At 39.4% G+C, this 107,836-nt stretch overlaps 1 protein-coding gene across 2 annotated transcripts; it reads left to right on the forward strand.

Moving 5' to 3' along the window:
• Positions 1 to 31,081: 31,081 nt before the first annotated feature.
• On the forward strand, positions 31,082 to 95,857 carry LOC114664142 (protein NDRG1-like). Of its 2 annotated transcripts, XM_028818121.2 has the most exons (16): positions 31,082 to 31,225; positions 67,805 to 67,879; positions 71,436 to 71,471; positions 80,692 to 80,797; positions 82,044 to 82,164; positions 83,260 to 83,322; positions 84,348 to 84,408; positions 84,502 to 84,588; positions 85,186 to 85,242; positions 86,204 to 86,307; positions 87,513 to 87,575; positions 87,949 to 88,000; positions 88,624 to 88,671; positions 90,623 to 90,658; positions 91,237 to 91,288; positions 94,343 to 95,857. In XM_028818121.2, exons 2-16 carry the CDS (start codon positions 67,817 to 67,819, stop codon positions 94,573 to 94,575), a joined length of 1,182 nt encoding a protein of 393 aa, XP_028673954.1. In that variant the 5' UTR covers positions 31,082 to 31,225; positions 67,805 to 67,816; the 3' UTR covers positions 94,576 to 95,857. The 2 variants fall into 2 exon arrangements, with proteins under 2 accessions (XP_028673954.1, XP_051792060.1); XM_051936100.1 differs by lacking the exons at positions 31,082 to 31,225; positions 67,805 to 67,879; positions 71,436 to 71,471 and adding an exon at positions 76,289 to 76,400.
• The last annotated feature ends 11,979 nt before the right edge of the window (positions 95,858 to 107,836 follow it).

Below are 107,836 nucleotides of genomic sequence, written 5' to 3' on the forward strand. Positions count from 1 at the left end.
TCATCACTTCTTCAGCTTCTGTAATTTGCTTGACTCTTAGCAGATGTTGCTGGTCTTCTTTTTCTTTCTGCCATTTAATTTCATTTGCATATCATTTTGCTGTAAGAAACCCACAAACACAGCAGATTTGAAGCTCATGTTAAAGTTTATTGACTGTCCTTCTTTCACTGACTCCTGTGAGAGTTCAAGCCACAGAAATGCTGGTACTGTATGCTGCCACCCAGAGTACCGGGGGAGCAGCTTGCCCTGGCAGCTGTCCTCTGCTTTCCATCCAATATACTGGCTTCCTGAACATCTCTATGTATTTTCACTGAGAAAATCATTAGAACACCTGTGCACTGCTTATCCATGCAGTTATCGAGTCAGCCAATCATGTGGCAGCAGAGCAAGGCACAAAATCATGCAGATACAGGATAGGAGCCACAGTTAATGTTCACATCAAACAACAAAATGGGGAAAAGCGTGATCTCAGTGATTCTGACTTTGCCATGATTGTGGGTGTTAGACAGAAGGGTTTGAGTACTTCTGTAATGGGCAATCTCCTAAGATTTTCATGCACAGCAGTATCTGGAGTTTACTTAGAATGGTGTAAAAAACAAACGCCATCCAGTGAGCGGCAGCTCTGCAGAAAGAAATGCCTTGTTGATCAGAGAGGTCGGAGGAGAATTGACAGGCTGGTTTGAGATGATGGAAAGGCTGCAGAAATGCAGATACAAACACAACAAAGAATGCACAACATGTCGAACCTTGAAGAGGATGGGCTACAATGGGAGAAGACCATGTCAGGTTCCACTCCTCTCAATCCAAAACAGAAACAGGCTCATCAAAACTAGACAGTTAGAGACTGGGAAAAATGTCACCTGGTCTGACGAGTCTCCATTTCTGCTGAGGTACGCAGATGGTAGGGTCAGAATTTGACAACAACAGTGTGAATCCATGCATCCAATCTGCCTTGTGTCAACGGTCCAGGCACATGATGGTGAGGTAATGGTGTGGGGAATGTTTTCTTGGCACACTTTGGGCCCACTGACAGAAATCAACCATCACTTGAATGACACAGCCTATTTCGTTATTGTTACATGCTGACCAAGTGCATCTCTTCATGGCCACAATTCATCTTCGAATATCCACTTCCAGCAAAAGTCGTCTCTAACTAATTTCAAGATCATAACAATGATTTTATGAGCTCTAGTGGACTTCCCAGGCACCGGAATCTGAATCAAATACAGAACCTTTGGGATTTGGTAGGACAGGAGATTTGTAGCATGAATGTGTGGCAGACAAATCTGCAAAAATTGTGTGATGCAACCATCTCAACATGGACTAGCATCTCAAAGAGGAATATTTCTAACATCTTGTGGAATCCATGCCATGGAGAACTGGGGCTGTTTAGAGAGCAAAATGATATTAGCATCATGTTCCTAATAATTTGTACAATGAGTATATATGTAAATGTTAGGAATAGTTTACTGTTAATATATCACATACATAAAATATTTGCAAACACTGAGTTTATGAAAAATAAGGAATTGAACTAAATCTTCTTTTAATGATGATTTTAATGAACAGGCAATTCAGCTCAACATAACTAATCACTGCCAGCATTCCGGTCAGGTTTTGAAGGTCCACTTCTTGAATTTCCCTTGGGATCAATAAAGTATCTATCTATCTATCTATCTATCTATCTATCTATCTATCTATCTATCTATCTATCTATCTATCTATCTATCTATCTATCTATCTATCTATCTATCTATCTATCTATCTATCTATAGTGCCTTACTATCTTCCTATCTTGATAATTTATCCCACATGTCAGTAGTTCTCTGTGTACTTTGCCCTCCTTGGCATACATTCTGGGCTCAATGACATCTCAGGAGTGCTCCTTACCTTCCACTACTCCAAGATGAAATACTCAGCGAAAGCTCATTCAATTCTGTAGCTCCAACTCTCTCAAACACCGTTTGTCTAACACTGAACATAAACCTGTTCTCTACCTCTAATTGCTGCTCATTCATATATGAATTTCATTATTCTGAACTACTCTGTGGTCAATCTATCAATATCTTCTTTACTACCCAAATGAACCACCTTCCATCCATCCATCATTCCATCCACCATAGCTTTCTTCAATCCAGATAATATTATAGTAGCAATAAACATTATTTGAAAATCATCCTTGGATAAACTTTCAGTCCAGGAGTAAGAGCTGTCAACCAACCCAGCAGTTCATGGGTAGGGAGAGTTAAACTCACAAGGTTGCTGGTTGAATCTCCACCTCAGCTATGCTGTGCAGATCACTTCATCTGCCTGTTCTTATGACTTGTCTTTTGTAGCTCTTTATGTCCTTCTATAGTTTTTTGGGGTCTGTGAATCAGTTTCTTTCATTACTTTCCAACTGGAATGCTGTTTTAGAATGGTTAAAAATATTGTATGTCTCTTTCTAACGCCATGTTGATCTACATTTAGCTTCAGCATTGTTTCATGGTGTTGACATCATCAGAGTGGAAGGGTAAAAGGTTGGTGTCGTGCATCCACTGGTCATCCAAGTCTGTGGATGAGTCAAAGAAATTCTTTTTGCAATCATGATTAGTTTTTAGGTATTTGTTTTGGTAAGAGACTTTTAGTTTCTGGCTTTGGATTTGGGTTTTTGGGTAATGGCATAAAGTTAGACGACTGTTAACAACTTATTTTGGCAGCTATTTTTGATGTTTCTTCTCTTGGTCACCTTGTGCCTTATCTGGCATTGACATAATATCTGTGTCCCAACTGTAAAAACAATCAATAAACAGTTATAATGTACTTGTGAGTTGCCTTGGATAAAGGTGTCAACCAAACATACAATAATCATAATGATAATTCTAGTAAATGCGAGCTTAGCTGGATTCAATGCTATGTCTTATGGGGAACGTTTCAACGGGGACTGGAGAGAGGGTTATATCATCTATAACTTTTCCTTCCATTTCTGTTTCCTGGACAAAGGAAGTCCCATCTGGAGACAGCTGACATTACTTGTGATCCCACATGAGTTTGTCTCTTCTTCCTGAGGCTCATTTGCAAATGGCCTCAACAAGAGAAATACATTGCATTGACCACAGCAGCCTTGAAAGTCAGAGCTCCGACAGAGAAGCTGTCATTTTCATATTAGGACTTACATCTAAAATTCTAATCCTCAAAATTAAACAGGGATTTCCCAACAGGGACCCCAACTCTTTTTTTATCGCTTTAGTTTCCTTATTACAGCTGGTCAGGGATGTCCAAAACGTAGTACATATTTTACCCATGTCTACAGCTACTGGTCTATAAGATTATTCCCAACTCCTGTTCTTTTTAGTTTCAAGTGTATAATATTAATACCTTCCATATTCAGACCGCCATTCATGTCCACGTCCTGATCCCACGCATAGCAGGCATGTTCTTATGTTCTAGTGGTGACTCTAAAGTGATCCGCATGAAGGTTTGTCCCCAAGTTTGTGGCTTTCACTTTGTGTGGGCTTTGAAGATAGAAGAATAAATGAGTGGGTCATTAAAAAGGAGCTCTTTTTGGCTTTAAAGTACACATCCCAAGGGGCACTTTGACTATCCATGTTGCATTCACCTACCAGTTTGAGACAATGTGCATTCCTCAGGACTAAGTCACTGGTGAGTGAGTCACCAGACAGCGGCTCTTTAGTCACCAGGCTCAGTTACAACTTCTTTGCGGTTGAGTCTTGTTTTCAGAATTAAAAAAAAAAAATAGAAACCAGCTCCAGAGGAATGCCAACGTATCCTGAAGCAGAGCTGAATTTGTTAGCCTCAGACAGAACACTGCAAACTCAACGGAACAGTATTTTAGGCAAACTGCTATGTTGTTTCCAGAAGGTGGACTGATCCTTCCTAACCTATTTATTTCATTTCAGGAGATGGTGGTCTGTTCCAGGAGCACTGGATGCAAAGCAGGGATAAACCTCAGAAGGGATGTCAGATCATCACACTAGAATAACTTAACTTGCACAATTTTGGTGACAAGGACAAAAATGAGAACTGCCAAATTTTACATAGGTGGTGATCAGCCTGCAGCTCTAGTTCAGAGCTCCACTCCGGAGATATCCCACCCATTTCATTGTATTGCAGCGTTTTCACATGACCCCTAGATGGTGGTAAGGTGGGATTGTTCATCTGGCCTTTACTTCAACCTCTGCTGGCTAAGAATAAAATATTTGGTGAAGATGGATGTCATTTGTTTTTCAGAGTTGGGAATGTCACAGACTGTACTGCTGACTTGTTTTGTGTACTGGCCTGGTATGCACAGAAACCGGCCTAACCTGATCCAGTTCTCCTTCACTTAATGACCTTTTTATTTTTGAAAATGAATTCCCCTGTAGACTAGATGAGATTGCAGTGTTCATTCAGTTCTTGATTTAAATCCCTACGTTTCTATGTTGTTCTAGTTTTGTGATGGACTGATGTCATGTCCAGGTTTTGTTTCTATCTACCTTGGGCCTTTTCTGCTGGAGAAGTTGTGGCCTCCGTTAGCCTTAATTGAATGAACTGGCCTTGACAATATTATATTAAAAAAAACTATGCATGTTGTAAGTTTTCTAAACTCTCTTGGGGCTCCCCCCAATGGGACGACATGCCGTAGAGCGTCCCAAAGTGCCATCGCAGCATCTATGGAAGATAGCCTGTCGGTTGCCAGGGCAACAGCGGACTCCCACCGCTGTGGAAGTTCGCTGCAAAAACAAATCTGAGAAGATCGCGGTCATGATATGAGCACCTGCCGCCGATGGGTAATGCAAGGAACGTTATAAATGCAGGGAACTGTATAACTTGGTCACTAACCTGTGCACGTCCCTGCCTGACTGCTGTGTCTGTGTATAGCAGAGTGTCAGATCACGCTACAATAAATAACTGTGCTGTTCCTGTTTCAAGCTGAATAAAGCTGGTTTTGCTAAAGTACTGAGACTCAGCCTTTTGGGATGCAAGACAGGGACTCATACGTCACAACGTGTGAACCCATTTGTGAAGAAAATAGTGTGTTTACAACCATCTACAATAGCTGATGCTGCTGGGACAGCCTCTGGCGCTCCATAACCCCATAATGAATTTGTTGATGGACGGATCTGTTACAATTGTGCCAGAGTGATCATTTCCAAAGTATTTGAGGTCATTTGCATATTATTTGCCCATGATGGCGGTCGAACATTAACTCTAGTGAACAAATCTAAGGGTCCTAGCGGAGCATGCATCATGCACTACTTAATGGACCGTGTGAGCACAGTGACGAGTTATGGCCGATTGCAGATGTTGCATTCCAGTAGCTGATCAAATGAGCGATCTCCTTTTTTCAGATGACTTGTAGTGCTCAAAGGCAAAGAGGCTAGAAGAAGTAAGTACATTGTGAAGTTTTACATTTATATGTGCACAGACTCCATTCATACCTTTGAGATTTCTCAACATCCATTCATTTTCTGAACCCACTTTTTCCATTGACAGCAAGGCAGCAACCAGCTGGGATGGAAGTTGTTCTGATCTCACTATTATGTTGTAATAGATATTCAGGCAGCTAAATGCCTCCTTTTATCAATATGACAAATCTCCAATTTATTAATAAAGAGCAGGTGTTTAGCTGCCTGAATATCTATTACAGCGTAATAGTGAGATCAGAATAGCGAAACGGCTGTGCTACCATAGGATTAAACAGGCAGGATGCACTTCACTTTATGTGTTGGTGGCAGTTAAATTACCTACATTGTGAACGCCCCACCATAAGGTGGCTCAGGAAGGACAAACATTACAAAGCATGCATATCTGAACACAACAACAGCCCACAAAATGGAAATGGTCAATAATTAAGCACTTTACCCATCCCAACAAACATGACAGAAGTCCTTTGCAGAGCATGCAGCCAGTTTACTTGTACATCTGGTAATTAACATGCAGAAACGGAAAACACACTTTAACACAGGGAGAGAGTGTGAGTATCATATAGAAGCTGACCTGAATGGGAATTTGAACCTGCAAAAATCATGGCACCAGCATACATCCCTTTATCTGTCAGGGGGATGCTGAGTGTTCTCTTGTAACCAAACAAGAACCATGCGAGGCCTGAGTTCATACAGTGCGATGAGTTCTACTTGCTGGACAAGGAGATACGCAGAGGTGAACACGTGGACCTGTACGCCTTCTGGGTCAGACTAGTTACAGCATGTCTGAACTGTACAACTTAATCCCAATTTAAAGATGGCATTCTATAATAAACTGAAGGCGGGTGGGAAATCACATCCTCACATTGAATACACAGGCAAGTTCTTGCAGGAGGCTATGGGCAGTTCAGCAAATAGAGTGACCGCTGTTATTTTTCGTTTTACGTGACGAGAAGGACTGAGCAAAAAAGGCAGAAGAGGGGGAGGAAAAAGACACTCCACGTGTCCCAAGAACCGATTCTCCTTGTCTCTGTGCGCATTTTTCTCCCATCCTTAAAGCTGCTGGCACATTACATGACATCTAGTCGGTGGGGATGTCAAACTTAGTGACAGAAGTTGCTGATCTCGTCACCCAAGTATGTCAGATTACACAAGTAGAAATCACAGGGCATGACAAAATATGTGACTCCGTGAGGACTTTCCAACACAGTCTCACACAATTTTTCTGACAGCCCGTAACCTGCTGCTTGACAGGACTGATTCTGTACACATGGTTTCCAGGTTCAATGAGCTCAAATGCAATCTTTTGATTTTTTTTCTTTTTTTACATTCTGTCATGGAACATAAAACATGAGGCATCAGACAGACAAGCTTCTCTACTGTTTGTGAGGTTCAAAACACCCACATCCCTTATTCGTCAAAGCTTGCATTACATGTATTGTACGTCCAGATGAGCATTCATGGGCTCTCAGATCTCACACATAGAGGCTGCCATTAAGACTAAAGAAAAAGCAAACTTGTCTGAGTTTGTCATTGCAAAGCCACAGAGAAGCTGGCCTGAGTCAGACTCCATGACAGACAATTACAGCAGCATGCCACCTACCTCTGATTTATGGAAATGAAGTCTGCGACTGCAAAGTCGTGTAACATGAGAGGGGCTTTAGGCTACGGAATGACTCCAAACTGGCCGGGTTCAAGTGAGTGTGGGTGTGAGGCTGCACGGTTTTTTGTGCCCTGTGGTACCAAGATACAGTATACTGGTTCTTTAATGGCACTTTATGGTTCTTTGCTGGGTTGTGTGGTTCCTCATTCCTTGCCCCTCCATATCTGTCTGACCTCCTCCATGTTGTCATTCCCCCCCCGTACCCCCAGATTCTCTTCCTCCATCCACTTGACTGTCCCCTTCATCCGTCTTACCACTATGGGGAGCAGAGCATTCAGTTACTCTGCTCCCCAGCTTTGCAACGCACTACCACCTGAGCTTAGAAATATTGAATCATTCTCACTTTTCAAACCTAAACTTAAAACTCATTTGTTTAAGACTGCTTTTTCTCTTTGATTACAATTGCTCTGTTTGATTTTAACTTTTGTATTTTACTTTTGTTTATAATCTGTGTTTTGTCTATTGATCGGTGTCCTTGAGTGTTTAGAAAGGTGCCTACAAATAAATAAAACGTTATTATTATTATAGAACTATTGCTTGACCAGGCACCATTTAATTCTGGGAAGGATTCTTTGTATATGAAGTTGGTTCTTTATGCTTTGAAAAACTTCCTAATATGTAGAAGTACTAGAGTGTTGTACCGTGTTAGCCATTATGAATGTAGAGAAAAGCCAAGCAAAATTACACTTTTTATTGGCTAACTAAAAAGATTACAATATGCAAGCTTTCGAGGCAACTCAGGCCCCTTCTTCAGGCCAGATGTAATCAAGCACATCTTGCCTGAAGAAGGGGCCTGAGTTGCCTCGAAAGCTTGCATATTGTAATCTTTTTAGTTAGCCAATAAAAGGTGTCATTTTGCTTGGCTTTTCTCTAATATGTAGAAGAAACCTGAAATCTTTTAATGTATGGTAGGCTACATAGCAGGACACAAACAGATTAAGAAAACCTGCATTTAGCCTGTGTGGTTTTATGCAGCGAGAATCCTTTTAAAATTTGAACATATTGGTATTTCACAAATTTGTTATCATCTGCTCATGGCTATTTACTGTATGGAGCCTATTAGGGATCTAAATAAATAAAGGGTTCTTTCTGGAACCTTCATGCGAATGGGTCTTTTGGTAACTAAAATGGTTCCCCTATTGCAGTGCTCCCCAAACTCGGTCCTGGGGACCCACTGTGGCTGCAGGCTTTTGTTCCAATCAAGTTCTGTTTTTCGTTGGACTCTTGGCCTAATTAAGTGAGTCATTATTTCCTAGTTTCTGGGTTTTGGAGTCAATGTAGAAATTCCATACAAAGTTTGGTAAATTTTTATTAAAATGTAAAAAGCAGTTATATGGGGAATATATAGCTTTTTTTTAGTTGTTAACAGTATTTTCAACCTACTTTTCATTCTGCTTCTCCAGGTGTTCTGGTTATTTAATTGATTATTTACTAATTAGCAGATATGACACTGAAGTCATTGCAGCTTTCATCCTCCTGGATGTCTGCTATGCTGGTTGTTAATTGTCACTATTAGAGTTAAATGAAGGGAGCAAACTACACAGGAAAAGGAGAAAATAATAGGAAAACAACAAAAGAGAGTTAAACATTTATAGCTTTAGAAAAAATAGAAATGTTTCAAAATGTCTTATAAATATAAAAACATACTGTTGTGTTTTTCTGAATGCAGAATAAGAGAAGAGTAAAAAAAGACCAGCTAATTAAATGAGATCAGTTGTTATCAATTATTATCACTGATTGTGAATCTGGTGGAACAAACCATTGCCCTATAGCATCCCTCTGAAGAGCCACTCTGGCACCTTTATTTTTAAGAGTGTAGGATAGACTCCCACTGGCCTCCCATGATCCTAGAAATATGTTCAGGAACATTAAAAACTGTAATCTGACAGCTCGCTTAATGTCATGTGTGATGCTTATGAGACAGGCACGGTAAGTGTAGTCACTGACTGAATTCTTAAATGACATTTCATCTGCTTGGTGATTTTCTGGGCTTCATTTGCTGGTTGTACAAAAATTTAGGAACATCTTATTTATATTTTATTAATCCCCTTGGGATTAATAAAGTATCTATCTATCTATCTATCTATCTATCTATCTATCTATCTATCTATCTGCAAGGGGTTAACAATGGCCTCCTGCTTTTATTTCTAGTAAGTGTTGTCTCCACACACATCATACGTTCTAACCCAATGTACAGTAGGAGCAGATTTTGGCTCACCATCCAGGGTCAATTCCTGCCTTATGTGCAGCCCTGTTGGGATAGAATTGGGCCTTCAGCAAGGCCAAGCTGGTTAAGCAGATTTGAAAATGAATGAATAGATGGATGTGTTGCTAGATCAGAACGAGAGTAAACCATCTGGGACATGTGATCACATAAACTTTTTTTTTCCATTTTACAAGCCATAACATCATGACTTAAAGGATTAGAAGTAATACTCCACAGACACAGTATGATCTATTCTTGGATAGCAAATGTAGTACTAGGGTGTTGTACCATATTAGCCATTATGGATGTAATGAGAAGTCAAGCAGAATGACTCCTTTTATTGGCTAACTTTCCAAGCAGCTAAGGCCTCTTCTTCAGGCAAGTTGAGTTGCCTCGAAAGCTTGCATATTGTAATCTGTTCAGTTAGCTAATAAAAGGTGTCAGTTTGCTTGACTTCTCATTGGTTAGCGAGTGGAAACAAATGTGAAGGCAATAAAGAGTGTAACCTTAAAAACAAAAGTTAGTCTTTATGCATCCATTAACTTGATGCAGGAAGTAGTCTATCCACAATACTTCAGCTAACAGTAGAATATGTCCCTCCACAAACAAAAGACTCATCTGCTTCACGGCACCACTTTTGATCTGGGCTGCCTCCATTCAGTCCATATGTCTGCTCCTATTGTGTTGAGTGGTGTCTGTTCTCCGCCCAAAAGCATCCTGTGAAGGTGAGAGGAGATGATAAGGATCTTCAGGTGTGTTGGTACAAGATGTCAGAAAAAAAATCCTATAGGAAGAGATCTCCTTAATATCTTTTTGGTTTCTCCCCAACAACAATGAGATCAGAAAGAAATAAAATGGAGACGCTGTCTTTTGTCCCATGCTTCTCAGATTTTTCTCCTGAGTCAAAAATCCCCCAGTGTTCTCATGAATGTCTCCTCTTGGGTTTCAGCGGACACCTCAGCAAAGTCACACAATGGGCTCAGATCTTCCAAGTAGTGTCTTTGGCAATTAGAAAGTATTTGTATTGTGTGCTCAGTAATATACAGTGACATGTATGGACAGATTTATCTTTATATATAATACACTACCGTGGCTGTTCGTTTGTCTGGGATTTTAAATCATCTGTAGCTCACAAACCATTTGAACTATTGACCTGAAATTTGGTACACATATACTACGTGACATCTACTATCCACTTTCAGGGTGATGAGTGACCTCCAAGGTTATTCCTCTTTTTATTTTTATTTTATTTTATTGTAGAATCAACTCTCAGCAGCAGCCAGCAGGATGACCGTACAGCGCATGAATCAGGGGCCATTCTCATCCTTACCACCTTCGCCATCACTTCCCCTACCTCTTCATATCTTAAATCATTCTTGAGGCAGATTGAAGACTTACGTGCCAGCTTAAGTGAAAAATTAAAGAAAACGTACTAAGTAATTGCAACACAAACACTGACTTAATCAGTTGTGGGAAGCAGCCCGGACACAGACAGACGGACATCATTTAAAAGTCCAACACACGTTTATTTAATTATTTAAGTGCACAAACCCAGTGTCACAGTACCAATCACTCCCAAAGTCCAGGCCTCTTTCCACACTGCCTTTCCTCTCCCAGACCTCGTCCTCTTCCACCCAACTCCAGCCCTGAATGACAGGAGGCGGCCCCTTTTATTATCCCCCGGGTGTGCTCCAGGTGTGCTCCGGCAATCTTCCACCAACACGCCCAAGTGTGGCAGAAGTGCCAACTGTATCCCCGGAAGCACTCCAGGTGTCCCTGCTCCTCTTCCCCCCAGCACTTCCTGGTGTGGCGGAAGTGCTGAGGTCCAGGACTGCCAAGGCATCCGGGCGCCCCCTGGCAGTGACCACGGGCCCCTACAGGGTTGAGCTTCAAAGCTCCGCACCCGTGGCCCCCAAAGCAACCAGGGCAAACGCCCCCTCGTGGTCTGGAGAAGGCGTGAGCCCTCCTCCGGTCCTCTTGGGCATCCCGGCTGGGTACCACTCCCAGCCGCGTGCCACACAGTTTTAACGCGAAAAGATGCCGACAAAAGAAGAGAAGCAGCGGTGCCACTAAGGTGGAGAAAAGAAGAGCTGCTCAGGTAGCAGCAAGCGCATCAACATCTGAGCAAATGAATGTGAAACGTACAGAGACAGAGGATGAAAACTAGGAATGCTCAAGTCAAGTGTATTCACTGCACGTTATCATGCAGTGTCCTACTTTGAGAGCTTCAGGGAATTAAACCTCTTTAGTCTTCAAAAAAATCACTTTTGTTTACCACTATTACAGTATCATCACAATCACATGTTTGGTGTATTGGTTTTCTTTGATCACCTCCATTGTGTGATGCTTGGTCACATGTTGGGAGATACTGTACATAATGTTGCAGTGGCCATCTTAAATAATATCACCTTGTACTTTAAGGGCCTTCCAACTTTCTTAGAATAAAGGAAATACATTGTGGGAGACTTTTTCTCTTGAGCAATTCTCTTTCAATTCAGCATGTTTTTTGACTTTGTGTTGTTTAATGACATTGGATTTAGTGTTTTCCTGTGAGCAGAAAAAACAAATGCAGCACACTGGGGCTCATAACTTGCAAAAGTGTAAACTTCACAACCGTGTGCCGGAGAATATTGACTGACTGAGGGAACAAGACTGAGATTGAGAAAGGGCGATGCGACATGAAATGCTTGACGCCGAGACACCAAAATTCTAGTACAGCATACAATACTGAATGGTCAGAGAGCTGGTCGTAAGTCTGCATGGTTGTTAAACAGGAAGGTCATTAAGAGAGGAGTGTCTGTACTTACAAACCAGAGCACACACTGAGATCTCAAGATGCCTGCCTACTTAAGATTTCAAGGATTTATAATATAACAGTGAGAGGTCGAGCTTCTAGTTACAGGACCCCGAAGCTGGGGAAAGGTTTGCCGGCTACTATCAGAAATGCCCCTTCAGTCTCAGTTTTCAAAATGTGTCTGAAGATTTGCGACTTTAGTGTAGCATACCCTGACTAGAGCTGCTGATTAGCTGTGCATCCTGCATCTGTATCTTTATGTCAGCTGTGCAAAAAAATATAAGTGGTAAAATATTTATAAATCAATACTAACCATTCTCTATTTTGTTTCTCTTCTTGGTATTCTGATTTGGCGCTTGATGCTACTGTTCTACTGCCAAGGTGTTCTCCTGCCTATGGAATAGTCATCGCAGATAAAGGGGCTTTGGAATCATCAGACAGAAGGGTCCTTTCATCAGATTGGATGTCTCAGCACAAACTCTACTGCAGAATGCTCAGGAGGGGGTAGGCGGCCAGTTGGCAGAGGTCTCCAGGCCTCTGGCTATGTCTGACTTTGTCTTTGCCTCTCTTTCTTGCACTATGATCTCCTCCATTGTCAACTGGCTATTGTTCTACAAATTATTAACGTAGAAATGATGTTGGTTTCCATTTACATTAATCAGTTTCTACTTTGTTTTTGATTTATTTTAACAAAACTATCTTTATTTGTGCTAGCTCTGGATTTAGTGATTGGTATAATCTCTTCTTGCATTTTGTTTTTGGGTGTTCTCGCAGCGCTCTGTATCTGTACTGGGTGAGGAGTGCTGTGCAAGAACAAAATATAGTACTATACTGTATATGACTGTATTGTATCTCTGAGGCGGCAATGGCCATCTAGCTCGGAGAAGAAGACTACTTGTTATCTCTTTTATGTGTTGTATTTACCCTCTTTGTTGACACCCATTGCATGTCCAACCTACCTGGAAGGGGGTCTCTCCTTGAATTAACCTTTCCAAGATTTCTTCCATTTTTCCTGCAAGGATCTTCTTTGCAAGTTTTTTCTTATCTTCTTTGAGAGTCAAGTCTGGGGGACTGTCAGTTAAACAGGGCCTGTTAAAACCTATTGAGGCATTCTTTGTGTCGTTTTGTGCACACAAAAATAAATTGTTATTGTTGTATAACTTTCCACTCTTTCTATAAATATAATAGTTGGTCACGCTGCTCTTCACAGCCTATTAATTTAATTGTCCCCCTTATTAATTAAGAATATTTATAAGCATGTTTGGCCTGAGATCACAACATTCGGATAAAGCACATTTTTGCTTTTTTTTTTTTTTTTTAATTAATGGAAAACAGACTGACTTGAAATCATGCACTCTGAACTACACTTACTTTAATTAATGATCTGTTAAGCTCTTTGAGCACAGTCCACAAAGTTCAGGCACATGAGCGATCATCAGTCACGGCTCCACCTTGAACGACCCTGGTTAAAGTTTAGAGTCCTTATCAGAGGCCCATCCTCGCTCATTCCTTAGTCTTTTTCTTGGCAGAGACAAGAGATTTTTATAATTTCCTTTTCTTTTTCATAAATGAAACTCCATTTTCTTGGCTTACTTAGCACAACAGAGTTCTTTAGAGAGTCTGGAGATATACAGAAGGCATTTAAACCAACTTAGTCGAGCAGTAAAAACAAACGTGATTCAGCTTATTGTGAGATATGATATTACACTTGATGTTTACTTATACATACATTATGTGATAGCTTCCAAAAATAAATGCAATCAAGCATTAATACCTGAACATATCTCTTCAATTGCAGTGGATTTAGAAAGCATTCAGATTCCTTCACTTTCTGCACACTTTATTGTGCTGTAGATTTAATTTTAAATGGATGAATTTGCCGTTCTTGCCCAGCAATCTACTCTCAATAACTCATAAGGACAAAGTGAAATCATGTTTTCTGAAAGGTCTGCAACTTTATTAAAAATCAAAAATGGATATCTCTCATTCATGCTCGTATTCAGATCCTCTGCTGCGGCACTCCAAATTGTGCTCAGGTGCATCTTGTTTGCTTTAATTCTCCTTGAGATGTTACTAAAGGTGGATTGGAGTCCACCTGTGACAAACTGAAGTGGCTGGGCACGTGTGCCTGTGCATAGAAGGTCTCACGATTCACACTGCAAATCAGGACAAAAAGGAAAGCCATGCACTCTTTGTAGACCTCTAATAATAAAATAAATAATTCATTACATTTATATAGCGCTTTTTCTCACTACTCAAAGAACAACCACACAGAGAAGACCCAGGATGCAAACCCATGATCTCCTTACTGAGTGGCAGTAGTGCTACCACCGTGCCACAATTGCATGTAGCAGAGTGGCGTCAGTAATTATGAAATTGAAAGAGTCTGAAACAATCAGAACTCTTTCTAGAATTGTCTGTCCCACTAAACTGAGTAACAGGGCAAGAAGAGTAACAGAGCTTCAGAAGTCCTCTGCTAAGACTGGAGAATCATGTTTTTATTTTATTTTTATTTTATTGATTTTATTAAAATCAAATAACATTCCATACACATAACTCAAGTTTTACAAAATAAAAAAAGGTTCTAAACAAATCAACCCCCACCCCTAAGACTAGAAAACCTTTTGATAGAACAGCCATCTGAGGAGCACTTCATCAACTAAGTGTTTACAGCAGAGTGGGTAGGTGGACGCCACTCATGAGTAAAAAAAAAAAGGCATATGGCAGCCAACTTGGACTGAGAGTATGAGTGAAAAGATTCCCTGAAACTAAAATCTTTGTGCAGAACTCCCAGCACTATGTCTGTGGAAGCCCTGCCACTGCACATTACCTGCTAATACCATCCAGTGTTGAAGCATGGTGGTGCTTGTTAGAGGCAGGGATAGGGGGACTGGTCAGAACTGAGGGAAGGATGAATGTGGCCAAATACAAAGAGGCCCTTGAAGAAAACCTACTTCAGGGTGCACATAACTCAGACTTGGGTGACAGTTCACCTTTCAGAATACAAATGACTTAAAGCATATAGTCAAGATAACACTAGAAAGGCTCTGAGACAAGTCTCTGAATGTCCTTGAGTGACCCAGCCAAAGCCAAGACTTGAGCCCCTTAAAACTTCTGTGGAGAGACCTGAAGATGGCAGTTTGCAAATGCTTCCCAGTCAATCTAATGGAGTGTGAGTAAATTTGCTAGGAACAATGGGATAAACTGCCCAAATCCAGGTGTGTAAAGCTTGTAGAGACTTATCCATGAACGCTCAAAGCTGGAATTGCTGCCAAAGGGGCTTCTACAAAGTACTGAATGAAGAGGTTGAATAGTTAATATGAATGAGAGATTTCAGTTTTTGATTTTTAATAAATTTGCCAAAATTTCTGAAAACATATCTTCATTTTCACATTTAAAATTTCATTTACAGCACAATAAAGTGTTGTGGTCTGAAGGGGACGCTCCAGCTCCCCAAACCTGACATAGATAGATACAGGCACAAGTCCAGCAACACACAGGCTTTTATTTCGCTGTGGGAAACTCTTCCCCCCCAAGTGTTTCCCACCACCAAAGCAAAGTACAAAGCAATATCCTATAGCACACAGCAATAAGCACTCTTCTTCTTCTTTCTTTGTCTTCCTCTCACTCTGCCTCCTCCGCTCCTTCTGGGAAGCTTCGTCTCCTTCGTCCCGACTCCTGTGGCAGCGGGCTCCTTTTATATAACACCCAGCAGTAACTTGATCCATAAACACTTCCGGGTGAGGTGGGAGCCAGACGAAATAGGGCTCAGCAGTCCCTGCTGCACCCTGTGGCGGCACCCAAGGGACCCAACAGGGCTGAGTAACTAAACTCCATCTCCCATGAAGCCCTGGGGGAAATTGTGGCACTGCAGCAACTAAGGGATGCAACCATCTAGTGTCCCAGGGCAGATAATGCCCCAGTCCTTCCAATATGAAACAACCCCAGTCAGGTAAGGGTGCTGGCTGTATGCCACAGTGTGCAGAAAGTGAAGGAGTCGAAATACTTTCTGAATCCACTGTATGTGTCATTTGCTATTTCTTGAAGGTTTTTTTTGCATAAGATTTTAAGGAAATTAAAGCACAACTGAGCTGGTGAAATGGAAACAGGAGTAAGGAGTACATTAAGTGAGCCGATTTGTGTTTCTGTTAAATAAAATGAAATTGTATATTTTAATACATTCTTCTTTATCATAATGCCATGAAGTGGCGATGTGTTGCAAGTTGGTTGGACACACACACAACGACACTGGCACGATCACCTGGATGAGGCCCTCGTCTTTCATAGGACTCATTCACGCACTCACCCAAATTCAATCACATTAGTAACAGAAAAAGATGCTTTGTTTTAGAATATCAAGTTATTTCTTTTTTTATTTTTGATTTTGATCTACTCTATTAATCCCCAAGGGGAAACTGTCTTTTCATATAACCTTTGGAGGTCAGAGTACAGGGTCAGCCATTGCACAGCGCCACTAGAGCAATTTTCAGGTTAAAGGCCTTAAAAAAATCAGATTCATATTTATTTATAGACAGACATTTCTTTTTAAAAATCTTGAATGAAAAGAGCTTGTGCACACACATTGAATCCTAGTTATCCCATTCCATTAACTGCGAATGAATGAGTAGTTAAGTGCTATTGCCTCTCAGCTACATAAGAACCAGTCAGGTGCCAGTGTATCGCAGGGCACTCTCACTCACACTTGGGGCATTTGAAGATACCAAAACACCAAACAAGATTACGTTGAGAAAATCCCCACAGATGATGTGCAAACCACACACAGACCGGGCACTAGAGCTCTAAGCCAAAAGTGCCAACCAATATGTTGCATGGCACCCTTCATCTAAGGCTAGAAGTCACTCAGTTTACGCACATGAAGTGCACCATGGGCTGTATGGATAAGGCCAGGTCCTGTCCAGTTAGGGTGGACTGAGTGTTTGACATTAACTTAATTTTGGCTGCTTTGGTTAGAAAGTGTCACACACGTACGCATGGGAGGCAGCTAAAGGCCTTGAATGAGAGTAATTCCGAGCCAGACCGGGATGTAACAGAGTGCACTGACTCTTTTTCTCGATTTTCTACAGACCATTCATGGGAAATTCTGTCTGGTCCTGATGACGTCAAGTCTGCTTCCAACACCTTTGGTGTCACTTCCGGGTCCGAGCCTATGGATGAAGACCCTTTCGGTTAAGACCCCTCTGATGTCATTTCCTATATTGGCCTTTAAAAGCTGCCACCTTTCCCCTATCCCTTCAGTTCTATTTTGGATTCTGAATCGTGCACTTCAGTGCTATCATTTTTTCAATTTTGCAGCCAGGTAACAATATATGTGTGGCTGCCCCAAACCTTGCTATGGCTCTTGGTCGAGTTTGTGACAAAAGGAATAAAGCACCTCGTATGATTAAAGCCAGCATTAATGTTAATCCGCCACTTTATCTGACAAAGGTACTGCAGCGTCAAATTCTAAAACAGAACACACTGGCTGCAGGGTGCAATTACTGTACATCCTGAGTTCATTGAAAATCTTTTGTAGTTAATCTCCTTGATTACCATATCATTACAGAGAGTCCCCACTTAGTCTTAACACTCCTTAGTAATTCAGGTCAGATAGCAGATAACAGTTTAACTCTTTTAATTGTCCATTGTGTTGTAATCAGTTACCTTTTACCACCAAGACAATTACAATCGGTTTGCCTGACCACTCTGGGACGTGACCCTATCTATTCTAACCTTCGTCTGCCCTTGTTGAAGGCCAAACAAAAGCCCCAAAGGGAGAGATGATCCCATCACACTAAAACAACATTCTCCTAGCGTGAGGCGTCCCTACTGGTGCCGTGTTAGCGTGTCTCTGCCAGGCTGATCGCATTCTTTTCCTTTGTAGTTAGCCATACAGATGCAGAGCAAAAAGTATATGACATAGTATCTAGAAGAAAAATAGGAGAAAGAGGGCACACGGGAAGGTCTGCAGTCCTAAAGGCACAAATGATATAAACGTTTCCCCTAAACTATTTTCAAATATAAATTGATCGTCACATATACAGAATGCATTATAGTAGCTTGTTACTTTTGCATCAAAATACTGTTAACACTCCTTACATACAGTGGCGTAGCTGGGGGGGGGGGGGCAAGGGGGGACATCTGTGCCCGGGCGCAGCATCCAGGGGGCGCCAAATTGATGTTCCCCATTGCATTTTGGCAATCAGGAGGGGGCGCGAAATCTTCAGTTGTCCCCGGGTGCTGAAAACCCTAGCTATGCCTCTGCTTACATACTCATCTCTGCAATCTTTGGACTTTGATTATCGCATATCAGTTTGTCGTTCCTGTCATTCACTTGAAAAATGAAAACTTTAAAGCCTTCTGGAGTTTGTGGGCCTTATTACAACCTTCTAAGGAGTTTGTTCCAGCTGCCATTATTCACATAACAAGAACACTACTTAAACTATGCAGCTAGCATCAACTCCCACTTCTGAGTTATTGAATAATGCTGGGCAAGTCGCGTAACCCACCTGTGCTTCAGTTTAGAAAAACATGCAAGATTTATGTTGTATTTGTGTACTCAGAAGTTGCCTTGGGCTATTGAGGAGGTCGCCATTAAAAAGATGCCCTCCACAGTAATATACCACCTGGGTGTCCACAGCACATAGCAGAGTCTGACTTTTCCTTACATGGCAAAGAGTCCCTCACACATACTGCAGTACTGTTGCCCACCCTCAGAACTAATCATGATTTAATAAAGCACCATTAACAGCATGCACTACTATTATTAGGATCAAGCCTTTACCCAAGGAGACTTACAACATTCGAGATACAATTGGTTGCATTTCTTTTGTTTTTCCAGTTAGAGCCCAGGCAGGTGAAGTGACTTTCTCAGGGTCACACAGTGTCAATAACAGGATTTGAACCCACAGCCTCTGGGCTTGAAGTCAAAAGTCTTAACCACTACACCACACATAGACGTGCTGCGTTGGCCTGATTCTGACAGATCTGAAGCAGCATAACTTCCACCTCTGGCCCTTTTACCGCCTCTTACCCTGTGCACTGCCAGTTCAGAAACCACTTCAAGATATGCATACGTGGAAAACAACTTTTGAAATAACAGTGCATTTCATTTAACAAGTTACAAAATACACTGAGAAAAAAACATGCAGAGACATGGAGAATGTGCAAATGGCACATTGTGTAACGTTTTATTTCTAAATGCACTAAAGTGTAGATTGCATGTCATTGTGGTGCAATTTCTACCTAAAACTGTGATGACAGCTCCAACAAATAATTTATTTGGACTTTGTAAGGTCTGATGGATTTGGATTCACTTGCTGCACACTTTATTGTATTGTAGATTTTAGTCAGTCAGTCAGTCATTCTCCAACCCGCTATATCCTAACATAGGGTCATGGGGGTCTGCTGGAGCCATTCCTAGCCAGCACAGGGTGCAAGGCAGGATCAAATCCCCGGGCATTGCACCAGCCCACGGCAGGGCACACACACACCAACCACACACTAGGGACAATTTAGGATTGCCAATGCACCTCACCTGCATGTCTTTGAACTGTGGGATATTATTTAAAATTAATTCAATTGCCAATTTTTGGCCATCCTCATAATTATAACCTATAATGACAACGTGAAAAGATGTTCCCGGAAAAGTCTGCAAAATTATTCAAAATCAAACACTGAAAACATAAAAGTATTCTGACTGTTTGCTATGGCGCTCTAAATTGTGCTGAGGTCTATGCTCTTTGATTTTTAATTCTCCTTGAGATGTGTCTAGGACTTGGTTGGAGTCAACCTTTGGCAAACTGAAGTGAGTGGACATCATTTAGAGAGGCGCACATCTGTGTACTGTATGTAAGGCTCACCATTCACGCTGTATGTCAGGACAAAAAAACAATCCATGAAGTCCAAGAAATTCTCTGTAGACTTCTGCGATGGCGAGGCACAGATCAGCACAAGAGCACAAAGCCATCTGTAAAGATGTGAGTGTTTGTTGGAACACAATGGCCCCAATAATTGTGAAATGGAAGCACTTTGGAATCACAAGGACTCCTCCTAGAGTTCTCTGTTTGGCCAAACTGAATAGCAAGGCAAGAAAAGCCTTGGTCAGGGAGGTAACCAAGAACCCATTGGCCACACCAAGAAAGCTTCAGAGGTCCTCTGCTGAGATTAGTGACTGTGTTGGAAAGACGACCATCCGAGCAGCACTTCATCAATCAAGTGTTTATAGTAGAGTGGATAGAGGGCATTTAAAGGACTCTGAGGACATGAGGATAAAGATTCGTTGTTCTGATGAGACAAAAGTTGATGAGACACACTATGGTGGAACATAGGGGTGGCAGTATCATGAAATTGGAAGGGTTTCTTACTCACATGGATAGGGTGACTAGTCAGAGTTGAAGGAAGGCTGATCCGGCTACATATAGGGATGTCCTTGAAGAAAACCTGCTCCAGAGTACATGTGACCTCAGACTGGGGTGACAGTTCACCTTTCAGCATGACAATGACACACAGCAGTTGGCTCTCTGACTGTTTTTGAGTGGCCCAGCCAAAGCCCAGACTTCATCCTCATAAAACATCCACGGAGAGACCTGAAGATAGCAGTTTACAGGCTCTTCCCATCCAATCTATTTGAGCTTGAGAGGATCTACCAGAAAGTCTGAGATAAACTGCTCAAATCCATGTGTGCAAAGCTTGTAGAAAATAACCCAGGAAGACTCAAAGCTGGAATTGCTACCAAAGGGGCTTCCACAAAATACTGAATGAATGATTTTTAATAAATTTGCAAAACTTTCTGAGAACATGTTTTCACTTTGTCACAATGGGTTATTGAGTATAGGTTGATGGTTTAAAAATGGCTACTTAAAATGAAACTTACAAACACAATAAAATGTGCTGAAAGTGGAGGGGTCTGAATGATTTCTGAATCCACAGTATAATGCAATATTTCAATCCATCTATTTTTGTGAATCTACCTTTTCCTTCACCTGCCTATACAATATAAAGAAATGGATGGCATGGGTGCTCTGGCATCTTGTCCAGGATAGCTGATTGTACCTGAATAATGGAAGGACTGGAGAAGGTTGCCTCACATGGACATATGTTCTCCAAGTGTGTAGGCATATCCTCCCATTTGGACAACCCGACAACCACATTGCATATGTAGTTGGATCAGTCAGATGTGTTGGGGTTCTTCAGCACCTCTGGAGGCAGCTATTGGAAGGAGGCTTTCCTGTTAAGTTGGGCCTTTGTCTAACCTGGAAGTGTTTCATATGCCTCTGATGCACCAAAGTACTCCTGGGTCCAGCTTTAAAAGGGGTCTTCCCCTCCTGACTAAGGGTGAGTCTGAATCAGAGCACATTTGGACCTGGAGAGGAGGACAAGGAGAAGGAGAAAGAGTATTATTGTGATTATTATGCTGGCTATATCCTCTGGTGAGGTTTAGAGCCTTGTGAGGCTGAGACATGTGTATACTGCTGTTGTGCTATGGGTTTGGTGGGTATGAAGGGGCCTATGGTGTAACCTATGTAAATAAAGAGAAGAAACAGATAAAGGGTTGGTGCACCACAGGTTACCTAACTTAATGTCCAGAGAAGAAATCAATGAATAAATGAAAGAAAAATGAGTGTAAATGTCACTAGTGTCATACAGTATAGGCTCCTTACAGCCTGTTAAAGAAGACTTCTTCCTGGGAGAAGATCCTTTCAGTTGTCTGGTCTAGAATGACATTGGACTTCATGTGGCGATGGAAGAGGAAGACAGACAGGGCTGACAAGTTGAGACAGGAATTGACATCAGTAGTTCCCTCCACTCTAGGTAAAATGGAAACTGTGTAGAGAAACAGGCTCACCTAAGGTATGTGGTACCACCCTTAGATGAGATGGGGCACTGTTGCTAACGGACTCGTCTACTTATTCCATCACAGCCTTGAGAAAGCACCCCTTAAGGGCAATGAAGCCAAGGAAGCCCTGTCCCTTTAAGTCCATCCGGTATAAAAGGGAGACACTCCAGGATGGTGGTATTTCATTCTGGATCTGAGCGATGTACGAGAAAGAAATTTTGTTGGAATTAAACAGGGTTTTGCCTAGTAGGTAATGAATATACAACTGTCTTTTCATCTTATTCCTTCACAGTGCCGAGAAACCACCCAGTGAGGGCAACTAATTACGTCCCTTCTGGTTCACCCTTCATAGAAGCCCTGGCTTCCTGGAAGGAGGTGTCATTCTGGCAAGAGCTACGCACTGGACAGAGCTCCTGAGCAGACTGACCTTTTGCTTTGTCTTCAGCCCAGAGCCCCAATAGTGCAAAAACGCCAATGACAGTCTCTTTTATTTTGAATTATTGGACATTAAACGGGACAACCCGGTTAGTACGCCAAACTTTTCCTTTTGTAACCTGTCATTCCTGCACCCAGCCACAATATATATATATATACAGTAATCCCTCGCTATATCGCGCTTCGCCTTTCGCGGCTTCACTCCATCGCAGATTTTATATGTAAGCATATTTAAATATATATTGCGGATTTTTCGCTGCTTCGCGGGTTTCTGCGGACAATGGGTCTTTTAATTTCTGGTACATGCTTCCTCAGTTGGTTTGCCCAGTTGATTTCATACAAGGGACACTATTGGCAGATGGCTGAGAAGCTACCCAGCTTACTTTTCTCTGTCTCTCTTGCACTGACTTTCTCTGATCCTGACGTAGGGGGTGTGAGCAGGGGGGCTGTTCGCACACCTAGACGATACGGACGCTCGTCTAAAAATGCTGAAAGATTATCTTCACGTTGCTATCTTTTGTGCAGCTGCTTCCTGAAATGACATGCTGCCCGGTGCTTCGCATACTTAAAAGCTCGAAGGGCACGTATTGATTTTTGATTGAAAAACAAACTCTGTCTCTCTCTATCTCTCTCTCTCTCTCTCTTTGTCTGCTCCTGACGGAGGGGGTGTGAGCTGCCGCCTTCAACAGCTTTGTGCCGCGGTGCTTCGCATACTTAAAAGCAGCCCTATTGATTTGTTTGCTTTTCTCTCTATCTCTGTGACAGCCTGTGCTCCTGACACGCACTCCTTTGAAGAGGAAGATATGTTTGCATTCTTTTAATTGTGAGACTGAACTGTCATCTCTGTCTTGTCATGGAGCACAGTTTAAACTTTTGAAAAAGAGACAAATGTTTGTTTGCAGTGTTTGAATAACGTTCCTGTCTCTCTACAACCTCCTGTGTTTCTGCGCAAATCTGTGACCCAAGCATGACAATATAAAAATAACTATATAAACATATGGTTTGTACTTTGCGGATTTTCTTATTTCGCGGGTGGCTCTGGAACGCAACCCCCGCGATGGAGGAGGGATTACTGTATATATATATATATATATATATATATAATATTGCCAAAAGTATTGGGACACCTGCCTTTACACACACATGAACTTTCAGGCCATCCCATTCTTAATGCATAGGCTTTAATATGGACTTGGCCCACCCTTTACAGGTATAACAGCTTCAGCTCTTCTGGGAAGGCTTTCCACAAGGTTTAGGAGTGTGTTTTTCAGAATTTTGGACCATTCTTCCAGGAAAGCATTTGTAAGGTCAGACACTGATGTTGGATGAGAAGGAAGGCGGAAGTGAGTTCATCGGGGGTAAACCAGAAGTGAAGTCATCAAGTGGAGTCGGATCTTCAGCACCCGGAAGAGGAGTGTTTCATAAAGCGATCGTTGAATGGATTTTGTATAGAGTTTCGGAAGGTAAGTCTTCTAATCTTCCATTTTCCTGGAGGGTAAGAGAGAGAGGCATTAGTGCTGAACGGGAATTCACGCTGTGTTGGAAATATACTGTATATATGCAAAATATATATATATATTTGCATTGTGTGACACTATATATATATATATATATATATATATATATATATATATATATATATATATATAGTGAGAAGCAGCCCAGACACAGACAGACGGACATCATATTTTCTCCCCACACACGTTTATTTGCACTATTTACAAGGTCCAGTACACACAAACCCAGTGCCTCCAGCACCAATCCCCCAAAGTCCAGGCCTCTTCTTCCAGTGCCTGCTTCCTTCAGGCCGCCTCCACTCCTCTCCAACACGACTCTCGTCCACTTCCACCCGACTCCAGTCTCGGAATGAAGGGAGGCGGCCCCTTTTATCTGCACCCGGATGTGCTCCAGGTGGTCTGGAGGAGGCATGATCCCTTGTAACCCAATTTGGTTGTGACCCGAAGTAATTTCCCCCATAGGATTGTATGTAAATACAATTAATCTGTTCCGGACCGTACGAACTGTATGTAAATATATTTTTTTTTAAAGATTTTTAAGCACAAATATAGTTAATTACACCATTGAATGCACAGCGTAATAGTAAACTAAATGTAAAAACATTGAATAACACTGAGAAAACCTTGAACAACAGAGAAAACTAACATTGCAAGAATTTGCGCTATAGCTCTATGAACTGCTTGCTAAAAACACCTTTTTTAATGAGTTTTAAGCACAGGGGAAAAAAATGAACATTTGAAAAATCCGTAATTTAATAAACAACCAAGAAAAGTAACATTGCAACAATGCATTCTACGAACCGATCGCTGTAAACAGAAGTGAAGTTGAGGTTAAAATCCAATAGAAAAAAGTCTTCATTAAATACAATGAGGTTAAAACAATGCTCGACTCAGTCTCTTTAAAAAACAAGCCCTGCGTATTCTTTAACTGCCTTCTCGGCCTTATGCGGCCAGCCCTCTCTTTCACGCGCTCTCTCTCTCTCTCGCTCGCTGCACAGGGAATGCACAGGGAGAGACTGAACATGTACGGAAATCATCGGCGCACACAAACCGAAAGGGAAACTGGCTTGTTCGTATACCGAGTGTGTGGTCATGAACAGATGCAAAAGTTTGGCAAACTTTTTGGTCGTAACCCGATTTGTACGTGTTCAGAGATGTTCGTGAACCGAGGTTCCACTGAATATTCATTGTAAGTTAATGGACGCTAGGTGGCACTATTACCCACCTTTTTCCCCAACATATAGACGCTCTGAACACAGGCTTAAAAGCACTAAGAAGTATTTTTAATTTTCTTCTTTTAAATAGTACCTCTAAAGCACCACAGCCACAATAAACACACAATGAATAATCACAATAAATTTCCTCCTCTCCTCCCAGCAGCTCTGTCACACTCCCTCCCAACTCCGTCTCGCTTGCTGGGTCTGCACAAGTCCTTTATATAATCCTTGACCCAGAAGTGCTTCTCCTCTTCTGTTCACGTGACTTGTCAGCACTTCCGGGTCAGATGGAGAATTACATTTTTCTTCAGCCCGGAAGTACTTCTGTTCTTCAGTCCCCGTGACTTGGGAGTACATCCCTGCGTCTCCCTGCAGCGTCACATGGTGGCACCCACCGTACCCAGCAGGGTTGGGAAGCCAAACTCCATCTCCCATGATGCCTGGCAGGAATCCGGGGCACCTCTAAGCTGCAGGGAAGATGCCATCTAGCATACTGGATGTGTCGGCCGGGATGAGCTGCCGGCCATCCATCACAACATACATATTCAGTATTTATTGTTTTACCATCTGCCTGTGAAAGTATAGGGTACAATACATTGAACAATGTTGTATTTTATTATATTTGTGTGACTTATATTTATATACACAATACAGAATTGTTTGTAGACTATTCCTTATATTAATTCCATATACGTACAAAGCATGCAAGTGGGTATTAATGTTTCAAACATTTAATGACACATCAAGGAATTGTAACAATATGGTAATGATAGGTAATACTTACTGTAAATGGAAATGTGAAATTTACACGTGAACAGTCCCTGTATCATACTGTACTTGGGACAATAATCAAATAAACCTAGCATATAAGACTGTTGAAAACACAATAGTACATACTGGCTTATTTTATATGACACAAACTATACCTCCTAGTGCAGTGATCTCAAAAGTGTTCTGGACTGAGGACAACTTGGTCAAAGTGAAAGACATGGAAGATCACTTGTGGCCAACAGCCACATATTTCTGTAAATTCCACAGAGCAATTATCACATTCCTTTTTCTACGTGTAATTGTGTAAAACATATTGGAACAACTCCAGGTGCAAAGATGAAGACTTTGTAAACAAACTCAAATATGAAGGTAGTAAGTCTGAACAAGGCAGTTTATTGGAAAAGCACCTCCTTAACTTAAGGGCCGGTTTTATTTTTGCTGTTTTGCTCTTGGAAAGACAACAAAACCCAAAACCCCAAATAGAACTGTCTCAGATGTGCACTGCTCCTCGGTCTCTTCCTGTGTTGCCAGCTGTTCTTGTACTGCTGCTCTATGAGCCACCATGCTCACCAAGTACAGAGCTGGAGTGGAAAGAGATACTGTGGAAGTGAAAGATGTTATCATCTGCAAAAAGGTCAGATAAGGCTGCGGTTGGTGTCTTAGAGCCATTTCAGCAAGAAAATCCTTATAAGAATAATGACTATGTTAGCCCAGGGACCACCTGGCACATGCTTATGGACCAGCAGTAGTCAATGGACCTCACTTTGAGAATCTCTGTCCTAGTGTACAGGAGCCAAAAAAAAAAACCAATTAATTATCGCAAGTATATTGTTTGAATACACAATTCAATTGCAGAATTGAAATTATTTAAAAACATAACACAATGTGTCCAGTAGGAGGCACAACAGCGAGCATTAAACACCAGATACAACTACACAAAACAGTCACATGTTCAAATACAAGGAGATTTATTTACCAATATCTTCACAAGTGTCCAATAATATAACAAAGTCACAAGCTGTTTTTCCTCCTTCCATGCCTCCCACATAGTCTCATCAACTTCCTCCCGACTCTGACTCCTGAGACAGGAAAACTGGCACCTTTTATGCTGGACCCGGGAGGACTTCTGGTTCCACAGCAGTGCATGTTGGAAGCACTTCCAGGTCAAGTGGGGGCCCTTCAAAGAAGTGACAGTGCTCCCCAGCAGCTCCCCCTGGTGGCACCCAAGAACCCCAAAAGGGTTGTCTCATGGGACTACAATTCCCATCTGGCCCTGTGGGTCTCTATATGTGGGACTGCCATCGTGTGTACTGGGGGAGACCATGACTCTGGGAAGCAAGTCACTCTACCTGAACGTGAACTCCCACCCATCTTCATCCTTCCATTCTCGCCTCCCTGGTAAGGAGGAGCATGGCACTTACAAAAGATATCTACTGAAAAAATGGTTTTGACTACTTAATGTGACTTTTATATATGTTTTTGGGTGCTGAATTCAAAAATGAAAACCATTTTTCTCCATTACGTACCATTTTTTTACAAACAATTTTTGGCTGTCAATTCTAGTTTTCTTTTTCTTTTTTTTAAATATCAATATGCTATTTAACAATTATTTGTTTGACTATAATTTTTTCTAATATTAAAGTCTATTTTTAAAGCAAAACACTTCTTTATTTGATAATAAGGTCAGAATATAGCTGGAATTGAATGCAGGGATGAGTCACAGCAGCAGGTAGCCGCATGTGAAGCCATTAGAGAAGTGTGTGCATCTGTCCTGCCCCACCAATGATACACTTCATTCATTCATGGTCAGCAAGAAAAAAGCTACAGCTTGGTGCCAAAAACATCATCAGCCCTAGCTTGGAGGATCCAGACCAAGTGCTGCCTCATATTAAGGGTCGTTTCATGAAGCAGTTTGTCAAAGGTCTGTCTAAAGATGGAGCCCGTTTGATACTGAAAGCTTCCAGGTCTGTCTGAGGTGAACTTGAAAAAGGGCATCTGTGCCAGACCTGATATTAGAAAACTGATTTCTGAAGAAGAACTTGGTGTTTCAATAAACAACCTGGAACAACAGGCTTGGGTATCATTCAAAGAAGTAATTTTGAGGTAGCAACAAAGATCCAAATTATGAAGAAATTGTGAAAAGTTTATTAGTTAAACTAAAGGAGTTGGGTTGCAACCTGAATCTCATAGTTCCCTTTTCTCTTGGATTTGCATTTGAAATTGTTGCCTGAAAATCTTTAGTGAAAGATTCCATCAGGAAATCAAGGACCAGGGAAAGAAGGTACCAGGGATGATGGGATATCAGTATGATGGCGGACTACAGCGGGATGATTTGAAGGGACACACCAGAAAAAGTGGAGAAACGACAGGCCATCGAATTAAGCTTTAGATCAAAAAAATAGAGAAGTGAGAAACACTGAAGAAGTTAGTAGTAAGTCAATAAATAGGCAATTTTCTTTACAAAAAAATATTGAATTGACTTAATTATTTTCATGAACAATATTATATACATAGGGCAGCATGGTTGCACAGTGGGTAGCGCTGCTGCCTCACAGTTAGGAGACCTTGGTTCACTTCCCGGGTCCTCCCTGCGTGGAGTTTGCATGTTCTCCCCGTGTCTGCGTGGGTTTCCTCCCACAGTCCAAAGACATGCAGGTTAGGTGGATTGGCGATCCTAAATTGTCCCAGTGTGTGCTTGGTGTGCATGTGTGTGTGTCCTGCGGTGGGTTGGCGCCCTGCCCGGGATTGGTTCCTGCCTTGCGCCCTGTGTTGGCTGGGATTGGCTCCAGCAGACCTCCGTGACCCTGTGTTTGGATTCAGCGGGTTGTAAAATGGATGGATATTATATACATGAAAAAAACTGTGGAATTTGCTCAATTTTATATAAATTTCATTTCAATTTTGTACTTATTAAATGTGACTTGATGGAAACATTCTAATTATATTTTTTTTATCATGGCTCCAGCAGACCCCTGTGACCCTGTAGTTAGGATATAGCGGGTTGGATAATAGATGGATGGATGTTCATGATAAAAATAAAAATAACTATTTACAATTAAATCAATTTTAATGAGTTTAATTATGCAAACCATAATTGCCATTGAAAGAGAGAGAGAGAGAGATTGGGAACATACGCTGATAGCACATTGTCATACTCACCGCAGACCACCTGGATTGGGATCCGAGTATAGCGGGTGGTACCTCAGCACCACACTAGCACAATGTGAGTTTTTTTACAGTGGCTGGAGTGCCAATCCTGCCACCAACCCCCAAGTTGTCCCTGCAGGGTGGAGGACCCACTTGCAGGGCTGGATGCGAAAGGCTGTTAGAAATGTTTGTTTGTGTTGCATCCATAATGCAATGGCAGCATTTTAATTCACCCTGATAGACTGTTTATTATCAAACATCAGCACAACACTACATTGAACAAACTCCAAAACCACAACACATTACAGGTTTAATGACTCATTACTGTCACATGTACAGAGTACAGTAAAATTCTTACTGGCATGTGCTAATCAACAAGCAGCACTTTACCACTCTTTGGTGCCAGGGTTAGCTAAGTAAATCTCCCCTAAACTGATACTTTTGTCTTCCTTACTGAGACCAGGGTTCAGTGCCAGGGTCCTGCCTGCATGGAGTTTGCTTGTTCTCCTCTTGTCTGCGTGGGTTTCCTTTGGGTGCTTTGGTTTCCTCTCACAGTCCAAAGACCTGCAGGTTAGGTGAACTGATGAGACTACATTAGCCCTGGAGTATGTGTGTGTGTGTGTGTGTGTGTGTGTGTGTGTGTGTGTGTGCGTGCACATGTGTGTGTGTGTGTGTGTGTGTGTGTGTGTGTTCACCCTGCAATAGACTATTGCCCTGTCCAGGGTTTGTTCCTGCCTTGTGTCCTATCATAACTGGGATAGGCTCCAGTCTACCAGCCAATATAAGTGGGCTAAACGGGTTAGAAAATGACATGACATCTTTCATCTTTCTTTACTTGAAAAATCTTACAGAATTAACATTATTATTATTATTTTATTTCTTTAATACTCGGTTGAGAGAAAATACCATATTCATTTTACTCTTTATTGTTTTTCCTCCATTATTTAAATAACCAGTACCACAACTTGAATGATCTCATTTATTCAGACACATTGGACTACGTAGCCTAAAAGTGTTTCACCAGATGTCATCATTCTTCTCCAGCTTTAAAAACATACCTTTGGTAAAAATTAACTAGTAAAACTCTTGAGTACAGTTAGTGATTTTATGTTTTGAAGTTAGGATAAACCATTACAATAGCACCGGGACACCTTGCTCATGTATTGGTTGAAACAATACCAGACAGTGGATGCAACCTTTATTCTATTATAAAGTTTTGTTTGGGCAGAGATATAAAAAATAAAAAGTAGTGTGGTGTAGCGATTAAGGCTTTGGACTTCAAATCCTGCCACTGACACTGTGTGACCACCAGAAAGCCACTTGCCCTGCCTGTACTCCAACTGGAAAAACCAAAGAGCTGGAACCAACTGTATCTCAAAAGCTGCCTTAGATAAGGTGCCAGCCAAATAATAAATGAAATAATTAAAGTGGTTGCCACAGTTAAAGAAGTTGCATGAAATGGGCTTTCTTTACAATAATCAAAGAAATGTCCGTTTTACTCTTTCATATAACAGAGAGTTAGTTTTATAGAGGCTTTCCATTTCTGATCTTTCTTTATTTTTCAGTACAGTGCTTGGCTGATGCAAGATCTAGCCCAGTGTGAGATAACAGCTCGTTGCATTTACAGTATCTGTAGCTATACTGTAAACGTTTTGCTTTATAAAGTTCCTTGCTTAAATGTAAACTGCTTAAGGAGTTATATAAAAAGAATCTAGAAAACACTGAATGACTTAGTAATTCAAAACTTTTTAAAATTATGAAAATATTTTCATTTAAATCTCAGCCCACAACTCCTTGGATGCCAGTTTTTTTTAACATTGCAGTTCCTGTGTGATTCAGCTAAGGCTGTAGGCTATGAACTAGTCAGTAGTCTATTGGAACTACACTTCGATTGCATGTCCGGAACCAGCGCACTTACATGTGTAAGATAATAGTATGGAAAACAATGTGAATGCATCCCTTCCCTCTTTTGAGAACACACACGGAGGTGGACGCGTACATGCTTGGAGACATGTATACCAGGAGACGGCGCAACAAAATGGGAGGGGCACTTTGTCCAATAGTCGGGGTGAGGAAGTGAAAAAGTGGGCAGTCCGTAAACGTGCGGGGGTTTATAAAAACTCTCCGCGGCATCCGTCTGCAGCTGTTGAAAAGTAAACAAGCGTTGAATTTGGGCCTTTTGTATCATTTCTGAAGGAAGAACTCAACCTTTGTAGGGTCGTGTAAATAAAGAAGGTAGGCATTGTTGTTTTTCATTATGAAGATATCTGTATTCATTGGTCTAACTAATTGATTAAGCCTATCAGAATTTTTAAAAACCAGTGTATTTTGGCGATTACCAATTTTCTTTTATGTTGCTAAATCAACTGATCAGTTAACTTTACATTGAGTCTAATAGTTTTAAAACTGGCGCAGTTGCTAGAATACACCGTGACCAACTACGATCTGATAATGCAGTCTGTGCCTCACTAAGACTGTCGATCAGCTTTTTTTTCAGTGATTTTGTGAATTCCATTTAAGTATAAATTTAATATTTCCAGATCTTTTGCGGAGACATTTTGTCGGTGTTAATTTTACCAAGTCTGTTTCCTTTATCTTGTAATAACGATCAAGTTTGTTTGCGTTGTGGAAGATGCTTCATACAATAGACTAGTTATAATAAATCATCGCGTTGCGATACGTGTGTAGATTTTTTTTTTTGGCCTTTCAAAATTAAGACGTATTCAACTACAGTCAATGCCATTTTAGGACCATTCGTGTTAAACCATTATTTCATCATTCACGATCAATGTATTGAAGCTCGTGGGTAAATGTCAACTCTAGCAATGTAAAAAGCAGGAAATCCAGTTGAAAAAAGTAAGTTTTATGGGTAGCTTATTTAAGACGTGGCACTAACAGTAAGATTCATTATGGCTGTGTGTCTCGTGTATTCACATTTTAAAGGAGTTGGCAGGGTCAGTGAGTAGTTACCCCCCCCCCCCCCCCCCCCTACTATTTTTATTCTGTGTCCTGCCACCTCGTTGTCAATTTCACGAGTATGTGTATTATGACGGACATATATTTGAGCCACTCAACGGCCGATATGAGCAACAATTGGGCGGCAGGGGTTCTTTGACAGCCAATCAGGGAAGCGAAAGTGGGTGGCCACAGTCTTGCGTTGAGTAATGACGGATGGTTACGGAAGATCGAGCCACGAGGAGCTGCATTTAGAAGTAGGCAGAAAGTTGTCGCCTTATTAATAATGGTTTACTAAAATCTATTTCAGAACTGTGCTGTGACCAAAAAGCCATTGTAAAAGCTATACTGCCGTTTAACGAAGGTAAATATGAACGAACATGCTTTGTTGATGTTTGAGGAGGGGGCGTGGAGACGCGGTACATTTAAAAGGGGAGGATGGCCTTCTGCGCCACCTCCATTCCACTAACGTTACTTTTACAGCTTCATCCTGGCAATAAATTTTCATTTTATTTTAATACGTAATCCTCGAGGCTAACAAACTTTGAACCCGTATTTTGAATAGTGCCTTCCTAAGTGCCGATAAAGCCTTGTGTGGAGTCAAGGTTACTCCGTGAATACAGATAAGCAGGTAGCTGTTAATTTGTAAAATTTCCTTCAAATATTCTGTGCTTATACATATATAATAATATTTTAATTTAAAAAAAGCTACCCGCTAACGCATACCGTACCACGATAACTGGGCCATGTTGCTCCTTTCCTTGGTCGCTCGACTATAGTACATTTGTTTTTAGTCTCCTGTATATGGGAAGCTCGGCTTTCTTCTACGAAATCGAGCTTGTGGTGTAAAAGCCGACCTCCACAGAAGAAGGCATGATGAGTGAATAACAGTTATTCATGCTGTTTCTTTGCTGAGGACATGGCTACATGGGAGGGGGATTTTAAGTACCAAATTCGCCTGTACATGTTAATGTAGTTTCGTACTGGTAACTGCTGATTCTTTGAAAGCTAAATAACATTTTACATTCTATTACTCATTAGATTAGATTAATAAGAAATTAAAATAAGTTTAGCTTGAATGGTGTGTGGCCAAATTTGGGTTCATGTTATTGCAAAACATTTTCCTTACAGTAGGTGGGTTCCTTGTTGTCATAAAGACAGACCATGACTTTGAATGGCCGACGATACTGCATTATTGAGAACATTTTGGCTTTTGTTTCCTTTACCACCTCTTCTGACGGGCATTCACGTTTGTGCAGGTGAATGGTAACAGAATTGTAAACTGTTTTTTTATAGTTTAATATCCATCTTCCAGTAGAACGTTAAAGGAAAATGGAGAATACCCTGGTAATGCTGGGAACTCCTGCGTCCGTTATGTATTTTTACACCTTAACTTACAATCTTTCCTCCTCGGTAAGTAAGTTAGTTACATTTTAGTTACATAATAATAATAATAATTCTTTGCATTTATATAGCGCTTTTCTCACAACTCAAAGCGCTCAGCAATTGCAGGTTAAGGGCCTTGCTTAAGGGCCCAACAGAGCAGAGTCCCTATTGGCATTTACGGGATTCGAAACGGAAACCTTCTGATTGCCAGTGCAGATCCCTAGCCTCAGAGCCACCACTCTGTGGGTGGGCCTGAAATCTTTCAGTGTAAAATTAAATTAGATTTGAAGAAAAAGAAATGAGGAATCCCATCCTGTTTTACAGTTTTTGATTATGTTAGTTGGTCTCCACAAAGTGCCTACTTCTTATTTGCTATACTCAGATTAGGAATCAATTGTTGGGCAGGGTGTGGGTGTCTGAGTTTGAGTGTGTGTGCAATGCATGTTCATGTAATTCATGAGGTGTTAGTCTTTTGTTTTTTTCCCATTTTATTAACAATTTTCTATTGGTCATTTTTGTATTCCCGCTACTATTTTTCATACAAGGGTAACTTGTTGCCTGTAAAGTTAAAACTGTTTTTTTTTTTTTAGTAATTATTTGTAATTTGCATGTTCTTCTGCACAATGGGTTGCATGTTAAATCCCCTGAACAACTCCTCTATCAATAGTCCAGCTGGAGAAATAGAGAAACAATTGTACCATAGCTGCACTGAATTGTGGGTGCTGTGCAAAAGCCCAATATAAAATACAGTTCAGTTTTTGTCTCTTTGTTGTTCAGACTTTCTCACTTTGCATTTTTGTCCTATTGTTTTTGGTAGAATAATAATTTTATACTCTGAGCACATTTTTTTCCCACTGCTTCCACCAGGATTTTGCACATTTTTTATTTTTATAAACGCTTTTAAATTGGTCTTGCCAGTAAAGTTATACAAGTGCATAGTACAGTTGTACCTGAAAGTTTGTGAACCCTTTAGAATTTTCTATATTTCTGCATAAATATGACCTAAAACATCATCTGATTTTCACTCAAGTCCTAAAAGTAGATAAAGAGAAACCAGTTAAACAAATGAGACAAAAATATTATACTTGGTCATTTATTTATTAAGGAAAATTATCGAATACTACATATTTGTGTGGCAAAAATATGTGAACCTTTGCTTTCAGTATCTGGTGTGACCCCCCCTTTGCAGCAATAACTGCAACTAAACGTTTCCGGTAACTGTTGATCAGTGCTGCACACCGGCTTGGAGGAATTTTAGCCCATTCCTCCGTACACAGCAGCTTCAGCTCTGGGTTATTGGTGGGTTTCCTCACATTAACTGCTCACTTCAGGTCCTTCCACAACATTTCGATTGGATTAAAGTCAGGACTTTGACTTGGCCATTCCAAAACATTAACTTTATTCTTCTTTAACCACTCTTTGGTAGGACAACTTGTGTGCTTAGGGTTGTTGTCTTGCTGCATGACCCACCTTCTCTTGTGATTCAGTTCATGGACAGATGTCCTGACATTTTCCTTTAGAATTCTGATATAATTCAGAATTCATTGTTCCATCAATGAAGGCAAGCCAACCTGGCCCAGATGCAGCAAAACAGGCCCAAACCATGTTACTACCACCACCATGTTTCACAGATGGGATAAGGTTCTTATGCTGCAATGCAGTGTTTTCCATATTCTCCAAACATAACGCTTTTCATTTAAACCAGAAAGTTCTCTTTTGGTCTCATCTGTCCACAAAACACTCATGGACTCATGAACATGAACATCAGCCAATGTGAGAGAGGCCTTTAGTTGCTTAGAAGTTACCCTGGGGTCCTTTGTGACCTTGCCGACTATTACATGCCTTGCTCTTGGGGTGATCTTTGTTGGTCGACCACTCCTGGGGAGGGTAACAATGGTCTTGAATTTCTTCCATTTGTACACAATCTGTCTGACTGTGGATTGGTGGAGTCCAAACTCTTTAGAGATGGTTTTGTAACCTTTTCCAGCCTGATGAGCATCAACAACTCTTTTTCTGAGGTCCTCGGAAATTTCCTTTGTTCGTGCCATGATACACTTCCACAAACATGTGTTGTGTAGAGCAGACTTTGATAGATCCCTGTTCTTTAAATAACACAGGGTGCCCACTCACACCTGATTGTCATCCCATTGATTGAAAACACCTGACTCGAATTTCACCTTCAAACTAACTGCTAATCCTAGAGGTTCACATACTTTTGCCACTCACAAATATGAAATATTCGATCATTTTCCTTAATAAATAAATGACCAAGTATAATATTGTCTCATTTGTTTAACTGGTTTCCTCTCTATCTACTTTTAGGACTTGAGTGAAAATCTGATGATGTTTTAGGTCATATTTATGCAGAAATATAGAAAATTCTAAAGGGTTCACAAACTTTCAAGCACAACTGTAGCATATATTTCAATTAAATCTATTTTCTGCTCCCACTTAATTCGGAATCAAAGGATAGCCCTAGCAGCCCAGGGCACAAGTTGGGGTGCCATTCAATCATGGTGCGCATTTTGTTGAACTCTCACACTTTAACTAGCCAGTTTAGAACTGCTGTTAATCCACAGCTTTGGGATGTGAGAGGGTGAGCAGACTCCACAGGCAGCATTTGGGCCAGTGATTAAGGCCAACCCCATTCTCCTGGAACCGAGTGCCATACTGCCCACACTCTCCATTCTAAAATTTGGACAAGAGCCAATTTAAAGACAAAATATTTTGAATAGCAATATCCTAAAATCTTTAGTTTTGCACAGTGTAGAACAACCCTTATGTTATGTGACATTTAATCCATTTGCAGCCAAAGTCTCAGTTGATCTGTGAATCAATTAATTCTTAGATTTCTTTGAAATTTTTAGGAAAAAATAAATAACCTGGAAAATAGTGGAAGGAAGTGTGTGTTCTATAAAATCCCGAGTGTTTAAACCCCTCCCCATGCAAGCTACCTGCCGTGCTGTTCTATTATTGCAACAATTAATCCATCTGGAGGCTAGACTTAGCAGAACTTGGGTGGAAATGATACTGACTTCCAGGAATTGAGAATGTTTTTTAAATCTTGCCAAGATCTTGGACATAAACAAGTTATGATCACTAGCAGATGAAGCATTCAAGAAGTAAAAATGCTCCCTCTAAAACTGAATGGTCAATTTCTTTGGGTCTAGAGCCTTGAATTGACATTATGGAGCTATCTGTGCTGCTGGTCCTAAAGATTGCCTAGCTGTGTATCGCAGTAGGTTTGTGAAAGACAGAAACCACTTAAGGAGCCTGTAATCTGAAATTTGAAGGGAAAAACTGCATGGAAGGGTACAGTTTAGGATTTTCTGTGACACAAGAGTTTGTTGATTTCTTTCTTTTTTTTTGTCAAGAGTGAAAAATAAACTTTTTTGTGTGATCACTCCTTGTGTTTGAATATTATGGCATTGCTAATTGACAAGTTCACTGTTTGAGGCACAAGAAAATGGCACACATGGCTAAAGACAAGTTGTGTGCTCCTTGTAAATTGAAGTAAGTGGATGTTATGTTTTTGGATGAGGTGAAAAATCTATTCAGCTTCTCAAAGCATCTTTTTGGGAAAGTGCATATCTGGGGTATCCTTTTTTGGAGGCATTGTATAGGGGTGCAGCATGTGAACTTTTGTTTAATAATTTATAGTTGCACAGTAGACACAAATATGATTGTGTGCAAAATTCTAGCCTTCATTCTCCAAACCTAAAGGCCACCTTAGATAGGTACAAGGAGAAAAATAAAGCTGTGCCTATTTTTGAGTCTGAAATTATAAAAGAGATGCTTTCCCCCAGATGCAGCCGTTATTGTTAGCAGCTTGCAGACGTAGATGGAAAGAAATGTGTCATTTACATATCGTGTAAATAGCTGTAGTAAGCTTTAGATAACATAAACAATGGAGTAACCAAACTTTTGGTACACGATCATTTGAAGAAAGATACTGAGAAGTAAGGTGTACGCTCTTTGATGAAACATGGAATATGTAGATTTGGGTAATTGGCAAAATTTCTGTGGAAGTACCTAAATACTTGAGTGGCTGGGCAGGTAATGTTTTATCCATCAGGATTGCATTGGTGTAGGGGTTTGGTGGTGCATACAATGAGAAGTTTCAGACTCTACACAGACAGTACCTGGGTGTGGGATTTGAATCATGAGTGATATATGTGTGAGGCAGCAGTGCTAACCATTGAGTCACCCATACTGAAAGAGGTATACAAATACTGAAGCAGGTTAAAGGATTCAGAGTTGGGAATTCTGAACTGAGAATTTTCCCAAAGGTTATTCTAGGAAATGTTTCAGGCCTGCATGTAAACATTTTTACTCTGTGATTAACAGTTTGGTCATGTTCACCTCTGATGAAAAATAGTATTGACATTGGACCTATACTTATTTCAATTAGGCTTCACAAAATTACAGTGGTTAGGTATAGTTTTAAAGTCCTAACTAAATGACTCAAAAAGAGGAAATGGGGAAGTAGGCAAAGTGTTTTAAAATTGGGAAGTATTTTTAGTTGCATGCTTCAGCAATGTAGGATGTAAAACTGTATAATTTCTAACTGCACTCGGAGTGTAATGGAGAAATGGCATATTAAAAAATATATATATACTGTATATAATATATTTGCTTAGCTGGTGGGATTTGTTTAATAAGGAGTACAATGAAGAAGCAAAGAAGGTGTATCAAATGACCCATTAGAAACAATACTAACTTCTGTATACTTTTGGAACCTGTACTGTAGCACTTGAATGCAGAGCAGGGACCAAATGGGTTACTAGTTCATCATAAGGCATACACAGTCCCTCACTTTCTCCCACAGGTCCAACTTAAGGCCATGCCGCATTACGCAACTTTTCCAGCAATTTCCGCACAAGTGTTCATTTACATAATCTTGGCGAGTTTGAGGCAGTTGGTGATACGCTCTTGTGAAACTTGTTGCATAATGTGAAATGCTCAGCAACTCACTCCAGCATATGAGAGATTTTCTGGGAATACAATGTATACAATGCAGCGATGAGGAATAAGGAACATAAGATTGTCTTGTGTTTTATGTACCATGACAGAAAGAGCCAGGATTTTGCCTGATTCCACAGTACCTCTTAACCCTTTGTATAGTGCTTGTTCCATCAGACAACACATTAGCTATCACAAAGTTGTGAACACATTCAGTCATTAAATTAGATATACCCATCAATTTTCAGTTGTGTAAATAACAGCGAGATCAGAAATCGCAGTTGGCAGGTCTTGCATACCCAATCACTAGAGGTCAAATAATGTGACATCAGCTTTAGATTCTTCCTTTGAAAATCCAACCAAATATTTGGGATATTGATAGAAACCAGAGAATCTGAATAAAACTCCAGAAGAACATGGGGAGAACAGGCAGACTCCATAAGAATGGTTCACAGCTCATGGTTTCAACTGAAGAATTTGGAACACTAACCATTGCTCTTACCAAACATATTGTACAAAGTAACATAAATTCTTTGATTTGTCAGGCTAGCTGCTTAATTGTGGTGTATTTAGACTCATGGAAAGAAAGTCCTGATTAAACTCTAATCATCTGACTGATAGTCCTTTGCTTTATAAATATGCCAATCTGAGCAAGACTGTCAGTTGCTTTAATTTGCATTTTCTGGTTGTGCAATTAATTTGCAGCTTGAGTAGAGATACTCAAATTGAAGCAAGAAAGATGTTAATTTGATGAGGGAGAAAGCAGGTGCTTGATCTCAAATTTTTGATTTCTCAGGACTGGTGAATTGGTGTATGAACTTGTTTTGGAAAATGATCTTGGAGTGAGTAAATATTAATAATGGGTTTCAGTGAGGAAAGTTCAAGTGGAGCTGACAGTATCTGATGAAATGACTTCTTGAGAGATACAATAGCAGTGGCTGAGTTTTTCCTGAGGCTGCTACATGTTGGCATGAGAACTCGGGTAAAGCTGTAAATTGGAGTCCTTCGTTTATATACAGTGGATAAACATAAAAAATGTCAACACTGCTCAGAATGAGCCTTCCTAAACATGTTCAGGATCCTTGTCTTGGCACAGATTGCTTTTTCTGTTTTCAGTTTGCTATATCTGCTTGTCTATTTACTTTCTCTTGCTCCAGTGTCTGAACAACTTTTCCTCCAGAGGTTGGAAATCATTCTCCATTTTTCTAACTTTGATTTTAACTACAGATGAATGGCTTCCGAATGTCTGTTCAAGGGTGAAAAAAACCCAGGTCTAATCCTGAGGTACTTGTCCTTGACAGTAGTGTGTAGTATTGCAGAAATGTTCAAAAGTAGACAATTCATGTTAAGTTAACCTGCTTGGTGGAGCAGAACACAAATCCTGTTTAAGAAACAAACATTTTTGAGTTATGAAGCACTGTGGGAATGTACTTTTGATATTTCTGGATATACTTTGCTATACTAATTAGATGTAATAAAAGGCACTTAAACTTCTTTTTTTGGTTTGTAGTTGGTGTGATGTGATGGATTTCAAGAAAGTTAATAAAAACCTAGGGCAGAATAGGTGCAGAAAAATTCTATGGAGCCATATTGGCCTCCTATACTGTGAGGATGCGGTCTTTGCAGGATGCTTGTGGGTTTGTGCAAATGCCTTTCTTAGCATGCTGAAGCCACAATTGGTTTTAACTGAAAGGTGATGTGCACAAGTGTTTTGGGCAATATATGTGTGTTTTTTGCTTGTTGCTACCATCTATAGTTTTGTAGCTTCTCCCCCCCCCCCCAACTTACGTTTATTCTTAAATAGTGCATTTCCCCGTAAGCTTATTGTACTATACACTGATTTCAATTACAGTAGTAGTTCTACTACAAAATGATATGCCCAAAAAACAAAACAATGTTTATGCAGTTGTCAGATTGGTAAGCATCTCATAGCTAGCTCACATATGGTCATCTTAGAACTGGTTCCCTCTTGGTTCCTATTTTATATTTGCATGGGTACATCTGTTGAGGAGGGGCATCCATATCATCTGCAAAGACAAATCTAGCATCTTCCAAAGGACTTGTTCATTGGGGATAGCTGGACTATTGAATCATTTAAAACCATGTTCTGTTGTCAGTTTATTATGATGTATGCAAACACATTAGTTTTGTTGTCATTATGGACTATGGAAAGTGTACTCTTGTATCTTAGTTAATCTGAGATCTGGGGAACTAGAAGCCATGATGGACCCGTTCTGAAGGGACATTTTGGAGGTTTCAAAAGCTCTACATGTTTGGAGTAATCCTTTTTAGAAGGACTCTTGTACTGTGAGCATACTGTACCACCTATGTTTGCTGATGAGAGATTTGGAATTAAATGGAGTTAAACTGTGAATAATATGCATTATAAGTGATTTGACTACCTCCTTGAATGGCAACATGCTGCACAGCCAACACCCTTGCAGTGCAACAGTCACAATAGTCATTAATTGATGCAAGTTAGCTATAAATGGTGGAATTTTCAAACAGCAGTCAAGGTATTTTGAACCCCTGAAACCTCTTGATTGCTGTATCTCTTTTGAGTCGCATCACTTAGTCATCTAGGATAAAGAAAGGCTAGCTAAGCTCATCCAGAAATTAATCCAGGCGAAACATCACCAGATAATAGCTCAGGACAGTCATTTTTGGGTGGGGCTGATATATGGAGTCAGAACTGACACTTGTGAGAGAGGGACTGTGTAAGATTTTGAAGTCAGTGCTGCAAACCAGAATCTTATAATGTTACAAGATTTTGCCCCAAGGCAGACCATGTGGCCGAGACAGTCAACTGTTTTTTTTTTTTTTTGGACTCTGAGCATCCTTGTCCATATTACCCATTATGTATTTAATTCATTAATTGTATTTATTTTAATGCAGTTTGAAAGTTTGTAGTAAAATGGTACTAATTAACCATACTCATAAGCTAAGGTGTTATAGACGCAGAGTAAATTTGCCTACATTGCCAAATAAGGGCATGAACTAAATGTTACTGCATTTGAAGGGGGGGGGGGGGGGGGGGCAGTGGTTTGTTTGGCTTGTGGCTTGTTGGCCAGGTGAGGTTCTTGCATAGATGCATTTCCATAGGGTTACAGTAAATACCATTAAATGTTGCAGATCAGACTTACCAGTTTCCTTTATCGTTGCCACTTGTTAGAAGGCCTTTACCTTCAACTCTTGTTTCTGGCAAAATGTGCACATTAAAGGCAACTGTTTGCAGAAGTATTGAAAGGTCTTTGTGTAATATAATAATTCCATCACCTGCCTAAGGGTCCTGACTACCTTGAAATTTCCTGATTTAAACTTTTCAATTATTTGAAATAAAGTGGCAAAACTAATTGTCACAAATTTTTCTGTACAACTGTATATCACAAAAGCCGAATTTCCTACATCCCTACCACATGCAAATAAAAGCTTTGAAAACTGGCAACTTAAAGTCTTGGCTGCCCTCTTGAAACATTTCTCTACATAGTGCATGCAACAGGAGGAATAGGACTTTCTATGTAGCAGATGCTGTTTTTTTTATATAGTCATAAAGAACAGAGCGAAGAAACTTGTTTACCTGTGTGACCCAGCCTGGGCAAATGCCTTTGTTTAACAATGTTGTAGAGGGCCATGTAGGCTCCGTGCCTATAAAATTGTTTGCCAATTGGTGCACTGAAAGCAGATGTTTCATGACAGTAGCGCCGTACTGTGCATGTTCTATAGGACTGTTATTTCTTTGTGATAAGATGAGCTCCTAAATTTAAAGTTCTTTCCTTGAAAGTGAGCCATTGAGAAGCATCGTTTAAATAGCGACTGGTTAATAATATAACAATGTTTAATAATCAAGTTCATAAAGGTTTATAAAGTTTATGTATTTTGTGTTTAAGTTACTCGTTTGCAAGCTGATTTTGAAAACCAAAGGATTGGTTGTGAGAGACAGAGTAGCACTGCTTCCTTGTAGCACCTTGACTTGCTTAGCTGGAGTGCCTTCCTTGTGTAGCTGGTGTTTTACCTTTCCAATCAGTGATAGTTTCCAGTCCAGGTATGTTCTGTAAGGTCAACTGGAGATTCTAAATAGGGCTTGTATGGGTACATGCATACCCTTTTGATAAAGCTGCATTTTGTCCTGAGTTTCACCTGTTGATGGGTAATGAGGTTGCTGTGCTGAATGTGGCTGCTGCTGTGGATTACCTTGTTAGAGGACACTTTTTAGTTCCCCCACCTGTAATGTCAAAATGAATAGTAACCCTGAGTAGAATGAAATTAAGTTAAAACCCTTTAAACCCAGGAAGATGATTTGCTGTTGCTGCAGACTTACCGATATTTGTATGTTCCTCCCAGCTTGTTTATTATACACTTTAACAGCGATGTACATGAAATTACTTGGAAAACTGAATAGCTTTATATCAGTGCTAAATAAGGTTGTTGCATCTGATTCTTCTAGATCTTTATTACCATTTATTTTTACCTCTGGTTTGCATCACATATAAGTACAAATATACAAACAGTTCTGTCTAGCATATAAGCAAAGTTTTCAGTTAATTAATTTCAGTTCTATGGAAATTGTGGTGATGCTAAATTTTGGGAGGGAATTTTCAGGAAACAATTTGGGTTACTCGAGCCAAGGTTTTGTTTGTGTTCTTGAGGAGCAGAGAGCTGGTTTTGCTTTAACAGTCAATGGGTTATACTAGTTTTTCTGCAGTTTTCAGCCTGTTGAAGTAACTCTGGATTTTTTTTTTTAAATATCCATTATAAAAATTAACATGAGGTATTCAACATTCCTTCAGTTACAGGGCTGCTTTAATTTAAATGTAAGATGTAAATGCAGTGGTATATGCTAGCATTTTTATTAGGAATACTTTATTTTATGTAGTCTTTTTTTTTTTTAAACTTATTTTATGGTTTTAAAAATACATTGCAGTGGATCTATTACATATCATGATCAAGTGTTAGTATTGTTAGAACATTTTAGAATAGTAAAACTCTTCCTAATTGAACTTCCCAAAGAAGTAAATGGTGTTACGTTTCTTCCCTAATTATAAGTAAAATGTGTTGTCCTTTTCTTAGTGAGGGTTTTATGATAGGTGAGTTAGAACTCTTCCAATTGAGCAAGATAAGCTGATGTACTAGCAGTGTTATGCTACACTAGATTGGTCTTTATGCAGTGAAATCCCATCCAGTATTACTCTAGATATTGCTGTTTATGAGGGTTGAGATTATTGTATATTTAAAAACTCTCTGAAAAGGGATAATTTAATTCTGTTAAGTCGAGGGAGGTGAATACACATTTTTTGAACAGTGACAGTCTTTAAATTGTGCTGATTGTCCCAATCAAAAGAAATATCCATGTCTTAAAATTAGTGTAAAAATGAATAAAGCTGAGGATGGCTACAAAATCCTTATTCAATTCTTGGATGGTAATTTGTCTTACTGTGGAATGATTGTTTACAAATGTAAGAATTTCCTCACTGTTCCATCTCCCCTTAGGCGTGGGTGTTGCGCCTTTACCATTGCACAGCGTGCAAGTGCTGAATAAACTTATGAAGGACACTAGGGTAATGGAAAAGGAATTTGCCAAAGTCTGTGCTGAAATGTCCACAGTGAGGAAAAATCGCTGAACAAAAATTGTTTGTAGATGGATACCATCTTCAATGGAACTTCTGCTATACATCTTGTTTGCAAAAACTACTCTTCTAGGACTCTCTGTGGATATATAAAATGAATGTTTAATTGGTGGAAATGAATAATGGTGTGTGGAAGAAAAATACCCGCACACTAATGCAATGCCTCATCCCAACTGGGAAGCATGATGGAGGGAGCATCCTAGTCTGGGGTTACTCTGCTACTTTGGAGCCTGGACAGCTTGCTATTAGAAAGGGAACAATAAATTTGAAACTTGACAGTTGAATGCCTGGGTAGTGGCCTCTTACCTGAAGCTTAATAGATGTTAGTGATGTAGTAAGTCATTGGCCCAAACACAAGAGTTAATCAACATCAGTGAGGCTTAAACAGAAGGAAATTTATGTTCTGGAATGACCAATCAGCGCTGAGAACTCGGTCCATCTTATTGACTGTGGCATGACCTAAAGAGGGCTGTTCTCGCAGTAAGTTACAGAAATAATGAACTGAAACAGTTTTATAAGGAGGAATGGTATAATTACTTATGTTTCCTGTAGTACTAGGGTGTTGTACCGTGTTAGCCATTATGAATGTAGAGAAAAGCCAAGCAAAATGACACCTTTTATTGGCTAACTAGAAAGATTACAATATGCAAGCTTTCGAGGGGCAATCTTGCCTGAAGAAGGGGCCTGAGTTGCCTCGAAAGCTTGCATATTGTAATCTTTCTAGTTAGCCAATAAAAGGTGTCATTTTGCTTGGCTTATGTTTCCTGTAGGTGCTAATTGCACTTGCAGAAATGTGTTTGTTGCTAAAAGGAGTTCTGACAGTTACAAAATACAAGATTTCACAGACTTTTCCAGCCTGAATGGAGAATATTTAAACAATTTGAATATTGATAAGAAGTACAGTTGTGTGTTACTAGTCTGAATATACTGTATCAGTATGTTGCGAATTTAGGTAAATATACGGGGAATTTCAATGCATTTTCTTGGAACTATATATCTGTCAAGATGTGGGTGTGATTTTGTTTGACTGACATTATTCATATATGGAGTTTTATGGTAACAGCACCGGCTGTCTAAGTATCCTCTTCCTGTGGATATCTGGCTATTATTGGTGCACTGACTTGTCCATCAAGGTATGCAGAAATGTTCTGGTATTCTTTTTTTTATTGGATGTTCCTGCTGGGAGTTGGCCTATATATTTTTAAGTGAGTTAAATATGTTGGCTTAATAATGTCACGTTATAGTTCTAGGAGGTGTTGTTGGATTTTTCTTTCCTCTGGCTGGTTAGTGCTGTTCTGTTATTCTTTCCAGTCTTGATTGAAAATCTGTTTTGTAAGTGTGCAAGAAGGCCAAGTGTGGAAGCTGTGCCAGCATGGTCCCACAATAGTTCCATATTTTCAAAACCTACTTATTTCAATTCAATGTATTGTGATAAAGGGCTAAAACATATTCTGGCAGCAATTGGTGCAAAGCAGCAACCAGCTGTGGATGCAGTGCCCGACCATTACAGTTTCTACTCACACTTGCATGGCATGGTATCCATACAAAGTCACTGGTGAACTTTACCTCCATCTCTTTAGGATGTGGGTGGAAAACTAAAGTACAGATAAAGATTTTGGGAGAACATATAAAAATCATTAACATGGTGACCAAGCATGAGATCTGAACCCAAGAAGCTGAGGTGCTTGGAGCACTTGATTAAAGATTTTACTAAAAAGCTCCCTTCTTCAGATATATTGCACATATCATGAAGCGGTTTTGGTACAGATTCAAGGCATCATTGATATTTTGCCAAAAATAAATGATTAATGCATCAACTGTTATAAATTGGTTCACATCTTCCAAATCAGAGATTGTCTACACTGTACGCTAAACAGTGTAGACTTCATTACCTAACACTCTTAGGCTGTTATCACCAGTTCTACCTTTTCAGTGGAAGACCTCTGTGGATTATCAAAAAAGAATAAAGAGAAGCTTTTTTTGTTTTTCTCCCCCATAAATCTTTTTTTTTTCCTTATTAATTATTGGATGTGATACATTGCTTTTGCAAGTTGATCTGACATGGGTATAGTGGAGAAACTAGGAATCTGGTCACCTCCTAGAAATGAGAACTGCTTTAAGTTTTATGTGGTGGTTGTTTGTAATCAGTCTTTTTTTTCCTGTATCAAACCCATTTATTAATTACAGAAATGTAAATATCCATCAATTGCTTTGAACCACCTAATCTAATTTTGGGGTTGTGGGGAGCATACTACTTTTCCCAGGCTGATGTCCCATTTACTTTTTTTTTTGCCTTGTGCCTGTTGCTTCACCCCATGGTACTATACATTTTTAGGAATTTTAATAAATTTTTAAAATGGTATTGTGCAGTTTATTTGACCACAGTGGTGTTGTCAGTAATGACATTTAGAGTTCAGAATTTCACCTGAATTTATGGACAGTTCACGTTGTGACGGATGGCCGGGACCTTTTCCCGGCCAGGATGCCTCCACAATGGAAGGACTGGGGGAGCAAGCATGGCCAGAGCGTTGCCTCCCTCGGAGCACTAGATGGCAGCCCCCCTGAAATTCAGTGGGTCCAAGGACTCCCGCAGGGCTTCATGGGAGTTGGAGTTTGGTGCAGCCCTGTTGGGATCTGTGGAGGCCACCAGGGGGTGCCGCAGCTGCTGCTGAGCCCTGGAGATCAGCTCTTCAGCCACACCTGGAAGTGCTGCCGGAATTAGGTCAACGAGCACCTGGAGCCCTTCAGGGGGCCTTATAAAAGGAGCAGCCACCACTTGGGGAGCCAGAGTCAGGAGGAGCAGAGGGATTTGTGTAATGTGCTGGTGCTATTTGGACTCTTGTGCCTGTGGGAAACGGGGAAAATGTTTCTCACAAGGGAGAAGAAAATAAAATATCACATGTGCATTGACCTTGTGCCTCTTTCATCTGTCTGTGCCAGGGTTGATTTTTCACAATGTGTACAGTCCTTAATTGCATAAATCTAACTTGGGATATTTTTGGGATATGGGAGAAAAGCGGAAGCATCGGGTTATACATAAGATTAAGCAGTTTAGTTGCTCTTTATAGTTCTGTTTGAAATATATGTAAAAAACTAAATGTGTGATTTAATCAGTTGCTATTTGGAAGTGAGCCACATTTTGAACACTTCAGTTAATACTGTCTAATAAAGCATATTTACGCATTTAAATGTTTTTGGGATTAGGGAACTATAGTATCCCAAGACAAACCCAGACAGACCCAAAGAGAGCATGCCGACTCCATGAATGTGTGACTGGGCTTCAATTCTTCAAGCTGTGAGGCACAAGCACTAAGCACTTTTGTGCCATCAACAGTTACCCTTCTGCTCTACAATTAGGAATGTAATACAAATAGGAAGTGTCCATGTGTAAAATTTAATGTTTATGAATTTGAATGGGCTTGTTTATTTCCTAATTAACACTGTCATTGTACTATATATTGTGAGAACCTGATGTTGGGGGGGGGAAAAAGTGATGATTTAGTGATTTGAATGTTTCTATCCATGCTGTGACAATACCTCCTCTCCCAGGGCCCCACCCTCTTCCTTTTTGTGACAACTATGCCATTGGAAACGGACCCATGCAGCTGAGCTGCCTTTGAAAGTGTTTCCTGCAGGAGGTCTGTATAAACACCTGACTTTGTGGCTGTCAGTAAGGGTTGTGGTCAGAACTGCCATGTTGCATTTGTATTTTTTTTTCTTTTTTTATCAAGTTTGAAAGTTATTGTTAATTTTGGCATTGTTACTTTAGTGCTAGAGTTAGAACATAATGATTGTTTGAGCTTTAAGGAACTTCTATCCAAGTTAGCAAACTATTCTGAAAGCCATTTTATTTTTGAAGCAAATAATTTTAGTAATACCCATTTCATTTGTGATAAAACAGAGGCATGCTAACTCCATGGCCTTAATATGAATAAACTTCATGTGAACACGGTTGGAGTTTTTGTTAAAGTATTCTGGTAAAAATCAGTTCTAATGAGGTATTGAGCATATTTTGGGTGCCTATAATAATCACCCTGCATTATTTCTACTGTGTTTTAAGTAATTAAAGATGATTAAAAACGTTTGCTATATTTTAAGAAAACTACTAATTTTGCATTGACACTTTATTTTGGAACACTGTAATAATCCCAGAGTATTTTCAATTGACTTTACCCATTTTTGTATAACCTTTTGTATTTATAAGTTTTCAATAATTTAAATGATTGTATCTATGTAGTATAATATAGGTTATCTAAAATGTTTGTCTAGTTCAGAGTCATGGGAAGCTCAAGCATTAGATTTAAGGCTGGAGTCAACACTGGACAGGGCAAACATCTTCACAGGCCACACTTGTGTACAAGCACACACCCTTGGTACAAACTTGCGAAGATGCACCATGAAACTTCTCTCTGACAGTAACTGGCCTGCCATTTGAACCACAGAGCTATGAGGTAGAAGTACAGTGATTGTTGTAGCAATAGAATGGTGTCATTTTACTGCTACTTAATAAAGGGCATCTGAAAATAAAATGCAGTTTCCTTCATCCTTAATGCAATGAATAAGCTGGAACAAAAGGAAGTTAGAGTGAAATTTTAGATTACTAGATCTTCATCTAGTTGGTCAGTGAATATTGGCTGGGGGACATTCAAGAGTCACAATGAACTCTCGCTCTTGTGTCTCTGTACAGATATTTTGTTTGGAAAAATCCTTGTGTTATCAGGTTACATTGTATTGGATTCAACAATTGCACCATAAGGAGGGTCAACCCCATGCAGTTTGCAGTGGTGGACAAAAAGTTTTAATCATTTTTAATTGAGAACAGTGATAACAATTAGGGGTGGGGAATCTGTTACTGCTGCATAACCCATATGTCAAGTCATCTGATAATATGCTTGTTTTTTGATATTTTTCAATGAATACTTCTGGAAAATTGGAGCAGTACACAAAAAGCACTCATTCAGGTGGCCTTGTGGTTTTGAATTAAGACCTGCTTCTCCCCCTCATTCATTGGTCAGGAGTCCTGTCTTCAATTGAAAAGTACCTCAAACTGTGAAACCCAAGCTTTTGAATAATATATTTGAATAATAATGGATTTCCAAACAAGAGGACTGTCATTTTTACTTGCAGAATATATTGCCATGCCTTTAAAGTACCCACTTTGGTTTCTCTTTATGACAGTACCTCATGTGAGGCAACTAATTTGATCTTGTTGCCAAATAAATACGTTTGTTATAGGCAATTTTGTACTAGCATGTCACCAAAGATTTTGGTGTCTTACACAGTTAACAGGAATCTCACAGTGTGTTTAGCACAGGCGCCTTAAACATTTTTGGTTGGTTGTATAACTTGCTGCTGAAAAGTGTACAGGTGATGAAACCTGAAAATTGCTGGTGGGTGTGTGTGTTTTTTTTTTTTTCCCCCACCATAATGCTTTGAGTTATTTAATTATATTTATTGCATAACTCTTATTCACTTGCTGATATGTTTACAGACCCATCCATGCACACTTTTGTGAATTTTAATGCATTGCTTGGTTAAAGGACAGAGAAACTGGAAAATGCTCTTTGAAAACAGTATACAGACCAATGTTTGACAGAAGCTTTTAAATAAATCCATGCAACGATCACATCTCTAACAATGTGACATTTATTACTCATGTCTGACTTGTTTAGTGTTATCCCATGTTCCAGGCTGGCTTTCCCTGCAGTGTGTGTGTGTGTGTGTGTGTGTGTGTGGTTTTAATGCAGTAAAATGTATTTTCTCCTCTTTCACAATGTGATATGGTTATGTCGATATCCAAATCCTACACAAAGTTAATGGATGCTGCTGTTGAAAAATATTGTATCATTCTGTGTTTGTTTTTTTTTTTTTTTTTTCCTCTTCTCTCTCCAGTCTTGTTACAAGAATTCTGACCTCCAGTTCCATAACATGTATTTAGTGTTTCTATGTTGGGTCCCTCAGCATTCCCACATACATTCCTCTGCCACACAACTCCTAAATGGTAGGCTATAAGACAAGCAGGAGTAACATCTCTAAAATTTTGTTTCCAAAATTTTGTTTCCTTAAGCTTTTACAGCAATAGTTGTTCCCCCAAACGAACTGAAATATATTTGCAAAATCATTACATTAACTCTTAAGTGCAATCTGTATTTTAGACTTTGACTTCGCTAACTTTTTAGTTCCACTCTTACCTGAATTCTTTTCTGTACCAAAAGTATAAAGTCCAAATCACATAGTCCCTTCATGAAGCCTTTCAAGGCCTCTGTCATAGTAGGTATGCAGCTATCTTGCCAGAAAATACTGAACAAATTGAACTTCACATATCTTGGAAGAAAGAGGTAATTTCTCTTTTCCCTATGGGTGAGTAACAAGGCTGCCTTGCACTACTCTGTGTATCATAAATAATAAATAGTAGAAATAATTACATGAATATAAATGTTACTAATGAGAAATTAGTCATCCTAAATGTATAACAATGGGAAATTAAAAGGCAAACCTGATGTTACAATAGTGAAACAGAGTTTTTTGTTTTTGATGGCTCATAGTTTTTCATTGTATATTTGGTCTGATGTCTGTATCCAAAGTGACTTACGTTATCAGAATGTTATAGCGGTATACAGGATGCCCCTGAAGTGGTAGTGCATATAACGGACAAGTCCACATCATACAGTAAGGCAGAATTGGGAAGTAAACCTTCTCTGTAGTAAAAGATTCATCTGCTTCCCATGTAAAAGGAAGGGATTATTTCTGCTGTTGATATACCTCGTATGGCTTTGTAATACAACCTCTGACTTGTTTATTTACTTAAATCTCCACCAAACTCTTATGTACAACTCCCTCTCAGTATTTTCAACAACTAGGGTTGGTAATTGATGGAGGCTACATTTCAATTAAGAATCCCCTTCTCTCAAATTCATTGCCACTGAATTCTCTTAATCTTTTATCTTGTGCCAGCTGTTGCAGTTTTTGTTTCTTGTGTTTGCTTACTAAATGTATCTATTGAAAGTTGTCAGTGCTACCGTACAGTGCCCCATGCAGTGGGAGTTTGTCTCTGTGGTGAAATTCCATGTTGTCCTGTTCATTTGAAGGAATCTGTTTAGTTTTAATTTTATAGCAGTCCAAACTGCTTTTGGATCTGCAATAAAGCTGTTGCTTTTACACAATTTCTTAAATGTTTTCAAAATGATAAACTTATAAACAGAACAATTCTTTGGTGCAGAATTATCTATTTGCTGATCCTTTGTTTTTCATCCATGTTGTGTGTGTGTGTGTGTGTGTGTGTGTGTGTGTGTGTGTGTGTGTGAGTGGCTGTTAGTGAAGGTATGATATGCGTTTTCTCATTATCCTGGCAAGTATTTCTGCCTTGCACCCAGTGAGTATATTTTACGTCAGAAAACTGGTGGACTTAAATTTGTGTGTTTGTTTGTTTAAACCGGTGTCCTGTCTATTTTGGATTCCTGACTTGGACCTGATGCTGCTCAGTAACTCCTGTTCCCGGGCAATCCTGAAGTAGATTAATCAGGGGGAGGAAGTGAATGGATAATTTTTCTATTTCAATTTTCATCTCTTTGGTAAGGTTGGGTACAGAGGCATTGATTTGAAAGTTTATGCATCCTCAGTATGAATGTACAGTTAAATTTGAAAAAATTTTGGAGGACATTTGAACACAAACTGACCCAGATTAAGCAGGGCCAAATTTAACAGAATATTTTGATACTCTGAAGGACTAGTGAGATGAAAAATATATACTAATCCTAGTAAATCTGTACTAGCTATTTCTTTAAAATGCATTTGAGAGGAAGAAAAATTTGGTTTTGTTAGCATCATAAATATTGTTAGAGCTAAAAATTAAAACAGTATTTTGTTGAAATCTGTACTTAGGTCCATAAATATTTGGACAGAGACAACTTTTTTCTAATTTTGGTTCTGTACATTACCACAATGAATTTTAAGTGAAACATCTCAGATGCAGTTGAAGTGCAGACTTTCAGCTTTAATTCAGTGGGGTGAACAAAATGATTGCATAAAAATGTGAGGCAACTAGATAGATAGATAGATACTTTATTAATCCCAATGGGAAATTCACATTCTTCAGCAGCAGCATACTGATACAATAAATAATATTAAATTAAAGAATGATAATAATACAGGTGAAAAAAACAGACAATAACTATGTATAATGTTAAATATTAACGTTTACCCCCCCTGGTGGAATTAAAGAGTCGCATAGTTTGGGGGAGGAACGATCTCCTCAATCTGTCTGTGGAGCAGGACAGTGACAGCAGTCTGTCGCTGAAGCTGCTCTTCTGCCTGGAGATGATACTATTAAGTGGATGCAGTGGATTCTCCATAATTGATAGGAGCCTTCTGAGCGCCCTTCGCTCTGCCACAGATGTTAAACTGTCCAGCTCCATGCCAACAATAGAGCCTGCCTTCCTCACCAGTTTGTCCAGGCGTGAGGCGTCTTTCCTCTTAATGCTGCCTCCCCAGCACACCACTGCGTAGAAGAGGGCGCTCGCCACAACTGTTTGATAGAACATCTGCAGCATCTTATTGCAGATGTTGAAGGAAGCCAGCCTTCTAAGGAAGTATAACCGGCTTTGTCCTTTCTTGCACAGCGCATCAGTATTGGCAGTCCAGTCTATTTATCATCCAGCTGCACTCCCAGATATTTATAGGTCTGCACCATCTGCACACAGTCACCTTTGATGATCACTGGGTCTATGAGGGGTCTGGGCCTCCTAAAATCCACCACCAGCTCCTTGGTTTTGCTGGTGTTCAGGTGTAGGTGGTTTGAGTCGGACCATTTAACAAAGTCATTGATTAGGTCCCTATACTCCTCCTCCAGCCCATTCCTGATACAGCCCACGATAGCAGTGTCATCAGCGAACTTTTGCACATGGCAGGACTCCGAGTTGTATTGGAAGTCCGATGTATATAGGCTGAACAGGACCGGAGAAAGTACAGTCCCTTGTGGCGCTCCTGTGTTGCTGACCACAATGTCAGACGTGCAGTTCCCAAGACACACATACTGAGGTCTGTCTTTAAGATAGTCCACGATCCATGCCACTAGGTATGAATCTAATCCCATCTCTGTCAGCTTGTCCCTAAGGAGCAGAGGTTGGATTGTGTTGAAGGCGCTAGAGAAGTCTAGAAACATAATTCTTACAGCACCACTGCCTCTGTCCAAGTGAGAGAGGGATCGGTGTAGCATATAGATGATGGCATCTTCCGCTCCCACCTTCTCCTGATATGCAAACTGCAGAGGGTCAAGGGCGTGTTGAACCTGTGGCCTAAGGTGGTGAAGCAGCAGCCTCTCCATGGTCTTCATCACATGTGATGTCAGAGCAACAGGCCGAAAGTCATTCAGCTCACTAGGACGTGATACCTTTGGGACTGGGGTGATACAAGATGTTTTCCAAAGCCTCGGGACTCTCCCCTGTTCCAGGCTCAGGTTGAAGATGCGCTGTAGAGGACCCCCCAGCTCCGATGCACAGACCTTCAGCAGTCGTGGCTCTCACGTCTCTCTCAATGGTGGTACCCCGCTTCGAGCTGCAGCCAGTGATGATCTTCATCCCATCCCACACTTCCTTCATGCTGTTATTCTGCAACTTCTGCTCCAGCTTTCTCCTGTACTGCTCCTTCGCCGCCCTGAGTTGGACTCGGAGTTCCTTCTGCACGCGCTTGAGCTCATGCTGATCACCGTCTTTAAAAGCCCTTTTCTTCTGATTCAAAAGGCCCTTGATGTCACTTGTAATCCATGGCTTGTTGTTAGCATAGCAGCGTACTGTTCTTACAGGAACTACAATGTCCATACAGAAGTTGATGTAGTCAGTAGTGCAGTCAACAACTTCCTCAATGTTCTCATTATGAGATCCCTGCAGGATATCCCAGTCTGTAGTTCCAAAAAGTTCTCTGAGTATTCTCAGCCTCCGGGGTCCACTTCCTGAATGATCGTGTGGTTACAGGTAGGACTCTAACTTTTGGTTTATAGTGAGGCTGAAGCTGAACCAGGTTATGATCTCCTTTCCCAAGCGCAGGCAGCGGGGTGGCGCTGTATGCGTCTTTACGTTTGCATACAGTAAATCAATAGTCTTATTTCCCCGGGTGTTACAGTCCACATACTGGGAGAATGCAGGCAATGTTTTGTCCAGCGTCACATGGTTAAAGTCTCCAGCGATTAGCACAAGCGCCTCAGGGTGCTGCGTTGTAACTTAGCAACAGCGGAATGGATGATGTCACTCGCTGACTCCACGTCTGCCCGAGGAGGAATGTATACAATAACAACAATGACATGTCCAAACTCTCTGGGCAAATAGTAGGGACGTAAACTTACGGCCAACAGTTCGATATCCCTGCAGCAAGTGGAGATTTTGACGTTAACATGTCCAGAGTGACACCACCGTGTATTAACATAGAGAGCGAGTCCTCCTCCTTTGTGCTTACCACAGGTACTTGCATCTCTGTCCGCTCTAACTGTGCTAAACCCGGGTAGCTCCACGTTGGCATCTGGGATGGTGTTATTTAGCCACGTTTTGCAGAAACACAACAAACTGCATTCTCTGTAGGTCCTTACATTTTTCACCAGCGCAGCCAGTTCGTCGATCTTATTTGAGATTGAGTTTACATTCCCCAGAATCACAGAAGGCACCGAGGCTTGAAACGCCACTTTCTCGCAAGCTGCTTCTTTTTTAGCTTAGTGCCGGCTCTGCTGCCACGATACCGCCTTCTTACCTCGTCGGGTAAATATGGAACCACACCGGCACTGGCATTTGTTCTCAGCGCCCGAAGTTGAGTACTTGAATAGGCGAGTCTCTAAAACATTTTTTAAAACAATCCTTTCATTTCAGGGGCTCAAAAGTAATTGGACAATTGACTCAAAGGCTATTTCATGGGCAGGTGTTGGCAAGTCCGTCGTTCTGTCATTATCAATTAAGCAGATAAAAGGCCTGGAGTTGATTTGAGGTGTGGTGCTTGCATGTGGAAGATTTTGCTGTGAACAGACATCATGAGGTCAAAGGAGCTCTCCATGCAGGTGAAAGAAGCCATCCTTAAGCTGCGAAAACAGAAAAAACCCATCCAAGAAATTGCTACAATATTACGAGTGGCAAAATCTACAGTTTGGTACATCCTGAGAAAGAAAGCAAGCACTGGTGAACTTAGCGATGTAAAAAGACGTGGACATCCACGGAAGACAACAGTGGTGGATGATCACAGAATCATTTCCATGGTGAAGAGAAACCCCTTCACAACAAGTGAACACTCTCCAGGGGGTAGGCATATCGATATCCAAGTCTACCATAAAGAGAAGACTGCATGAAAGTAAATACAGAGGTGCACTGCAAGGTGCAAGCCTCTCATAAGCCTCAAGAATAGAAAGGCTAGATTGGACTTTGCTAAAGAACATCTAAAAAAGCCAGCACAGTTCTGGAAAAACATTCTTTGGACAGATGAAACCAAGATCAACCTCTACCAGAATGATGGCAAGAAAAAAGTATGGAGAAGGCGTGGAACAGCTCATTATCCAAAGTATACCACATCATCTGTAAACACGGTGAAGGCAGTGTGATGGCTTGGGCGTGCATGGCTGCCAGTGGCACTGTGACATTAGTGTTTAATGATGATGTGACACAGGACAGAAGCAGCCGAATGAATTCTGAGGTGTTCAGAGACATACTGTCTGCTCAAATTCAGCTAAATGCAGTCAAATTGATTGGGCGGCATTTCATGATACAGATGGACAATGACCCAAAACATACAGCCAAAGCAACCCAGGAGTTTATTAAAGCAAAGAAGTGGAAAATTCTTGAATGGCCAAGTCAGTCACCTGATCTTAACCCGATTGAGCATGCATTTCACTTGTTGAAGAGTAAACTTCAGACAGACAGGCCCACAAACAAACCGCAACTGAAAGCCACTGCAGTAAAGGCCTGGCAGAGCATTAAAAAAGGAGGAAAACCAGCATCTGGTGATGTCCATGTGTTCAAGACTTCAGACTATCCTTGCCAGCAAAGGGTTTTCAACCAAGTATTAGAAATGAACATTTTATTTCCAGTTATTTAATTTGTCCAATTACTTTTGAGCCTCTGAAATGAAGGGATTGTGTTAAAAAAAGCTGCTTTAGTTGCCTCACATTTTTATGCAATCGTTTTGTTCACCCCACTGAATTACAGCTGAAAATCTGCACTTCAACTGCATCTGAGTTGTTTCATTTAAAATTCATTGTGGTAATGTACAGAACCAAAATTAGAAAAAAGTTGTCTCTGTCCAAATATTTATGGACCTAACTGTATTTCTTGAGTTGGATTCCCCTCATTGAAGCTGCATGGGAACACATGGGGCAAGTTGTTTTTAAAGTTGTGATAATTTCTGTTTTCAATTACTATTTTTTTCTGTAGCTTTATAGAGTCAATGTAACATGTACTAGATTTATCCGTAGTTATATTTTAGCCACTGAAAGTAGGAACTTTTCAGTAGACATTAATGGGTAATTTATTTAGATATGCATGTATTTTCAAATTTTAAAATATGCAAATTATATTATGTACATCTTTGTAAAGTAATTCAAAATTGTAATTAGAGCCTTTGCTGAATTGCAGAAATGTACAGTATTGGCAGTAGTTTTAGTATTGTCTGTCTGTTAGTACTTGTAGCCCTAGACTGGTTTATATCAGCCATTTTTGTACCATGTAAGGCGCTCTAAATCTCAGTGTGTTAAGCACTTTGTTTGAAGTAGTGTATACACCAATCAGCCACAAAATTAAAATCGCCCACTTAACATTGCTGGAAACAGTTTTGTCCCGTCAAGGCATGGACTTTACAAGACCTAAGGGTAATTTTCTAACCCGCTTAATCCTGAGCATTGTTGCAGGTGGGGATGCTGAAGCCTAACCAAGCAAACACGGGGCACATGGCAGGAACAATCCCTGGGACAGGACGCCAGCAAGGCGCACACACATACACTAGCGATGCCAAGCCAAACCACCTAACCTGCTTGTCTTTGGACTGTGAAAGGAAACTGGAGAACCCTGAGGAATTCCACGCAGACATGGGGAGAACATGCAGATTCCAGGGAGGACCCAAGAAGTGAACCCTGGTCTCCTTGGCATGATGCAGCAGTGCTACCTCTGTGCCACCATGCTGCCAATCTCTGAAGGTATCCTATGGCATCTGGCACCAAGACATTAGCAGCAGAACCTTTATATATTATTGTATGCAAGATATGAGGTGGGGCATCTTACAGGTGCTCAGTCAGATTAAGATCTGGAGGCCAAGTCAACATCTTGAACTCTTTGTCACATTCCAGAAATAATTCCTCATCAGTTTTTTCAGTGTATCTGGGTGCATTACCCTACTGAATGGGGCCACTGCTGTCCATGTATACCGTTGCCATGAATGGATGTATGTAGCCTGAAGCAATCTTTAGGTAGGTGGTACATGTCAAAGTAACATCCAGATGAATAACAAAACCCAAGATTTCCCAGCAGAACATTGCCCAGAGCATTTTGCTGCCTTCACTGGCTTACATTGTTCTCATAGTGCATCCCACTGTCTTCTCCAATTAAACAACACATATGCACCTGGCCGTCCACATGATCCAATAGAGAATGTCATTTATCAGATCATCCCATCTTCTTCCATTGCTCCATGGTCCATATCCGATGTTCATGTGTCCATTGTTGACCCTTTTGGCAGTGGACTGGGATCAGCATGGTCACTGTGGCTATGCATACACAGCAAGCTGCTATGCACTCTGTGTTCTGACACTTCACTCATGTCCAGCATTAGGTTTTTCAGCAGTTTGTGCTACAGTAGCTCTTCTCTGGGTTTGACCAGACAGGACTGGCCTTTGCTCCCTATGTGTATCAAGGAGCCTTAGGCACCCATGACCCTGTTGCCAGTTCACTGGTTGTCATTCCTTGGACCACTTTTGGTCAGTACTAACCACTGCATACTGGGAACATCCTATAAGGCCTGCTGTTTTGGTGCTGCCCTTTCTCCTTCACTTCATTTTTTTGGTAGTTTTGCTACCTAAATGTACATGCTAAATAAACACAAAATAGCTGCATTTTTAACATCTTTCCTTTTGCCATTTGTGATAGTAGAGAAAAGCCAAGCAAAATGACACCTTTTATTGGCTAACTAAAAAGATTACAATATGCAAGCTTTCGAGGCAACTCAGGCCCCTTCTTCAGGCAAGATGTAATCAATTTAATTTAATGACACTAATTAAATTGATAGATACTTGCACAAAATGTAGTCTGAACACACACCAGCATGACTGAAGAGAAAGAAAATGTCTGACTTGGCAGTAGCAGTCACAGTGAGGCATTATACAGGCATATTCCTGTTGGTATAAAGGAGCCCTGGCGGCACTACTTAACACACTAGTGCTGAATAATCTGATGGCTGAAAGTCCCCTTTGTTAGTGTGTCAGAGGGGGATATACAGCATTGTTCATATTGGCCCTCAGTTTTGTATTCATTCTTTCCTTCATTACTACCTTCAGCAGGCCTAGAGTCTCCCAGAACATAACCTACCTTTTTTAATCATTGTGCTGATTCAGTAGTCCCCTCTTGAAGTCCTGTTACTGTCCCAGCACACCATACTGTAGAAAATTGCCCTAGCAATAACTGAGAATGTCACTAACCACATTAAGGGAACAGTCTACTAAGAAACAAGTCTACTCTGGCCTTTATTATATAGTTCTTCTGTGTTACAAAATCAGTCTACCCTGTCATTGATGTTGACTCCCAAGTACTTGTGGCAATGTACCACATCTACATCCACTACCTGAATAGTAAAAGGTGTAGATGCACACTTGTGTGATGAAAGTTTGGGCACCGCAAGAAACGACACACAAGCAGCACATAAGCTGAGATGAGGAATAAATTACAACTGAAGCAAAATTCTACAACACCATGTTGTTTTTTTCAGAGCATATTGACCCTTCTGCTTTGTCATTAATGTTTAACTTAGAGCTTGGAAATGTGTTTTCAGTTTAAAATAAAGATAACTACAGTAATTTTATTTATCTTAATTTATTTCACTGGGCTGTTCCTTGTTCGTTCACAGTCCTTTGGATACCTCAACTAGAAATGCTGCTGCTGGAGTGTTTGATACTTCTTGGAATTCTGAAATATGCATCATAACTAATGTAGTACTAGGGTGTTGTACCGTGTTAGCCATTATGAATGTAGAGAAAAGCCAAGCAAAATGACACCTTTTATTGGCTAACTAGAAAGATTACAATATGCAAGCTTTCGAGGCAACTCAGGCCCCACATCTTGCCTGAAGAAGGGGCCTGAGTTGCCTCGAAAGCTTGCATATTGTAATCTTTCTAGTTAGCCAATAAAAGGTGTCATTTTGCTTGGCTTTTCTCTACATTCATAACTAATGAAAATTTAATGCAAGCAAAGTTTCAAGTTTTAACATACTTTTCGTTTTCCCTGACTGCTTAGTGCTGCTGTAGAAGTCCTAATGTTGTGCTCCACCAAGTATATGTTGGAATGAAATTATAGCATGCTATGTGGTGAATGCCTGTACTTCTAGGACACTAATTAATTTCATTAGCATGGTACCATTTTTTAAGAAGAATAAAATGTTAACATTCTAAGTGCTACAAAGGTTTTTCATTGGAGTCTAATTAGGTGTTGCACTACCTGGCAACAGATGTGAAATTAATTTCACCCACAAATTCTTATGTAACTAGTATTGTTTCAGGAACTATGATGAACCAAGAATGCTAGCTTGGTGAGTCAGTATCTTTTAAAGTGGTTTCAATTCTACCCATGCATGTGCATGTATGTTTACAATGTTGATGTCCAGTGCACAGTGTACTGGGCTGACAATATTTCAAGAAAGGCCCACCAAATCAACAAGCTAATTAAGAGGGCATGCTCCATTATGGAACACATTCTCAAACCATTGGAGGTAGTAGCAGAAAATAATGAATAAAAAACTGATAGCCATTATAAACAATACTGCACATCTTCCCTGATATCCTATCATAAAGTAGTTTTAGCCACTTTTTAGTGTGCCAGTGGGGCTTCTTAATACCCAAGGCAATAAAGCTTTTATAATTGCTTATTGTGACTGCTCTCCTCTTTAGCCAAGTCACAATTTGTGTGTATGTTTGTGTTTTAAGGGTTGAAGTTGTACTATATCTTTCTTGAGCTTCTGTAAAAGCTAAATTTTCCCTTAGAATAAAGTTGTGTTTCTCTGCATGCATGTATTCATCAGTCTCTGTTTAATGATATTTATCTAATGTAATATCCTTGAGGAATAACTTGCTCAGGATAGCTTGAGATATTGCCTTTGAACAGGTCAATTAAAATTTGTGGTATTGTAACATAGATGAATGTATTTGCTCAACTCTGTTTTCTTGTTCCCAATTGAAGTTCCCTGTTTCTCTTATAAGATATTCACTCGTTCTTGTTCAAAAGCAAACATCCTGAATGTTCATGACACTTCATCAAATATTGGGCACATCTCCAACACTTACGCATGTAATCGTGTCACACACCTCGTCTGTGTAGATGGGCCTTTTGGGAATTGACATTTTGAATTTCAGTTAGCTTTTCAGTGAGTTTTTTTTTTTTCTGTAACACTGCTCATTTCTTAAATACCCTTTATCAAATTCATGGTTATGGGGTGTACTGTGCACAAGGCAAAAAAAACATCCTGAAGAAGATATCAGTCCGTCACAGGGCTCAATAACAAATATACCTATGCTCACATTCACATGTGAGCCAGTGTAAAGTTGCCAGATAAGTGACCTTGTATTTTGGGATGTGAGAAAACTGGAGAACCCTGAAGGAAATCCCATGTAGGTACAGTGAGAATGTGTAAATGCAACATGGACAGCAACCAGGCATGCAGTTCAAACCCAGTATGTTGCCTTTTTTGATGATCATCATTGTTCCTTTTCACTTTGGTTTTCACAGTATATACATTCTTTGAGATTTTTTTTTTGTTTATCTTAGCATTGTTAATTGAGCTATAGTACAGAGCTCTGTTGATGGCTGACTGGCCTACTGTCTGTAGGCTGCTAAAGTGATTACATATTGTTTCAGTTATTGTACTGTACAATTTGTCAGTCATCAGTTTCATAGTCCAGTGCCACTCTCACTCTAATGGTTTTCCTACAATGACAATTCTTCATCATATCCTCACTTCTGAATAACATTTCCAGTAAATGAATCCATTTACTGAGCATACTCCATACATACAAGGTAAGGGCTGCTTATGACTCATAAGCAACATGGTGGTATATAAACTCCTGTCCTGAATGTTTGTCCTCCAAACAAAATGCACAGTGGACCATTGGCATGAGAATATTACTGTAGTGGAGGATATACAGTAGCTGGACTATGTCTATCCCGTTATTCTTGCTCATTTCATTTTAGGATTACAGGAGGCTGATGTCTATACAGTCAGGTCCATAAGTATTTGGACAGGAGCAATTATTTTATGGGCAATACATAAAGGATCAGAAAGAGTCTTTAAAGCCTTCCACTCATTGCCAGATTCACTAATGATGGCAAATCAAGGTTCTACTCCTTCCTGTGATAAAAAGAAATTCAGATAATTAACTTTTAATGTATTCCTTTGGATGCACCTGACATTAAAGAAAGGGCCAATCTTTAATCTGCATTAGCAAATCCAGCAATGAAAGTGTTTGAGTTGAATTATTAACCCTGCCAAAATGATTTTTTTTTTCAAGACCCTGAAGGTTTCCTTCCAAGATTAAAGATTATGGTGTTCCAAGTATGGCATGAGTTTTATTAAACCATTTCTGTAAAGGCACAGAATGGGGGAAGATGAGTTTGTATTTTATTTGTAGGTTACCTATTAACACAGCTTTCTCTCTCAATGTTTTACTCTTTCCTGCTATGTGGCAGGTGACTTGAAGGGAAACAGTATATCTGCTGAATCAGCAAAATTGTAGAAGGAAAATTAATCTAATTTATGACTGAAGCTTATTTTTCTTCGCAACAAAACGCACACTGTCTTTGAACAAAACATGCTTTTAGGTTTGTATTGTTCAGTCTTTGCTCCTCTTTTCATAAGGCATGCACGTGATGTGTGGTGCTGGAATCTGTGTGGGTGGTATTTTTAAAATGCAAGTGAGTGAGACTGCTACTAGAAAGATGTTGCTTATTCAATATATTGCACTTGTTGCTGCTTTTAAAAACTGTAACTGATTTTTTTTTTTTAGTGATAGGTACAGTTCTGGCGTACTTTTTACACAGACTGTGAATTTGGACAATAAACAAGACTGATAATGACCAGTGTGAGGTTTCATTTGAAAGTTGTATTGGATTTCTGTCTTTAATCTGGCTCAATATAACATGTGCTTCCCCCTCCGGCCTACTCCGGAAACCTATTAAATCACAATTGATCTGTGTATTTCCTCTATCCATTTTTGGAATCCAGTATTGTTAAAGGGAGCCAGAGTCTGCTTTGTTCATAAAGGGGAAACAACAAATGATGGAATGTACCTGCACATGCATGCCAGGCCAGTAACTGTTGACTTCAAACTAAGCAGTAAATCTATGCACACGTTTATGACTGTGGTAGGTAACTGAAGTCCATGTACAGTAGTAACTCTACATATTACAGGGGAAACTTGCAAACTGTACACAAAGTACCTCAGAAAATGTAACTAGGGTTTAAGAGTTGTGAAGTAGCAGCACCGTACAAAACAGAATGGACTTCATGCAGTTGGCCATCATAATATGGGAAGACTGAAATCCTTGTAAATGTGTTCCTTGATGGCTTAAATGTTTGGGTGAGATTTTTGCAACTGTAAGTTTGTCAGTGTCAAGATCTTGCCTTGCTCTGAACTTGGTTGTATGTTCGCAAAGCTAGTTCTGAGGAAAAACTGTTGTCACAGCAAATGACTGGGAATAAATTATTTAGTCAGGGGCTACAGTTTACTGACCTAGGAACTTCTTTAATCTCCAGTATTCCGGCTGATGGGCCTTTGTTGAGAAAACTATGTTTAGCCAAGGCTTCCCCATTGCCACACCCCTATAAATTATTTGGAAATGTACTTGGAGGATACTACAGATATGTTGTGTAAGTTCTTGAAGTGTGAGACTAATGTTTATTGTTTGACTGATTGTGACTTTCAAATGTGGCATAGATTATGCATTGTATACCAGTTAGACAGCAACGTTTCATCCTTAAATATTCTCAGCAGAAGGGACTATCAATCTTATCAATAGTATATTGTCACATGTACAGAGTGCAATAAAGTTCTTTCCTGCATGTTCAAAAAACATTTAACAAACATTGCCACTCTAGCACCATGATGGTTTATTTTATTGATCAGAAAACACAAGTTGACTTACCTTATGTATGTTTGTATGGTGACTGAACTAGAAGGCTGAACCATCCCTGTTAGACACTTAAAACATGTTGTGTAGAGCTATTGATCAAGTGCACTTAAATATACTTCAACCGGTGTCACTATTTAACCAAAACTTTTTAACTAATCACAATTTTATTTCTATATAGAATTAGACTTTTTGTCTTGCTCACTTTTTTCAAAATACAATAGTAGGTAACAGAAAATTTGATTTACCTGTAAAATTTAGGGTCATTGTTAAATGAAAAACCTGAAAGATCGGAACACTCGGTACTCTTTTATATAAAAACCAGGGAAGTGTGTTTTGTTTAAATAGGGTAATGATTCTAAACATACTCCCAGGTTAACATTAATGTAGCTGAAAGTGACACTTGTAGATGTCACAGGGTGGCTCTGTATTGAGATCTTACGTTAATAAAATAACACTAGCGCTAAAAAGTGAGTAACTCTTGGGGCTCATTTATACTTCACACCCAGAACGCGTACGCACTCGCATCATGGCCGCCACCCGTTCTGAGCGTTCATTTGATGCGTCCTCTGAGCAGGTCCTCAGAAATTAACGCGACGTGTGCACGAGTTGCAGTACCAGCAAAACGTCTGGGGGCGCAGTGTGCTAAAAGTTGGAATGTGACGTCAGTCTCTGTTTACTATCTACATGTGACAGAAAGCCGCTTTGCGGATCCTACGAGATCAGTGTGCGCGCTTCGATATTTGATAAATGGTTTGATGTGGTGAAGCAAAATGCCGACATACAGATGTATTCATGGTGCTTTTATATTCAAGCGTTGCATATTCCCGATCGTAATGACACAATATGTTTTAAAATTCTCACATACCGTCTTCTGTGCCATCTTTGTTTCTAGGGCTTCCTCTGCTCCTGACAGCAGTGAATCGCCAGCAATAGATCGCCACACTGAACACATTAAATGTATGATATTCCAACTCTCTGCACATTTAGAATCCTTAGGTTTATACTTGATATCACTTTCATGATGAAAAGCATTAAAGTATGTATATTACATTTTACAGATAAATCGGTAATTTCGTTTAAATATGAATACTGTTAATAATTACACACATGGGGTGACACAGTGGCAGAGCGTTAGCGCTGCTGTCTTGCAGGGAGTCACATCGCTGATATTCCTTGCCTGGAGTTTACATGTTTTCCTGCTGGGTTTCCTCCGTGTGCTCCAGTTTCCTTCCAAAGATATGCAGATTTGGGGATTTGGTGCCGCTAAAATGACGCTAGTGTATTTGTGTGCTTGTATTCACCTTGCGATGAGCCGAGGCATCATCCAGGGATTGTTTCTCACTCGTGCCCAATGCTTGCTGGAATGGACACATCCCTGGATTTAATCAATAAACATCCTTTTCAGAGATATTGAGGTAAGGTGTCATCGGAATTTAATGGGTGTTCTAGGCAATTCACAACACAGAGAAGCCGAATATGTTCTCACTGTGATAATATCTCACACTGCCACCTGGCGGATTCCTCCAGATTTACGTAAAGTACGCGCGCAAGTATAAACACTTCAAACAACGCTTGCGTAGCAGGAGCGTCCGCTGCAGCATGCGTCGCGTGAAGTATAACTCCGGCCTAATGTCACACAGCAGCCCATACTGCCTGTACTTCAGAACAGATGATCCGCCTTGAGCTATACATGTCTGGGCCTGGCCAGAAATTAGGTTTCAGAACATCTAGGGAAAGCTTGGTTGCTGCTGGAAGAGGTTTTGGTGAGGCTATTCGGGGGCACTTACCGTGTGGTCTGTGTGTAGATCCCAATGCTCAAGTGAAATTTCGGGGACAGCATTCTGTAAAAATGGTGCAGTCCTTTGAGTCCTCTGACTCTCAGGTCATAAATGATCCCAGTATAGCTTTCAAAAAGAATAGGGCGTACCACAGTGTCATGGCTAAATTGCCCACCACAGCTTGGTTGTTCTGTCCCCATAATGATCCATTGTCCTTTATTAACCTCTCTCACCCCTTCACCACCTACAGTAATAGTTAATACGTGGACTACATTCATATGTTTTTAACCATTGCAAGAATGAGACCTGCCTTTGCTAACATGAGAATTGCCAAGTGATATGTGGCAGTGAACAACAAAGGTGTTTCCTTGTTATCTTGTGGATTTTGGCCTGCTGATCACAAATAACCCCTTTATTTTTTGTTATGCGCAGTTTTACTGCAGTTGCCTATTGTGATTTCCTCTCATATTTTAAGTCTACTAATATGTTGAGCACAAGTTAAGCTGTCTTGTTTGTTCCAGGCAAGGTTTTGGGATGTGAGCATGAGCCCCCCAACAATGGTGTCTTTTTGTTGATTCATCCCTGTTTTGGCTGAAAGCATCTGGCTACTTAATAGTAATGTCCACCCTTTAACAGCCCTTGGCTATTCAGTAGACAAATGATAAAACCTTTAAAACATAGAACTGCTGAAAGATACAAGGTACAACTACAACTAGAATGTCTGTGGTGATCTAAAAGTCATGGAACTACTACTAGGTGTATATGAGTTGAATTCCAAGTACTGAGAATTGGATAGCTAAAGAGTCTTTTTGTTTTTAATAAAGCTGGCTGCTCCATAAGCCTTTGGTTCCATAGTAGAAATGTGTGGCACATAAACCACTTCTCAGCCCAACAAATATATTTTTGCCTCTTCTGCATATAAAACGTGGATCTATTGAAAAAATATGTGGAAGCAAATAACACAGAAGGTGGAAGATTTCAATATCTGAAATGGTTGTTTTCACAAATAATGGTGCCAAGATTAAGGAAGACATTGGTTTGTCTCCAAATCAGACATATCTGCAATGACAAGTAATTCGATGATCTGCTAGTGGGCCCAGAGGAATTTACATCAAAGGCATTCAAGGATGTTGTTCTGAATTTTCTTGGCAACTGCAGAGCACCAAACACTGTCCAGCTGGTTGACAACATACAAAACCATGAAGTGTAACCTGTTGCTAAAGATTTATTTTCTACATTCACAACTGGAATGCCTCTCTGCTAATCCTGGTGCAGTCTGTGATGAACATGGTAAAAGGTTTCACCAGATCATTGCACCAATGTGTAAACCAGAATCAGGGCTTTGTGGAATAGATCAAACTATTGCGGACACCGAAACGAGAAGCATCAGATGCAGAGCACACATAGAAATAAACAATGTTTTTAGCTCAACTGAACTATTGAAATGTGTCGGCATCATTAAGCGATTAAACGTGCTAACTTCAATAAATTAATTTCATGTTTATCCAGGTTCCTATGTGATAACAGTCAATCTGAAATTGTATTTGTATTCAGGGTGAAGCTGTCTATCACCAATTTTTTTTTCTTCCTGGAAGCAAAACTGTTAATTTGTCCAGGATTATCAGTAAGACCCACTAGAAATTACTTTTGTGGCTGTTCTAGAATGAGGAGAGAAATGTTAAGGAAGTAGCACTAAGGTGAAGGTGTATAAAGAGAGTACCATTTCTAAGGTGTTCTAAAAGTGAACTTTGCTTTTTAAATTTTGTCCTGTTAAGGTTTTTAATTTTTTTTCATTTTTAGCATGCTTTTTGTGATCTGGGAGGCATAGTGATGCACTGATTAGTGTTATTGCTTTGTAGGTCCAGTGTTCTGGGTTTAAAGGCTATAGGTGTGGTTGTTTTTTTTTTTTTGGATGCAGAGGTTTTCCTCCCATGCCCTTATTGGAGTTTGTGGTGGTGTCTCTGCACGGTGATAGATTAACTCTTTGTGAGTGTGAGCATAAATTGGCACTATGATGGACCAATGCTCTCTCTAGACCCAATTCCTGAGTTACTCCTAATGTTACGAGATAACCTACATTCCACCACCCTCAATGTGATCATGAACTGGATTAAATGGGTTTGAAAAAGTTTAATGTACAGTATATCTGTATGCAAGCATATAGCATTGATTGCATAGACAGAATTTAATCAGTACTTAAATTTCAAGAAGTTATGAATGTAAATAAAAGAATTGGTAGTTTAGAGCATTTAACTGGGGCATGCACTTTAATTGTCTTCAAAGTTTCTCAATGATGGCCTATTCATTTATCCCTAAGTTTTGGATGGTGCAATAAAAGTTAATGGTGGGTTTGGTGCAGTTTTTCTGAGACTTTTCACTTCAAAGGTGGAAACGCAGTCTTGTCATCTGTCATTCCTCTTTCTTTCTTTCTGTTGTGCAGTGTTCTGTTTGCTGACTCTGTTTACAATGGAATTAACCGTACATTAAAACTGCACTTGCAGTGATGTCCTTGAGGGATGAATTAAATCCTTAAAGGGGTCATTGCCAATGTATGAAGATTACTTCAGAGATTCCTTAAAGTAAAATACATTGATATTATTCTTTCTCGTGTACTCCTGTAAGACATTTAGTGAGTTAGTTTGTGCTTAAAATGGGTTTGAGGTAATGGTTAATTCAATTGCCATTTAAAGTGATAAGTTGCCAACATTTGTATGTGCTTTTTGTGACTCTTTACCAATAAACTTTTTTTTTTTTCCCCTGCAGATTCCATTCATCATGACTGATGAAATGCAAGATATTCAGTTGGAGTCAAAGCCACTTATTGAACGTGATTTGCCGGTATATATACTGTTTTTTTTTTTTTTTTTTTTTCCTCTTTACTATCTCTCCCCCCCATACAACCACCAATATTAAGGTGGTTAGTAAAAATAAATAGCTTCTTAACTGGAAGAAATCTTGTTGTAATTAATTATACTGCATACACCTGCATTGAAAGGTTTGATCAGAAGATCTTTGTCTGAAAACATGAATTGCTTGTGTGCATTTATGGTACCTACAAGAACTTCACAAGCGTGTTGGATATAACCTGTTTAGCAAGGCTATGGGAATGTTTAAAAGCCAAAGTTAAGCAAACTCCTACTGAAACTGTTATAGGACTCCAAAGAACTGCTAGTAGTCCTCTTTCTGAACATTTTGGGCCATTGGCGTTCATCACTCCAGTTTTACAGAATGTGTCTGATAGCTGGACACAAGTATCTATCCGTAAGTGCAAATGGTTCTGTGCCCCCCCCCCCCCCCCCCCCCCCAATCATCTCATGTGAGGGGGCTTATCGACTTACTCTAATCACTTCAATGTCCTACTTTACCTCGTTTCCTCCTTGGAATTGAACTGTTTCCACCTGATTCTAAATTCACTACAACTCTGGTTACTGCTAAGTGTAAGGATTCCCTCTGGAATCCCTGGGGCTGCCAGTTCTAGAACATTCAAAGTTGTCCTCCGATAGTATGGTCACCATAATATGAAGCGTAGACTGTGCATACATGATGAATGGAGGTAGGGGTTAATTTCCTTTAGCAAAACTTCCCCCAGGGTCTTCTGTCTCTGTGCACCAGTGGTTGTTACTTCTGGATACTCTGAACAAAACCTAAGGATACCTCTCCCCCTTGACAATGAACCTCACTTGGAGCATAGGATGTGTGTTGCATCTCCTTTGCATGCAAGGGAGGACTGGTCCTTTTACGTGACTAGGTTTAAATGAATTTCTAATGCTAAATAACCGTGTGCCTTCAGAGATTCATTGATACCACAATGTTTGGATTTAAAAAATATTTGGATTTTGAAAACTGCAAAATTATATTGACTTGTTTTTAGAATCGATAAGCATACACTATAAATGCGAAATGCTTACAACTTGCATTTTTTAAAATTTCAGCATACAGCAGCTAATCTTTTTTTCCACCTGCAAAATTAGCACCCAAGAATATCCCATTCAGGTTCAGGTATCAGCTTAGCTATCGTTCCGTTCTGAAATGCAGTGAACTCTGCAGCAACTATAATGTTTAAATGTATTCTAGTATTTAAGGTTTCTCTTGCTTGCAGTTATACTGGGGAGATGTTTTAAATAGCAACCTAACTTTTACCATAGTCCTCTTTCAGAGGAGTAATAGTCAAGGTATGTGGCTTGATAAATGGTGTTAAGGCAATACAACTGTAAATGAAAGTTTAAATTTCTTGTAATCTCGAAAGCCCGCTCGTTGAACACAAAGCTGGTAGGTTCAAGATTTTTATTTAGCCATGTTTACAGGTCAAAACATGAATTTTGCCTTCTTGGTTGATTTCAATAACAGACAGAAGAAAAAGAAAAATCAAAGACATGACAGGTTTAAACTTGGATAGAAAGTCTAAAATATTTACATAATCTGAAAACTAATTCTTTGCTAAATAATTCTGTTTGATAGTGTTTTTTACCTAAAACTGTATACTTCTGGATTTTTTTTTTATTATGTATTATGTTGAGTTTTTCATATCTCCTATTCTCCTTTTTAAAAAGGTGCATGGCACTCTGAATAAAGTGATGTTTGGAGTAATTTGTGTAGGTCTTTAAAGCAACCTTCCTCCCTGATTTACTGAAGTTGAACTCTACATGTAATGGGTGTCCATCAGTTGATTTCTATTCCCAGAAAACACTGTCCTTTTGATACACTTACTTAATCTACATCAGCCACAATAACTTCAACTGCATGTTTGGTAATCTGCAGTAGGAGTTTAGTTTTGGTTTTTCAGACTACTTAACCAGGTAATGGAGCTGAAAGTAATGACAGACTGGATCGCACTGCGATAAAAGAACAACATGAGATCCCTGTTCACTCAAAATAAAATCTATGCTTATTCTCCTCTCTAAACTCATGCTATATAGAATATATATTTTTTGTATTAATTTTCCAATTAGGATTATTATCTGGCATCGTTCATAAGTAGTTGTATCAAGTCACTATTTTCTACCTCCTTTTTGACGTTTGTATCAATTTACTAAACTGTATGCTTTAATACATTAGCAGGTATCCCTGAATGTGCCCAAGCATGATTTTGAGAGATATTTTGCTTTATTTCAGAACTGGTTGGGAGAAACTCTAAAATATTGTAACTTATGATTTTACAAAACTTGTATACTCCAAGAATGGTAATAATGTGTATCCCAGAAATTATAGGCCAACATGCAGAAAGTTGACTTTATCCTGTATTTTTAAAGGTAGCAGGAGTACATTAGCACTATTCCTCTAGCCCACTGAATTGCAATCTTTAATTCGTTCATAAGTAAATTTTAATATGCCCAGCAAACTTTATATATAAAAAGTATTTAGTTTTTTTAATATCATATTTCAGTAGCTCAACATAATTTGACTGTCCTACTATAGTAGAAACCAGTGTGCAAGATCATTATAAAGAATTGACCATGTGATCCAATATTATTGTTGGTAAAGTAAAATAAAATTAAGCCAATTGTCATTGATTTTGATGAGGGTTGTGGCCTTCTGTTAGGTATTTTGTCTCGAGTAAAGAGTTGGCATATAATGGACAATTGTGCATAAATGTAAATTACTGTGTATATTCTATATGTGTATATTTATTTATTGTGTGTATGCATTTTAAAGCACAACACTGAGTGACACCCTAAAAATAGCTGTGCATCTCATCCATCCATCCATCGATCTTCTAAACCTACTATATCCCGAGCAGGGTCACCAGAAAGCAGAAACGTGTTCCATGGGTTTCAAAAACACCATAGTCTTTAGACTTGTGTGACTACTTTTTAAGTTTCCAGGTTGGTCCCAGTATAATGGAGGTCTGCTAGACCAAACATTTTCCCTAGCCATTGTGCAGTGGGGTGGAAATTGGACAACTGTTTGTGCATGTCTTATTTGCATGATTATAGAAAAGGCCTACATTTTACTTCAATCTTTTTAGTACAGTTGGTAACATTGTTAATATCCTCAATCAAAATCCTGTCTTAATCTAATACAGGTTGCCATTTATTCTTTTTTGAATCTATGAGCAATACTCTTGTTTTTTTTTTTAATTTAAAAAAAAAAGTTTTGGAATACTTTTCTGGGCACTCCCTTAACTCTGATCTGTACATGCATTTTTAAACTCTCTTAATCCAGTTAAGGGTAACATAAGACTGAAGTCTGTTCTAGCTGCATTGACTTTATGGAAGGAACCAGTTCTGATGGGCAGCCAGCCCATTATAACCAAACTTGTTCACTGTGGGCTTTAACTTAATAGGCATGTGCTTGGAAACAAATTAGGAAAAAATCTTTATTTGTTTGATTTACTTACCCTGTTATATATTGAACTTTTATTCCTTTTAATATTCTTCCTGTTTTTTGGTTACAGGGGCTGAAAGAAGCTATCCAGCAGTTGGTCACTCAGGTAATGGTGCTGGTTGTGTGTTTCTTTTTGTTTTGTTTCCACTTCTGCCCTTATCACTTTACTATATTTCAAGTACACTTTTTATATACATTTTATTTTCAACTGTCAATTTCTAAACTGTTGTGTTTTTTAAATGAAGTGTAGTATTTATGAAGCTTCAAATGTGCTGAATATTTTGAAATTCTGTTTTTGTCATAGACAACTGTAGTTTCTCTCATTCTTCCTTTGTCACTAAAGTCAAATTTACTGTATCAGTTGACCTAGTTATAGTAAATTGGTTAAAGATATGATCACACCTTGAGGACAATGGTGTTTTTAAGTCTGTTGATTTCACAATGCATAACACTTCTAATATCAAGTTTATTGAAGGTCTAGTGAACATGCTCAATAATTGACAGTGTCCAGCAAGTGATATTTACATTTTATCATTGTGTGAAAAATGCTTGCTATTGCTATATAGATTTTTATTACTGTGTGTGTTTATATATGTATATAGTGTATATTCAACACACAGGATTACAGTTAAATACAGCCCTCTTCTTATGTGACTTCACCAGTAATTTTCTAGTCGTAGATTTTTGTTTAATGTTAGTGAGTCCGGGAGATCTTCTGCAAGTCTGTCAGACCAGTGTCTCTGACTCACCCCCTGGTTGTAGAAATGGGTTTGTGTGACTACAAAAGCTGAGAACCAGTGAGCATTCCTCCAGAAATGCAGTGCATAGTCTGGTCCACAAACTAATGACTCATCTGTCTCCTGTTTGTTGGACTGCAACAGAATTCAGCGTGGAAAAATTAAAGGACCCAGGTTATGGCTGAACTTGTTATACGTGGAAGGCCTCATACAGCCATGTTTCCAATACTTTGGAAATATAAAAATACTGAAAAGTAGTCATAGGGTTGTCTAATTTTTTTTTCCTCTGCAAATTCTTGTTGTGTGATTGGACATCATGAAGGCAAAGGGATCTGTTAACTTTAACATCCCCTCTGACTCAAGTCATGTAATGTACCGCAAGCTTAAAATTGACAATTTTTGTAAGGACACAACTGATCTTAATCTTGCAGTCATTGTAGTGTATAAGAAATGCTTTTATTCTCCTTGAACTTCTTTTAATTATGAAAAAAATGTAAAAATTTCCTATAATTTCTTTTACTTTATCAATGGCCATTAGCAGAAAACTGACTTCCGAGTCCTCAACAATGCTTTCCATTCAGTATAACACCAGGTAGACCACACATCAGCTGACCAACTGTAAGATTTTCACCCTGACAATTTTGTGGTGTGGTATACCCACTTGCCTGTCACTTTTGAGCACTTGCATTGTCACCTCCTCTGTCTGTTTCCTTCTCTTGCACCCTCACCTCTTATTTATACGCCTTTAGATTCTTCTGGGACTCACTTCCAGCCAGGGAAATTCTTCCACATGTATGTTTGACTCTGCCATTAGCCTTGAAGTGTCATGTAGCCAAAACGGCTTACTGGTTACTTGTTTTAGCAGAGGTACAGATCCTTCTGGAATCTTATGCTGTACTCACCATGTAGTTCTTGTATTCCTTCGGTGGTTTTTCGGTCTTTTCAGTTTCTCACCCAGGTGCAACTCGTGTGTGTGTGTGTGTGTGTGTGTGATGTGGTGTTTTTCTCCAGCTTGGATGACAGTGCATGCTTCTTTTCAAGTTAATTCTATCTCCCCATATATACTGAAGCCTCTTTTGGTGTACTCAGAACAAATATAGAGCATACCATGCCTTAACAGCTACTGTCTCTGAAAATTCACACTTATATCCACATTGGTGATGGAAGTGCTGCTTAATCTTTTGTCTCGTCTGTATGTGGGGGTGAAGTTTGTGCTACTGGTGCTGCCCTTACTCCCAACTGCTTGACACTCGGGCAGGCACTCATCTTCCTGCAACTACTTTAATAACTGACATCTGTATGTGCAATAAAAAAAAGTTTAGTTCAATTAATTGCATCCTGTGAATAAAACAAATTGCATTTAAATTGAAACAGTCTTAAATGTGAAATTCCTTTTATGTCAATGAAAAGTCAAGCAAAATGACACCTTTTATAGGCTAACTAAAAAGATTACAATATGCAAGCTTTCGAGGCAACTCGGGGCCCCTTCTTCAGGCAAGATGTAATTACACTACATTCATAATGGCTAACACGGTACAACACCCAAGTACTATTTTTGTCACATTAAAGATAGAAATTAATTATTCAGTTAAACAAAAAGTGTAAGTATGGGAAGAAATTGGTCACATTTTAATTGTTTAGAAGAGCAACCTTAAGGTACATGCAAAGAAAATTGCTTTATACTTTTTAACCTGGGGGGGGGTGGGAATGAGTGATGCAAGTAGATGTTGCCATTGCTGTACAGTATACCTTTTTGCTTAACTTCAAGATGGTCACCTGCTCCATAGTGCTCTCTAGTGGAGAATGACCTGCTTAGTAATGCTTTCCTGCTTAGTAATGCTTTATGTTCCTTGCAGTGCTCTTAAAACCCATATCCATTTTATTTGTATTTTTATATTTTTGTGAACAGTACAGGATGATACCAGACTTATCTGCATAAAAGCCATGATAATTGCATTTACAATTCTGGCCGTTTTCTGTGTTTCATGATTATTAATGTTGTTGTTGTTTAATTATTGATTATATCTTGCCTGAAGAAAGAGGTCTGAGTTGCCTGGAAAGCTTGCATATTGTAATCTTTTTAGTTAGTCAATAAAAGGTGTCTTTTTGCTTGACTTCTCATTACATTCATAATAGCTTAGCACGGTACAACACCCTAGTACTACAGATATGCTTTTTAATAAAACCTTCAGATCTGTGGCACAAAGTCCCAAGTTTATAGGCATGTAAACCTGCAGCACAAAGAAGGTGTTTTTCATGAAACTAACAATGTTGTCAGCACTTAGAGATGCCAGATTGATGGTGCATCATGTAAACCTCATGAGGATGGTGCACGTTTAAACAATTATTGTATTTCCTTCACATGGTGATTTTACCATCTATCTGTTTGCATGAGCTCCCTAAGATTTTCTTTTTTTTTTTTTTTTGTATTGTGACCTAGAATTAGGTTAAGGGATTTTGAAAATTTTATGCGATTCTTGCATTTGCATTCAACTTGCATTTGCTATTGCTCCACTGTGGTTATTGTTTACGGGGTGTTGTGATTTTTTTTTTGTTTTTGTGCATTCCGTGTGTTGCACATATGTTTAACTATAAGTGCTTCAGACTTGTACACTAAGGTGTTCTATACAAAATATAAACTAACAATAAATTATTAAACTGTATGACATTTACACCTAAAATGTGCTAAACATATGTTGCAAAAGAATTAATTATAATGTTTAAAATTTCTGATGTTAGATGTTCTTGTGTTTATGAGATGTGGCCAGGCTACAAAAACATTCATATCCTGACGACATGCAGGATAATAATAATAAGTTAATATACAACTCTTAAATTGTGTGTGTGTGTGTGTGTGTGTGTGTGTGTAAGTATAAGTGAGCTCTGTGACAGCCTGGCCACCCATTGGGTTAGTTCCTGCCTTAGTACTTTTGCTGTTAATTTGGGACAGACGACTTGGCATAGGAGGACTACATAACGAATGTATACAAAGTTGTTGTGGCTGATTTTTCAGAGAGGTTTATAAAGTTGGGTACTCTGTCTTATAGGGGGGGCCCAAATTAATTCTGTAAAGTAGCTCTTGTTCGTTTTTAAATGAAGATTATAACTTCTACCATCTCATTCAAATTTACCTAGCTTTGTAGGTAACCAATAACGCCACAATTATGTAACTATCTCATCAATAACTGCTATAAATATTATATAAACATATGTTTTAGCATGTATAGCTTTTAAACTTTCTTGTACTATAAGAACTAAGCCACCTCCGACTATCAGCAATGTAAGAATTTGTAAACAGATGGCTGTCCAATGCTGATCCATCCCAAAAGATTAGTCTTTCTATTTTCCAGGGCAGTGTTTAATGTCTGCAGCTTTAAGAGCTTTGACGTTGGTGCAGAAGATAAATACCATCTGTTGTCAGTGCTTCCACTACACACTACTAACCTCCGGCACATGACATTTTCACTTAAATGAGCTTAGTGGAGCTACAAAGCTGATGAGTGCTGGTATCAAATGGGAAGTTAGCTAGACAAACAAAATGTGTTACACTTATTTCCGTCTTGATGCTATACTTTGTTTCTGTCCTTACTCCCTTTCCTTTTTGGGGTGCATTTTAATGATAAACATATTCTAGTTTCCAGAAGTACTATACATCAGGTTCAATAGAATTGATTCATATCTCCTACTCCACACATCCAGTACAATGAAGTATTTTTAACTTTATTCATTCATTTTGTTAAATTTTATTTCCTTCCTTTACTGCAGTTAAGCATTTTCAGTGTTTTTCATAATAGCATAAATGTATTTTTCAATACTTTGACTGGTGATTTTATATATTTTTTTCTCTTTCTTGATTTACTGTTTATTTATAAAATGATACAGAAATTGACTGTGAAGTGTCTTGTTTGACTGGTTTACAACACAGATTTGAACATTTATCTGTTGCACTCATGTATACAACGCCCCCTTTCCCACCCCCCCAACCCACCCACCTCATCAAGATTTTGCCCCTGAACTGGAGAGAACCTGCGTTCTTTGAGCGATCAGACCTGAAGCTTTGACTGATCCAATTTAATGATCTGTTCTTCCAGAATTAGCTTGTTTTGATGAAAATGCAAAGCACCACGGGAGTGGAAAGCTTATGCTGACAGCAGGCGGCAGCAGTATAAAATGAAGTCTTGGGACCTATCGAGACTATAAACCTCTGTTCTTTTAACACGACTGGATCTGTACCTTTGCAAGATACAGAGACAATGGTTTTGGATGTGGATGACTGTGCTTTTGAGATTGATGTTGCAGTAAGTACAGGAACAACCTGTAGTTTGTTCTACAATTGGAGACTGGTGAGCAGATGTTGGGATAATTAATTCCTGTATCTGAATGATTTTAGAAGCTTTCAAAGTATTGCAAAAGTGTATGTAGATAAAATAGTCTTTTCACATTAACAAAAGAAAAATGTTTTAAAATTGCTTTGCAGTTGCTTTTTTTTTTTTTTTTAATGGAATTTTTTAATCCTGATCTTGCTAACACATTTTCGGTGCTTCAGTAATATAATGTGTACATTGTTTGGCTACTTGGACATAAAAAAAAAAAAAAATATATATATATATATATATATATATATATATATATATACTTAGTCCTTGTAGATGCTGTGCATTTTGACTTGTGTTAGAAAATTAAAATGCTAATCCGATAATGATTGTTTGCTTATGGGTGAAACTGAACAATTTAAACAGGTGGAGAAAGTGGAATACATTAACTGTAGACAAAACATGGCTATCGGGTCATCTACCACAACATTTACTTCTGTTATTTGAAACTTCTAAGCTTACTGTTTCTAGTAGTAGTAGCTCTTCAGTTTGTCAGTGTTAGAAAGAAAATGTTGATAGAACTCTCCTTTGTTCCACACAGCATGCTTAAAGAGAAGCTTCACTGCATTTTGAAGATCAACTTGTGTATATGCCTCACATATTTTAGATGTCACCCTAAGTATCCACAATTGTAGAACTCAAAAAATTAAGTTTAATGAAATGTAATCCAGACAGCTGCACAAACCTTGTCAGTATTGGGAGTATAGACTCCGTAAAACTTGAACATAAATGATAATTTCCAAATTATCCTTTATTTTACATATTTATATTTTATATAGAATATAAGTTTTTTGTATGCTGTCTGGTTAGTAGGTATGCAGGTTTGTCTATAAAGTGTTGAGTCTAGGTTTACCTATGTGTGCTTTGTAATGGGCTGGTGTGCTATGCAGGGTTGCTTCTCACCTTTTAGCCTCTAATGGCTATGGTCCTAACAATCCTGAATTACTGCTTAATTTATCATTTATTTAAGGTCTGTGTTAGTATTGTTTACCTTCTCTGAGCATTTTTTAAACCTATTACACTGAAGACCATAAAATCATACTTAAGTGATAAATACAGTGTGAGACCATGCATTATCATATTCTTCTGTACTTTATTAGCACAATTTACAAGTGTTTGCTTTGTTTCCAGACCCCTGGGAGGTAGCACAGAACCAAGGTAGAATCTGCTTCATAAAGGAAAACCAGTCATTTGAAAAAGTGTACAGGTTTATGGGCTCCATGGCATAATACTTGTTACAAATTAAATAATACAATGGTATTTTCCAGGATTTAATATGACAATTAATTGTTCTGTACTTCACCTTGCAATACTGCATACCTGAAATAATGTATAAAGATCAATTAAACAGAATGGCGTGTGTTTGAACTTAAGATGTACTTTTAAGTCTGAGTGAGAGCAAATACTGTTGAATGCTAGGATATTCCGATTTGACTAAATCAGTGACTGCCCAAGCTGTCCTTAAGCCAAGTATTGGAAGTATCATGGTTAACCAACTTGTTACTGTGTTTATCTTATTTAACCCTAATCAGATCAGACGAACATAATAAACTCAAACCCTCTTAATTCTGTTCAGGGTAGTGATGCTGGCGCCTATCCCAGCATCATCAGGTACATTACAGGAAGCAACCCTGGATGGAGTGCCCATTTGTTTCAGGGCTCATTCATGTGTATATATAATATATATATATATATATATACACACACATACTAGGCCTGTTTAGAATTCGCAATCAATCTAAAGCAGCTGTCTGCATGGGTATGGGAGGAAATCCCACTCTGACATGAGGACAATGTGCAGACTCTGTATAGATGGTGAATGTAAATGAAATTAAAATCTCAGGACAGTAACCAATGTCCTACCATGACTGTCCTGAGTAAATACCCCAAGTCCTAAATAATACCCTTGGCTATTCTACAACCTTGCTGTATGCATTGAACCAAGGAGGGGTCCAAATAAATGTATGTATTATTGTGTTACTCTGTGCTGGCTCTGGTACTTGTATTTATGTGGACATTTCTTGGTAGTGGTCATATAATTAAGAATAAAATGGTTGGAGAACAGAACATTAGCACTCTGTCACACTTTTACTACTAGACCATCCATCTTGTATTCAAAATGGGTTATCCAGATCAGGATTTCAGGGAACTAGTGCCTACCATGGAAGCAAAGTACACATAAATGTGAATCTGCCTCAGGTGGAGTGCCTTGCCATTGTATTGCACACTTGTGCCTACATCCACACTTTCTTCACTGGACCAATTTTAAAGTCATTAATTAACCTGACCTGGTGTAAAGATGCATTTATAAACACAAGATTTGACACGGTTCATGTTACCATAGTAATCTATGCAGGGTCAAGTAGAACTTGTAAAAGCATCGACCGACACACCCATGTCTGCTTATTTAATAATTAATGTTATTAATGTTCAGAAATAACTAGAATTTCCATATAATGAAAATCACTTTATTTCATAATCTGCAGGAGTGGCTCATGCTTCCAGCTAGCAGAAGTAGTGAATAGGACATTTCCTTTCTTTTTTGCCCATTACATCTCCCTGAACTCATTTAATCTAACCAATTTGTTGGATGCATTTGTACACTGAAAATATTTAATTGGTCAAGGATTGGATTTAAAGAAATTTTCAATTTAGGTGTGCATTTATTTTATCATGTAATTTAATATAAAGTTGTATTTTACTAATCAATAGCTCCATCTGTTTTGAGTTGCAGTTTTTAGTAACATTACTGTGGATCAGGATGTTTTCTTACAATAGAATATATATGACTCAGAAAAGGATTTTAACTTGCAAAACTATTTCTTTATTCTGAATGGTTTTTTTTTTTGCTATGTAATGTAGTACTCTAGATTTCATTTTATCATAGCTATTCTTTGAAGATCCTTGCTCTATAAAGAAAATGACCACTACACTTATCATTTAATAAACTGGTTCTGTCTTGTATATTATAAATGTGACTGGTGGTAGAAATATGTTTATTTGCATTAGTGATATGAGGAAATTTTAACCAAACATCAACAGAGATAAAAAGATCAAATACACTTCCAGAGCTTTCTTGTTGTCTTTGTATGCCAGTATAGCAATAGCAAACTGAATGATTAAATGGAATTTTCCAAGTTAATCTGCCCACTAGGAATCATTTTTCTTTTCTCTCCCCCTATTTGTAAGGAATTCAGGTGTTTTAATACTGAGAAGTTAATAAAATTAAAACATTTTCATTAGAAACTTGCATTAGAACTGCACTCGTACCTTTGAAAACATGGAATACTTTTCAGATGGCAGGTGTGTTTTTATTTTAAATATCCCAGGTTCATAATTGTTCAAACATACTGGTGAATACAAGAGTTTTTAACACTTAATTTTTTGCCCTTGACAATTAGTGTCAAATTGAGTAGTACCCACAGGCTGAAACTCTCCACAGGGTTCAAATCTAATGTGACTAGCTGGGTCTCCTGTAAAGGAGGGAATAATGCAGCACCAGGACTATATATAATAAGCCTTGCATTTTTGAAGGAACCAAATTTTGCCTGCCAGTATGTAGGACAAGTAAGCACATGGCTACGGTATCTGGCAACCTGGACTGCAAGCATTCAATAATAAGGACATTAGTTAATCTGTTCTCTTGTATTGGTTTTAAGTGTAATGGTGCACACAGTGGCTGGGAAGCAAATCGCTAGTCTTAAACCTTAGCAGTTTTTTTTTTTTTTTAATTTGAAAACCGAGAACTGCATATGAAAACTGAACTGCATATGTCTCTTTCCTTTGTGTAACCCAAAAGATAATATAAGGACAGGCATGTTGATGAGCTCAGTTTTCAATGAAATTCACTAAATATGCCATTGCAGTGTTATTACTACTGGAATCTCTATCAAATTTTGCATGGCTCTTCAGAAATGTCTAATACCTGCATTCTTTAATTTTGCAGCACTGCAGTTGAGCTTTAACTCTGACCATTGTACTGTATCTTAAAACATGCATATACAGTAGCTTGTACCAGCAAATACATTAGCATTCTAGTATTTTAAAACAAGCACTAACTTGATCCCCAGCTTTAGCTGATAGTGTTCCTTTTATAAGTTGTGATTTTGTATTAAATCCATAAATCTTTTTTTTTTTTTTTTATTTAATTATTGGTGGAATGTTGTACTGATAGTTGAAGGCAGTGACCCTACTGAGCAGCTTCTCTTGTCTACAGGAGCATGATCTTGAAACACCGAACGGTGTCCTCCATATCACTTTGTGTGGCGTGCCCAAAGGAAACAGACCTGTCATTCTGACCTATCATGACATTGGGCTTAACTGTGAGTAGTGAACTGTTTGATTCAATTGTTATCCATACCAGTTGTATTACACAATTTAGAAATTTGTTCTGGCTGATTTTTCAAAACCAATAGTCAGACCATTATTTTTTTCTGCTTTGTCTCTCTTTAATAGGTTTTATAGCTTTACTAGTCAATTTAAACAACACATTTTCTCTCTCATCCCTTTTTTATTTCACACATTTTTATATTATAAATGACTAATGGATATTCTTTGGACCAAGTCTAAATATGGTAGAGCATTAGTTCTGGTGCATGTGGAGTCAAGTCAAGCTGCTTCTTGAGGGGGCTTATTGGAGTAATAAAGCACCTCTGAGTGGTTCAGCTCTATTAGGCCATTGGCACTGGCTGTTTTTAAAAAAAATAAATAAATAAAAAATTTTGAAAGTCTAACAGACAGAAGGCCAACCTTGGTCCCGTTTCCTTCAGAGGAGTATCTGATGAATCCAATAAGGAAAGATGCTGTGGCCCCATGGACTTTAATGCAAGAGAGGCCCCCAACCTTTTTTTTTTTTTTTTTTTTTTTTTTTTTTTTTTTGCATGCTGGTAGACACAAGCGAATCAGGCAAAATAAGTAAACTTATCTTTTGATAGGGCTGTCAGGCTCATTGAACAGTAGTATGGAACTGTTTGAAAGTGTAAAATTGTATTTTCATGTTTTATTTCAGAAAGTAAAAAATGTATAGAAAATGGAGTAGATTAGAATACTTGAATTGTTCCTTGCAACCTTCAGCATCACTCATTTTTAATGGTTGTATTCAAAGTTTTTTTTCCTAAACACCCCCATAAGCAAACATGTCTTGGCAAGAGCTTTGTCCAGAGTTTTCATAATGGACCTCTTAAACATAGTTTTGACTGAACGCATATAATCTAAAAAGTATTAATGTTTACATGTTCATCTTATCAAAAATGCTTAGTTAGCCTATTGCCACTTGAATAGAACGTCATCTAGTGGGAAGAGCTATATAATCTACTTATATATCTATATGATATTTGTTATGATTGAATTTGATTTATATATTTTTTTTTACATTTTTATGTTGCTGTAAGGTTAATTTAAATTTAATGATAATATTTACTGTGGAGCCAGCAATTTAAAAACAAGAACTTTTTTTAAATTGATTGATATTACAAACTTGGGACTTTTTGTATGATTTGATAAATCCTGTTGGCTTCTTTTACCATATAGAGGCTTTTCTTGCATCTTTTATACTGTGTGTGTTTCTAGATAAGTCCTGCTTTGATCCCCTCTTCAACTATGAAGACATGCATGAAATCACCCAGCACTTTGCGGTCTGCCACGTTGATGCTCCTGGCCAACAAATTGGTGCAACTGCCTTGCCAACTGGGTAAGTCTTATGTATGACAATCTCGTTGTTTTAGACATAGCAATAAAACTGCTTCTTTAAAAATGTTGATGTACTACTACTTATAAGAATGGCAACCTGATATATTTTCATCTTGTTAGCGATTTAAACATTACAAAAGCCATAATGATTGTGGAAGCAGTTGGAGCTTATGTTTACACTAGAAATTTTGTAACTCATAAGCATAAGTCCCCTTGCCTTCTTCTAAAGTAAGAAGAACTTAACCCACTACAAAGCTCCTTCATGAGACTTAAATTTGTGTTCAGGGTACATCAGTCACTGGCACATTCTAAACTGAGAAATAAGAAACACAGTAGCATTATGTGTCCCCCACCACACATTTTTCTCGCATGATAATATATTCCCCTATTGGTGTGATCAACAAAAATATTATAGCTGCCAAAATTGGTGGGAGGAGCAAAACATGTCGTCTTTATTTTATAGAACCCATTTTAAGCAGCTATTGAATATCTCTTTGCATGTCTGTGGTATGAGTATGTAGTTGTTATCCTTAGCTGTTTGTTTTTTTTCTCCTAAAAAGTACTTAAATTGTTAGCAGGTTACATACCATCCTGCTCATTACCTAAACTAGATATTGCAAAGTAACAAACATTTCTCTTGTGGCAAATTTGTAATTTTCCTACCTGACTTTTATTCCTTATTTCCTGCACTTGTCTGAGAAATTGAAAGGGAAGTATTATTCTGATTTACGTTATGTTTTTTTAAGTATTTTTTGTCCACTACTCATAATATTTTTGTAATTCGAGCATTTCTGCTGAAGTTAGAACACAGCTCATGAAATCTGCTGGCATTAACCTACTTTAATAAAATGATTGAAATGCTTCCAGTATTTGGGGCATGACTAGGATTAAAGCTTAAATGATGGCTGAAGTCAGGAGACAAAAATGAAAGATCTCTTGGCACAGTATACACTGAACGATGCAGTGTCAAGTAGGAAAATGTGTTCAGGCATGCTGTAGCTGTCTGGACGTGTGTGAAATGGCCGTTAACTTAACAACTGTACACTATTGGGTAAATCTTCTCGTTTGTCTGCTAATTCCCCGGTTTCTCTTTTAGGTACAATTATCCCTCCATGGATCAGCTGTCTGAAGTGCTTCCAATGGTCCTAAAACATTTTGGGTAGGTTTCAGGGCTTCTGTGCTTTTGTGGTGCCTGAAGTCAGTGGTGTGTGTATTATGTGTGTCCCCCCTCCCCCCAATTTATATTCATGTTCTGTGTGTGGGGATGATTATCCATATTTATAGGAATGTATCCTCTAGCAAGTTAGCAGAGGATTGTGAAGTGCTGTGTGTTTATATGGGTTCTGTACTTGGATGTATTTAATCTCTGGGCCATTATGTCATTGTGCCCTTGATCCACAGACCACTTTGGATACCTTCATTCAATAATTGGGATGTCCTCAACTAATGGATGCTTCCGTGTTTAAAACACAGTAGTAAAATAACACTAAGGTCTGTGGGTATACTGCAGGATTGTACATGCAATTTGTCCAGGGGAAATCTGTTGGAAAGAATAGAATTTGACTTTTTCATTCATTCATTAAATTCACTGTTCTTCTGATTTTTTTTTCTTGTACTGTAAATGGCAGCATTTCTCTAACATGACTGAAACATTAAATGGAAACCAATCATGCCATTTGAGTTTAAGGGGTGATGGAGAAGTGAAATTATTCAAAAGGAATGGGGGTGGGGGTCATCAGTATGCTACATGATGGACTAACTCTTTATCAGGGCAAGATTTTTTTTTTTGCTTTCCATCCAGTTTTGTGAGTATAGAATCTAGTCCCCCACAACTCTAATCAAATAAATGAGATGGCATTCTGCAATGGATAGTTCTTATAGCTGGTTTGATGCAAATTGCCTACTTTTTATCCGTGCCAAAATGAGTATGTCAAGTGGCCACTCTTCGTCATGTGATGTGGTATTGTAGTTGCTTACTATGTGTGTTGCAATATAAAATGTAATCCTCTTTGCACATCCTTAATAAGCAGATGATTTGATACATAACCACCTAAAATTCCAGGTGAAACCCTTCTTCTTTTTTTCTTTTCTAGGCCACTATACCTAGTGACACCAAAAAACTGGTTTGTGTGTTTTAGCACTTCATGTAGAATTCAAATGTTTAATCTGTATATTTTTTAACAGGCTAAAAAGCGTTATTGGTCTTGGCATAGGAGCTGGAGCTTATATCTTGGCCAGATTTGCTGTATGTTTTTTCTTTATTTTTCCCTAATTTTCTCCTTTTTAGAAAAATCCATGTATAGTCAGATTTATTTATTTTATTATTTTGATATTTCAGTTATTATCCCCTGACATGGTTGAAGGCCTTGTTCTTATCAATATTAATCCCTGTGCAGAAGGATGGATGGACTGGGCGGCTCACAAGGTACTGATGGCTAAAGTTATTTATCAAGTTTAACTGTAGATTCATAGTTTGATTCTTAATCCTGTACCTGACAGGTTGCACTTGGAGTATTTCTTGCCACTTCCATGCCTTTAGCCACCAGTTGTTTGTTCTAACCTTGTCTGAACAATACTGTGAATCTGTGTCAGAGTAGGACACAAGGAGAACTATTTAAGTCCAATTATGAATTGTTTAATTGAATCTGTACCTAAGCATCACTCCTCTTGATTCTACACTACTGCCCTCTGAACATTTGTGTAGATGTTATTTTTAAAATGATCAGAAATTCAGACTAGAATGTGACATCTTGAAGGTTTGCTTAGAGCCAAGTATGTTAATATAAAATTTCCATTATGCTAAAATGGAATTTCTACTTTTGAACACTAATTGCAGTGATGTTTTGTCTTTTTATAATTGTTAAACAGCACACATAATGCATTTCTGGCTAAAAGTGAAAAGTTATTGGGAAAGGATCATTAGTCCTTGTGACTCTAATCATCTTTGAAATGTAATTTCTTCTGCAAGATTGCCCTTTTTACAAAGTTAGCTATATTTTATAATGTCTGTTTCTTTTTTTAGATTTCTGGATGGGCCCATGCTTTACCTGAGATGGTGATTACTCATTTGTTTGGAAAGGTAAGTTTCTCTTTTTAAATTTTAAGATAGTGTAAAGGAATTCCAGGTTTTCCTTAATCTCTCTGTAGATCAAGCTGATCGTTAAGTCAGTTTGAGGCCTTGATTTCCTGAATATTTTTGTCATGGTGGGTGATGGGAAATCATGAAACTGAAAACAATAGATACAGTATAATCAAGAGTGATTTATATTTGATCTGGCCTCAAAATAACAAAACACATTGGAGAGTGGAAACTTACAGTATGACAAAGTGGCAGTTCATGTTTTCTGGTCAGCACACCAGACACATGTTTTAAATTTGTTGTTACACTTTATAGAATATAACATCTACTGTTCACTTGTTTATTCTTGTCTCTTTTTATAATTAATCACTGAGTACTCAGTGTTTAAATTTCTGTCCTTTTTTAAACTCCAAAAAAATCCCAGGACCTCTTACAGTACTTTAGTTGCTGCTCATGGTGGAGTGCATTATTTATAGGCGTAGTCAGTGTTTGGGCTATGCATATTTCTATCCTTTACATGAACTGTTTGGTAACACCAGTAAAAATCTGGGCGACCTGTTCCTTGAAAGAGTGGAATTACAGCAGGCGTAACTTCATTTCAGAGTGTTACTATTATGGGTTTTGTTTAATGTCATTATAGTTCCTTTCCCACATTTCATGCAAGTGATGAAGAATTATATTGTTATTATAATACTGAATGCCTTAAAGCAGTAATGGCTTTTGTAGATTTGTGTACCACTTGTTGTCCTGGTTTTTAATCCAAATTTTCTAAGCCAAGAATAAGAACTTGAAGATATCCCAGCATGACTTCCAAATCTGCAAAAATATGCTGAAGTAATGGCCAAGTTTCTTATAAAATCACTTGGCATGTAAAAATGGCTTTTTTTCTATTTGCTGCAGTTTTTTTTTAATATGGGAAGTCTTAGTATGTCATTTCCCCTTATTATTCATTTAAATCCAGGATGAAATCCATAACAACCATGAATTGATCCAGACTTACCGTCAGCACATTTCTAATGAGGTCAACCAGCACAATCTGCAATTGTTTGTTGATGCTTACAACAGGTACATTTTGTGTCTTCTTTAGCTAAAAGATAAATTGTGTTTTGTTCTACAGTATAAATATCATTACTCATCTTACAGTAGGCCTCCATGCATAATATGTTCTTATAAAAATAGGCTCTTGTTTAGCTTGGAAAACAGTGGAACTGTAGATGGACAGGGTTGGTAGCTGGTGAACATAACCAAGCAAAAGCTTGAGAGAGAGATGGACCAAGATGATGCATTTTTCCCTTGTTTAGCAGGACAACACAACAGTAATAATACATTTTATTCATATAGCACCTTTCCTATGCTCAAGGCACTTTGGGCAGTAGCCTGTACTGAAGCCAGTAGTCGGGAGCACCAGTGTAAGACACTTCTACCTTAATGGAGAAAAACTAGTTTTCTCCACAAGGAAGTTAGTGGTCACGCAACCTAACTATCATAAGGCTTATGCCAAAGTCTATTCACTTAATAGGCTTGGGTACAATAAATGTTTAGTGGGACCCAAAGAGGCTGAAGGCTGCTTTACCATTTATGTATCACTTTTTCTCCCACTGTTTACCCCTCCCATTAGCTTAAATGTTTAAATAGTTTGTGTTCTTGTATACCATGGCATCATTCTGGCTTAACTGCCATAGCAATAGCATCGGATCAACATTGCGGGACACAGAAGAAATAAGGAGGTCTAAGTTGCAAAATCTGCATTTATTATGTTTTTGTAGGCTTCTTCAGAATATTGGCTGTCTTATGTCTTCATACAACAGTGTCCCTTCAACCTCCCAGGTCTTCAGATTTTCATTGACTCAGAGAGCCCTTTTGTAGATGAACTAGTGAGCTGAGTAAATTTCAGCTTACAATTCCTATCCCAGTTCATCACAATTCAGGCTTTCTAGATAAAGGAGAGATAATGTTATACTACCTTGTTTTCAATCCCTTCCTGAGTTTCCTTTATTTTGGCCTATGTAAGGGCAATAGAAAGATTACGTTCATGAAACCCTGCATTGCGCTTATTGCTTCCCTGTCCAAAACCATATTGGGAATATGCATATGACTCACTCCACCCCCTCCCCCCCAATACAAACACAACATAAATTTAAAAGAAAATAATTGCTTTTTTAATAAGTGTTTTCTCTTCATGTGACTTTTTGCCTCATGTCCTTTTTTTATATAATATTATCCATTCCATTTTGAAATTTCAAAGCATTTTTTAACTTGTATTCCCATAGCCGAAGAGATCTTGAGATTGAGAGGCCAGTTCATGGGGGAAATGCAAACATTAAAACCTTAAAGTAAGTAAACTTCTCTAATATGATGAATAGGGGGGAAAACGTGACTTGGAAGTGCATAATCTGTTAATTTGTGGGTTGGGAATCAGTAGTTTGTGTGGCACTGCTAAATGTGGTAAACCATATATTTTGAAGCACCATGTTGAACAGAATACAAAAAAGCAATGGTCTGATTTAGCATATTAGCATTTCCAAATAGACTAGTAGTATAAAGGCAAGAACTAAATAAAGATTGGGTATGTATAAAGTTTATGAATTGGAATTGCAAGTGATGCTCAATTTCCATGAAAATACCAACAGTGAATAAAGTTGGGCAATAGAGAAAGGTTAAATAAACTAAAACAGTGGTTAATTTTATTTATTTATTTATTTTTAGGTGTCCAACATTGCTGGTAGTTGGAGACAGCTCACCTGCTGTTGATGCTGTAGTATGTATCTATTTTGTAATCCTTCATATCTTTACTAGTGTTTTTTTCTTGGTACACATAATAGAGGAGCCTTTATCCTGCGAGCATTACCCCAAACCATAGGCTTAGCCCTTTTTATCTTCCATAGTCTTACATGACCAAGCACACAATCAGGTTTTCGTCCTGACTGTTTATTCAACACAGTTATTGAATCACCTTAAGCAAAATGCAGCCAGGGTATAAAGCTCCAGCTAGGGTTTCTTGACTTATCTTGCTGACTGAGCACTTTCTGGTCCTTTTTTCTGACTAGGTCAAGTAGGACAGTATTTGTTTGAAGTGAAAATTGCATCTTAAGGTGTTTTGAATTACGGTTGCTGCTGCTGCGTGTATTTGAGTATTTACAAAATCATACTTGGCAGCAAGGGAAATTGTCAGTGTTTGGGCCACTGTTATATAGTGGGCAATTGCGCTCAACATTTAAGCATTCAGAGATTACTGTCCTGTAAACTTCAGTTTGGTTATTGGAAAATAAAAGCCAAGATGGACTGCCCTTTTTTTTGAAGGAACTGTAGGGTTTGAATGGGTTCATAGTCTTCAAAGTTATAATAATCGACATGTTATGATACCACTTGCACTTTTTTCAGGTGGAATGCAATTCTAAATTGGACCCAACAAAGACCACACTTCTTAAGGTAAGCTGTTATTAATTTGCCTTACCAATGCTTTTATCTGGTAATTCACCAGGTCAAATATTAAAGTTCACTGACAGATCAAATCTATTAGCTTAGTTTGCAGTTAGTGGTGCGTATGATAAATTTGTAAACACTTACTCAGCATTTACAACTGTAATCCATTAACTATGGAAGCAATAGACAGGAGCAATTGTTTACTAGTTTAAAGCCTGTGTGTGTGTGTTTGGGGGGGGGATATTTTTGTTTTTTAGTTCACTCTTCACTCAAGAAAGTTAATGTCTTGAACTTTAAACTTGTATTTCATGAATTGATACACAAACAGTGAAGTACAGCATGTCATGACCTTCACATCAAAAGGGCATTGATCAAAAAAGGAAAATAATATAAAGACTGTAAACGTTGGATCAATGTTTTGAATATGTCAAATCGCATGTGTTTTATTTGTTTAAATGTTTTCTCTGCACAGTAACAATTAAGCCAGGAGAGCAGGATCCTAAATGGTTCGCAAATGTATCTCCCCTGAATATCACTTTGCTGCCTTGCTCAATTATTTGGGATACACAAAAGTCTGGACTGAGCAAGCAGAAAGGCTTATACAGGAGGTTCAACATGCTTCCAAGCCATTTTTTCTAATGTAGTAGCTGTTGACTTTTCTGTCTGTGTATGAGTTGCTACTGTGATGTGAACACTGCAGTGTTGCCTTCAACTTACAGCAAAGAACAGAATAATTGAGCTTTGTGGGGAAAAGGTTTTAAGGAGTTGAAGTTAACACCTGGTGATTGATATTTTATCTCGCTCAAGTATATGGAAGTGGATAAGAGATTGGGAAAATTTGCTATACATTTCCACACCCACCTGGATTGGTACCCAAGTGCAGTGGGTGACACCTCAGCCCCAAACTGGAACAGTGTGAGGTTTACTATGGTGAGGGGTTTGTGGCAGGATTGGCACTCCAGCCAAGTTTTTCCTGTAAGTCAGAGGACCTGTTTGAAGCTCTAGATGCAGATTAACATCATACCCAGGATGAAGCAATTGCAGGTTAATGGCCTTGCTCAAGGGTCCAACAGAGTAGTCACTTCTGGAATTTGCGGGATTCAAACTGGCAACCTTGTGATTGCTGGTGCAGATCCCTAGCCTCAGTGCCACCACAAGTAGGTAGAGTTTTTCAAAATTCACAGTCAGATGTGACAGATACAGAATGCAGGGTTTGCAATCATTATAAATTACAAATCCACAGTAAACCAGTTGCTTATTACCAGTGGGCTTGGGGAAATTCTGTTTAAAGAAGAGAGGAAACATGAACATCCTGATTAAACAAGTTCTTCTGGCAAAACAGATCTGTACATTTTCATCCAGGTTTTCGGTCTTCACAGTTGGACACACAACAAGATCTCTTGTAGAAGCAGATTTTTTTTTCAAGTGGCTGTTATAGTTCTAGAATGCAATTTACATTTATTTTTGACATAAGTGTAGCAAGGGTGAAAAACTGCTAACTGGATCTGTGAGCATCAAATTTCTGCTGTCTTTGTGTTATGTGGTTATTCAGGTCTTACACACAGGATTTTTCTTTGGCGTGAAATATGGTATCACATTTTATAGATACAAGATACTGTCCTAGCTGACAGTGATGCAATCTCTTCTCCAAAAAGTCTTTTTGAAATTATGTTCATCAACAAAACTCACCTTTTGAAAAAATAATAGGAGATGGAATGACTGCATTAAAAGTGGTGCCAGGGCCAAACTGCCTTGCTTTGAGCAATGATTACCTGTTGCTCACATGGTCAAGAAAGCAAAAACAAACATGTATAGTGTGTGTACTCATGGTTTTTACATATTAATGTGTGCGTCACTGCAAATGTTATTTGGATTAAGCAGGTTGGTGAATGTTATTTATGTAATGTGTTTTTAAATTCAGTTTTATCAAATAAGCCAAACCTTATGTTTATTTCAGATGGCTGACTGTGGAGGATTGCCCCAGGTGGACCAGGTATGTGGGGGGTGGAGGGGAGAAGTATTGCTTAATCATTTAAGATGTCTTAATCTACAAAGCTGTTTTGAAACATACCATTAAGTAAAATTAAAAGGTGCCTTGTTTGTATATAAAGGTTTATGTAACACATTTAAAACTGGGATATCTGAAAATGCCTACTGTGGGTTAATTCAAGTTGGATGTTGACCTCGGATTAAGAAATTGGTTGAAACTTAACAGTTGCTGAGGGAGGGGTTTACAAAGCCCTTCAATAAAATACTTATGTATTGATGCATTTTTAAGTGTAACTTTGCCACAGTAGGATAAAATCCTTCTTAATTAAATCTGCTTTCCTGTTGTACTGATTTTTTGTGTGTTGCTTAAAGCAGCAAATACACCTGTGTTAATAAAAAGCAAATTTTAATTTCATAGTTTGAAATAGGGTGCTGCTATGAAGATTATTAATTCATAATACTATAGAGGCATGGGTTGGTGATATAGCTAAAGGACACTAGGTAGCAATGAAATGACCTTGTATGCTAAGCCCTCATCAGGATGGAGTGCTTTTTATTTTTATTTTATTTTATCTTCCACAGCCTGGAAAGCTCACAGAAGCCTTCAAGTACTTTATTCAAGGAATGGGCTATAGTAAGTATCCATTCTGCATTAATTACATTTTGTAGCTCACACTATAGAAGGCACAAGCCATGATTTTAAGATTTAATTTGGTTGTTGGTCCTGTTTTAGAATTAAATAGGTAAAGCTGTGCTATATAAAACCTTTCTTTGTTATCTACATATAAAAATATATTTCTCATTCACTCCTTTTGCCATCCTCTTCAGTGTGTACAAGTAGAACAAAATATTTAGATTTCAAAAAAGTGCTCATACAAACTGCAGTGTTTATATAAATGGACAACAGACCTTGGGCTTCCTTGGGGATCATTAGACTAGTCCCACCATGCTTTGCTGAATTAAATGTTTGTAAGATTACCAGAAAACATGTTTTATATTAAGCAGTTTCTTTCTGTGTAGAATCCTCTATTACATGGATCACCAAAACTGCTGTTTCTGTAAGCCTTTGCATGCATCATGTTGTTGTTGGTTTTTTTTTTTTTTGTTTTTTTTTTTGTGCGTAAAGTGCCTCGGATTCTGTTTGAACACTCTTTTACATGCACATGCTTTTTGTATGTCTGATTTTGACATTGTGGCACAGCATGTCTTTTTGTAGTGAAAGTGTTTCAGAAACCAGTGGGTGAATTTGTTTTTAAAACTATAGTACTAGGGTGTTATACTTTGTTAGCCATTATGAATGTAGAGAAAAGCCAAGCAAAATGACACCTTTTATTGGCTAACTAAAAAGATTACAATATGCAAGCTTTCGAGGCAACTCAGGCCCCTTCTTCAGGCAAGATGTCATCAATTTTTAAAACTAGAAAGCTGGCAAGCCTTTTGTATAGACATGAAACAATACACTTATCCAATGATACAATTCATATTGTGATTCAAGTTTCATGATGCAAGAGATAGAGATTTTCAAAAACAGAGTACTTTGTGTTGTTGTTTGTTAGACTTTCGTAAATTGATAGATTTACAAATTTGAATTGGTGTGCAAATGGAAGTTGTGTAAGGTTTTTATTCTGTATTAAAATTTCAACTATTAATGTAAAATATTTGAGCTGCAGTAACATAATACATGTTAATTAGCACGTGCAAGTAAAAATTCCACTGTACTCTGTAATCGTGACAATGACCTGATAAACCTATAATACAAAGTTTCTGCATTGCAAAACCATCCAAATTTAAACTATCTTTGTTTTCTGACTTAACATCAAACATTATATTCCCAACAATGGCTGTTCCTTTATTTCTTTCTTGAGTGCCTTACTGCTGTGGGTACTGACTGGATCTACAAAGATCGTTGGTTATTCCCTTTTATAAAAAAAATGTCAACACTCTACTTGAAGCTGAGACCTCTCTGCTGTGACAATTTCCCACGCAGTTGAAAACACACACTGGGTAAAGGCGCAGCAGAGACACCCATGTGATTTGTTTTTGGACAGCAAGCATTAGAAATAGTGGGGTTTTTTTTTTGGTTCTCTGAATTCTGAATTGGTATCAGTGAAAAGTGTGTCAGTCTCAAGCACTTGTTCTCACTACTCACAAGTAGTGTTGATCAGGCAATTTTGCCAAAACGTTATTCACAGCAAATTTTCTGCATTCATCCTTGTTCATTGAATTATTTACTGATAATCTGGCCAGTTAAGAAGAACTTTTTTTTCATGGTCCTATAATGCTTTGCAAGGCTGCGCTACATCCCCCAGAGCTGTAACAGCCAATATTGTTTGGGGCCACCCCCGGGTATATAATAATATATAACATATTCCAACATAAAACGACCTAAGTATTTTGATAAAATAAACATTTGCGTGTCTCTCACTGCATTCTTCTCACAGAGGCACGGTGGTGCAGTGGTTGGCACTGCTGCTGCATAGCTCAGGTCACTTTTTTGGCCACAATAATTGGTCCCATTTAGTTGTAGACATTTCTCTAGCCCTCAGGGACACTTTAAAGATGATTGCACCATTACAATCCAGTCAAATCTAGTTCAGTTAGTCCATCCCTATTAACTTCAGTGCATTTCGCCAAGTTTGGCGATATTTGTGAATACTTCCGTGATTTCACCGAACTCAAGGTGAAGTGAACACTGTGGAGTTCACTCAGCGGTACTCAAGAGCTGCAGTAATGCCAGTTTGCAACTCCCAAGTAGCATTTGAGTATATTATGGTTTTATGATAGTTAAATTTGAAAGAAAGCCTGTGGATGCAGTGGTGCAATGTTTGAGTTGCGTCTAAAGCTTACATATTGTAATCTTTTTAGTTAGCCAATAAAATGTGTCATTTTGCTTGACTTCCCAATATATTCATAATGGCTAACACAGTACAACACCCTAATACTGTACAACACCCTAATACTGAAGCAACATTGTAATTCACTGCATTTTTCAGAGTATTTCGTGCGACTCACTAAATTGTGTGTGTGAGAAACCCGTGGTACCAACCCATATTCATGTATGGCGATGTGCATGTTATGCACCAACAACTTTCACATCCACAATCAGTAAGCTCATGTGATACCTTATAGTTTTTCAGTAAGATTTTTTTTTTTTTAAATTCACTGCTTTTGACAAATGTTTTTGCTTGCTTTTGTGTCACATTTCAATCTGGTGGTTATGTCCAATAATTCACAATTCAAAGCCACATTCCTTTTTGAAGTATAGCAATTTGATACAACAAAATTTTTCTTATGCCTATTTTTGGCAGTAGTGGTACTGAACTACAGAAAACATCAAGGGTGGAAAGGAAGGTGTACTTAACTGGTCAGCCACACAATGACAAGACCAGGATGAAATTGTTAAATCTGCCATACCTTTTGCTGCTACCTGGTGCTTGAATTGTTTTAGAACTCCCATTTAAGAATATGATGTACATGAACAAATGTCTCGGGCTACATAATTTTTAATTTAATTTGCATGTACAAATTGATATGCACTTTGGTCAAATAAATGCTTGTAAACATGACATGGTAACAGATATGTGTTGTGCGCTGCATTGTGTCTATTGCACATATTTTTTTTGTTTTTTGTTTAACATATTTACTAATAAAGCAAACAAATCAATTAATGCAGTTATTTTTCTTCTAGTGCCCTCTGCCAGCATGACACGTCTTGTTCGATCTCGCACTGCATCAAACTCTAGTGTGACATCATTTGAAGGCAACCGAAGTCGTTCCCACACGGGAGAAGGCAACAGAAGCCGCACTCACACTACTGATGGGTCCCGCAGCCGCTCACACACCGATACACAGCTCGACTCCAGCAACGGCCCTGGAGCCATTGACCAATCCGTTCACAAATCTGCGGAAGTGTCCTGTTAAAACAGTGTTTTCTTACTCCTGCACAGATCTACCTGTGCTGCATTGCTGCTGAGTATGAAGTGAAGTTCAGAGAACCAAAGGGTTTCTTCATTGTGTCAGGGTTTTTTTTTTTTTTGTTTTTTTTTGTTTTTTTTTTAAATAGTAGTAAGCCATGCGAAGTATAAATGCACTTTTTCAAATTCACATAATGTAAGTTTCCTGTACCCAATGTAATATTCTGCCAGAGAATTCCAATATAGCAACCACTCCCAGAGTAAACAAAATATCAATACTTAATGGTTAAGTCTTTAAAGTTTTAGTCCAGATCAACAGATTCTAAAATTAAATTAATGACTACTGAGACGTGCTTACTTTCTCCAGATACATATGGCTTCCTCTTGTTCTAATCCTGGTGGTGTGGGCAGCTGTGCAACAGAAAGGACCAGCAGCAAATGAAAGTAACTTGGCTGCAATTTCTATACGGATTGTACATATTTAATTTGTAATAACTTTAAATATTTAACAGAAATATTAATATTGAATAGGGGCCAGTTTCTGCTTTTTCTTTTTTTTGAAAAACCTGCAAATTCTAGTGTCAGCTTACAAACAAAATTGTGACAATCTTGAATTGTGGTTTACTGGACTTGTGATTGGCACTGGTTTTAAGTGTGTTTTTGTAACTCTGACAAATGGAAGTACTGACACTATAAGCTTGCAGACTGTAGGCTTGAGGCTCAAACTGTATTATCTTCTGACTTTTTTTGAATCTTGCAGCATTCAAAGCAGTTGAGTTTTTTTGATTATAAGGTTCACCTTGTTTCACTGATGACTGGTTTTAATACCAGCATTGGTAACCATCTGGTTGTGTGGCAACTTAATTAACAAAACAAAGGATCAAAATATGTAACAAGTTGCTAAATTCTTTAGAATTTTTTTGTAAATGCAGAAAATGATTTATTAATGATTGAACTGCTTTGTAAGTTATGCAGTTCTATGCAGTTGTGATTAAAAATAACAAAGTGCCATTGATCCAGGATTTACAGTTTAAGCTTTTTAGATACACAGAATATTTACAGTAATTATCTTGTCAAAGCATTTGATGGGGTAATTCCTGAACTAATAAGCTTATATATATTATAACCCTTACATACTGCTTAGCTGAAATCATTTTTGATTCTTGCTTTAGTGGGAGAAAATCAAAATATGTAAGGATGCACAATTGTAGAGAGGGGCAAAGCTTTGTTTTCTTAATGATGTGAATATTTGTATTTATTTCTAAATAAAATTTGTAACTTTGCAAAAACTGCCTCTGATGATTAATGGTAAAAAACAGATTGTTACCTCCCCGGTTAGTAATGCTGTGTGACTTTGGAACTTTGCTTAATGATAAGGTACAGATCTGCAGTCCAGTTTACGTAGGTGGAGGATAGCACACCACCTGATAGTGGTTGAATTGTTTGTGTTTGGGTTTGCCACTGATAATCCAATGCGTTGATGTCCATAAAGTTGCCTGCACCAACCTGCTCCATGATGCCACAAGGAAGCTGAAAGGTTTTGATCTTGAGTGCAACTAATACTAAAAAGATTCTAGTTGCTCTTCATTGAACTTTAGATCATGCTGTTACCTTTTTTATATGGAGAATAAATCTGCTGAAGACATTCCATGTGAATTCTTACAAGTACATCCTAGAGTTTAACCTTCCTTGAGTATGCTACGTAACCCATCATCATATTAGCCTTTCTTGTCCTCTTCTGCTCATCTTTCTTGATGTAAGCAGGGAAGACTCTACAACTCCCAAGTTGTCAAGGCCATGTCACATTTTACAAAATAGTGATTATATATATATATATATATATATATATATATATATAATTTTTTTTTTTTTTTTTTTTTTTTTTTCATCTGTAGCCTTAATTTATAATCTTGGTGAGTTGGTGGCAGTTGTGGGGTACTTCTGTGAAAGTCGGTCATCTATTCTGACATGCCCAGCAACTCATTCCAACTAGTCCATGACTCACTCCAGCAAAATCAAACCTCTCATTTAGTCGTAGGGGAGTCACTGTGTGTTTGTGTGTTAGAGCTGACAATCAATGAATGCTCATCCTGAAGTACAATGCATATAATACAGCAACGAGGAATAAGGAATATGAGAACTTGAGGTTGCAACTGCACTTGTCATATCTGTTAACCATTCATACAGTACTGACTCCTATTAGGCAGCATGCAGGCTGACACAAAAACGGGGTAGCACGGCAGAGCTGGAAGGTGGACTCACGGTAACTAAATGTGTCCTGCCAACTTATTTTTGTCAGTTTAAACTTGCATGGCCCTGTGACAAGATCAGTAACTGCAGTCGGAAAGCCCGATATACTCAATGGCTACAAGTGATGTAATGTTGGTTTTAGGTGTACATGCTAAAGAGACTTGTTTCACTAAAAACTGGCCACTGTAAGCATTTGGTTTAGGGCAGGAGAGTGTGGCTCATAACCACTTGTCCACCCAAAAGACATTTTGCCTCTTCTTCCTTGTTCAGACTTTTTCATCAAGTTTTACTTGAAGAATTTTGATATTTGAGGGAGATGTTTCCATGAATAACTGATTCCAGGATTAAGAAAGGCATTTTTGTTGGACAACAAATCCGACGCATTCATCCGTGACAAAGTAGTTCAAAGTGAAGCTGGAGGAAATAGCATGGAAGGTTTTCAAGGCTGTTGAGAATTTTCTTGACAACTCAAAGGCACCTGACTACAATCAGTAAGTGTGAATTGTATCATGTCACTCAAGATTCATCTTCTACATTCACACTTGGACTTCACTGCTAATCTTGGTGCACTGGGTGACGAACATAATGAAAGATTTCACCAGTACATTGCAATAACAGATAAGCAGGTATGAGGGCAAATGGAATCCTCTCAGTGCTGGCTGACTATTGTTGGACACTTTGAACAAGAAGCGTCAGATGTGGAGTGCAAATGAAAATCAGTAAAACATTTTTAGCTCGGCTATCATTAAGTGATTAAACACATTAAATTCAATAAAAGTTAATTTTCTGTTTCTCACAACTCCTACATGATACAGTCTGAAATTCTATTTGTGTTGAGATGATCACCAGAGATTTTTCAGGAAACAAAACTTTTGAAATACTTTATTGTCCAGTAATTTCAGTCCAACTGATGTTGATGTATTTGCAATTCCAGTGTCATCTGCAGACTTAACCAGCTTTGATTTATTTATATAAATTAAACTGGACAGTATCCCCAACAGTGAACTTCAAGGGATTCCACTTTGAACATCAGTTCAAAGTTAATCCACTAACCAGTGTCATCTCCAGACAGAGTAGCAGCTTCAGCGACAGACTGCTTCAATTCCACCCAGGGGGGTAAACGTTAACATTATTCAAAGTTATTGTCTGTTTTTACCTACATTTTTTTTACTCTTTAATATTGTTTTTTTTATCAGTATGCTACTGCTGGAGTATGTGAATTTTCCCTTGGGATTGATAAAGTAATCTAGTTAGAAATTTCTCCACACCATAATCCGTTTCTTTGTGTGATGAAGGCAGTTTTACAGCTGTCTTGAACTCCCACTTTGTCCACTAGCCAAATCAAGCACCTTAGAGAGGTTTCTCGAAGATTGAGATAAATTTCATTTGCCTCTCCCCTCAATCATTGGTTAAGAGTACTGTCTACCATACTTTAATTTTTTCTGAAATATTCAACTATTTTATATATATATATATATATATATATATATATATATATATATATATATATAAAAAGCATGTGTTTTGTGAGTTATGAGCATACAAGTGGCTTGAATTATGTAACACAAGTAATATGAGATGTTTTTTCTTGGATGTTTTTGGTATTGTTTGCTGTTGCTCGCCATTGGTCCCCATAGACTCCCATTCTATCAGAAACACTTTTTTCTGTTCTCCGTGAAAACAAGAAATTAACAATTATTCTTAGGCATTGCTACAAACCACTTCAGGTAAGTAACATATTAGTGAATGGAGTATTTCATTAATCTTCCAGATATTCCTAGAACAACACCAGATGTTTCAGTACGTTGTATTTGAGTTGCAAATCCTCCACCAATAAAGGTATTGCTTTGGTTAAACCAAATGTTTCTTGCGTGCTGACCACAATACTGGTTATCTGTGAAGGGGGTCAAAGGGTGGTATGCAGCATCATTCATGGAGAGGTCCAACTTGGGCTACTTTCTGTGGCCACACACAGCAGTGAAGGAAGAGTGGGTTGGACTTGGACAGGTGTATTGTGATTCTACCAGAATAAAGTCCACACCTTGGTCACAAATGTGGTATGGTCAAGAAAGGGGCAGGTAAGTGATATAAAGGAGACGTGGCTTTAAGTTTAAATATGAGGGAGAATCGAAAAAGTACCCTTTAATAAGATGAACATAACAGTCATATTACTTCTCCACATGGTCTCCCTGCAGGTTGATGCACTCTTGTATTGTTCCACTATTGTCTTCATTCCTTGGGAGAAGAAGTTTTTTGGCTATTCCCAAATCCAGGTCTGCACTGCTTCCATAAGCTCATCATCAGAGGTGAACCGAATATGTGATAGTCCCACGGTGCAACATCAAGGCTGTAAGGGGAGATGTGGAAGACATTCAAACCTCAGCTCTTCCATTGCTTCCACCATTGAGGCCACTGAGTAGGGAGGTGCTTTGTCATGGATTAGCAAGACTGTTTTTGACAACAGTACTCTTCTTTTGCTGTGAATTGCAAGTTTCACTCTAAGCATCGGACAGTATGTTTCACTTTTTATTGACCCTTCGTGTCCCAAAAGAAGGTCGTCTTCTTTACTGGAGAATATTGGTGTTTCCACTGCAAGCTTTGTCTCTTGCTTTCCAACTGACAGTGACAGACCCATACAGTGTCTCATCTTCTGTGACGATCCACTCCAAAACAATTTAAATGGGTCACAACCTCCACACACTGTTGCTTGCACAGTTCAGTAAGTTGTTTAGATACCCATCTTGAGCAAACTTTATGAGCCGCGGACCCAGTATAACACACCATCACGAACTTGTTGTATTGCATCAGCTTCCATTCAAATTGCCTTGACTTTTTGATTTCCCTTCATATTCAAATTAAAGTGACTAACTTCTGTGAACGGTGTTAGTCACCTCTGCTGTTATAATGAACTCCTCACTTCCAAACTTTTCCAGGCATGCATCCTTGGGCATTTCCGTTTGTCGGATACGGCTTCAGCGTTTGTCAAATTCCTCCTAGATGTAATTTGCTCCAGTTTACAGATTGTATCCATTTTCATTTTCCTATTCAGTTTGTGTTCAGGCTGTGACCAAAACGCATTTAGTACACTTGTGGAAGCCCATTCAATCAGTGCGTCAATGTTCTCCTAGTCAGTAGATGGCAGTGTTTGGTCAATGTGGCATACTTAATAGTTAATTAAAGAAACCTGGAACAACAATTTCCCATTACAGACAACTTCCGTCATCTTCAAATACATTTGACTTCATTTTTATGTGTTTAATGAAGGTGGATAACCAGCCCAACTCCTTTAGAATAGCAGCACTATTCTTCCCACCCCCTGGAGCTCCACTTCGGCCCTTTGTTTTATTTTAGGCTTTGATACATTTGTCCTTTTGTAATTTTTCCATGTTTTCTTACAATTGTCTTTGTTTGTCCAGTGATATTTGCAATTTCTATCCATGAATTTGTCATCGCCTGATCATTTCTGTGGTCTCAGAGAGAGGAATCATACAGATGCTTACTGTATATATCGCCCCCTCTTCTGCCACCAGCCACACAAGGCGCCACTTTGACATTGCTGTGTAGTCATGAACAATTCCATGCACAGCTTCCTGGGGAGAAGAAGCTGCCTAATCCAGGTCTGCAGCTTTACGTTAATCTCATCATGAGAGGTGAACTGAAGATGTGATAGTGGCATGGTGCTAAATTAGAGCTATAAGAGGGATGTGGAAGATGTCCAAACCACAGCTGTTATGTTTCCTCCACTGTTGCAGCCACTACATGGAGACGTGTGTTTTGTCACGTGATTATAACCCAAGGCCACCTTAGCCATGCCTTAGGATCTCTCAGAGACTGACTTCATTTCTGCTGCACAGCCGTTGTGACCTGCAAGGACACGTCAAAAATTAGCCAAACTGCAATGTTAAATGTTGTATATCACAATATTTTATTTAAAGTGCATACGCTATGTGATAAGGGATGCCATATAGCGCCCGACCCGGCACAGACTTACACAGAGGCACGTGTAAAAGTACAAAAGACTTTTTCTTCAGCTGGTGGGCACGTCTTCCCCGTGAACCCTCCAGCCACAACACAGTCCCAAGCACAGTAACAAATACAAATCACAACCCTTCTTCTGGCACCACCACTCCTCCCAGGCAACCTCGTCCTCTTCCTCCCGATTCTGGTCCTGAGTGGTGGTTGCCGGTCCTTTTTATAGCCCACCCGGAAGTGCTCCAAGTGCTTGATCACCTGTTCCTGATTGCACTTGTGGGTGAGGCTGTAGAGTTGTCCAGGCTGGCCACCCCAGATCCCCACAGGGTTGTGGAGAACTCCATTTCCCATGGAACCCTGCGGGAAACTGAGGCACCATCGTCAGCCAGGAAGGCTGCCACCAAGCGTCCCAGGGGAGGTACTGAGGAGCCCATGGCTGCTCCCCTGGAACATAAGTAGAAGGGGCGTCCCAGCCGGCATGGGACCCGGTCGCCCGCCACATTGCCCCTCTCTCAGATGAGCCCCATTCATACAGTAGATCCACAGCTCCGCTCTGTGGAAATATAATCAACAGGTCTGAGGGTGCTGCCCCGACATCTCTGCCACTCGGACGTCCTCTCTGGACAACACCTCCAGACGTGGCCACGGTGGCCGCAGTTGTAGCACAGCTGACCCCCTCCAGCTCGACCCTTGCGGGAGCGGAAGCAGGCAGGAAACTCCTGCCCCTTCACCCGCTTGAGGGCTCATGGTGTCTCCGCCCCTCGGCAGCGTAGCCCTCCTGTGCCCTCACGCTGACGGCTTACACTGCGCTCTGTCAGCAGCTCCCGGTTTCTTCTTCCAGGTCCTCCTCTTTCTCTGGGGTGCACTGATGGTCTGAGACCCTCTATGGGAAGAAGAGGGACCCCTTGCCGTCTGCACCCCTTTAGACGGCCAGGAGACCGGCACCAGCATGTCGGGGAGAGGTTGTTTGGCAGCCGACCTCCACCAACTGCCTCCCCACACGCTCCCCTGCCACACTGTCGGTTATCGCGGCAGTGTCTCGTGTAGTGGGCGGAGCGGCCTGGCAAGCAGTACTGATCATGACTGTGGCCGCTGCGCTCCGCCCTCCCCTTTCCTCTACGGCACAGGCCTCACTCACCTGTACTGCTGTGTCCTGCAGGCTGGAGGATGACGCTCCGCATCTCCAAAGCCACTCGGTAATGGCTCCCAACGGGGTGCCGAGCTTCTTCTCTAGACCCTCCTTCATCTCCTGCAGGACCTGGAAAACTTTAGCAAGGGACTGCAGGGGTAGGAGGACGGCTTCCACCTCCCGTACAGTCCATGAAAAGTTAGTATTGTCGGTGGGTGGTGGACTTGGGCTCCCCTCGTCCTCTCCCGCTGACAGCGAGCCATCGAGGCCTTGTGGCTTGTCCACAGGCCCCTTTGGGTAATCCTCAGGTTCGGAGTGAAGGTTTGTTGTCTCCACCTCTGCTCTTTTATCATTGGGGAATCGACACACCCCCTCCACCCCTGCACCTGCTGCCGGGAGGTCTCCCTGCTCCCCCGTAAGGATCACCATGCCGGGGAGCTTGTCCAGGCTCTCGTCCTCTGTCCATTGTCCGGAAGAGAAGATTGACCCAGGTCAGCCTCGCTCTCTCCTGAGCTTACTCCGCCGTCATGCCAGGGGCATACCTTGTCCGGCCACCAACGGGTCTCCCGCCCCTCGGCGTCTGCATGGTAGATAGACGAGACAACCAAATAACATTCTCGGGGCCCATCACCTACCTCCTGCTGTATCCTGCGGTGTTGGCCTGCATGACGGCATTTAGCAGCTGGCCTCTGAGTCCTGTCTCTTCCCCATCAGCACAGCGTCCTTCGGGGTCTCTCGGTGGTCCTCCTGTGGCCTATTGTACCTCGCGCTGTGGCCTCGGATGCGTGCTCTCCGTGCTGTGCTGTGCGTGCTTGCCTGCGGGTGCATCGGGTGCGCGTTCTCCGAACAGCTGTGTTGAACATGTGCCTTGCGCTGCTGCGCTTTTCTGTGCTGGGTCTTCACACAACTTTTATGCAGGGCCCGGCCCAAATGGACGGACCGGAATCCTGCCGGCTACGGCAGTGTGATAAGGGACACGTATAGCGCCCATCCCGGCACAGACTTGCACAGAGGCACATGTAAAAGTACAAAAAGACTATTTTTCTTCAGCTGGAGGGCACGTCTTCCCCGTGAACCCTCCAGCCACAACACAGTCCCAAGCACAGTAACAAATACAAATCACAACCCTTCTTCTGGCACCACCACTCCTCCCAGGCAACCTCGTCCTCTTCCTCCCTATTCTGGCTCCTGAGTGGTGGTTGCTGGCCCTTTTTATAGCCCACCCAGAAGTGCTCCAAGTGCTTGATTGCCTGTCCCTGATTGCACTTCCAGGCGTGGCTGTAGAGTTGTCCAGGCTGGCTCCAGGATCTATGCAGCACCCCCTGGCGGCCACCCCAGATCCCCACAGGGTTGTGGAGAGCTCCATCTCCCATGGAACCCTGCAGGAAACTGAGGCACCATTGTCAGCCAGTGAAGTGCACCAGTTCCTCCTGCAGCAAAGCACCCCCACAACATGATGCTCCCACCCCCATGTTTGGCAGTTGGAATGGTGTTCTTTGGCTTGCAAGCCTCACCCTCTTTCCTCCAAACATAACCATGGTCATTATGGCCAAGCAGTTTGATCTTGGATTCATGAGACCAGAGGACATTTCTCCAGAAAGTAAGATCTTTGTCCCCACGTGCCACTGCAAACTGCAGTCTGGTTTTTTCATGGCAGCTCGTTTTACTGAGGATATAGATACTTGTCTACCTGTTTCCTTCAGCATCTTCTCAACGTCCTTTGCCGATGTTCTGGGATTAATTTGCACTTTTCATGCCAAAGTACGTTCTTCTCTAAGAGAGAATATGTGTCTGCTTCCTGAGCGGTACGATGGTTGTGTCGTCCCATGGTGTTTATACTTGCGTATATTTGTTTGTACAGATGAACATGGAACCTTCAGGCATTTGGAAATTGTTCCCAAGGATGAATCACATTTGTGGAGGTCAACAATTTTTTTTTCTGAGGTCATGGCAGATTTTTGATTTTCCTATTATGTCAAGCAAAGAGGCAGTGAATTTGATGGTAGGCCTTAACGTACATCCACATGTTGACTCCAGTTAGGCCAATTGTCTAATTGCATAACGGTTTGACATCATTTTCTAGAATTTTCCAAGCTGTTTATCGTCACAGTTAACAAAGTGTATGTAAACTTGTGATCCACTGAGATTATGATACAGTCAATAAAAAGAGAAATAATCTATGAACATCTAATAATCCATGAACATTGTTGGAAAAATGTCTTAAATGGTATGCCAAATTTGTAGTTTATTACTGTATGTACTCACGGATAAATTCTCCAGCGCATAAGTCGGGACTTGATTTTACCGTATAATTTCTGGTATTTTATAATGTCGGTCATATAAGTCGAATGCGGAAAACTCATGCTATTGGTCCAAGAGATTATGATCTGCTAATGCCCACCTGAGAGAGTAACCACGGAGCACACGGCCTTTTTTTTCTCTGTATTGTGCCTACATGACCACACAGTAATACCTGAACTATTCTGAAGCAACGTTTGCACTGTTTTGAGTTTTTAGTATCTCACACCCTCATACACCTTTATCGTAAGAGCATCCCTTATCTACGATGGAACGTTCGATCAGAAGAAAATATAAAACTGGTTTTAAATTAAAAGTCGTTCAAGTGGCGAAAGAAATTGGTAACTGTGCTACTGCAACAATTTTGATGCATCTGAGAAACTGGTGCGAGATTTGAGGAGGCAAGAAGATGTAAAAAAAATATTAAGCGTTGCATTTTTGAACGGGCGTATAAGTTGGGGTCTGATTTTATGATTGATTTTTCGAGTTTCAAGACCTGACTTATACATGAGTATATATGGTCATTTAAAAATCTATGGAGGGGTTATAAAGTGAGCTTTAAGGAATTCGCCCTAGATGTATGTAAACGTCTGACTTTGACTGTAGCTTCAGCATGTAAAGAGTGTAATGGATAGCCTGGCTAATGCCCATACCTCTTCTCTAAAGTGATCTGGAAGGCCACCAATATTTACAAAAGTCAGATTTTAGAGTGAGCCAGGTCAATAAGAGATGGACACTCCTGTGGCCAGAAGGCAGCACTGTATTTCTTAGGTCATAAGATAATAGAGGAAAGGTAATCATGTCCATTAAGAGATTATTTGTGCCCATTAAGCACAAGAAACCATTCATAGAATTTATACATCAGAGTATATGAATGTGATGGGTAAATACAAGATGGGGTCGCTCCTTTGGCCAGGTGGCTGATATGCCTTTTGGGTCAAATGGTGGCCGATAATGGGGCAATTATATTGATTAGAAACTTATCACTGTTTATTAGGCAATAGAAAATATTGGTGACAGAGTCAGATAATGGTGAGAAAAATACGAGTGAGATAAGTGAGTAAAAAATTGTAATAAAATGAGGTACTGCTGAAATAACAGCACTCGCTTCACTGAACTGAGACAGCTTTTGCCCATCTTGTGCTGGATTTGAAGTTAGAGCAGGTCCATTCTCCACAACAGTAGTTTGTCCAGACTCCAGCAACTCTTTGCATCAAGAAGAGCTTCCTGGCTTCGGTCCTAAATGCAACTCCCCTTAATATCCACTGGTGCCCTCGACTACGTCATCCACCCTTAAGCTGATAGAATTCTGCTCAATCTACTTCATCGAATACCTTTGAGAATTTCGAAGACCTGGCTGAGGTCCCCACGCAGTCTCCTCTGCAGGTGTCATTCACTGAGCCTGTCACAGTATGACATGCACCTGCTTGCTCTCCTGTGCACATCCTCAGGTGTTGCCCTGTCTCATCTTCAATCCACCCGATGTACCACCCATCAAGAGGCAGTCTAACTAAGGGTAGGGTGAAGGGACCCTGAAATGGCGCACATGCCTCAGGGAGCCGGAGTGTGTCAACATTTTCTTTTAAAGCTAAACTTAAAAGAAGTGGTGAGGTGGCCTTCTGCTGTAATGCGCCTAAAATCTGCAATAGCTTACCGATAGAAATTCGCCAGGCTAATACGGTGGAGCACTTTAAAAAAACTGCTAAAAACTCATTATTTCAACATGGCTTTCTCATAGCTTCATTGTAGTGTAACCCTGATATTCTGTATATGTATTTAATTACCATTTTTATCATGGCTCCGCGATCTGTACTCACCCCTACTTTCTCAGCTGTTTACTGGTTTTCTGTGGTGGTGATGTGTGCCACCACCACCATGATGTCCCTTCATTGATGGATTGAAGGCCAGAAGTCCACATGACCGTCATTGTCAAGTTCTTCCACGTGAAGTCTGAAACCATGAGGACTGCTTGAGAGCATTGATGTTAGGTAGCATGTCCAGTGGAGGCTGGGTGGTCTCGTGGCCTTGGAACCCCTGCAGATTTTGTTTTTTTTTTTCTCCAACCCTATAGAGTTTGTTTTTTTTCTGTCCTCCTTGGCCATCTGACCTTACTTTATTCTTTGTTACTTAATATTGCCTAATCTTATTTTTATATATTTTTTTCTTCATCTTGTAAAGCACTTTGAGCTACATCATTTGAATGAAAACATGCTATAGAAATAAATGTTGTTGTTGATGTGATGGGCTACTTTTGGGCATTTAAGCATCTGCCATGATGAGTTTAAAACAGCGAATGAATAAACCGACCTCAGACACTCCTCACTTGACGACTGAGTTCCATTCACATGACTAGGTCGATAAGCGAGGAGCCGTTCCTTTACCGATAGTTCAAGCGTACTCTACTAGTAGTGGGTTTGTGTCCACCATCTACTGAGCTGTCTTCACGTAGCATGTGTTACACTGATGCTGCAGATTCAGATGTCTGCTGCCGCATGCTATGGCCGCTGTCTCTAACAGATCACCATCACCTTTGCACCATTGATAACATTTTTAGTATCTTTTTAAATCTTTCTACAGTTGTGTACACTAGAGGGCTGGTCATAATCTGTACTTTAAATCTTAGAGCTTGTCCATGTATAAAAACAGTTATTTACACTTTGTTGGACGAGAGGGGCTTTTCATCAAGTATTAACTGTAAGGGACAACATGCTGGGACCGTCATCCTAGCCAGAACTAGTTTGGGATCCTTACCTGAGCTGGGACGCCAATTAAACAGAAGGACGGGGTTGAGCGGCAGTATTTCCAGCTTATTGTCTCCATCCCCATATGCTAAGTGGCAGCTTCCCTGGGTATCGCTAACTATTTGGACACCTGCAAGGAAATTTGGGAATTGTAGTACAATAGCACAGCCCTGCTGGGGTCCATGGGTGCTGCTAGGGGTTACTGCAGGGAGTTACACCCCCTACCATTTGGGACTTGCAATTGACCCAGAAGTACTTCTAACGGGCAATGCCCTGGCACCGGAAGTACTCCAGGGTCTTCCATAAAAGTGACCGCACTGCCATGTCCAGGCAAGTCAGAGCTGGGAGCGGAGGAAGGCAACATTCACTTTGGAGGAGCAGCAGTGCGGTAGAGACAGAGGAAGAGTGAAAGGAGGAGAGAAGACCTGTTTATTACTGTTCAAGGTATTCTTGTAATAAATGCCCTTTTATTTGAACCTGGGAATGTTTTGTGTGTTCATGATTGGGGTTTGGGGTCCAGTGGTGCCCCCTAGCCTTCACATAATGTAACTTCCTCAGAGGCTCTTAATAGGGGTGACACTTTTCTAAGATTATATTCTGTGTGCTTCATGGGCGGTAAAGGACTGCTCACTAGCTTGTTAATGGTGTTAAACAAGTGCCATTCATTCTACATTGAATTATTCACTCTCTGTCTTTGAATAACATTTTTATGATGTACTACATAATGCAATTTTTGGAAAATTGAGAAATTAGATAAATGTTTTTTGAAGCTGATATCAGACAGTCTGTCTGGTGTGTGGATTGAATTAAATAACATCTACCGTGATGAAATAAGCCGTGAGGCAACTGCCTAGTAATGGAGGAGCTTGTGATGTGAC

The sequence above is a fragment of the Erpetoichthys calabaricus genome, chromosome 13, assembly GCF_900747795.2.
Source record: "Erpetoichthys calabaricus chromosome 13, fErpCal1.3, whole genome shotgun sequence".
In the NCBI taxonomy this organism is placed as follows: domain Eukaryota; kingdom Metazoa; phylum Chordata; class Cladistia; order Polypteriformes; family Polypteridae; genus Erpetoichthys; species Erpetoichthys calabaricus.

Coding starts and splice junctions, on each gene's coding strand:
- LOC114664142 (XM_028818121.2), top strand. CDS start 67,817: ATGACTGATGAAATGCAAGATATTCAGTTGGAGTCAAAGCCACTTATT. Junction 86,308..87,512: donor TTTGTTGATGCTTACAACAG/GTACATTTTGTG, acceptor GTATTCCCATAG/CCGAAGAGATCTTGAGATTG. Junction 87,576..87,948: donor GCAAACATTAAAACCTTAAA/GTAAGTAAACTT, acceptor ATTTATTTTTAG/GTGTCCAACATTGCTGGTAG.